The sequence below is a fragment of the Oncorhynchus mykiss genome, chromosome 12, assembly GCF_013265735.2.
Source record: "Oncorhynchus mykiss isolate Arlee chromosome 12, USDA_OmykA_1.1, whole genome shotgun sequence".
Lineage (NCBI taxonomy): Eukaryota > Metazoa > Chordata > Actinopteri > Salmoniformes > Salmonidae > Oncorhynchus > Oncorhynchus mykiss.
In genome coordinates, this window is record NC_048576.1 from 45,530,382 (window position 1) to 45,674,560 (window position 144,179).

General features: G+C 44.5%; 2 protein-coding genes and 1 long non-coding RNA gene across 5 annotated transcripts; 1 reads left to right on the forward strand and 2 right to left on the reverse strand.

Moving 5' to 3' along the window:
- Window positions 1-27,694: 27,694 nt before the first annotated feature.
- On the reverse strand, window positions 27,695-42,942 carry LOC110537678 (smoothelin-like protein 2). Of its 3 annotated transcripts, none has more exons than XM_021623904.2 (10): window positions 41,801-42,942; window positions 32,515-32,647; window positions 32,177-32,371; window positions 31,229-31,630; window positions 31,018-31,083; window positions 30,803-30,848; window positions 30,539-30,724; window positions 28,832-28,946; window positions 28,351-28,502; window positions 27,695-28,241 (listed from the first exon to the last, which is right to left on the reverse strand). In XM_021623904.2, the coding sequence occupies exons 1-10, from the start codon at window positions 42,296-42,298 to the stop codon at window positions 28,115-28,117; spliced, it is 1,920 nt and encodes a 639-aa protein (XP_021479579.2). In that variant the 5' UTR covers window positions 42,299-42,942; the 3' UTR covers window positions 27,695-28,114. The 3 variants fall into 3 exon arrangements, with proteins under 3 accessions (XP_021479579.2, XP_021479580.2, XP_021479578.2); XM_021623905.2 differs by having other exon boundaries at window positions 31,018-31,080; window positions 31,229-31,633; XM_021623903.2 differs by having other exon boundaries at window positions 31,229-31,633.
- Window positions 42,943-60,379: 17,437 nt separating this feature from the next.
- LOC110537679 (ceramide synthase-like) lies at window positions 60,380-113,690 on the reverse strand. Its single transcript, XM_036937650.1, has 5 exons — window positions 113,013-113,690; window positions 98,454-98,540; window positions 90,349-90,568; window positions 85,052-85,147; window positions 60,380-63,491 (listed from the first exon to the last, which is right to left on the reverse strand). The coding sequence occupies exons 1-5, from the start codon at window positions 113,132-113,134 to the stop codon at window positions 63,171-63,173; spliced, it is 846 nt and encodes a 281-aa protein (XP_036793545.1). The 5' UTR covers window positions 113,135-113,690; the 3' UTR covers window positions 60,380-63,170.
- Window positions 113,691-119,541: 5,851 nt separating this feature from the next.
- LOC110537681 lies at window positions 119,542-121,874 on the forward strand. The gene is made up of 2 exons (XR_002475667.2): window positions 119,542-120,198; window positions 120,872-121,874. It is a non-coding gene; the product is annotated as an uncharacterized LOC110537681 (long non-coding RNA).
- The last annotated feature ends 22,305 nt before the right edge of the window (window positions 121,875-144,179 follow it).

Below are 144,179 nucleotides of genomic sequence, written 5' to 3' on the forward strand. Positions count from 1 at the left end.
ACCTGTTGCACCCTCAACAACTACTGTGATTATTATTATTTGACAATGCTGGTCATTTATGAACCTTTGAACATCTTGCCATGTTATAATCTCCACCCGGCATAGTCAGATGAGGACTGGCCACCCCTCATAGCCTGGTTCCTCTCTAGGTTTCTTCCTAGGTTTTGGCCTTTCTAAGGAGTTTTTCCTAGCCACCGTGCTTATACATCTGCATTGCTTGCTGTTTGGGGTTTTAGGCTGGGTTTCTGTACAGCACTTTGAGATCTCAGCTGATCTAAGAAGGGCTATATAAATACATCTGATTTGAATTTGATTTGAATGTTATCAAAAACAAAAAAGCTGATTAAAAATCAGCAATTAAAAACACCTACAAAATAACTAAATATGTACACATTAACATGAGTTCTGTGCTTATGCTGCTACTAGGGCACCATGCAAACTAAAGAACAGTTATTATTATCTAAAAGGCTAAACTGATCTTAGATCAGCATTCCTACTCTTAGATGCTTTGTGGATACAGACCAGGATTAAAAAACCTTCTCAATGGAGATTCTCCATTGAAAATGTTGTAATCCAGAGCTGTGTTCGAATACCCATACTAACATACTGTATACTACATACTTAATGAGTATATACTACATACTATGTAATATTAGTTCATTTTAGTATACTGTAAACAGTATCCTTTCAGTTGAGCATACTAGCTCTTTGCCAGTCTACCGGAACTTGATGCTGTTGCTATGCAACCTCTTGCTAGCTAGTTAGTATAACAAATTACAAAATTGTGTTCTTAAATTCAATCTGAAGTGCCAAATTCCGCTCGTAAATTCAGACCCAGCTAGCACAGTGGATCTAGGCCGATTCCGGCTGAGAGTTGGGGCACTAGGCTGAGAGTCAGACTCCGCCGAAGTCATGTGGCCCGAGTCTGGGCCACCTTCGGCAGTATTACTTATAGCTAGGATGCGGGATTGGGCTCTGGCTGATTCCGGTGTGAGTTATCTGCCCCAAATGTATTACTTGAGGCTATGTTAATTCTTAACCCATAACTTTATACAGTTCATTCAAAAGGGTGGTTCCGTCAGGCTCACTGACCTCACTCAGGGGTGTGGCTTGTCACTTGTACAAAGTTACGTAAAACTATTATCTCTTATGGCTCCTAAAATCATAACCCTCTCTTAACAAAAACTGTAATCATTTTTCATATTTCATGCACAATGCAGAGGATGCAAACTTTGTGCATGTAGTATAACTTTAAGTTACAGTATTTCCTCTACAGTATAAAAATGTTATGACATCACAAAATAACAACCAAACCAACATCAGTGTTCTTTTAGGTCACCTCTGACCATTCCCCACGTTCTATATTAGAAATATTGTTCCAGTATTCGCTTTAGAACGTGTTAGAGTTTCGTCAGGAAAATGTCTGTGAAGCAAAGGCACATTCCTGTGGTGAACATTGGAGATAGAGATGCTGAATGTTCTGTCCTTGATTTACAACAGGGTGTGAGCTGTCAACCCCCACCAGTTCCCTTCTCCCCCCTCTGCAGGTGAGAGGGGTCTGGTTGAAGTTATTTATTGCAAAGCTGATCTGATCAGTTTGGATCCTCACAGGACAGTCATGACACTGTAGTGAATATGGTGTAGGTTACACATACACAGTGGTGTAAAGTACTTAAGTACTACTTAAGTAGTTTTTGGGGGGTATCTGTACTTTACTATTGATATTTTTGCCAACTTTTACTTCACTACATTCCTAAAGAAAATAATCTTAACATTCAGTTAAGAAAAGTTAAGGATGTTAAGGATGTTATTAAGGATGTTATTCAAAAAACCCAAAATAACCAATCATTTCCATTTTCAGAGCGTTAATAAAACTTTTAAGGAACCAGAGTAAAATGTTCTTAGAACCTCCCTGCAACCTAAAAATAAACATTCCCAGAACAGTTGAAATGTTCACTTCTGTTCTCAGAACGTTTAAAAAAACGTTTGGTTTTACCGGTCAGGAAACGTATGACTTTGTTTCCACAACCAATGTGAAACTACAAACATACGTTCCCAAAACTTCCAAGGAACCACATGTTGGAGAGACTGTCAGTTTCAATTAAATAAAAAAAAATGTATTTGTCACATACACATGGTTAGCAGATGTTAATGCGAGTGTAGCAAAATGCTTGTGCTTCTAGTTCCGACAATGCAGTAATAACCAACGAGTAATCTAACCTAACAATTCCAAAACTACTACCTTATACACACAAGTGTAAAGGGATAAAGAATATGTACATAAAGATATATGAATGAGTGATGGTACAGATCGGCAAGATGCAGTAGATGGTATCGAGTACAGTATATACATATGAGATGAGTAATGTAGGGTATGTAAACAAAGGGGAATAGTTTAAAGTGGCTAGTGATACATGTATTACATAAAGATGATATAGAGTACAGTATATACATATACATATAGTTTCTCCCTAGGAGAGGTGGGTGTGGAGTCAGGCGCAGGAGAGAGTGAATTGCAAGAAAAGGGCGTTTTATTTACAAGTCCAAAGAACAGGAAAAGGACCACAACAGAGCGACAAAACAACAGGAACGTGGTCCCGAAAAAAACACCTGTTCAACAGAACAAACCAAAACGCAACCCAAACAAATGACAGCTACACGAACAATCCCGCACAAAACCAAGATGGTAGGGCAAGATTAAATACCCCACTAATAACCTAAACTATACACAGGTGCACAACAAGACAGACAAAACCAAACTAAAAAGAAAAGGGATCGGTGGCAGCTAGTAGACTGGCGCGGCTCCCGCAGTGCACCGACGCCGGCCTCGAGGACGACCCGGAGGGCGAGGCGCAGGGCGATCTGGATGGAGGCGGTGGAACTCACCCAGCAGAGATGGGTCCAAGATGTCCCCTACCGGCACCCAGCACTTCTCCTCCGGACCGTACCCCTCCCAATCCACGAGGTACTGCAGGCCCCTCACCCGGCGCCTAGAGTCCAGGATGGAACATACAGTGTACGCAGGCGGAGGGTCGAGAGCCAGACCCGGTCCCCCGGTGCGAATACGGGGGCCTCATTGCGGTGGTGGTCAGCGCTCTCCTTCTGTCGCCCACCGGCTCGTTTCAGGAATTCCTGGACGGCTCTCTAGGTCTCTTTTGAGCGCTGCACCCATTCCTCCACCGCAGGAGCCTCGGTCTGGCTCTGATGCCACGGTACCAGGACCGGTTGATAGCCCAAAATGCACTGAAACGGCGACAGGTCCGCGGAGGAGTGGCGGAGTGAATTTTGAGCCATCTCGGCCTATGGGACGAACGTTGCCAATTCTCCTGGCCGGTCCTGGCAATACGACCGCAGAAACCTGCCCACATCCTGGTTGACTCTCTCCACCTGCCCATTACTCTCGGGGTGAAAACCAGAGGTGAGGCTGACCGAGACCCCCAGACACTCCATGAACACTCTCCAGACCCTGGATGTGAACTGGGGACCCCGATCAGAAACTATGTCCTCAGGCACCCCGTAGTGTCAGAAGACGTGTGTAAACAGGGCCTCCGCAGTCTGTAGAGCCGTGGGGAGACCGGGCAAAGGGAGGAGACGGCAGGACTTAGAAAACCGATCCACAACGACCAGGATCGTGGTGTTCCACTGTGACAAAGGAAGATCTGTGAGGAAGTCCACCGACAGGTGTGACCACGGCCGCTGTGGAACGGGGAGGGGCTGTAACTTCCCTCTGGGCAGGTGTCTAGGGGCCTTACACTGGGTGCACACCGAACAGGAGGAAACATAAACTCTCATGTCCTTGGTCAAGGTGGGCCACCAGTACTTTCCCCTAAGACCACGCACCATCCTATCGATCCCCGGATTACCAAAGGAGGGTAGCGTGTGGGCCCACCTGATCAATCTATCGCGAACACCAAGTGGGACGTACTTCCGACCAGCTGAACACTGTGGTGGCGTGGGTTCTAACCATGACGCCCGCTCGATGTCAGCGTCCACCTCCCATACCACCGGTGCCACCAGACAAGAGGCCGGAAGTATGGGGGTGGGATCGATGGACCGCTCCTCGGTATCGTAGAGACGGGACAGTGTGTCGACCTTAGCGTTACGGGAACCTGGTCTATAAGAGATGGTGAAACGAAATCTGGTGAAAAACATTGCCCACCAACATCGCCCACCAGTCCAGATGAGAAAAGAGTGTTGCGCCCCCTCAAGCCAATGTCTCCACACCTTCAGAGATTTTACCACAGCCAGCAACTCCCTGTCCCCCACAACATAGTTTAGAGCGCCGCCCGAACAGGGAGAGGAGCCACCTTCGGTGGAAGTCGTGACAGAGACATTGTCATTTAAATGCATGAAACATACTGTAATGTAGGCCATAACATTAATCCACACTGGATGCAAACCAATCTCGCTCTAGTTTTTCCTTCCCTCGAGGAATGAAAAGAGCAGAGAATAAAATACTGGTCATTAAAAAAACGTGTAGTATGTGCTATTTGACATTATTATTTTTTTAACAGTGCTTGACAAGCTTGATGGAGGTTAGAATGACACCTTACCAGATGGGAAGTACTTACTGCCTGGTCCCAGATCAATTTGTGTCTCCATTGCTCATGCTTGCCAATGGATGACAATGAGTGACAACCCACTGGGCACAAACTGGTGGAATCAATGTTGTTTCAACGTAATTTGTCAACGTATTGTGACGTGGAATCTACGTGGAAAAAAGTAATCAATGTAAACTGTTGTTTTGATGGACAAATTTGAACCACATGATTATGTTATTATGGTAACCAAATTTTAACAGAGACAAACCGTGTATAAATTATGCTGAATTTGTACCTTTAAAACAACGTCAGAACTTCAATGTTACGTATATCCACTATCATTTAAAAAACAATAGGCTGGGCATTAACTCCTACTGGAGAATTGATCTATCTACAGCTACCGTTTGATCTCTCATCCAGGGTTTTAACCAAGCCCAGCCCAATAGCTATGTGATGTCGTGAGAATGAATGTTGAGAAATATCCACTTGAATGTTGAGAAATGTTGAGAAATATCCACTTAAACTAAATAGTTTCATTGTTACTATCGAATTCATTCCAAAGGGTAGGTTTAGCAGAGCAGGGGAAATGTGACCATACTTTATCACTCATTAGTCATCAATGATGCTATTTAGGCCTATATAGCATTTGCAAAGTCATGAACAGCTATTGTTTCAATTCAACCCAGGGTTCAACTAAAAATAGACAATACATAGGCCTAGGGTTTAAAGCTCTGGTTGATTTCAAATGTAATGATATTTAGTGAAATCTATCGCTATGGCCGGTAGTTCACACGCCTATCTCCTCAGAGGAGGAAGGGGAGGACCATCCTCCTCAGTGAATTTCATAGAAAATAAAAATCGTAAAACATTTAAAAAGTTATCCTTTTAGATAAAACTATACTAAATACAATCACATCACCAAATAATTGATTCAAACACACTATTCTTCAAAGAAGGTCTACAGTGCCTCAGCAGCACTCTGTCGGATAGCACCGTGGTGTAGCCGGAGGACAGCTAGCTTCTGTCCTCCTCTGGGTACATTGACTTCAATACAAAACCTAGGATGGTTTGTATTTAATAGGCTAATGTCTACAAATTAATAATTGATATGTTGAATTCACATATCCATCGCATCCAAAAATCTAAGTTAAAGAATAGGACTTGCTTGGTCTCTCATCTAAAACGTGTAGTCAGCAGAGTGTGAAGTCCCCACAGCATCCACTCACTGTCTTCACCAACTCTCTATTCAGAGATCTCAACAAAAAAAAGAGTGAGCAAGCAAGAGGTACTGTACAGTACGTGATCAGTACAGTACGTCTCTCTCTCTCTCATTTTCATGTGCCAAGTTCTTTGTGTTCTAGTTGGTGGGATGACCGACAAAAACACATGTTATAGCTTCTTTTCCAGTTCTATCATACTGCAATTCACATTGAATGCAGCTTATTCTCTTGTCCTAAATATGCTACATACAGTTGGATCCATCCCACTTAGAGAGGGCATGGACATGGATACAGGGCACATCAATGATACATTCAGTGAGTTGAAACATCAAAACGTTTCATATTAAAAAAGAAATTATACATAGAGCTGACATGATTCCAATTTACACAAGGAAAAATCCTTTCTGTTCTACAAAATGCATTTTTATCAGAAAGTTTTGTAACGCTGCACCCCTCTGAACAGACCCCTGAAAGAACAGGGAGTCTAAATTCGCGATGTTCTACAGGGGGCTCCCCTCGATGTACAGTGCTGTAAAAAAGTATTTGCCCCCTTTCTAATTCTCTCTACTTTTGCATATTTTTTTCCCTGAATGTTATCAAATCTTCAACCAAAACCTAATATTAGATAAAGGGAACCTAAGTGAACAAATAACACAACAATGACATATTTAATTAACATAGTTATGCAACACCCAATGCCCCTGTATAAAAAAGTAACTGCCCGCTTAAACTCAATAACTGGTTGTGCCACCTTTAGCTGCAAAGACTCCAACCAAACTCTTCCTGTAGTTGTTGATCAGTTTCTCACGTCGCTGTGGAGGACTATTAGCCCTCTCTTCTATGCAGAACTGCTTTAACTCAGCGAATTTGTGGGTATTCAAGCATGAACTGCTCGTTTCAAGCCTGCCACAACATCTCAATCGGGATTAGGTCTGGACTTTGACTAGGCCATTCAAAAATGTCACATTTGAGAATAATTCATGGTTCCTTCTTTTAAGGCAAGTCGTTCAGGTCCTGAGGCAGCAAAGCATCCCCAAACCATCACACTACCACTATCATTCTTGATATTGGTATAAGGATATTACTGTGGAATGCAGTGTTTGGTTTTCGCCAGGCATAATGGGACCCATGTCGTCCAAAAAGTTATACTTCTGACTCATCTGTCCGAAGAACATTCTTCCAAGAGTGTTGATGATCATCCAGGTACTTCTTCGCAAACTTGACTCAACCTTTTGGACGAGATGGGTCCCATTATGTCTGGCAAATATGGAATGGTGTCAGCTCTATTCATATGTTTCTATCTGCAACTTGCTGAATGTTTCACTTCACTCAATATACAGCCCCCCAAAAATGTTCAGGTCTGATTGGTTGACTAAGGGGACACGTGATCATCAATCTCCCTTCCTGTTGGCTGTTTGGATTGGCTGGATGATGATTCGCCAACGCCACTGTGTGCCACGCTCATTAAATATTTTGGTCCTCCGTCTCCATTCACTGGATTCCTCATGTTACAGTCCCATATCTCGTCCTTTAACTCTTAGGGCACCGTGGCCAGCGTCGGCAGCAGCAGTAGCAGTGCCTGTGTAACAGAGTGAGTAGGATGAAGTTGCCCCTCGTCGCTGATGCATTTTCCCTAATAATGATTAAGGTTAAGATTGGGGGAGGGGAAGCTGATCCTGGATCTGCACCTAAGGAAAACGTCACCCGGAGCATAACATAGTTGAACATGCATCCCTTGTATATTGTGACTTTCACCAAAATTGAGGCACTAGTGTTTATATAGCACATAGTTATTGGAGACAACTGGCTCGGGGAGGTGACTGTGTCTGTGCATTAGTAGGGTGTAACTTCCTTCCTCTGGAGAGATTCCAAGCTGCGCTGGAGATGGGTTACACCATGAAGATAAAACAAACTAACTAGAAACAATCTAGGGTTCGATCTCTGTGGGTTACACCATGGAGATAAAACTAACTAAACTCAGCAAAAAAAGAAACGTCCTCTCACTGTCAAGTTAGCATGTGTAAACATTTGTATGAACATAAGATTCAACAACTGAGACATAAACTGAACAAGTTCCACAGACATATAACTAACAGAAATTGAATAATGTGTCCCTGAACAAACGGGGGGGGGGGGTCAAAATTAAAAGTAATTCAGTATCTGGTGTGGCCACCAGCTGCATTAAGTACTGCAGTGCATCTCCTCCTCATGGACTGCAGCAGATTTGCCAGTTCTTGCTGTGAGATGTTACCCCACTCTTCCACCATGGCCCTAGCCTTCACCCTCCAATCCAACAGGTCCCAGACATGCTCAATGGGATTGGGATCCGGGCTCATCGCTGGCCCTGGCAGAACACTGACATTCCTGTCTTGCAGGAAATCATGCACAGAACGGGCAGTACGGCTGGTGGCATTGTCATGCTGGAGGGTAATGTCAGGATGAGCCAGCAGGAGGGAGGAGGATGTTTCCCTGTAACACACAGCGTTGAGATTGCCTGCAATGACAACAAGCTCAGTCCGATGATGCTGTGACCCTCCAACTCCAAATCAATCACGCTCCAGAGTACAGGCCTCAGTGTAACGCTCATTCCTTCGACGATAAACGCAAATCTCACCATCACCCAAGGTGAAATAAAACCGCGACTCGTCAGTGAAGAGCACTTTTTGCCAGTCCTGTCTGGTCCAGCGACGGTGGGTTTGTGCCCATAGGCAACATTGTTGCCAGTGATGTCTGATGAGGACCTGTCTTACAACAGGCCTTCAAGCCCTCAGTCCAGCCTCTCTCAGCTTAAGGCGGACAGTCTGAGCACTGATGGAGGGATTGTGCATTCCTGGTGTAACTCGGGCAGTTGTTGTTGCCATCCTGTACCTGTCCCGCAGGTGTGATGTTCGGATGTACCAATCCTGTGCAGGTGTTGTTACACGTGGTCTGCCACTACGAGGACGATCAGCTGTCCATCCTGTCTCCCTGTAGCGCTGTCTTAGGCATCTCACAGTACGGACATTGCAATTTATTTCCCTGGACACATTTGCAGTCCTCGTGCCTCCTTGCAGCATGCCTAAGGCACGTTCACGCAGATGAGCAGGGTCCCTGGGCATCTATCTTTTGTTGTTTTTCAGAGTCAGTAGAAAGGCCTATTTAGTGTCCTAAGTTTTCATAACTGTGGCCTTAATTGCCTACCGTCTGTATGCTGTTAGTGTCTTAACGACCGTTCCACAGGTGCATGTTCATTAATTGTTTATGGTTCATTGAACATGCATGGGAAACAGTGTTTAAACCCTTTACAATGAAGATCTATGAAGTTATTTGGAATTTTACTAATTACCTTTGAAGGACAGGGTCCTGAAAAAGGGACGTTTCTTTTTTGCTAAGTTTAGAAACAATCTAGGGTTCGATCTCTGTGGGTTACACAAGCTCTTGCTCAGTGTTGAATTTCCATTTTAGAACGTGAAATACTATGATTTTTGGTTCAACTGACAATGGGTCGTAAGTCATGAAATATATTATACAAGCTGTATTTGTAATATTGAGATGTTTTCATATGACCTGGTCCGTGAGCTCGGTGAAACCCAACTTGAGGCTTCGCACACAGGCGGCGTGCAGACAGAGGGGGGGCAGCCAGGCGCTCCATGTCCCGTACACCCATTGGCACTCCAGAGAGGTCCACGGCGTCACCCACGGGAGGGGAAGAGAGGGCGACTTTCAGACTGGGGAGAGGAGAGACACATTAATATCCTATATCAGGAGAAAAATAAGATGTAGTGTCCTTGTGCACAGCAGAGAGTCTTGCTCCAAGTCTAATAAATGGTCTCTTTTGACCAGAGCCGTATATTTGTAAAATATACACACACACACACACACACACACACACAGTCACACACAGTCACTATTGACTGGCTGCTAAATGACAGCCTGCTCTCAGGTGAGCTTACTGATTCAGGGGGATTGAGATGGCACTTTGTTGGCTTCTGAGTTCAGGGCTGCGTCTCAATGAAAAGGAATATGGCTAGGGAGAAATGATGGAAACCCCCAGTGCCTTCAGAAAGTATGCATACCTGTTCACTTATTCCACATCTTGTTGTGTTAAAGCATGAATTCAAAATTGATCAAATAGATTTTTATTCTCACCCCCCTACACACAATACCCCATAATGACAATGTGAAAACATGTTTTTAGAAATTGTAGCAAATGTATCTCATTTACATAACACCCCTCAGTCAATACATGTTAGAATCACCGTTGGCAGCGATTATAGCTGTGAGTCTTTTTGGGGTAAGTCTAAGAGCTTTGCACACCTGGAATGTACGATATTTGCCCATTATTATTTTCAAAATTCTTCAAGCTCTGTTATATTGGTTGTTGATCATTGCTAGACAACCATTTTCCAGTCATGCCATAGATGTTCAATCAGATTTAAGTCAAAACTATAACTCAGCCACTCAGGAACTGTGTTCTCGGTAAGCAACTCCACTGTAGATCTGGCCTTGTGTTTTAGGTTATTGTCCGGCTGAAAGGTGAATTAATCCAGTGTCTGGTGGAAAGCAGACAACCAGGTTTTCCTCTAGGATTTTGCCTGTGCTAAGCTCCATTCTGTTTCTTTTTGATCCTGAAAAACTCCCCAGTCCTTAATGATTACAAGCATACCCATAACATAATGCAGCCACAACTATGTTTGAAAATATGGAGAGTGGTACTCAGTTATATGTTTTATTGGATTTGCCCCAAACATAACACTTTGTATTCAGGACAGAAAGTGTTTTGCAGTATTACTTTTGTGCCTTGTTGCAAACAGGATGCATGTTTTGGAATATTTTTATTCTATACAGGCTTCCTTCTTTTCACTCTGTCAATTAGGTTAGTATTGTGGAGTAACAACAATGCTGTTGATCCACCCTCCGGTTTGTCCTATCACAGCCATTAAACTCCATTTCACTATTTTAAAGTCACCATGATGAAATCCCTGAGCGGTTTCCTTCCTCTCTAGCAACGGCGTTAGGAAGGACGCCTGTATCTTTGTAGTGACTGGGTGCATTGATACACCATCCAAAGTGTAATTAATAACTTCACCATGCTCAAAGGGATATATTCAATCTCTGCTTTTTTATGTTTTTACCCATCTACCAATAGGTGCCCTTCTTTGCGAGGCATTGGAAAACCTCCCTGGTCTTTGTAGTTGAATCTGTGTTTGCAATTCACTGCTCGACCGAAGGGACCTTATAAATAATTGTATGTGTGGGGGTACATTGATGAGGTACTCATTCAAACATCATGTAAGACACCATTATTGCACAGTGAGTCCATGCAACATATTGTGTGACTTGTTAAAGCACATTTTCACACCTGAACTTATTTAGACTTGCCATAACAAAGGGGATGAATACGTATTGTCTCAAGACATTTCAGCTTTCCATTTTTTATTAATTTGTAAAAAATAAAATAAAAAGTAAAACATAATTCCACTTTGACATTATGTGTGTAGGCCAGTGACAAAAACTCAATTTAATCAATTTTAAATTCAGGCTGTAACACACAAACATTTTGAAAAAGGCAAGGGGTGTGAATACTTTCTGAAGGTAATGTAGATCACATTAGGCTTGGGCGGTATAGGCATACCGGGGTATTTTCAAATACCCATGGTATGATTTACAATACAGTCAAATAACAGTTTCAACTTTTTTTTCTTGTTTTTTCATCAATTTTAATATTTGTTATTTTTAAATAAATACAGTTGAAGTCTGAAGATCACATAAACAAGTTTTAATGACTCCAACCTAAGTGTTTCTACCACTCCACAAATTTCTTGTTAACAAACTATAGTTTGGCAAGTCGTTTAGGACATTACTTTGTGCATGACACAAGTAAATATTCCAACAATTGTTTACAGACAGATTATTTCACTTATAATTCACTGTATCACAATTCCAGTGGGTCAGAAGTTTACATACACTACATTAACTGTGCCTTTAAACAGCTTGGAAAATTCCAGAGAATGATGTCAAGGCTTTAGAAGCTACTGATAGGCTAATTCACATAATTTGAGTCAATTGGAGGTGTACCTGTGGATGTATTTCAAGGCCTACTGTCAAACTCAGTGCCTCTTTGCTTGACATCATGGGAAAATCAAAAGAAATCAGCCAAGACCTCAGAAAAAAAATGGTAGACCTCCACAAGTCTGGTTCATCCTTGGGAGCAATTTCCAAACGCCTGAAGGTACCACGTTCATCTGTGCAAACAATAATACGCAAGTATAAAAAGCATGGGACCACGCAGCCGTCATACCACTCAGGAAGGTAACACGTTCGGTCTCCTAGAGATGAACGTACTTTGGTGTGAAAAGTGCAAATCAATCCCAAAACAACAGCAAAGAACCTTGTGAAGATGCTGGAGGAAACAGGTACAAAAGTTACTATATCCACAGTAAAACAAGTCCTATATCGACATAACCTGAAAGGCTGCTCAGCAAGGAAGAAGCCACTGCTCCAAAACCGCCATAAAAAAAGCCATAAAAAAAACTCGCTCACCGAATCAAGGTATGCATCAATGTTATTGTCCGATGCTATCCGGAACATATCCCAGTCCACATGATCGAAGCAATCTTGAAGCGTGGAACCGGATTGGTCAGACCAGCATTCAACAGAACTGAGCATGGGTGTTTCCTGTTTTAGTTTCTGTCTATAGACTGGGAGCAACAAAATGGAGTCGTGATCAGATTTGCCAAAAGGAGGGCGAGGGATGGCTTAGTATGTGCCGTGGAAATTAAAGTAGCAATGGTCCAGAGTTTTACCAGCCCGGGTCGCGCATTCGATATGCTGCTAAAATTGAAGGAGCCTTGTTTTCAGATTAGCCTTAAAATCCCCAGCTACAATAAATGCAGCCTCAGGATATGTGGTTTCCAGTTTACATGGAATCCAATGAAGTTATTTCAGGGCCGTCGAGGTGTCTGCTTAGGGGGGGGGGGGATATACACGACTGTGAATCGAAGAGAATTCTCCTGGTAGGTAATGCGGTCGGCATTTGATCGTAAGGAATTCTAGGTCAGGTGAACAAAAGGGCTTGAGTTCCTGTATGTTGTTATGATCACACCATGACTCGTTAGTCATAAGGCATACACCCCCGCCCTTCTTCTTACCAGAGAGATGTTTGTTTCTGTCGGCGCAATGCGTGAAGAAACCGGGTGGCTGTACCGACGTGATTTCCATATGTTTGATGTGCTTGTTACCATTCCATTATGGCCATTACAATGAGCCCGTCCTCCCATCAGCCTCCACTGGTTAACTATCTAAGATGTGCCAAATCAATTCTCTCCAGCTCAGGGCTCCAGTTGTGCATTTGGTTTGCTAACTTGCTAGCTAAGTGGTTAGCTTGCAAGATCAAGCTTCTTGGTTACAGCAGAGACAATCAATCCCCTTCCTGGATCAAGATCCCTGCTATCTAATATTTGTTTTGTGCATGCAACAAACAGAGTAGCCTTTTAAGAAATTGTATTAACTTTATGTGCTGGGTTATCTGTCTTTGCGATTCATTTTGGTTTGAACTTGTTAGCTTTTAGCTTGTGTCCGCTATGGAAATAGTACTTTGTTACCATTCAATTGTTTTTTTTAACATTTGGAAAGAAATAGCAGTATACGCCGGTATGGAACAGGAATGGTATGACGGTATAAAAATCTGGACACTGCCCAACCCTAGATCACATTATCATCTTGCACCCCAGTGTATTACCAGACAAAGTTATGTGAGGGATAAAACTCATAGAAATTAATGTCTTTATCTCGATGATTAGAGGTTCCAAAACTGGAGACGTTCCAAAAAGGGACCACTCCCCTCCCATCCCATCCTATCTCTGTGTCAGCACTAATAGCCTCCTGACGAGGGGCAGGGAACTTATTTTAACGGAGAAAATGACATTTTACTCAATTAATGCCTCATCATCTCCAACAGACATAGTGGGCAGAAGATCGGTTCCCGTTCCTGTATTCCAGATGATAGAAGTTGCATTGGCCATAATGGCCATAATGGAATGGCCAATCCTTCTTTAACCCATCTCCTCTCCTCCATCTACACTGATTGAAGTGGATTTAACAAGTGACTTCAATAAGGGATCATAGCTCTCACCTGGTTTCACCTGGTCAGTCTAATGTTTTGTGCACTAACAGTACAAATCCCTCCATTAGAGCCCTTGATTTGCTTTTCATTCCATCACTGACTTCGCAAGCTGCGGAACATCCCATGAATTCATCCCCGTTATAGAGACTGTGAGTAGATATTGCGAGGGTACTTGGATTAGAAAGGAAACATTTTCTGCACCATATAGGTACAACTGGCAGCCGGAATCTCTTTCAGACTATCATGCACTAGAATTAGCACGCGCAACACACACACACGTCTTTCTGCACAATGGTTACTGTAAAAAGGTGCTGCTAGCATCTGGAATCCCTTAGAGAATATCAAGCCTTACCATTAGATCAACAAACAAGTATCTCCCAGTTGCAGAAGCATCCAAACAATGCGGTGGCTGCACTAAGCCTGGGGTTAAGTGCTAGCGCCATGTGCCGGGGAAGAGAGAGACGGGCGCAAACACGAACATACAGAAGCAGCCAGGAGAGAGAGTCGCGTTGAAGCTAATCGCATTAGTACAGTAGTACAAGCATTTCGCATTCCTTCCAGTTTATTCCCCCGTAATAATAGCAGAGAATGAGATTAATGTTTAGGGGTGATGGCAAGGGAGACGGAGAGAGAGAAAGAGAGTGTTCCAGAACATGTGGGTCTCTGACCTCCTTCTGCCCCCAGCATGGCAGTACAGTCACACACACACTTTTCTCTGTTGTGAAGGAACCCTCTAAAGCTGGCTAGAGATTTCATCGCTCTTCTTTATCTAATTTTTTCTTATTTTCTTATTTCCCAATAATATTCTTATAAGGCATGTGTCCAGCACGCAATATTCTTCATAAAGAATTCTAATTCCAAGGCTAGGGTTTAGGGTTAGGGATAAAACAATCAGAATACGTTTTTTCTCCCCCAAAATAGTTCCGTCTCACGATTCCCGAGCATGAAACATTCAATGTGCTCAATGTGTTCAATGTGCTGCGTATACACAGAGCAACTGGCTGCAAAAGAGCTGAGCACAGAACTCTGAGATATACTGCAGCAGGTAACTTCATTGTAATCTCCATTAAACCCCATCCACTGTGCAAAACTATATATATTTTTTCACATGGTTGGGGTCGCAAACATTTTCAGATGGGGTTATGGAACAAAAAAGTTTGGGTTAGCTAACATTTTAGCAAAATAGTTTAAAAGTTGTAAGTAGTTGCAAAATTGCTAAAATGCTAAAGTTGTCCATCATGTGATTCAAACTTTTGGGTTGCTAGACCTTCCTTTTAAAAGCCCACCCATCCTCCCTGACCGACCAACCTCCCTCCTATTGTTTCTGTCTTATGTAACCTACTGCCTTCATGTGGGATTGAAATGCACTTTTATAAGAATAGTGTGGCGGCCATTTTTTTTCTGCGTGTCTGTCTCTGTCACAATATTTTTTTCACAATCATTTGTGATAGTGAGTTGGTGTACCACAATTCAGCTTTTAGCTGCTGTGTACAAGATTACCTATAAACATTCTTGCATGCGTGTGTTTGTAGTTGACACTGTACTGGGTGTGCGTCCCAAATAGCATCATATTCCCTATACAGTATAGTGCACTACTTTTGACCACACTACTTTTGACCAGAACCTCATGGGCCTTGGTCAAAATTAGGGCAATATGTAGGGAATAGGGTGACATTTGAGACGCACAGAGGTGTTTGAGTGGGAAGAAGTACTAGTGAGTGTGTTCCCCACCTGTGTAGCGGGGGCAGTTGCGGGGGTAAAGTGATGATCCATTAACCTGTGAAGAGCTATTGTCTTATCTGTCTCTGAGCTCCCCATTGGTAGAAAGGATCAATTGAGGCCATGCCTATAACCAGACGAATGAGACAGTCTGTCAAATGTGTGTGTATGTGTGTGTGTGCCTGCGTGAGTAAGTGAGTGAGTAAGTGGATTCGTGAATGAGTGCATGCATGTGTGTGATGAGTGCAGGTGTTCTGTCGTAGGGGCAGTGGCCTCACCTGGGCTGAGGATTGCTCTTCGGGAGCCCCTGCCTTCGCCACTTGGAGTGAGGGCTCAGGTGTTACATCAACTGATGACACACCTTCTCCATAGCACCCAGAGGCAGAGAGAGAACATTTAGAAGTGTGTCGGAGCATGTGATGGAAAAGGTTATTGTGTGAAGAGACTTTTGTCTTTTGTGTCATAAATAATACTTGGTTCCTGTATGCGCTTGGTAAAGATATGGGGGGGACAACATGACCCCCTCCTTAGGACCATTTGGCAGAATGCCCAGATTATGTTTTATATGTTAAAATAGGAGACAGTGCCAGACACATGCAGGAACCAACCTATGAACCATGCAAATATAACTTGTCTGTTTAAGCAGTATACTGTATAAGAGAACTAACGGGACTCCCTGACAGAGCTCACTTCAGACCGGTACTTTATGTATCCATGTTTGACTGACCTCTCCAGCTTGCTGTTCATAAACATTGATTCATTTAAGATTGACTTCAGGTGTCCCTAGAGGTAATAGCCACAACCAGCGAATGAGAGTGAGTGATGTTATTGGACCTTCCTTTTCATAACAGCCTTGACTTGTAGCCCAGCATGTTTTCTTTCCATGTCTGCTGCCAGAGCATATATTGACTGGGCCTGTATTGATCCCTGAGGCGCCCCTCTGTCTTGACTGGTTCTGAAGAGGATTTACACACAGCCCAGCTAGCACATTTGGTTCCTTGGAAGTTCTGGGAACGTACATTTTTGGTTTCCGATTGGTTCGGAGAACAAAGCCATAAGTTTCCTGACTGGTAAAACAATGTTTTTTTTAACATTCTGAGAACAGAAGTGAAAATTGCACCTATTCTGGGAACATTCATTTTTAGGTTGCAGGGCCGTTCTGTGAACATTTTACTCTGGTTTAATTAACATTCTGAGAAGAGAAATGATAGGTTTAGGTTTTTGAATAACTTCCTTAACTTTCACTGAACGTTTCAATAAGACTTAATAACAGTCCTAGCTTAGGTTTACTATTTTGAAATCCAGGCACAGATAAGACATGGAAATGAATTTGCTTAGGCATTAATCATGCAAACACATTTAATTTTTTGTGGCATGGCGTCAGTGATATTAGAACGTATGATCTTCTGTTCTCTATCCCTGGAATTAGTCCACTGTGCCACCAGGATGGAGCTAGCATGCCATGGTTTAAAAAAAAACTCAAACAAAGCTCTTCAGCTTAGTCTATTCAAACAGATCCCATTACAAAGGAAACAAATCACTTGTTAAGATTAGTGGGCGCTGCCAACACACCTAACAAGATAGAGGATAGAGAGCTTTGTTGACGCTGAGAACAGAATGTACAGTGCCTTCAGAAATTATTCACAACCCTAGACTTTTTCCACATTTTGTTGTGTTACAGCCTGAATTCAAAATTGATTACATTTAGATTTGTCACCAGCCTACACACAATACCACATAATGTGAAAGTGGAATGATCAACCCATTTGTTATGGCAAGCCTAAATAAGTTCAGGAGTAAACATATGCTTAACAAGTCACAAGAACTGACTCTGTGTGCAATAATTATTTTTTAATGACTACCTCATCTCTGTACCCTACACCTACAATGATCTGTAAGGTTACAAAGTCAAGAAGTGCATTTTTAACACAGATTCAACTACAAAGACCAGGGAGGTTTTCCAGTGCCTAGCAAAGAAGGGCACCTATTGGTATATGGGTAAAAATATCCCTTTGACCACCAGGACACCAGTTATTAATTACACTTTGGATGGTGTATCTATACACCCAGTCAGTACAAAGATACAGGTGTCCTTCCTAACTCAGTAGCCAGAGAGGAAGGAAACCGATCAGGGATTTCAGCATGAGGCCAATGGTGTCTTTAAAACAGTTACAAAGTTCAAATTCACCATGGTGACTTTAAAATAGTTCGAGTTTAATGGCTGTGATAGGAAAAAACTGAGGATGGATCAACAACATTGCAGTTATGCCACAATACTAACCTAATTGACAGAGTGAAAAGAAGGAAGCTTGTGCAGAAAACAAATATTCCCAAACATGCATCTTGTTTGCAACAAGGCACTTAAGTAATGCTGCAAAAAATCTGGCAAAGCAATTAACATTTTGTCCTGAATAAAGTGTTATGTTCAGGGAAAATCCAACAAAACACATTACTGGTAATGAGTGCGTTGAGAGTTTGGAAGCAAGTACAGGGAGTGAGTGTTTAAAAAAATAAACAAAACGAACAACGCACCGACATGAAACAGAGTCAAAAACACCTGAGGAAAGAACCAAGGGTAGTGACAGATATGGGGAAGATAATCAAAGAGGTGGAGTCTAGGTGAGTGTCATGAGGCGCTGGTGCGCTTGACGATGGTGTCAGGTGTGCCGGATAATCAGCAGCCTGATGACCTAGAGGCCGAAGACGGAGTATATGTGACAATACCCACTCCCCGAACCCGGGGATCAGGAGCGGACCGTCCCTGATGTTTTTCCTGGAAGTGGCTTTTTTGCTGACCTTCTTGACACCAGGCCATCCTCCAAAAGTCTTCGCCTCACAGTGCGTGCAGATGGACTCACATCTGCCTGCTGCCATTCCTGAGCAAGCTCTGTACTGGTGGTGCCCCAATCCCGCAGCTGAATCGACTTTAGGAGATGGTCCTGGCACTTGCTGGACTTTCTTGGGTGCCCGAAGCCTTCTTCACAACAATTGAACAGCTCTCCTTGAAGTTCTTGATGATCCGATAAATGGTTGATTTAGGTGCAATCTTACTGGCAGCAATATCCTTGCCTGTGAAGCCCTTTTTATGCAAAGCAATGATGACGGCACGTGTTTCCTTGCAGGTAACAATGGTTGACAGAGGAAGAACAATTATTCCAAGCACCCTCCTTTTGAAGCTTCCAGTCTGTTTTTCGAACTCAATCAGCATGATAGAGTGATCTCCAGCCTTGTCCTCGTCAACACTCACACCTGTGTTAACGAGAGAATCACTGACATGATGTCAGCTGGTCCTTTTGTGGCAGGGCTGAAATGCAGTGGAAATGTTTTGGGGGGATTCAGTTAATTTGCATGGCAAAGAGGGACTTTGCAATTAATTACAATTAATCTGATCACTCTTCATAACATTCTGGAGTATATGCAAATTGCCATCATACAAACAGGTAGCAGACTTTGTGAAAATTAATATGTGTCTTTCTCAAAACTTGTGGCCACGATTGTATGGACTGACACTGGAAAAGAGAAGCAGGTACAGGGAGTTGACCATTTAATGTGGGACAGTCATTGATCATCGTCAGAACCAGGTAACAAAATGACAAACGAACATTAATCCTGAAGCGGAGAACAGAGCTAGGGAACAGACAGATATAGGGGAGGAAATGACACAGGTGATTGAGTCCAGGTGAGTCCAATAATTGCTGATGCGTGTGAAGGGGGAAGACAGGTGTGTGTAATGATAGTGGCAGGAGTGCGTAATGCTGGGGAGCGTGAAAGAGGGTTTAATTGTGTAAGAATGTTTTGAAGTATGAAATTACCAATTAAAAGTAAACCTGTGACAACTCGATTAAGCTTTTGAATATGTAAAACTGCATAATCACACATTGAAGTGCAGAAACAATACATGAATCGATTCACACACATGGACACACCCCTCATCCATTCACACACACACACAGGGAAGTAGTTAAGTCATCAGGAACAGCAACCGTGTGCTATAATGTCCTCTGACAGCTGACACATGCGCTATACTCGTACAATGCTGTAACTTTCAACATTAGTTAGCAGTTGTGTGAATAGGACTCTGGCAAGAACAGCATATTTGTCATCCATGTCATAAGTCTACTATCATGGAACACTGGCCGCATGCCTACTTTATAACTTTCCCAAACTTTAACTGGCCAATGAGAACCACACATTAATAACATGCAAAGCATACATGGGAAACAGTCCATCACCACAGCAGTGGTGACCCATCATTCAGGGCAGGTGGGGCAGCGGAATTATGAAGAGAAATTATAGATATAATGTATTGGTACTCATCAGCCATTGGACATAAACATTACACAGTTGAAAGTTGGGAAATTTGCAAATTCATCAATGAGTGGTTTGGAAGGAATCAGTGGCTAACTGCAAGCATTGCAAAGCAATCACTAGCCTGCTATTCAATAGAGTGGGTGTGTGGTCCAAGTCTGGGTTTAAGGGTCTCTTTTCCAAGCTTAAAAGGATAAACATTCAACATTGGTAATGCTTTCAATAATGCATTACAACTGCTGCATTCAAAACAACTGGAAACTCAGAACTGGGAAATCTTAGACTTCAGTGAGTTCAAGACTATTGGGAACTCTGAAAAAAACTAGCTCCGACTGGGAAAATACGTTTTGTACTGTCATCCAACTCGGAACTCCAAGTAGGGAACTCAGGCCTCTTTCTAGAGCTCTGACCTGAAGATCACTGACGTCATGATTCGACCCTGTTTTTTTTCTGAATTCACAGCGGTCTTGACAGCACCATCTATCCAGAGATTGGCAGACAAAGTTGGATGACAAAATTTGCCCACGAAGGACCGCCGCGACACCCTTCTGTTCAAGTGAGCACAGCACAACAAGGTGAGTCCAAAAATTTATTGTATGCAGCTGCATAAATTATGTAATATGCCAGGGAGATATGTATACCATAGCTAAGAAAGCAATAGTAAGTGTATGTTGTGTAGTAAGCTGTTAGTAGCCCATGTGCCTCAACCTAATAATTTGGTCCCTTTTCCCCCTCATAACTTAGCCTACTGTTCTGACTTGGTGGTGCACATTTAGCTTATAGCCTGTTTTAGAGAAATGTCATCATCGAATATTGTAAGAGCTTTTATTGTCTGCTTTATATGCCCCCTTAGCTTTTATTGTCTGCTTATATGCCCCCTTTATTTATCGAACGGTTCTGACTTGGTGTACAGGGAGAATACTGTAAGAACGGACCATGTTATGAATTCTGCCACTGTACATTTCAAAAGTGCTAAACAAATATTTATATTCACTACGTATGTCCTAGCTCGCTCGTTAATGTCTTAATCGAACTTACGGATTGCCTCTTATCAAATAACATTTTATTTGTCACATGCGCCAAATACAACAGGTAGACCTTACCCTGAAATGCGTACTTACAAGCCCCTAACCAACAATACAGTTCAAGAAATTGAGTTAAGAAAATATTTACTAAATAAACTAAAGTAAAAAATAAAATAAAATGAACACAATAAAATAACAATAACAAGGCTATATACATGTACTGAGTCAATGTGTGAGGGTACAGGTTAGTCGAGGTAATTTGTACTTGTAGGTAGAGTTAAAGTGACTATGCATAGATAATCAACAGAGAGTTGCAGCAGTGTAAAATCAAAGTCGGGGAAGGGGTAGAAGCTGTTAAGGAGCTTTTTGGATCTAGACTTGCTGCTTGCCGTGCATTAGCAGAGAGAATAGTCTAGGACTGTCTATGACAGTCTATGACTTGGGTGACTGGAGTTTTTGACCATTTTTGGGGCTTTCCTCTAGCACCGCCTAGAATATTGTTGTTAGCAATGTTACTGTACACTTACTTAAGTGATAATGCCCTCGAAGCTGGTGTTTGGAGGATGTATTGGCATGAGTGTTGTTAGGTCCTAGACAAAGTCGGACCGACCAACATTCAAATAATGATTTAAATATTTTCATTAAAAAAATGTTATTTTGATGAATTTATTTATACTATTTCATTCTTCCACAAGATATAGTCCCGACACAAATCTAGGGTTGCAACCCAAGCCAGCCGGTCATTCATTCTATCGGTTCAGTTGCCAGAGATGCGACCCAGTCTTTTTGTTCTGTAGCTATGGATGCGACCCAGTCGTTCAGTCTTTTTGTTTTGTATCTATGGACGCGACATTTGTTCTAAATGTTCCATTGTCATACTGGCTGGCAACGTTCTTATCCCTTGCTTGCTAGCTAGCCAACAACGGCTAACTTACAGTCACGTCAAGCAGTGCAGATAGAATAACAGCAGTAGCTGCCTTTGCATTGGTTTTAAGCTGTTTTCTAGTGACATTTATTTGGATACATCCATAACAATGAGCTAATGAGGCACGATTTCGCCTGGCATAGAAAATGTGCTCTCTTGTCAGGACACTGTTGTTCAGAGGAGCTAGCCAACAACACAGCTAACACAATCACTTCAAACTGAATCTGGAAAGATTGCACGTCGTTTCGTTTGACCTTTTTTCAACTGACATTTCTTTGTATATATTCATAAAAATGATACCATGATTTTGACTGGCTGAGAAACGCTGTCTGACTGTCTGTCTAGTCCCGACTCCTGACACGTTCATTACTATGGGACAGCTGGAGATCTAATTTGAATATTGAAACAAAGTTGCAAACGTCGGACAGACAGCAAGGCTTACACACTATTATGCAAATGTGTCACTCAATATGCAAACGAGGCAGTACTTCATGCATAATGACAGTAATTTAAGATAAATCATTATTAAATGGTCATGCTTTATACAAAACTTAGTTTGTAACAATTTGAAACATTTGATAAAATTAAAATGCTTTTTTTTTTGCCTCTGCGTGCCTTCGCAATTGCGTAACACTATCTATACGGTGCCTCCGACCACATTTTCGGATCAATCATAAATTGTCTCGTATAGGCTGACCACACCGCTCGCGTCGCATGTATGAGCATTGCAAAATAAATGTAGAAATCTATGTTATTCCATTATTGCACCCACACTGCTCGCACACGTCAACAAGCGTCTGCGTTGCCAAGTGCTAAAATAGAACTCCTTTCTATTTCTGACGCAGATCGCACTGCAAGTCCTGCCTCTCCCGTCTCCTCATTGGTTGATAGAAGCAGGTGCCATCTCCTCATTGGTTATACCCACGTGGGTGATTGAAAGACGAACTGTGTTGCCGTAGTAATACTATGAAAGTTTAGATGCCAATCACCATATAAGTTCAAAGATGAAAAAGCCTGGAAGGAGGAGAGATGACTAGAAACGATTCGGTTGACCGTTTTATGTGTGGATTAATTATCGGAGTAGAGGACCTTGTGCATTTCAGGTAAAATAACAACTCAATGTTAATATCCCAGGACAAATTAGCTAGCAACAGCAAGCTAGCTAAATAGGACAAATTAGCTAACAAGTGCAAGCTAACTAGCTAAATTACCATAAATGTTTAATGCTTTTCGACCTGTTCCCAAATTAATGTAACGTGTCGTGATCGCGTTTGGTGTAGGGGGACAAAATAAATGTATGTACGATGGCGCACGATGGCGCACACGCGCAGCCGGTTTGGGTTCAATGTTAGGCTCCTTGTCCAATATTGGGCTAACAGTTAGATAATGAATTACATAACAGCTAACTTAGCTAACTAGCTAGCTGACTAAATATAAAGTTGGTATGATACAATGGATAATGTGACATAAGAGTAATTGGGAATTTGACCTTACCATGCAGTGAGATTACTCAACTGCAGTCAGAAAACAACCTGTTTGCTAACGAGTTGATGTAGCAAAACTAGCCAACCTAGCTAACTTCTGCTATCTAACGGTATTACGTACACATTTTGCGTAATAGCACATTCAAACGGGGCTGCAATGAAAACTAATGGAACTGTAGCGACTGTGTTAGCATCAAAATCTGGGGTGTTAGCAACGTTGCTATTCAAGCGTTGATTGACATGGTAATGGGCCTATAGTATTCAAGAAAAGACAAAAAACCGGACCCTCTTATGCTGTATGTTGCATCATGGGGTGTCAATAAAATCTTTGAAATTCTTGCGTTTTATATTTTTTTGTATGATAATGATTTATTTTGACCCCTTTTTCTCCCCAATTTCGTGGTATCCAATTGGTAGTTAGTCTTGTCCCATCGCTGCAACTCCTGTACGGACTCGGGAGAGGCGAAGGTCGAGGGCAGTGCGTCCTCCAAAACACAACCCAGTCAAGCCGCACTGCTTCTTGACATAACGCTGGCTTAACCCAGATGCTAGCCGCACCAATATGTCGGAGGAAACACCATACACCTGGTGACGGTGTCAGCATGCATTGCGCCTGGCATGCCACAGGAGTCGCTAGTGCGAGATGGGACAAGAACATCCCTATCGGCCGACGCTGGGCCAATTGTGCACCGCCCCATAGGTCTCCCGGTTGTGGCCGGCTGCGTCAGAGCCTGGACTCTAACCAGAATCTCTAGTGGCACAGCTAGCACTACCATGCAGTGCCTTAGACCACTGCGCCACTCGGGAGAAATGCGTTTTATATTTTTGTTGAGTGTATATTTGAACCTCTTCTTACATGCACATAGGAAAGATCAATGTTATTCATTTCTACACAACACAATAGTCGTAGTCACCAACTCAGATCTGGCCACTCTGGTACCAATGTTACATCATTGATCCTGCCACCTTTCTTTAAATTTACACCTTTCATTTACATTGTCTACTAAAGTATGTCTTTCAGGTGTTTTGCTAGCTTCATGCTTAATAAACACTGTTTTATAGATCTTGTTCTATTTCTTTTATGATATGCATCTGTCACGTTCTGACCTTGATTTTCCGTTTTGTATTTATTTAGTATGGTCAGGTCGTGAGTTGGGTGGGCAGTCTATGTTTGTTTTTCTATGTTTTGGGGCATTTCTATGTTTTCGGCCTAGTATGGTTCTCAATCAGAGGCAGGTGTCATTAGTTGTCTCTGATTGAGAATCATACTTAGGTAGCCTGGGTTTCACTGTGTGTTTGTGGGTGATTGTTCCTGTCACTGTGTTTGTTGTCACATGATAGGCTGTATAGGTTTTTCACGTTCCGTTTGTTGTTTTGTAGATTTAAGTTATTTCATGTATCGTTCATTTTCCATTAAAGAACATGAGTAACCACCACGCTGCTTTTGGTCCGCTTCTCCTTCTACAGACGAACGTCGTTACAGAATCACCCACCAACCAAGGACCAAGTGGCGTGGTAAACAGAGGCAGCAGCAACAGCAGCAGCAGGAGAAGCAACAGCAAAAGCAGCAGTGGGAGAGGCTGCACTACTTGGAGAGATGGACTTGGGAGGAGATTCTAGACGGGAAAGGACCCTGGGCAGAGCCAGGAGAATATTGCCGCCCCAAGGCCGAGCTGGAGGCAGCAAAAGCAGAGAGGCGGCATTATGAGGAACTAGCACGGCAGAGCGGATGGAAGCCCGAGAGTCAGCCCCAAAAATTTCTTGGGGGGGGGGGCTAACAGGGAGTATGGCTACGCCAGGTAAGAGACCTGAGCCAACTTCCTGTGGTTACCGGGGGGCTAGAGAGACCGGGCAGGCACCGTGTTATGCTGTGGAGCGCACGGTGTCCCCAGTGCGGGTGCACAGCCCGGTGCGGTACATTCCAGCTCCGCGTATCGGCCGGGCTAGAGTGGGTATCGAGCCAAGTGCCATGAAGCCGGCTCTACGCATCTGGTCTCCAGTGCGTCTCCTTGGGCCGGCTTACATGGCACCAGCCTTGCGCACGGTGTCCCCGGTTCGCCTGCATAGCCCAGTGCGGGCTATTCCACCTCGCCGCACTGGCAGGGCGACCGGGACCATTCAACCGGGTAAGGTTGGGCAGGCTCGGTGCTCAAGAGCTCCAGTGCGCCTGCATGGCCCGGTCTATCCGTCACCACCTCCACGCACCAGCCCTCCGGTGGCAGCCCCACGTACCAGGCTGTCTCTCCGGCCCATCCTTACAGGGGCTTCCTCCTCTCCAGCGCTGCCGGAGTCTCCCGCCTGTTCGGCGCTACGAGAGCTACTCAGTCCGGCGCTTCCAGAGCCTTCCTCCTCTCCAGCGCCGCCAGTGCCGCCCGTCTGCCCAGCGCCGCCAGTGCCGCCCGTCTGCCCAGCGCCGCCAGTGCCGCCCGTCTGCCAGGAGCCGCCAGTGCCGCCCGTCTGCCCAGCGCCGCCAGTGCCGCCCGTCTGCCCAGTGCCGCCCGTCTGCCCAGCGCCGCCAGTGCCGCCCGTCTGCCCAGCGCCGCCAGTGCCGCCCGTCTGCCCAGCGCCACCAGTGCCGCCCGTCTGCCAGGAGCCGCCAGTGCCGCCCGTCTGCCAGGAGCCGCCAGTGCCGCCCGTCTGCCAGGAGCCGCCAGTGCCGCCCGTCTGCCAGGGGCCGCCAGTGTGCCAGGGGCCGCCAGTGCCGCCAGTCAGCCAGGGGCCGCCAGTGCCGCCAGTCAGCCAGGGGCCGCCAGTGCCGCCAGTCAGCCAGGGGCCGCCAGTGCCGCCAGTCAGCCAGGGGCCGCCAGTGCCGCCAGTCAGCCAGGGGCCGCCAGTGTCGCCAGTCAGCCAGGGGCCACCATTAAGCCAGGGGCCGCCAGTGCCGCCAGTCAGCCAGGGGCCGCCAGTGCCGCCAGTCAGCCAGGGGCCGCCAGTCAGCCAGGGGCCGCCAGTGTCGCCAGTCAGCCAGGGGCCGCCAGTGCCGCCAGTCAGCCAGGGGCCGCCAGTGCCGCCAGTCAGCCAGGGGCCGCTCGAGCAGCTGCCCCTCTGTCCAGAGCAGCTGCCGCCCCTCTGTCCCGAGCTGCTATCGCCCCTCTGTCCCAAGCTGCTGCCGCCCCTCTGTCCCGAGCAGCTGCCCCTCTGTCCCGAGCAGCTGCCGCCCCTCTGTCCCGAGCAGCTGCCGCCCCTCTGTCCCGAGCAGCTGCCGCCCCTCTGTCCCGAGCTGCTATCGCCCCTCTGTCCCAAGCTGCTGCCGCCCCTCTGTCCCAAGCTGCTGCCCCTCTGTCCCGAGCAGTTGTCCCTCTGTCCCGAGCAGCTGCTTCACCTCTGTCCCGAGCTGCCCCTCTGTCCCAAGCAGCCCCTCTGTCCAGTGGGGTCATTGAGAGGGGTGGCCATGGTGAGAAAGCCACGGAGGCGGACAATAAGGCGGACTAAGACAATGAGGAAGTGGAGTCCGCGTCCCGCGCCAGAGCCGCCACCGCGGACAGACGCCCACCCAGACCCTCCCCTATAGGTCAAGGTTTTGCGGCCGGAGTCCGCACCTTTGGGGGGGGGTACTGTCACGTTCTGACCTTGATTTTCCGTTTTGTATTTATTTAGTATGGTCAGGGCGTGAGTTGGGTGGGTGTAACAGTACAAATTTAGACCGTCCCCTCGCCCATACCCGGGCGCGAACTAGGGACCTTCTGCACACATCAACAGTCACCCTCGAAGCATCGTTACCCATCGCGCCACAAAAGCCGCGGCTCTTGTAGAGCAAGGGGAACTACTACTTCAAGGTCTCAGAGCAAGTGACGTCACTGATTGAAACGCTATTTAGCGCCCACGCTAACTAAGCTAGCCGTTTCACATCTGTTACACTCACCCCCCTTTTGACCTTCCTCCTTTTTCCGCAGCAACCAGTAATCCGGGTCAACAGCATCAATGTAACAGTACAAATTTAGACCGTCCCCTCGCCCATACCCGGGCGCGAACTAGGGACCTTCTGCACACATCAACAGTCACCCTCGAAGCATCGTTACCCATCGCGCCACAAAAGCCGCGGCTCTTGCAGAGCAAGGGGAACTACTACTTCAAGGTCTCAGAGCAAGTGACGTCACTGATTGAAACGCTATTTAGCGCCCACGCTAACTAAGCTAGCCGTTTCACATCTGTTACATGGGCAGTCTGTGTTTGTTTTTCTATGTTTTGGGGCATTTCTATGTTTTCGGCCTAGTATGGTTCTCAATCAGAGGCAGGTGTCATTAGTTGTCTCTGATTGAGAATCATACTTAGGTAGCCTGGGTTTCACTGTGTGTTTGTGGGTGATTGTTCCTGTCACTGTGTTTGTTGTCACATGATAGGCTGTATAGGTTTTTCACGTTCCGTTTGTTGTTTTGTAGATTTAAGTTATTTCATGTATCGTTCATTTTCCATTAAAGAACATGAGTAACCACCACGCTGCTTTTTGGTCCGCTTCTCCTTCTACAGACAAACGTCGTTACAGCATCCATATTATACCAATAGAAAATAACCAGTATTTGGCTCTAAGTCAAAAAATATATTTGTAAAACTACCAATATTTTCCCCAATTTACTACCTCTATTTTCTAAATGAGGAAAAATAAATCCCCAAACCATATGCCCAGCACAATTTTACAGGACCAGAAGAATTCAAATAGAATTCTACAGGCACAATCGTCATAAACAGTTATCAAGATTTGAACAATGTAGGGAGTAGTGCTTTGGTTTGCTGACGACATGAGTCAATGTAACTGGTGATGATAGGGGTGCTCATCTCTGCATGGAAGTGTCATTCAAACTTCTTGAGGTGGTTGTAGAGGGACTGGACGTAGGTGAAAATACACATAGGGTCTGGTCTGCTACCCATCACCATCATATCCTCCACCTCTATGAGACGCACACAGTCGGCTTGCTCCCTGAGAGAGAGAGCAGGAGAAAAAAAAAAAGGTTTCCAATAGATCTATATTATGATACCGTAATCCACAGAGCAGTACCAGGATCACACGCGCACACACACACACTTACTCTGCTGTGGTGAAGGCCACTTCAAAGTTGTGTTTACGATTGGCAGGGTTCAGTGTGTTGTAGTCAAACACCAGGGGGAAAAAGGAGTGGACCAGGGCAGCGAATGCCATCCCATCACACCAGCTGGATGAGAAGTTGTGGATGTCTATGTTCTGGTGGAGGAGAGAATGGTAGGAGCCAACTTCAGTGTTACTTCCATGGAAAAACTGTTAAAAACGTGCGTATTCCTATACATTGACTAACTAAGGGCCAAATGTGATGGTAAATCCTCTATTAACATAAATGCATGATTAACACACATGGTCCAGTTACGAACAAAAGTGAATGGTATCAGAATATGGAGCCTCCTATGGTGTCTAAAGTCCTGGAAAGGACTGGGATGGACTAATCGCTGGAAACCAGAACCAAATGTCACCTTTGCTAACTAACATTTCTATCACATTGTGAATAGTCCGTCACGAGGGACTAAGGCCGGACTCACCTGGTAGCCAATGGTTTTGGAGCGGCACCATTCCAGGAGCATTGCCTTGATGTTGCTAGCGCTGTTGAAACTCTGAGAGTGCTGCAGTTTGGGCTTTGATCCTGCAGCCTTGGACCTGCAGAGTGGAACATAGAGGTGTTCAGTTGTTTGTGGCTGTAGCTCAGTTGGTGAGAACATAGTACCAGCAACATCAAGGTCATGGGTTCATGTATGCACCTGTTGTGCTGTAAGTCGCTTAGTTTGCGTTGTTTGCTAAGGGGCATATAAACAGGACCCAACAGTCTGACATATCACACAATAACTATGTTACTATCCAACTAGTGACAGATTTTCATGCAAATATTCTAAAATCCGCGTATAGAATTTTCCTGCGAATATTCAAAAAATCTGCATGAAGAAAATATGCAAATTTTTCCATCAGATTTGTTGTGGATGACGTAGTGCACACAAAATGTACTTTTTCCCTTTAGTTTTCATTTACCAAATACAAATCTGAATTTCAATGTGTTTCATCACATTTTCTTACTCTACAGATAGTTATGTTAAAAAAAACTTTTGTGTTAAATTGCGAATGTGCCCACTCTAGTCTTGGCGCTTGCGCTCTAGCCAACAGCTCACAGATACAGTGCGGGTAGGCTAGTCTACATGATGAGATTATTATGGATAAGAGCAAGAATATTTTTCATTGTCAAATGGCAGTCAAGCATCGATCATCAGGTCACCAGAATAAGACCCTCAGTATTTATTGGAAAGGAGCATCAAGCTCATCACTGTGCACTTTCACCACCCTGTGAAGTTCATAACTAAATTGAATCTGTAGCCTAATAAACTGCATCATTTCCCAAGTCATAGTGGGAGGACCACACACCATATCATTATGCAGTTTATTAGGCGTGATACAAGTTTACTTTGATAGGATGGTTATTGTATCAATATTTGCTCATAAAGGAGTTCCCACCTCCGTTTCTCACAAAATTAATTTTGCCGACACAAAATGATCCCACCATGTCGAACAAACAAATCATCTGTTGGCGTTAATAAAATTGTACCGAAACTTTCTGTAACGTTTTTCTTCCGTTGAAGGAGAGGAGGACCAAAATGCAGCGTGGTTAGAGTTCAACATGTTTAATCAAGACCATACACGAGAACACTACAAAATACAAAATAACACATGTGAAAACCGAAACAATCCTATCTGGTGCAAAGACACAAAGACAGAAGACAACCACCCACAAAGTACCCACAGAATATGGCCGCCTAAATATGGTTCCCAATCAGAGACAATGATAGACAGCTGCCTCTAATTGAGAACCAATCTAGGCAACCATAGACATACAAACTACCTAGAAAGGACACAGCCCCATAAACATACAAAAACCCCTAGACCAGACAAAACACATAAATCCCCCATGTCACACCCTGACCTAACCAAAATAATAAAGAAAACAAAGATAACTAAGGCCAGGGCGTGACACTTCCTGTTTCCATCACAGCTGTCTTGATTTCTTTTTTATATATAGTATGACTTTACTCACATAAAAACTGTGGATGCAAACATGGTTAATGACAGTGATAATATACATGTAGTAAAGGGTTGGGGAACATATAACTTGGCTTTAACAATTATCCAATAGGAAGTAATAGTTAGCTAAGGTGGGCAAGAGAGACAATGGGTGAAGTCAGGGTGACTGACTGTGCCTACCGTACCTGCCACACTCGTAGGCCAAACCTTCAAACAGAGACCGTTTGCCCTGCATCCCGAGGTTGCGAGGCAGCGTTTGTGACCTCTGCAGCTTCCTCTCCCCAAACTTGTCCAGACCACCAAGCCTGTCCAGAATGCCAAACTTGTTCGGACCGCCAAAACTTTCCAGACCGCCAAACTTGTCCAGGCTCCTATAGATGATGTAACAATTTACATAATTGCGCTTTTATAGTATGTAATAGTATGTTTCTAGTATGTTAAAGACTGACCTGTCTGTGCCAGGGGGAGGCACTTTTCTGGGTGGTAGGAGTTTTTCTGAGAGCGAGAAACAGACAGACGGAGGGGGGTGGGGGAGAGAGAGAGAGAGGACAATGCTAACCTGACAACGAAGAAAAGACTAGGAGAGGCAAAGGCAAAAGGCACAACACACAATGAAGACCAGAAGACTACTATGCTATGCCTAGAGACCAGTTCCTACTTTTACCTGTGGTTGCTGTGAAGCTCATGCTACGGGTAAGACTCGGGCTCGCTGCCTTAACTGCATGTACTACTGTAACAGAAGGAAGGGAAAGACACTGACATAGAACTGGAGGTCAGACAAAGAAATGGGAAAGAACAATGTCACGGGATTGACGGGAAAGTTGAAAGATACTGTAGCAGTGAGAGAGGAGTCCTTGTGTCCCTGTGGTACTCACCACGTTCACTACGTTTGAAAGGAAATTCTCCTGATGCTTTGGGTTTGGTCTCCTCAAATACTGATTGTCTAGGTGTTTTGGGTGCAGGGGCAGGAGATGGAGGGACTGCAGGAGACTGAGATTGGGCAGCAGAAGACTGACTTGGGGCAGCAGAAGACTGACTTGGGGCTGCAGAAGACCTGGTTGGGGCTGCAGGAGACTGAGTTGGGGCGTCAGGGGCCCAAGATGGGGTGGCAGGGGACTGAGTCGGGGCTGATGCAGTTGGTACCCCGGGGCTAGTTCTGCTCATGACACTGACAGAGGCATAGGGCGGGGCCAGAGATACAGGGGTGGGGTGCTCTTGCTGAGCTGCATGACTGCTGACTGGTGACCTCACTTCCTGATGTTGTCCAGGCAAAGTCTCTGCTTTGGTGAGAATAGACAGAAGAGGAGAAAAGGTTAGCTGGTAGGGTTTAGCCAGAATGCAAAATTTGGCTTGGGACTAGAGGGTGACATCAGGTCAGATGGACCATGTCAACCAGACCTGGGTTCAAACAGTATTCCTTTTCTTTCAAATGCTTTATCTGTGCTATTTGAAATTGGATAGGTGTCAACGAGTGTGGCTGACAGAAACATACAATATATAAAATGTTACACAATCTCAAGCCTACTGCAAGCAAAATGATTATGTATCTGATCCTTGTAATAGGCCTGGAGGGTTAAATGTACGTATTTGCACAGGGTCTCTCTCTTTAATACTGGTGCTGAAACAACCAAGACAAGTCCACAAAGTCAGCCATGGATATGTTACTTAATTCAACTTTAGATTCTTCAGAGCACATCTTAAAGAGATAATTAGTTCACAATTGAATACAAAATTACCCAGAAGGGCTGCATACAATTTAAGGAAACAAAAATGTAATTTGGGTGAAAGAATAGAGAGCTGAGTCCGGTCCATGTTCTACTCACCGGGACTGAACAGAACATCAAGTGCTGTTTTGGGAGTGGTGACGTCTGCTATTGGATAGGTAGGAGACTTTGGTGTTGAAGCAGGACACTTTTGGGCCAAAGCAGGAGATAGTGCTGGCGGTTTGGGGCTAGTGGGGGAGTCCGTTTTGGTCATGGCAGTGCAGGGAAGATGAGGATTGCCGAATGACGAGCCCTCTGATATGTTAGGAGTGTACATACAGTAAGAGGAAAGGTGAGAGTCAAAGAAGGAAGAAAATTGTGTAAAAAGATGACTTGCAAATTGTCCACAGCCTGCTTACAAGGTAAGGAAACAAGTATGTTACATGTATTTTACTCACCAGATTTATACAAATCATCCGATTTTGCTTTGGGTGAGGTGACATCTACTAATGAATGACCAGCAGACTTCCGTTCTTTGTCATGTCCATTCTCCAACACAGCAACATTTTTCTCTTCCATTTGTTCAACAACCTTATGTCCCGAAATAAGAGAAACAGAACACACTAAGGTGCCCATTATTACACTAGAGGCAATCTAAAATAGCATACCATAAAACAAACCTGTACAATAAATGTAAGTTGAATCAGAACCAATAATCAAATCAAGCTTTATTTACACAGCACATTTCCGACATGGTATGCAACGCAATGGGCTTCACAGGGGGATAAAAACAACGAAGAACATATATTTATATTTATTACACAACAAACATAAGAGGATAAATAAAACAAAAGAATAAAAACTGATTGACTAAAAAGCACCCTAACGAAAAGCTAAAAAGGAGTTTTTAAATATTTATTTTAAACATGTCCACAGATTAGGCCCCTCAGGTTCTCTGGCTTTCTGTTCCAGAGGCTGGGGCTATAGTAACTAAAGGCTGCCTCTCCATGCCTCGTGGTCCTAGGCTTTGAGATAGTTAAAAGGCCAGTACCAGAAGACCTGATGGACCTACTGGGTACATAACTTAAAAGCATGTCTGACATGCATTGGGGTGCACAATCGTGGATTGATTTAAAAACCAAAAGAAGAATCTTAAAATGAATTAGGCTTCCAGTGCAGAGACCTTAAAACCGATGTAATCTGTAATCTCTGTCTGGTTTTGGTCAGAACCCGTGCTGCAGTATTCTATATGTATTGCATTTGACCAATGGATTTCTCAGGTAGACCGGACAGGAGAGCCGTAGTCAAGACAGCTTGTAATAGAAGCATGGATGAGTCTCTCTGTATCAGCCTGAGAGAGAAACGGACGCATCTTGGCAATGTTCCTCAGGTGGTGAAAAGCTATTTTGGCAACATTCGTAATGTGGGCTTTGAAATTGAGTCCAGAATCTAAAATAACACCTAGGTTTCTTTGCCTGGTGTTTTATTTTGAATTGCCAGTGGATTAAAATCGAACATTGTGGAACACCACGTGGGACATGTATTTTCTTTGAGTTATGTTCACCAAGGTTGACAAACTCTTGAAAGGTTAAATAGGTCCTAAACCAATTTAGAACTGGACCAGAGAGGTCAACCCACCACTCCAGTCTGTCCAGAAGGACATCATGGTCAATAGTGTCAAATCCAGCACTTAAATCCAAGAGTACAAGGACAGAGAGCTGTTATAAATGATGCACACGGAAACGGCTCATGGCCCTGTACTTTTTCACAGACACCAGCCCAAAATGGGCCATGCCACAAAAAAATGGGCCAGAATTGCCGGGGCCTGTTTATGGTCCCAGTCCACCCCTGAGTTACATCCATCCAGAAAGAAGAATCTGATGGTCCCAGGAATCCTCCATCTAAAACCATTCCAATCTTTATCTGAGTTTTCCTTGATATGTGTTTAGGATCAGTGCAGGCGTCTGTCTTATCACTTGTTCACTCTTAGAAGAGGAGATCCCGACAAAGGTTCTCAGCACAGCTGACTGCCTCAGTGTCTGTATCTAAGTACAGGTCTGTGCTTGCCTTAGTGACTCTGGTTCTCTCTGGCTTGCTCTGTCTAGCTGTATCTGAAGTTTGAGATCTCCTGCACTCTACTCATCCTCTATCTCTCTCTACCCTCCTCCGTGAGGGAAGTGGATGATCTCGATCACAACCACTGGATGGATATGTGACAAAATGCTCTCTTTCAAACTTGTTTGAATTTCATAACAGCAGAGCAACAACAACCATAATGTCTTTATGACATGGTCGTTATTACGGCTGCAGTACCAAACCCATATGCAGGGACCATTGGTGTTAGCCATAGATCCACCATAGTAAGACTGTGTGTGTGTGTGTTCAAGTGCAGCACTACCCTCGTGGCAGAGGTCGCTGAGCTTCATGCAGCCAGCCCAAACACCCCATCCCGGAGGGAACCAGCAACTTATCAAAGGCCAAACCAACTGGAATCTGCTACAGGCTCAAAATGTCCCCAGGAGCATAGCCTTAGAATCTAGCATAGCCTTAAACGGACTGATTAGCAAATTGAAAACGGGGTCCAACTTGTGGAAACAAACGAAAGAGCAGCTTTAGGTCTTTTAGGTGTCCCAAAGATAAAAAACAGCAATTTTTGACTCTCCTTGACAATAACAAACTTGGACATTTGGTCTGGAAATGGTATTATTCTTACTGGTCTTTGGGTCTCCATAAGTCCCCATTGTGACTCTGGTCTTTAGTGGAACTGGGGCTCAAAGTGTGGGTCTAACTGACAGGTGTGGAGAGACCAGGCTTAAATCCTGAAGCTATTTTGGATTTGTAATCAACCCCCCACTCCTCTTAGATCTTAGCATAGCCCCAAACGGGGCCTTTTGAGATCAGGAGTTGGTATTGGGAAAGCCAAACAGCTCCAATGCTATCATTCAGTGCCAGAGCTCCGTAATTCAGAGCCTACTGGACTGGCAGTCTCTCCTGCTATCCCCCCATGGCTTTCCTGACTGTCTGCGTCTGCCAGCGATAGAGCCACGATGAGAGCCCAGTCAAGTCATCAACTCATAGCAGGGAGACAGCAGAGGCTAGGGATTAGCAGTAGCAATGATCTGTGTGTGCAACTCACATACAGTATATCACAAAAGTGAGTACACCCCTCACATTTTTGTAAATATTTGAGTATATCTTTTCATGTGACAACACTGAAGAAATTACACTTTGCTACAATGTAAAGTAGTGAGTGTACAGCTTGTCTAACAGTGTAAATTTCCAGCTCCGTGATGTTGTCATGGAGGAGTGGAAGAGGACTCCAGTGGCAACGTGTGAAGCTCTGGTGAACTCCATGCCCAAGAGGGTTAAGGCAGTGCTGGAAAATGATGGTGGCCACACAAAATATTGACACTTTGGGCCCAATTTGGACATTTTCACTTAGGGGTGTACTCACTTTTGTTGCCAGCGGTTTAGACATTAATGGTTGTGTGTTGAGTTATTTTGAGGGGACAGCAAATTTACACTGTTATACAAGCTGTACACTCACTACTTTACATTGTAGAAAAGTGTCATTTCTTCAGTGTTGTCACATGAAAATATATACTCAAATATTTACAAAAATGTGAGGGGTGTACTCACTTTTGTGATATACTGTACCTACTGTATAACTGTCGCTCTCAATCTGTCTCCCCGTCTGCTTCTTAACCTCTTTATCCCATACCCTCTCTCCGAATCTCTTTAACTCTCTCCCTCTCTCAGAAACACGCGACACACAAACATAGTCAAACACAGTCATACACCCACATTCTAACATGTTATTTAGAGTCACAAGGAAATACAGGGTTAGGGTTTCAAGATGCGCACACACACACGTAGGAGCACATTTCTATCAGACTGGCTCATTGAGTAGTCAGGTATGATAAGGGAACAGCCAGGTGATAACAGTGCTGTGGAATGTTGGCAGGGTGTGTGTTTTCAGAGGGGAACAGCTGGCAATCTGGCTCAGGGGGATATTGACAGGGAGTCGGAATTCTACTTTCCGTCTTGTCAGGACGCTCAATTCAGTACTGGGATTGGTTGGATGAAGCACTCCCTCGTGCTGAAGTGAAGCGATATGGAGACCCAAAATAGCTCCTTTAGGGCCTCCACATGGTACTTGCTGTGTGTTAGTGTGTGTACCCCTTGTAAGCCTAACTCTTTATTTGATTGTAAATCCAAATAACAAATTCAAGTGTGTCTGCTCAGTGAGTGATAGGGGTGGGAGTCAAATAAGATTACAATACATGTCAGATTATTACCTACCATTTTCCTATCATAACCCTACCAACCATTAATCCTATAATCGTTCTAATAACCAACCCTTCTCATACTCCAAGAGCAGTTGATATGAAATACAAACAATCCTGACCTGACCAGCTACAACCTAAAATAACCTCTTATCTTCATACTACCAGATACAGTTCATTTGGAACAAATTCAGACCGCTTGACATTTTCCACATTTTGTTACATTACAGCCTTATTCTAAAATTAAATTGATTTAAAAAAATGGGTTTCTCTTTATTAATATACACACAATACTCTACAAATAAAAAACTGGTTTTAGAACAACAAAAAAATACAAACTGAAATATGACATTTACGTATGTATTCAGACCCTTTACTCAGTACTTTGTTGAAGCCCCTGTGGCAGCGATTACAGCCGCAAGTCTTCTTGGTATGACGCTACAAGCTTGGCACACCTGTATTTGGGGAGTTTCTCCCATTCTTCTCTGCAGATTCTCTCAAGCTCTGTCAGGTTGGATGGGGAGCATCGCTGCACAGCTATTTTCTGGTCTCTCCAGAGATGTTCGATCGGGTTCATGTCCTGGCTCTGGCTGGGCTACTCAAAGTTACTCATGCGTTGTCTTGACTGTGTGCTTAGGGTCGTTGTCCGTTTGGAAGGTGAACCTTCGCCCCCAGTCTAAGGTCCTGAACCCTCCGGATCAGGTTTTCATCAAGAATCTCTTTGCACTTTGCTCCATTCATCTTTCCCTCGATCCTGACTAGTCTTCCAGTCCCTGCCGCTGAAAAACATCCCCACAACATGATGCTACCACCACCATGTTTCACCGTAGGGATGGTGCCAGGTTTCCTCCAGACGTGACACTTAGAATTCAGGCAAAATAGTTCAATCTTGGTTTCATCAGACCAGAAAATCTTGTTTCTCATGGTCTGAGAGTCCTTTAGGTACCTTTTGGAAAACTCGAAGCTGGCTTTCATGTGCCTTTTACTGAGGAGTTGCTTCCGTCTGGCCACTCTACAATAAAGGCCTAATTGGTGGAGTATTGCAAAGATGGTTGTCCTTCTGGAAGGTTCTCCCATCTCCACAGAGGTACTCTGGAGCTCTGCCAGCATAGACCATTGGGTTTTTGGTCATCTACCTAACTGTTATGGGATTTTTATGAATAATGACTAAATTATGTATACATCTAACTTAGAACTATAACTAAACAGAATACTACTATGTTACTGTATGGATGTATGAATCTTATTATAATACTGAATATAATGTGTGTAGTTTTAGTCAAGAATTAGAACAAGGACTTTCTGTTCCTTGTTAGAAACTAATGGAGCTATCGTCAGACCGGCTTGAATGCTGTGTTCCTTACAGGACATTCTGTCTCTACCCAGGGAGGGGAGAGACCTTGGGCTTGTAGTAGATTGTTTAACAGGTAGCAGACAATGTGGGAACTATATTGCCATTGTATCTGAGAGGAGGAGAGACATTTATGACAAAATGTGGGGTATATAAACTAATGTACATGGTATTATGACCAGCGCTCTCGAGAATAAATGCTATTGGCTAATTTTGGTAGACTGGTCTCTGTCCATTTTATGCAAATATGGATCTTACAAATTCTTAGAAACAGACAGTGATTTACATTTAATTGGTTAATGAACCCATATAGGAATTGTTAAATTCCTTTAACACTAACCAAGGCCCCTTTCCCCCGATTGCTCAGTTTGGCCGAGCGAACAGCTCTAGGAAGAGTCTTGGTGGTTCCAAACTTCTGCCATTTAAGTATGATGGAGGCCACTGGTCTTGGAGACCTCCAATTTTGCAGAAATGCTTTGGTACCCTTCCCAAGATCTGTGCCTCGACAAAATCCTGCCTCGGAGCTCTACGGACCATTCCTTCGACCTCATGGCTTGGTTTTTCTCTGATATGCACTGTCAACTGTAAGACCTTATATAGACAGGTGTGTGCCTTTCCAAATCATGTCCAATCAATTGAAATTACCACAGGTGGACTCCAATCAAGTTGCAGAAACATCTCAAGGATGATCAATGACAACAGGATGCACCTGAGCTCAATTTCGAATCTCATAGCAAAGGGTTATGTAAATAAGGTATCTGTTTTTATTTTTAATACATTTGCAAAAATGTCTAACAACCTGTTTTTGCTTTGTCATTATGAGGTATTGTGTGTAGATCAATTTTACAATATGGCTGTAACGTAACAAAATGTGGAAAAAGTAAAGCGGTCTGAATACTTTCCGAATGCACTGTACATGCAGTGGTGTAAAGTACAGTGCATTGCGAAAGTATTCGGCCCCCTTGAACTTTGCAACCTTTTGCCACATTTCAGGCTTCAAACATAAAGATATAAAACTGTATTTTTTTGTGAAGAATCAACAACAAGTGGGACACAATCATGAAGTGGAACGACATTTATTGGATATTTCAAACTTTTTTAACAAATCAAAAACTGAAAATTGGGCGTGCAAAATTATTCAGCCCCCTTAAGTTAAATACTTTGTAGCACCACCTTTTGCTGCGATTACAGCTGTAAGTCGCTTGGGGTATGTCTCTATCAGTTTTGCACATCGAGAGACTGACATTTTTTCCCATTCCTCCTTGCAAAACAGCTCGAGCTCAGTGAGGTTGGATGGAGAGCATTTGTGAACAGCAGTTTTCAGTTCTTTCCACAGATTCTCGATTGGATTCAGGTCTGGACTTTGACTTGGCCATTCTAACACCTGGATATGTTTATTTTTGAACCATTCCATTGTAGATTTTGCTTTATGTTTTGGATCATTGTCTTGTTGGAAGACAAATCTCTGTCCCAGTCTCAGGTCTTTTGCAGACTCCATCAGGTTTTCTTCCAGAATGGTCCTGTATTTGGCTCCATCCATCTTCCCATCAATTTTAACCATCTTCCCTGTCCCTGCTGAAGAAAAGCAGGCCCAAACCATGATGCTGCCACCACCATGTTTGACAGTGGGGATGGTGTGTTCAGCTGTGTTGCTTTTACGCCAAACATAACGTTTTGCATTGTTGCCAAAAAGTCACATTTTGGTTTCATCTGACCAGAGCACCTTCTTCCACATGTTTGGTGTGTCTCCCAGGTGGCTTGTGGCAAACTTTAAACAACACTTTTTATGGATATCTTTAAGAAATGGCTTTCTTCTTGCCACTCTTCCATAAAGGCCAGATTTGTGCAATATACGACTGATTGTTGTCCTATGGACAGAGTCTCCCACCTCAGCTGTAGATCTCTGCAGTTCATCCAGAGTGATCATGGGCCTCTTGGCTGCATCTCTGATCAGTCTTCTCCTTGTATGAGCTGAAAGTTTAGAGGGACGGCCAGGTCTTGGTAGATTTGCAGTGGTCTGATACTCCTTCCATTTCAATATTATCGCTTGCACAGTGCTCCTTGGGATGTTTAAAGCTTGGGAAATCTTTTTGTATCTAAATCCGACTTTAAACTTCTTCACAACAGTATCTCGGACCTGCCTGGTGTGTTCCTTGTTCTTCATGATGCTCTCTGCGCTTTTAACGGACCTCTGAGACTATCACAGTGCAGGTGCATTTATACGGAGACTTGATTACACACAGGTGGATTGTATTTAAATAGATACCCATAGATACCCAGACTGAATAAATAATAAAACTGTGAGAGCATTCAACAGTGTACGAGTATCTTCTTTCAAAGGGAGGTACCAAAAGACAGACAGAGAGAGATCCTCTGGATGTCACACTCAAGGCCCCACTGGAAAAACCACCAGCAGAGATGCTACATTGAATGTGCAGAGTTTGGGTGTCTGCAAACATGTGTGTTATTTAAATAGTTATTTTCTGTGTATTTGAGTATTTTCAATTAATGTGGCCCGAATCAACTACTTCTATCGGAAGCATTTGAAAGTATTTTCATATCATTTCCTATAATTAGCCTACTATTTTAAATCATTTTTAAATACTTATTTCCAAATACATTATTTTGAATACCAAACCGATTTCTAGGATTGTATTTTAGTCAGTGTATTTGATTATACTTTCAAAGTGTATCTCCAAATATATTCAACTACTTGTCAAAAAAATAAAAAATATGTCTAAATACAAAATAACCCTAAATAATATTTGAACTCAGGTCTGGTGTGTGTGTGTGTGTGTGGATATTCATGTGTGTACATAGACTGTTTGAATTAGTTGTTTTTTGGAGTGTCTCCAAATGTAAAAAGTGACATGTTTATATTATATGATTCAGGTAGAGAGGATGGGTAGCTTGCCCTTGTCCCATTACTGCCTAATGTAGTTACACGCAATTAGGGGTTCACAGTGAAGCTGCAGAAATGCTGTAAAACCTATTGTTATTCTTAGATCATTTTTCCCTTGACATGGTCAAATAACTCCAAGCATAGATTGGTTAACTCTTTTTGTAAACTAAAGGCACGGATTGGCCTATAGGTGGCGTGCTATAAGCATTCTCACTTAAACCGTCAAATCCGCCGCCCCGTTTGATTAAGAGAGGTGTAGCTGTGTCTGTACTGTAGGTGTCGTTCCTCATGCTAAACAAATGGTAAGGTGATTCCCTGCATTATACAACACAATTTTCAGTCACCTTTAATGGCCCATTGTGCTAGACCTATTTTTTAAAATATTTTTGGCAAGTGTGCAAAAAAAAAAAACTGTCCTACTTGTTTGAAGGACAAGTGGCTAAAGAAATGCACGCCAAGCACTGTAGCTGATTCCACCATTGGCAACAACTGGCTACTAGAACTGAACTGATGGACATGGGGCAACGACATGTGGTATGTAAACCTTTTGTAAATGTCCTTAGAAGCTGTGTGAATATATTGTGATTAGTACATCTGTATAATCACATATTGTTGCCCTGTTATGTGGTCTGAACGTAGTGAAAAGGGGATATTTTATTCTGCAAAATGAGAAACCGGAAGTCCTGCCACTTGCACAGTCAGTGTATTACAGCTGTGAAAGTGTATTGAAGTATTTTGGAACGCTAATGTGGATTGTACCAATTAAGATTTATATCAGCATGGTAATGCTTTCACAGATTGCACATACAGGAAGATAGTTCCTACATGATAGAGTGCTTGCTTTGTTATCCAACTGATCTTGTGTCCTTTCGGTATCCTGTAAACCGAATATATTGCTGCTCACAGCTATATTTCATTAGTACCGCACTAAGACGAGAGCTTTAGAGTGAATGACCAGGGGTAACACTTTCCCCGGCTGAGAGACAACAGATTTACAACTTAGCACTGTCTCAATCTCTCTTACACACACACACACACACACACACACACACACACACACACACACACACACACACACACACACACACACACACACACACACACGAGCGAGAGGCTTTCAGTTCTCCCAGATGACATTCCCTTGCATTCTACCAAATTATACTAAAATGGGACAATATCTTCTCCAGCAACAAGGTAATACTCACATTAGACATGCTGGTATCCCCCATTGGCTCCCTGCTGGAGAGAGAGGCTGATGTAGAACTAGAGGCATCAGAACCAAGACCAGAAGAACCAGACTCCGACAGTCCAGAGGGGACCGTGGTGGAGGGGCTCCCCTGGCTTATGTAAACCGTCCCCTGGGACGAAGTCATAGGGATCCATCCCCTACTGGCCCTCTCCTCGAGGGCGCTTCTGTCCACCACTCTTCCCGTCAGACCCTCCATCAGGCAGGCCAGCACCTCCAGCTGGCTTCGGAGCTGCAGGTTCTCCTGCGTCAGCCGCTGAAGAGCCTCGGCCAGGGGTCGCTGTGCCCGGCACGCCTCGTCCACCCGCCGCTCCACACCCCGCTTGAAGGCGCTCACATCCACATGCACCTCGCGCACCGCCGCCGCCAGTGTGGCTTCGAAGTGGCCCAGTGCCTCGCACACCGTCTTGTCACACACTTTGTCCCCGGCAGCCAACACAGGTATAGAAGTGTCCATGTCCCCACTAGCAACAGTAACCCCCAGATTACAGGAAATTAAGCGGTGGATAGGTTCAATAGACGATGGCGCCAGCTCTACTGTTCTTTCCTCCTCTTCTCCTTCTCTCCCACGGTTTCTCCTGCCTGGACTGCTGAAAGGAGGTGATGAAGGGAGGGATAGATAGGTCTCCCTCTTTCTCTGCTGTTTAGTCCCGAGAGAGGTCTTAAAAGGGGGAGTTTTAGGTGTTCTATAACCGTTTCCCAGCACAGTTAGAAGGGTTTTAAAGGAATGTGCATTAAGATGGCTGCTTAGGAATCTAAGCCATTTAAGCCCAATTAAACTCCATAGAGGACAAGAGCTGTTAATTATAGGCTTTGTGGCTCTGTTCAAAAAGAGAGGAGATGCAAAATGATACCCTGCAAAATCAAGCTATCATTTGAGGAGGTAGACGTATCAACAAACCTTTCGGAGGGTACTGCTGAGTGAGAGGTCCAGTAGTGGAGCAGTCCAGTCCACACGTGTATGTTTATATGAGTGTGTGTGTTTATGTGTTTGTGTGGAGTGCATCCACACACCTCTAATGTAATGTCATGAGACTTGCTCTACTGTGTGTGAGTGTGTTCTGTATGCTGTGCAGCTCTGCTTTAAACCAACAGCCTCGTGAGCAGGTTCATTTTTGTATCGGGGGAATAAGGGGGAGGAGGGAGTAAGAGGGGAGGGTACAGACTTCATGCAGCACCCTGCCCTTCTTCGCACTCTGCTTGAAAAAGTGTATGTGTCTGTGTGTGTGTGTGTGTGTGTGTGTGTGTGTGTGTATCTGTAGGAAGGATAGGGAAGTTTACATTGCCTTAATGTGCCCAATGTAAAATAAGGGAATGGCAAGCCTGAACAAGTGATTTCACATGACTGTGCCCTCAGAAAGCATGTACATACCATTGACTTTTTCCTCATAATAGTGTTTAACATGAATTTTGAATGACTACCTCATCTCTGTACCCCACACATATAATTATCTGTAAGATCCCTCAGTCGAGCAGTGAATTTCAAACATAGATTTAACCACAAAGACCAGGGAGGTTTTCCAATGCTTTGCAAAGAAGGGCACCTATTGGTATATGGGTAAAAAAAATCAGACACTGAATATCCCATTGAGCATGGTGAAGTTATTATTTTTATGGTGTATCAATAGACCCAGTCACTACAAAGATACAGACGTCCTTCCTAAATCAGTTGCCGGAGAGGAAGGAAACTGCTCAGGGATTTCACCATGAGGCCAATGGTGACTTTAAATGTTACATAGTTTTATGGCTGTGTTAGGAGAGAACTGAGATTGGATCAATAACATTGTAGCTACTCCACAATTATAACCTAAATGACAGTGTTAAAAGAAGGAAGCGTGTACAGAATAAGACAAAACATACGTCCTACTGGCAATAAGGCACTAAAGTCAAACTGCAAACAATTTGGCTAAGAAATGAACTTTTTGTCTTGAATACAAAGTGTTATGTTTGGAGCAAATACAATACAATACATTACTGAGTAACACAATCCATATTTCAAGCATTGTGGTGGCTGCATGATGTTATGGGTATGCTTATCATCGGCAAGGACTAGGGAGTTTTTGGGGATTCAAAAAAATATAATACAGCTAAGTAGAGGCAAAATCCTAGAGGAAAACCTGGTACAGTCTGCTTTCCAACAGAGACTGGGGAGACAAAGACACCTTTCAGGAGGACCATAACCTAAAACACAAGGCCAAATATACACTGAAGTTGCTTACAAAAACGACAATGAACTTTCCTGAGTGGCCTAGTTAAAGTTTTTCATTAAATCTGCTTGAAAATCTATGGCAAGACTTGAAAATGGCTGTCTAGCAATGATCAACATTCAACTTGACAGAGCTTGAAGAATTAAAAAAAGTATAATGTGCAAATATTGTACAATCCAGCTGCCAAAGTTATTCTAAAATGTATTGACTCAGGGTTGTAAATACTTATGTAAATGAGATATTTCTGTATTTAGAAATTTTAACAACAAAAAATAACTGTCATTATGGGGTATTGCGTGTAGATGGGTGAGAGAAAAATATCAATTTCATCCAGGCAGGGATATGAACACTTTCTGAAGGCACGGAATAGCTAGCCTCCCATGATTCCTACTCTTATCTGATGGGGCACATAGACATAAGTCAGAAGGAGAGTGCAATCTCACCACTGGGAATCAACAGGCCCCAGATATCACTGATCTCTGTAGGTTCAGCTTCAATGTGAAAGCAGAATGAGACAAACTTTTTTTTTATAGCTATATCTAATGTTTCATATAGCCCCGATGTCTACCCACCAGGCCATGCCAAGTTCGCATATGATACAAACAAACGTGTATAGACATATCCCGCCGGTGCTTTAGGAGAATCACACAGTCAGGTAGATACACACTGGAGACACCAAAACACAGCTTCCTTTGATGTGCTGACAAACCGCTATAAAACATGTCTATCAATGACGGATTGATGTTGGTGTCTGTTCTGTCTCAGCCATTACATAACGGTTGCCATGAGAACTCAAGGTTAAGCTCCTTCTCTGATATTATGAGTGAGATACACTACATGACCAAAAGTATGAGGACACCTGCTCATCGAACATCTCATTGTAAAATCATGTGCATTAATAGTTGGTCTCCTTTTTGCTGCTATAATTACCTCCACTCTTCTGGGAAGGCTTTCCACTAGATGTTGGAACACTGCTGCGGGGACTTGCTTCAGCCACAAGAGCATTAGTGATGTTGGGCGATGAATAGGAAAAATGCCAAGGGGATGAATACTTTTACAAGGCATTGTAATCGTCTATGTAGGCGGAGACTCTCAGGGGTGCGAGAGCTGCCTCTACACATTTGCTGAACATTCGGGAAGCTAGCATGAAGGACACTTGGGGGGTAGAGTGGGCTCCCTCAGTGTTGTGAGCGAATGTGAGCGAAATTAGTTGCTACTCGAAGGGAAGGATTCTAGGAGCACAGATGCCTCTTCCTCATTGTGATTGGGGGAAGGGGAGTTTGTGCTCCACCTGAGAAGTGTCAGGCCAGGACATGGATTGAACTGTTGGCTACCCCTCTTCACAGGGGAATCAGCTGGGCAGGACCTCAATGCGGCTGCAGCAGAGGACCGCTTCCCCCACTGTCTACCTCTGTCCTCAGTCTTGGACTGTGGGCTTGCAGCCTGCTGCTCGTGGTCGCTCAGTTAGCAATAACGCTAGTGAACTGCCACTCTCCCTGATCCAAAGAGTGAGTGGAGACCGGGTTGCCACGATATCTGTGTCTGACGGGCAGGTGGTGGCAAGGCTAGCCTTGACGCGGTAGTTGACTTGGTTTTTGAGTCTCTTGGACTGGAAAAGCTAGTATGTGGAGCCGGTAAAGTTGGTAAGTACAAAAACAGAGTGCAATGTAAATCATGCAAGCTAGTGGTGAGCTAGTTGAGGTAGGCAGCGTGAGCGTTTTGCCCAGCGTACGTTAACAGTGATGATACAGCCAGATTAGCTAGCCTGTTACAGGCCATCTCGTGGACCAGATCACCGCATGGTGCTAAGTATTAACAAAGCAATTTAATATTAGGCGAACTAAAAACGAGAGCCAAGCTAAAAATAGATAAATGGTGGTTAGCAAGCTAGCATTCGTGAGGCTTTTGTGTTAGCCACATTATCCCAAGAAAGTTTCACGAGTAGAGTTTTATTTTCGGTCTAGAGAGTCTCTTATGATCGTCGCATGGTGCGGTGTAACCGGTCAGTTTAGCCAACGAAACGAGTGAACATTAGATGTACTAAATGAGAGAGTAAGCTGGAAATTCCCCCATAGGTGGGAGAGCTAGTAGCAGCCAGCATCGTCGAGCCGCCGGCGCAAGAGCGAGGGAGTTCGAGTGCCTGCCTCGAGCGGGGTAGCAGTGGCCATAATTCGTTGAACCGGGGAGTCAAATTGGGCCGCTGGCAAGCCACTGTTACCCTTCCTACATCCCTATAAAAAAGGTCTGCTAACCCAGTAGTGCCTGTAGTGAATTAGCCTTGACAGACATAAGGTAGTTTATTACGTGACACAAGGCTAATGGCTAGCTGGAGTGAGCACTGTGTATAAACGCTATAGCCATGGTGGGCTAGTGAAGGCGTTAGTTAGCTAGCAACCAGCACGTAGGCCAAGATTGTTAAAGCTAGCATGGTGCTTGGTTCCCCTTGGGCAAGGGTAGCAGGCTCCATGGCTCCAAGTAATAGCTAGTCCGAGAACAAAGTGAAACGTAACTAGCTTTTGCCACGTAGGTTAATTGCCTAGCTAGTTAGAACAGTTTTAGCCGGAAAAAACAAATCCTCTAACAATGTGAACGTAACTAGCGATCACCTTGTGATCTAATAGCCTAACTAGTTAGCACAATGTTAGCCGGAGCCTGTGGAATCTAGCACTTAGTTAGTCTTGAGATTAAAAAAGCGTCCCTCGGCCGATAAGCAGTGATAGCTCTCAAAGGATCAGATGGGTATTAGCTGTATTACCAACAATTTACCATGTTAGGTGATATTATTGCTGTTTTGCTGGCAAAATCTTTTATTTTATTTATTTTACTAGGCAAGTCAGTTAAGAACAAATTATTATTGTCAATGACAGCCTAGGAACAGTAGGTGTGCACGATTTACATTGCACTTACATTGTACTTACTGACTTTAGCATACACATACTAGGTTTTCCAGTCCAAGAGACTGCCTGTTCAGGGGCAGAATGACATACCTTGTCAGCTAGGGGGTTTGAACTTGCAACCTTCCGGTTACTAGTCCAACGCTCTAACCACTAGGCTACACCACAGCCTGACCCAACTCTTTGAACTAACACACAGACTGACGCTTAGTGGTGGGGAGTCGACTCCAAAATAATAGCTTCCTTGACTCCTTGCTCGTCAACTCCCCGTGTCAACTCTCATTTCTGGGTGTCAAGATTCGATTCCGTTAGGAATCATCTCCTCGACTCCTAAGATTCAGTATCTTTGCAAGGGAGGAAACTTTTCCAAATGTTGCAGCTTTCACAGCAGACAAAAATAGCAAGTGAGGGAGATGGAGAGGGAGAGAACCCTATGAATTAAATGTAGAGATGGGAGGGGCACAGCCAGGCATAGCTACTCGTCATAGTGCCAATGAATTGAAATTGAACATGTGTAATAAACATTATTTCCTATAGCTTATTTAATGACTTTAAACTCGGCTGGCTGTTGATGTCCTAGGTCAGGGCTCTCCAACCCTGTTCCTGTAGGATTTCGCTCCAACCCTAGTTGTAACTAACCTGATTCAGTTTATCAAACATCTAATTATTTAATCAGATGCGCTAGATTAGAGTTGGAGTGAAAACCTGCAGGATGGTAGCTCTCCACAAACAGGATTGGAGAGCCCTGTCCTAGGCAATGGATTGCAAAGCAGAATCCCCGCTAAACTTTTTGGAAATGGCAAGTTCACTTTCTCATCCATAATCACAGTCAACTGCAAATACGGTTCAGCGGCTCAAATCAGCATGATGTGGTGCATGTTACTGGGAAGGACGTCTACCATGGATGGATTGCTAGAATAATGATTATGATCACACTTCATCAATTTAAATAATATGGGGAGACCTATACATTTGGCAGCCAAGCACGAGTTATCAGTGTAGCCTATTATCGTCTAGACATGGCGTTGAAATATCTTCACGCTTGCAGTTTGGAAAAAACGAATCCCGTGTGAATCGTCCTGTGGAATAACGCACATGCTTGGAAAATAATTACAAAACCTAGTAATACCTGTCCCAATAGGGCTATAACATGGCAAAGAATAGGCTTATCAGTGTAGAGTGTGCCACGTCATCCCATGGGATCGTTCAAGGCTGCACACAGCAGAAATATCACTGAGCAAGAGTCGAATCCCTTCGACTCCAATCACAGGAGTTGGAATTGACTCCAAGAATAATGGAGTCGTGCACCACTATTGACACGCACAGAGACATAACATAAACTTACATCACATAGGTGTCGTTCCACCTCAAAATGCACAAGGAAAAGGATTCACACCCACCATCTTGGATTGTGCGGAAATCGTTTTTGTAGTTAGAAACAAAATAGATAAGCATTCCTGAAACATTATTTTGTTATCTGAGAAATTAAGATAATTGATTGCACCCAAATTGGCCATTTTAATGTATAAGATTCATATAATCTTCAATAAATATAGTTAACTTACATCCGATTTGGACCATAATTCTTCTAAACAAGGAGTAAGACATTAAGAATCCAATATAAATGGTCAAAAGCCACCATGGACCCTCCACGCCAATCCCACCCCAACAACCAGTACACAGTATTAGTTATTTGTCTAACAAGTAGTTTGGAGCTGGGTCTTGGAGTATTGCTTCTTTTTTAAAATGTATTTTACCTTTATTTAACCAGGTAGGCTAGTTGAGAACAAGTTCTCGTTTGCAACTACGACCTGGCCAAGATAAAGCATAGCAGGTCAACATATACAACAACACAGAGTTACACATGGAATAAATACAACATACAGTCAATAATACAGTAGGAAAAAAAAATCTATATACAGTAGAGGTCGGCCGATTATGATTTTTCAATGCCGATACCGATTATTGGAGGATTTAAAAAAGCCGATACCGAAATTTTTTTTATTTGTAATAATGACAATTACAACAATACTGAATGAACACTTATTTTATTATAATATAATACATTAATAAAATCAATTTAGCCTCAAATAAATAATGAAACATATTCAATTTGGTTTAAATAATGCAAAAACAGTGTTGGAGAAGAAAGTAAAAGTGCAATATGTGCCATGTAAAAAAGATACAGTTTAAGTTCCTTGCTCAGAACATGAGAATATATGAAAGCTGGTTTTCCTTTTAACATGAGTCTTCAATATTCCCAGGTAAGAAGATTTAGGTTGTAGTTATTATAGGAATTATAGGACTATTTCTCTCTATACCATTTGTATTTCATATACCTTTCACTATTGGATGTTCTAATAGGCACTTTAGTATTGCCAGTGTAACAGTATAGCTTCCGTCCCTCTCCTTCTCCCTACCTGGGCTCGGACCAGGAATACATCGACAACAGCCACCCTCAAAGCATCGTTACCCATCGCTCCACAAAAGCTGCGCCCCTTGCAGAGCAAGGGGAACAACCACTCCAAGTCTCAGAGCGAGTGACGTCACCGATTTAAACGCTATTAGCGCGCACCCCGCTAACTAGCTAGCAATTTCACATCGGTTACACCAGCCTAATCTCGGGAGTTGATAGGCTTGAAGTCATAAACAGTGCAATGCTTGAAGCATTGCGAAGAGCTGCTGGCAAACGCACAAAAGTGCTGTTTGAATGAATGCTTACAAGCCTGCTGCTGCCCACCATCGCTCAGTCAGACTGCTCTATCAAATATCAAATCATAGACTTAATTATAACATAATAACACACAGAAATACGAGCCTTTGGTCATTAATATGGTCGAATCCAGAAACTATCATTTCGAAAACAAAACATTTATTCTTTCAGTGAAATACGGAACTGTTCCGTATTTTATCTAACGGGTGGCATCCCTAAGTCTCAATATTGCTGTTACATTGTACAACCTTCAATGTTGTCATAATTATGTACAATTCTGGCAAATGAATTACGGTCTTTGTTAGGAATAAATGGACTTCACACAGTTCGCAACAAGCCAGGCGGCCCAAACTGCTGCACGGAACGCAAGAGACGTGACACAATTTCCCTAATTATAAGAAATTCATGTTAGCAGGCAATATTAACTAAATATGCAGGTTTAAAAATATATACTTGTGTATTGATTTTAAAGAAAGGCATTGATGATTATGGATAGATTTGGTGCAACGACAGTGCTAAATCATCACCCGTTTGGCGAAGTAGGCTGTGATTCGATGAGAAATTAACAGGCACCGCATCGATAATATGCAAAGCAGGACAAGCTAGATAAACTAGGAATATCATCAACCATGTGTAGTTAACTAATGATTATGTGAAGATTTATTGTTTTTTATAAGTTTAATGCTAGCTAGCAACTTACCTTGGCTTCTTGCTGCCCTTGCGTAACAGGTAGTCAGCCTGCCATGCAGGCTCCTCGTGGAGTGCAATGTAAGGTAGGTGGTTAGAGCGTTGGACTTGTAACCGGAAGGTTGCAAAAACGAATCCCCGCGCTGACATGGTAAAAATCTGTCGTTCTGCCCCTGAACAAGGCAGTTAACCCACCGTTCCTAGGCCGTCATTGAAAATAAGAATGTGTTCTGAACCGATTTGCCTAGTAAAATAAAGGCGTAATTTTTTTTTACCTTTAAAATTATTATTATTATTATTTTTTAATCGGCCAAATCGGTGTCCAAAAATACCGATTTCCGATTGTTATGAAAACTTCAAATCGGCCCTAATTAAATCGGCCATTCAGATTAAAATCGGTCAACCTCTTAATATACAGTAAGTGCAAACACTGGAATGGTAGATGTGCAGAAGATGAATGTACAAGTAGAGATACTGGAGGGCAAAGGAGCAAGATAAATAAATAAATACAGTATGGGGATGAGGTAGTTGGATGGGCTGTTTACAGATTGGCTTGGTACAGGTGCAGTGTTCTGTGAGCTGCTCTGACAACTGATGCTATTGAGGGAAATAGAAGTCTCCAGCTTCAGTGATTTTTGCAGTTCGTTCCAGTCATTGGCAGCAGAGAACTGGAAGGAAAGGTGGCCAAAGGATGAATTGGCTTTGGGGGTGACCAGTGAGATATACATGCTGGAGCGCGTGCTACGAGTGGGTGCTGCTATGGTGACCAGTGAGCTGAGATAAGGCGGCGCTTTACCTAGCAGAGACTTGTAGATGACCTGGAGCCAGTGGGTTTGGCCACGAGAGTGAAGCGAGAGCCAGCCAATGAGAGCGTACAGATGAACTAAAGTAAAATGAACTAAAGTAAATGAACTAAAGTAAAAAATAATAAAAATTAACAATAACGAGGCTACATACAGGGGGTACAGAGTCAGGGTGCGGGGGTACAGGTTAGCTGAGGTAATATGTACATGTTGGTAGGGGTGAACTGACTATGCATAGATAATAAACAGCGAGTAGCAGCAGTGTACAAAACAAATAGACTGGGGGTGGGGGGGTCAATGTAAATAGTCCGGTGGCCATTTGATTAATTGTTCAGCAGTCTAATGGCTTGGGTTAGAAGCTGTTAAGGAGCTTTTTGGTCCTAGACTTGGCACTCTGGTACCGCTTGCCGTGCAGTAGCAGAGAAAACAGTCCGACTTGGGTGACTGGAGTCTGACAATTTTATGGCCTTTCCTCTGACACCGCCTATTACATAGGTCCTGGATGGCAGGAAGCTTGGCCCCAGTGATGCCGTATGCACTATCTCTCGCTCTCTCCCATTACAGGTTTATGATGGACGTAAATACCGAAACTACTTTCCCCACTTTGCCAAAATGAAAGTTGAGAATCCCTTTGTTACCACAGAGAAATACTTTGTAGTACGGTAACCTCAAAAGGCTGAATAATGCAACAACATTTATGCATTCCAAAAAGTAGAAATTGTCCATGTGTATTTAAAGAACAATCCTGTCAAATGTGTTAATAATTTGTGACGCAACTAAAGATGGTAGGACAACATAACTGTTTCTCTTAATGTATCTATTTCCCAGTTGTCAGGGTCACAACTCTAGGGGAACGTATATGATTAAATATGAAACTATTTGTGAGAAGATGAAATGTGATGTTAGTCTTCTAAATGAGAAAATACTTTTTCATGTAAAGTTTATCCAGTTAGTGGCCACGCCATCGTGAGCACAGACATTATACCCAAATGTCATGAAACACTCCTTTCCACAGTTAATAAAAATGACTCAAGACAAAATGTACATTTAGTCAAGAGAATGCAGGGACAAGGTCTCCACATTGGAATGGCTACCACTCCACAGACCAAGCAGACTAAGGCATGAGCCGGATGTTGCAAAATGGTTGAAACTACAACTCTAACAAAGGACAAGACCAGAGAACGTGGATATCATCCCCACGCTGAAATGGTTAAGAAATCTACAAACTAAAGACCAATTATTCAGTCTGCAGCTGTTGAAATACTTTAGTCTGTTCTTAGATCGAATGCGTTTACCAATGGTACTCTGAAAGATCCATTCACTACCGAACGACCAAATGATTACACCTGACGCATTCATTATAACAAGCTACAACTACGAAAGACTGATCTCTGGTGGACATCCAGAGACTTTCTGTTGACAATCTATCCAGCAGATGGACCAGCGACCACAGAAAGACAACAAAGGCAGACACTCGTCAATATATACAATTGCAATTTATATTCGAATGAGTGGCTGTGCATGTTCAAAGAATTAGCATTTCCATGAGTGTAGTCAACTGTATGTCCGTGGGTCCACTCTGAGTTTCCCGCTTTTTGAGCTGTCCCCAACTTTTCTTTGTCTACCAAGCCTTCATACCGGTTTCGTCAACTATGGACTTTTTTGTGTCATGTTAGAAACCAATGTATGACCTACTGTGTGTGTTTTATGTAATTCTATGATTGATTAGTTAGTAAATAAATAATTAAGTCAATTTGTATATAGCTGATTCATGATTTATATTAGGGTTCGTGCATAAATCCAAGGGTTTGCGACGTTCAGGAATGAGACTGATGAGGTAATAATACATTAATAGAAGACTGTAATCGATAAGATATGAACATATCTGAAGAGTTAATTCGGGAAAGAGACTCTTTAAACTCTAAATATTCCCGTGGTGCCCCGACTTCCTAGTTAATTAAAGTGTACATGATTAGTTTAATCACATAAGGAATAATTAGAGAAAATGTATTTGATAATATAAGTTTTCACATTTAATGATAGTCACATTACAACACTGTAGCACAACATCTGTAGTGCCTTAAGGTCAGATGCCGAGCAGTTGCCATACCAGGCGGTGATGCAACCGGTCAGGATGCTCGCGATGGTGCAGCTGTAGAACTTTGATGGGGGACCCATGCCAAATCTTTTCAGGCTCCTGACAGGGAAAAGGTTTTGTTGTGCACTCTTCACGACTGTCTTGGTGTGTTTGGACGATGATAGCTCGTTGGTGATGTGGACACCAAGGAACTTGAACATCTCGACCCGCTCCACTACAGCCCCGTTGATGTTAATGGGGGCCAGTTCAGCCCACTTTTTCCTGTGGTCCACGATCAGCTCCTTTGTCTTGCTCACATGGAGGGAGAGGTTGTTGTCCTGGCACCATATAGTTTAACCTGACTGTGAGAATGAACAGAGCCAGTCCCAAAACGTACTTTTCCCCTCCCCCTTGGCCCTGACCCTTCAATGTTTGCAGATATGTAAGGTGGAAGCAATATGGTGTAACCTTCACCACTACACTGCGCATACCCTCCAGACATGCAAATATCAAGGAATATTTTTTTCTCTATATCAAGGGGAAGCTTCTAAGTGGCATTTTAAGAAGATTCAACTAGATAAGTATAAACCCAGTAGCCATCAATAGGGTCAAACTGACAGAGACAGATATGAGGCACATGATAACAAGGGCTTCTTCCTGGCCCAAATAGAGCTGCCTTATGGGCTCCACCTGCTCCCACAACTGTACAGGACATAGAAATAGCCTCTCCCATTGCAGGGGTAATAAGAATCTGCTCTATCAAACACCGATACTCATCCGATGAATGGTAGTTTGACTGAAGATCCATGCGCGACGCAAGTAAATCATCCATTGATGGCAACTGGAGACCTGCGCCAAAATGTGGAGATCTGAACATCTCTTTAAAAAAAAAATTTAAGCAATTTATTGCTGGGGGACGACTCATAATACAGTAACAGAGTAAATGTAATGCCATCAAACATATGGAAAGTATGTGTTTGATACCATTCCACTCAAGCTATTACCACAAGCCCGTCTTCCCCAATTAAAGCGTCACCAACCTCCTGTGGTTCAGTCCCACTCAGGTGCCTCATTGTGTTGTGTGTGATTGCCCTCTGTTGGTCTTGGAGAGAACATTATGCTTTAAATTTGCTGTGGCAGCCTGGTCTCATATCAATGTGTGTGGTTTTTGTTGTTACTCTAGTAGATATCCGACTATAGAAGTTGGCTATAAAGCACAAACAGATCTGGTACCAGGCTAGGAACGTGGGAGGAAAGAAACATCAGTTTATTGAGATGAACCTTAAGTGGCATTCTCTCCTTCATCTCCACTTATATGAAAAGATAGGCTAGGTGGAAACTATACAACAAAGGATGCCTGCCGGAAACTAGCTTTCACTGGTCTCTGTTTCACTTGTCCAGTGAAACAGAGACCAGGGGTGCATTCAATTAGGTCAGGGGTGGGAAAACTACAGCTCGGATGCAGCCCGCAAGCCCATTTAATACATGGGAGATTGGAGTGGGGGGGGGGGTTATTATTTTGGGAACTCCAGGCCACACTTGAACCTCTATAATTTCTACATACTTTCTATATAGTTTTAATGGACCTATATATTTTCAATTCAAATAACTACCCTTTTTTTCTGGCCTGCAAATAGGTTTTGGCACAAAAAAAATCGGTCCCCAAAGAATCTGTGCAGCCCTCCGTTTAATTTTTACATCCCGACGTGGGCTTCAAGCCAAAATAATTTCCCACCTCTGAGTTAGGTTCAACATTAGCTACTTGCTTGAAGGTTTGTACTGAATGGCATGTTTTCCCAAAACTGTGCACCGCGTTCATCAACAGCTTTTGAAGAATGTTTGCTCCCATTGGGTGGGTGTAGCCTGATCAAAATGGGTGTGAACATGTATGGTGTGCTCATGAAGCACACCATACACAATCACCCTCTGGGCCACCATAATCACATCGTTCTTCAAAATAGATGTCCAGTACAGTACCTTTTCCGTTAAATTAAACATTGAACAACGTTCTTTCGTACTGAACGCACCTCTGGGTGGTGTTCATTGGGACACACCAAGGCAAAATGGGAAACGAAAATTCTTAGACTTCAGATTGAAACAGGGAGGTACTCTGTTTTCCGTGATTCCCTCTGAGAATGTTCTTCGATTTCATGCCTACTGCAGACAGTGTTCTCAGAAAATTGAGGCAGAGGCATGTACAGCAATTAACACAGATTCTGGTTTAAAAGGATTCATCAAATCAGTTTTATTTGTCTTTATGGGGTGTCTTTTACAAGTTGCAACAAAATAATTCCTCTCAATCAATGTTTAGGTTAGTTAAAGAGCCCATTTGTTTCTCAGATAAGAAATTCCTCAAAAAGGGCACACTACAAACAAAAAAAACCGTAATATATATGTATATATATATGTATATATCAAAATCAGATATATAAATATATATGAAAAAATCTGATAATGTTATCAAAAATAACAGGAGGCAGGGAGTGTTGAAGGTAGTGAATAAGCTGTATTTAGTAAATTACACAGCCAAAAGGTGACAGACACTATTGTGAGGATGGACGTCCGATTCGGGACAGAAAACGTTAACAGTACACCGTGTACTGTCATAGAGAGAGTCTAAATCCACAAAAAAACAAAGCACAGCAAACAAATTAGGAACTTGAGTATATAAAAACTTTAACCAAACCGTGATGATGGAAGAGAGAAGCACATTGGAAGACCCCCCAAAGGAGTTGACAAACACCCTTTGTCTTAAAAAAATATAAGGCCTCCCGAGTGGCGCAGCGGTCTAAGGCACTGCATCGCAGTGCTTGAGGCGTCACTACAGACTCGGATTTGATCCCAGGCTGTGTCACAACCGTCTGTAACTGGGAGTCCCATTGTGCGATGCCCTATTAGCCCAGCGTCGTCCGAGTTAGGGGAGGGTTTAGCCACTGGGGGCTTTACTTGGCTCATCGCGCTCTAGGGACTCCTTGTGGCGGGCCGGGCGCCTACAGGCTGACTTTGGTCGTCAGTTGAACTGTTTCCTACGACATATTGGTGCAGCTGGCTTCCGGGTTAAGCGGGCGCATGTTAAAAAGAGCGGTTTGGCGGGTCATGTTTCAGAGGACGCATGACTCGACCTTTGCCTCTCTCTCTCTCTCGAGCCCGTTGGAGAGTTGCAGCGATGAGACAAGATCGTAATTGGATATCACGAAATTGGGGAGGAAAACGGGGTAAAAAATTTAAGTATGGGGGATTTTTGAAAAGAAGATGTGTAGTAGTATTGTACAAAGAGGACAAAGGAAATGCATGCAACGGATAAAATGCATATTTTAAAAAAGCCCAGTTATAGAAATGTAACCCAATTCAGTTTGAACTTGAATCCAGTGGCCAGCCAGTCAGTGGGCCATACCCTCGACACCTACCAGGCCCCTGTGAGTCCCTTGATAAGAGGGACCGGCCCTGTGTGGATATGTGTGAAATCAAAGCAGCAAAACCCCAGCTAAAATGTTCCACCTATGCACAGCCATTAATCCTGATCACACTGATAATGCACAACTTACGCTTCACTGTGCCGAGGCTCCTACATAGACTGGATATGGATGGATGCTGACCTGGGATAAGGGTTGTGTTAGTGGGAAGGGGAGACACTGCCCCATGCAGTCTGGGGGGAGGGGGGTTGACTAAAGTGCCTGACAATCTTTGGTCTACCAACCCTACAGGTTGCAATACCACAAGCCATGTCAAAATGCATTTGGAAGAAAGCAAAGAAGAAAACAATGGCACAAGCAGGAGAAAACCGCATGCCATTCCAGGTATTTTCATATTTCAGAATCCATTGTTTTCATCGTAACTCGTTTCACAATTTTTAAAACAAATCTAAGTTATACAGTTATATGTTAACATCTTCATCAAACCCTGAGCAAAGAGAGGAGCCTCCAAGAAGGCCGAACATAAGACTTCATATATTATAACAAAACAAATCTGTCCGGATTAAGAATTAAAATAAAGATGATTAACAGGATATGTGTTTTGCATGCAGACCCTTGAACCCTATGCATGATTTGAAGGCTCTGGATTGGATGTCAGGGTAGGGGGCGGGGGATTGCACTTTAGCGACACGTCAAAGTGTACGAGACTACTAGCTCTCTATAATCTGCCTCATACCTTACGACGACGTCGACCGTGAGCTTGCAACAGACTAAGGGAAATTTCAAAGGTATACCATGGAAATCTCTTAAACCATCAATGTCACCTTCACCTTTTCAGGCCAAACCCTATCTGTCATGGTCTTACATATCAAATCAATAAAAAAACACTTCAAGATGGGGGAAAATGTCTCTGAAATGTCGATGTCAACCATATAAGGTTCCCAAAAGTGGTTGTCCTGTATTGTGAGGTGATTGGTTGCGGCGGTCCTGCATCATGAGGACATTTGTGGCATTGACTTGTGAGGGCACGCAGATTCTGCTCTGGTCCAATAATAATAATACATTTTACTTGGGTACACATTTCAAGATAGTCAAGGACATCTTGCATTAAAAGTAGGCCTACATAAAATCAAGTGCAGTACATAAAATAGGGCTCTGGTCAAATGTAGTGCACTATATAGGGAATAGGGTGCCAGTTGGGAGGTAACCCATGTGAACAGATGGAGAGTCTGTCCTTTAGGCGTGTCACTGTGAGCAGTACATCCAGAGAGCCTTTTTAAAGCCATGATGGCTTGATTGGCCTTGTTAGGAAATGGCCCTGTAGCCTAATTAACCCTGCGTTCCCTGGACTCTTGAGCTGCTGAGTGGAGAGACTGGACACCTGATGCCAGCAACGGCTCATCTAGATCAGTGGTTCCCAAACTAAGGGCGGCATCATTTTTTTAAGGAACACAGTCCAGCTTTAAAAACTTACTCTTGAGAGCTGTAATAGTAGAATGCTCAAGGTGCAATTTTGAAATTGGGTAGTGCATCATCAGGTCCTCTTGTCATGTTAGTCATTGCATACCTTAAAGAGCTATTTACAACTTGTTATAAATGTCCAGATCAACTATCCCATTTCAGCTAAAAAAAATTTAGCTCATAGATATTGTTGTAATTTTTTTGTCATTCAATATCACATGAACACACATTAGACATGGCAAAATGTATGGAACTGCAAAAACATTTGTATTAAAACTGAACAATTTTCTTTGCACCCCTGGACCAAAAAAATAATTAAAATAAAGAAATAATTTACAATTCTTTTTAAAAATTAATAATATATATATATTTTTTTGGCAGAATTGCAGGAAATAAGCTTTAAACCTGCATTCTCTCCACCAACAAGAGAGGTGTGAACAGTTTGTCATGAACAGTGCTTGTGCCCATAGAAATAGACGTGGCGCATACGTGGGATGTTCCCCAATGCTGGTAAACGTAAAGTAAGGGTACGAGGAGTGAGTGAGAAAGAGAGAGACAGGAAGGGAGAGAGAGAAATAGGGAGGACAAGAGAGTGAGAGCGCACAATTAGAAGGCCCGGGATGTTTCTGTATGGAGATCTGTGGTCGCATCAGTCAGACAGACAGACAAAAGACACGAGTCGGGGCATATTGATAAAGCTGGACTCTTTGCCTAAGTCTCGGGGTCCGGGCCAAACCAGACAAACAAGCCCATCGTTTAAAAGCAGCAGCACTCAGCTTCCCTTCCTCCCTTCCCCAGCCTTCTGCCTGCTCTGCTCTTGCTCCAGCGCCGCCCCGGAAGCACAGTGGCCTGGTTTGGTCCTTTCCCGGACTGGAGTGTTTCTCAGCAGAAAATGGCTGAGTCCCCACAATGCAGGGGTCTACGGAGTACAGCAGTGTTACCACAATGCAACCGTCCGCTAGAGAGGAGAGCAGAGTCCCTACAATGCCGCAGTTTCCTAAAGAGAGCAGAGTCCCCACAATGCATCAGTCTCCTACAGAGGACAGCAGAATCCCCAAAATGCAACCTAACATGCAGACAGAACTTCAGTGGACAGGGCCACGTTGACAAAACTGATGCAAAGGTGCATCTGGGGCCCAATACTTATTAAAATAGCCTCTAAGACCAGATAACGTTGATTAAATACATGATGATTTGCTCAAGCTAAAATGTGGTCAGGGCATGTAGGTTTGAAGCAAAGTTGTTTTGGTCCTCACACAAAAACTTCCCTCCATTCTCAAATGTATCCAATTGCCAAGGGCAGCCTTCTTAAGTCTGGTCGGTGTTAAAACTAGAAGAATGTGTTGAGTTTCAGCAGAAATAGTGTGTGTGTACGTGATATAAATGCACCTCTCACGGCCTCAAACTTTTCAAAGTGCTAACAGAATCTACAGAAGCTTCTCATTATCAAGGTTGTCGTCATAAAAAAAATGTGCATATGGTAATGCATTCTCTAAAAACAAACATATTTAGTTATTATTATCCTGTATTTACAGCTATGTGATTGGTGCTCCATGCTAGCAGCACTGATGCCAACAAGCGTCAGTTCCTCCTTGCCACTATAAAACACATGCCGTGGATGGGCACTCTGGCTAAAATAACCAGCACTTCAATTTACTAGTAAATTAGTAATAATTATCTACAAGTTAACAGTGTTTAATTTATACAGAACTATTGCCTTCATATTTGAAGGCTACGGACGAGTAGGTTAAAAGACAACATAAAACTCTGGGAAAGTATTCAAGGTATTATTGGTTTGTGGACAATATGATAAGATGTATCACATTTAAAGTAACTGGCCAGTGTCCAGATTTCTATGAAATATGACCTATAATTAATTACAATGACTGGTATTGTTTCTTCTCCCCAAAAATGTAATTATGTTAAAAAGCATATTTTCTGTTTTGGAATGGTGTGGGTGTACCCAAACAGCCGAATGGTGTGGGCGTCGACCAGTCAAAAAATATTAATGCGAGTAGACTGCTGGGATGACGTCATCCTCTATGTGGAAATAGCTAGCATTTTTTAAACTGTCTATAGAGCTGGGCGATATGGACAAAAACCCATATCATGATAATGTAAAAAAAAAAAAAATCACAAAAAATGCTCCAATGATAATTCTGCGCTAAATTATAGAAATAAAAATTGGGAGGCGCTAGAGCTGGGCGATATGGACAAAAAGTAGTATTGCAATAAATGTAACAATATTGCTCGATAACAAATACAATGATCTTTTTTTTAAAAAAATGGACAGTTACTTTACATTAGCGGCAGGGCTCTCGAGAATGTATTTTTCAGTGCCAAGTGACACTTGGCAGCCTGACTCAAAAAGTAAGCCATTTCATCTAACATATCCAGGAAATGCATGAGATATCTTGATTTGTAACCTATTCAAATATGATCCAATATTAGCAGGTGTATTTTTGACGACATCTTTGTGCAGATTGGCCTAAAGGCTATATTATTCACCACCTGAGGATGTGGGAACTCAAAACAGCTAGATTGCTAACTCTAACTAGGATATTGTTGCTATATAGAATAAATAATTAGCCTACATGGCTATCAGTAAACGTAGGCGAATGTCCTACAGAAACTTTCCACCGCTAGGCCTAGGCTACATGATGTAGGCATATTAACTGCAAATGGCGGGCTCTGCTCATCTCCACTGCATCGAAACCATACTAACTACAGCCTATTCCGGTTGTAAAGTGTTTCCATGAACTCAATTGAGGTGATAAATACATGATATACTCACAGAAAGCTGTGTCTCCTCTCTTACTACAACAAAAGTAGTTGCTTTGAAAACGGTATTCCCCCCCCCCCCCCCCCAAATAGCATTTTGAGCAACGGCCATATGCTTGTGCTTCTCAGAATGCATCTCTCCTCCGCCGTGTGCAGTGGGTGTCAGCAGCCAACAGCAAAACAGGGACAAGCAGGAATCAACATAATGCATAGGCTATTACTGTTGACCATATAATGATTTTAGGACAAACTACAGAAACATTGTATAGCAAAATCACAGAAAATTCCTGATGTATGCAAAATGCTTCGGTAAGGGGAAGGTAATGTCGGTAATTTTCTGCTTATCGTCCCAGCTCTAGGTACAATTTTGAGGTGTTTTTTTCCCCTCCAATTTATGCTTTGGCCACAAATACAACTATAGGATGAGTCAACATTTGGGTACGAGTGAACAGAATATGAACTTTTAAAAGTGATATTTTCACTGGACAGTTACTTAAAAAAAAACTGGGGTTGTTTCCTGCTTGCTGACCTGTTCTAAGGAGCCAACCAAGTCGGGGAAAACTCATAATTAATCCCCAGAAAAGGCAATCATGAGTAAAAGTAGAATACATGAAATGAGTGTATCGCCACCATCAAGCCTTTCTTATTCTATTCGACAATCTTCTGTTTGAAAATAGAGTATAATTTTGGAGCAGGGCCGCATGCAGCTGTGTAATCATCCTGCTCCAGCATCATGCTAGGAACATTACTGTTTTTTTAATCTAAACATCAGGTTAATCTCTACTACATGGGGTTTTAAATTGTCCTCGCCATTTTCAACCCCGTCTGTTTTATTGCTCCAACTGGCACCTAGTGGGCCGGTCCCTGGAGGACACAATGTGACCTTAAAAAGGGATGCCCAGTGGTATACAAGCCCCTCCCATGTGGCCCCCAGACCCCTGTTGCCAGAGGGCAGCATTGACCTAAAAGAATCACCCCACCACTCCCACCCCGCAAACTTGACGTCGAGTGACCGTGAAGTCTTGTCTCCACCCATTAAAAGCAGCTTCAGCTGTTGCAATGGAGTCAAACCCGGGACTAAACAAGCAATCCCATTCCTTCTAATGCTGCTACAGCGCTCCCAGAGAAGTCTTGTGTATGTAAACATACGGACAAAGCTTTTGCTAAGCCACCCCCTTTAGGTAGGGAGCACATAATATAGAGAGAGGCTCCTAGTTTGTGATGCCCCACCCTGTGTGACACTGAGGTGCGTGGGTTTAGAGAATTCATGTAAACAGACGCAGCAGGGCAGCACACAGAACCCTGTTGGGCCGTAAACAACAAAGGAGGAAGACGAGCGCGCTGCAGGCACACCGATTGGCCAGCGGCGGCAGCCATGGAGAACTGTGAATTAGGAAACAGGACAATGGGGAGGCGCTGAGGTGGATAAAGGAGTGTGGAGTTCCACAATCCAATCACATTAAATGGGTTTTTGTGTAGCTATGCTGGTGCAAAGAGCTTGGTGCAAACATTTATTTCTCATTTTCTCCTTCAAATGTAGATGAGGTGACACCCGTACCTATCTTAGTTTGTAAACACCCCATCCCATTCCACCCCTCCACCCAGCCTTGTCACCATTACTATCTGCATGCCAAGTCCCCTTTCCCACTTCTCCTCCTCTCCCGCCGGCGGTCTTTTAAAGATGAGGACTGGGTGGGTGGACAAACACTTCATAAAATGTGAATCTTCAGGACTTGACATAAAAACCATTGACAAAACAAAATAAATCAACAAATTCTACATACACATTCATCTACACTAACTGATCTTCCAATCAGCAGAGCAAGTAATAGATGAAGTGGAGGGGCCGGGGGAGTGTATCACCACCTCCCCGCCGAAAAAAGCCAGGACCTCCATTCTCGGTCTTCTTCATATCTTTTAGGGAAACTCCAGTGTAGCACTACAAATATAACCCCTGTCCAATCACTCTAATCCAAGCACACGAGCACACAAAACAAAAAAAATGGAGTAGAGCTTGGACTGGGCATGGAGCGATCAGTAGTATCGAAGCAAAAGGGAAACATGGGGGTGGGGGCTCAGGGGGAGGAGGAGCAGTAGCAGTACTAGTGGAATCATAGTAGTAACGGTAGTAGTTTTGTGGAGACTGTGGTATGTAGCCGAAGTGCTTCTGCAGTAGAAGTAGTAAGTAGTAGTCGATGGTGGTTCATTTTTGTGTGACTCGAGCGCATATAGAGTAGAAGGAACCGAGAAAGAACAGAGAGAGAGCGATGGTGACGGAGTGAGCTCTCCAGCTCTAATCATTTCCCTTGGGTTGGTTGTCCGTGAGGGAGGGGGGGCTAGGTGGGGGCAGGGGGGAGGAGTGACACTGGCGCTGGTAGAGCCGCCAGCCCTTGCGGCAGAGCAGCACGAACCAGTAGACCTGCGGCGCCAGGATACACAGGCTGCCCAGGTTGACCGACAGTGTCAGGTGGAAGGGCACGCCGTAGACGGGGATGCCGTAGTGACGGCCGTAGACCCAGTACATGTAGGGAAAGAGGGCGATTCGACACAGGAAGAAGCTGAGCAACACCATGCCCCCATTGGCCTTATGGATCCAGCAGTCCTGCAGACCCAGCTGTGAGAAACGATAGGAGAGGAGGATGAGGGAGAGATGTGTTGGGAGAATATTGAAAGGAGACAAAGAGAGAGAAAAAAGGTCATTATATGGTCAAACAGTCTTGAAATTCTAAGTGAGCAAAACTGGGCTGGAATCCCTGGACCTGTTCGAATACTTTGAAAATACATTCTTCCTTCCATGATGTAATCACTGATCTGAAGACTGGACTGGTGAAAGCTATGAAGTGGTACCCATGCATCATGGTAGATCTGTTGATAGATACACTATTACAGGAAGCGAAGGAGGCATTCTAACAGTGCCCATGTGTGTGTGGTCTTGTGTGTTTTGACAGTGGCTCTGCAGTACCCGTCTGGTCCACCAGAGGACACTAAGCAAGAGAGCAGAGAGTGGCACTACTGAATGAAGAGTCAGAAGTCAGCAGAAAGTGAGCTGGAGACCAAGCAGGCTCACTGCTCTTTGCTCTTTTAGTGAAACATATACCAGGAGTGTTTATTTAGTGAGTATCTGTATGGATACAAGTACATACAGCTAGCTACCTGCCAAAATAAAGGAAACATCAACATAAAGCATCTTAATAGGGCGTGGCCACCATGAGCCGCCAAAGCTGCCAGATCAGCTTCAACACACCTTGGCATAGATTCCTACAAGTGTCTGGAACTTTATTGGAGGGATGGAACATAATTCTTCCACAAGAAATTCCATAATTTGGTGTTTTGTTGATGGAACACGCAGGTCTCAGGCACTGCCGAATCTCAATTGGGTGGAGATCCGATGACAGACACACGGAGGCCGAGACACAAATACACCGAGACAGAGACGCGCACACACACACACCGAGACAGAGACGCACACACACAGAGACAGACAGAGACACACAGACACCGAGACAGAGACACCGAGACACAGACACCGAGACACAGACACCGAGACAGACACAGACACCGAGACAGACACAGACACCGACACAGACACAGACACCGACACAGACACCGAGACAGACACAGACACCGAGACAGACACAGACACCGAGACAGACACAGACACCGAGACAGACACAGACACCGAGACAGACACAGACACCGAGACAGACACAGACACCGAGACAGACACAGACACCGAGACAGACACAGACACCGAGACAGACACCGAGACACACACAGACACCGAGACAGAGACACACACAGACACCGAGGCAGAGACACACACAGACACCGAGGCAGAGACACACACAGACACCGAGGCAGAGACACACACAGACACCGAGACAGAGACACACACAGACACCGAGACAGAGACACACCGAGGCAGACAGACACTGAGACAGACAGAGACAGACAGACACCGAGACAGACAGAGACAGACACACACCGAGACAGACACACACACAGACACCGAGACAGACACCGAGGCAGACACACACAGACACCGAGACAGAGACACACAGAAAACCGAGACAGAGACACACAGACACCGAGACAGAGACACACAGACACCGAGACAGAGACACACAGACACCGAGACAGAGACACACAGACACCGAGACAGAGACACACAGACACCGAGGCAGACACACACACAGACACCGAGACAGACACACACACAGACACCGAGACAGAGACACACAGACACTGAGGCAGACACACACACACAGACACCGAGGCAAACACACACACACCGAGGCAGACACACACAGACACCGAGGCAGACACACAGACAGAGACCGAGACAGAGACACACAGACACCGAGACAGACAGACACCGAGACAGACAGACACACCGAGACAGACAGACAGACACACACGCCGAGACAGACAGACACACACACAGACGCCGAGACAGACAGACACACACACAGACGCCGAGACAGACACACACACACAGACGCCGAGACAGACACACACACAGACGCCGAGACAGACACACACACAGACGCCGAGACAGACACACACCCAGACGCCGAGACAGACACACACACAGACGCCGAGGCAGACACACACACAGACACCGAGACAGACACACACACAGACACCGAGACAGACACACACACAGACACCGAGACAGAGACACACAGACACCGAGGCAGAGACACACAGACACCGAGGCAGACACACACAGACACCGAGGCAGACACACACACAGACACCGAGGCAGACACACACACACAGACACCGAGGCAAACACACACACACAGACACCGAGGCAGACACACACAGACACCGAGGCAGACACACAGACAGAGACCGAGACAGACAGACACCGAGACAGACAGACACACCGAGACACCGAGACAGACAGACAGACACACACGCCGAGACAGACAGACACACACACAGATGCCGAGACAGACAGACACACACACAGACGCCGAGACAGACACACACACACAGACGCCGAGACAGACACACACACAGACGCCGAGACAGACACACACACAGACGCCGAGACAGACACACACACAGACGCCGAGACAGACACACACACAGACGCCGAGGCAGACACCGAGGCAGACACACAGACACCGAGGCAGACAGACACCGAGGCAGACAGACACCGAGGCAGACAGACACCGAGGCAGACAGACACCGAGGCAGACAGACACCGAGGCAGACAGACACCGAGGCAGACAGACACCGAGGCAGACAGACACCGAGGCAGACAGACACCGAGGCAGACAGACACCGAGGCAGACAGACACCGAGGCAGACAGACACCGAGACAGACAGACACCGAGACAGACAGACACCGAGACAGACAGACACCGAGACAGACAGACACCGAGACAGACAGACACCGAGACAGACACACACACAGGACACCGAGACAGACACACACACAGGACACCGAGACAGACACACACACAGGACACCGAGACAGACACACACACAGGACACCGAGACAGACACACACACAGACACCGAGACAGACACACACACAGACACGCACACAGACACCGAGACAGACACGCACACAGACACCGAGACAGACACACACACAGACACCGAGACAGACACACACACAGACACCGAGACAGACACACACACAGACACCGAGACAGACACACACACAGGCACCGAGACAGACACACACACAGACACCGAGACAGACACACACACAGACACCGAGACAGACACACACACAGACACCGAGACAGACACACACACAGACACCGAGACAGACACACACACAGACACCGAGACAGACACACACACAGACAGACACCGAGGCAGACACACACACAGACAGACACCGAGGCAGACACCGAGACAGACACCGAGGCAGACACCGAGGCAGACACCGAGGCAGACACCGAGACAGAGACACACAGACACCGAGACAGAGACACACAGACACCGAGACAGAGACACAGACACCGAGACAGAGACACACAGACACCGAGGCAGACACACACACAGACACCGAGACAGAGACACACAGACACCGAGTTAGACACACACACAGACACCGAGACAGACACCGAGGCAGACACACACAGACACCGAGGCAGACACACACACAGACACCGAGACACACAGACACTGAGACAGAGACATGCACAGACACCGAGGCAGACACACGCACAGACACCGAGGCAGACACACGCAGAGACACCGAGACAGAGACACACAGACACCGAGACAGAGACACACAGACACTGAGACACACAGACACCGAGGCAGACACACACAGACACCGAGGCAGACACACACACAGACACCGAGACACACAGACACTGAGACAGAGACATGCACAGACACCGAGGCAGACACACGCACAGACACCGAGGCAGACACACGCAGAGACACCGAGACAGAGACACACAGACACCGAGACAGAGACACACAGACACTGAGACACACAGACACCGAGGCAGACACACACAGACACCGAGGCAGACACCGAGGCAGACACACACAGACACCGAGGCAGACACACACACAGACACCGAGGCAGACACCGAGACAGAGACACACAGACACCGAGACAGAGACACACAGACACCGAGACAGAGACACACAGACACCGAGACAGAGACACACAGACACCGAGACAGAGACACACAGACACCGAGGCAGACACACACAGACACCGAGGCAGACACACACAGACACCGAGGCAGACACACACACAGACACCGAGGCAGACACACACAGACACCGAGACACACACACACGCAGACACACAGACACCGAGACAGAGACCGAGACACACAGACAGACAGACACCAAGACAGACAGACAGACACCGAGACAGACAGACACCGAGACAGACAGACACCGAGACAGACAGACACCGAGACAGACAGACAGACACCGAGACAGACAGACAGACACCGAGACAGACAGACAGAAACCGAGACAGACAGACAGACACCGAGACAGACAGACACAGACACCGAGACAGACACACACACAGACACCGAGACAGACACACACACAGACACCGAGACAGACACACACACAGACACCGAGACAGACACACACACAGACACCGAGACAGACACACACACAGACACCGAGACAGACACACACACAGACACCGAGACAGACACACACACAGACACCGAGACAGACACACACACAGACACCGAGACAGACACACACACAGACACCGAGACAGACACCGAGACAGACACCGAGACAGACACCGAGACAGACACCGAGACAGACACCGAGACAGACACCGAGACAGACACCGAGACAGACACCGATACAGACACACACAGACACCGAGACAGACACACACAGACACCGAGACAGACACACACACACAGACACCGAGACAGACACACACACACCGAGGCAGGCACACACACACAGACAGACACACAGACACCGAGGCAGGCAGACACACACACAGACACCGAGACAGACGCCGAGACAGACACACACACAGACGCCGAGACAGACACACACACAGACACCGAGACAGACACACACACACCGAGGCAGGCACACACACACAGACAGACACACAGACACCGAGGCAGGCACACACACACAGACACCGAGGCAGGCAGACACACACACAGACACCGAGACAGACACCGAGGCAGACACACAGACACCGAGGCAGACACACAGACACCGAGACAGACACACAGACACCGAGGCAGACACACAGACACCGAGGCAGACAGACACCGAGACAGACAGACAGACACCGAGACAGACAGACACCGAGACAGACAGACACCGAGACAGACAGACACCGAGACAGACAGACACACAGGACACCGAGACAGACACACACACAGGACACCGAGACAGACACACACACAGACACCGAGACAGACACACACACAGACACCGAGACAGACACACACACAGACACCGAGACAGACACACACACAGACACCGAGACAGACACACACACAGACACCGAGACAGACACACACACAGACACCGAGACAGACACACACAGACACCGAGACAGACACACACACAGACACCGAGACAGACACACACACAGACACCGAGACAGACACACACACACAGACACCGAGACAGACACACACACAGACACCGAGACAGACACACACACAGACACCGAGACAGACACACACACAGACACCGAGACAGACACACACACAGACACCGAGACAGACACACACACAGACACCGAGGCAGACACACACAGACACCGAGACAGAGACACACAGACACCGAGACAGAGACACAGACACCGAGACAGAGACACACAGACACCGAGGCAGACACACACACAGACACCGAGACAGAGACACACAGACACCGAGGTAGACACACACACAGACACCGAGACAGACACCGAGGCAGACACAGACACCGAGACAGAGACACACAGACACCGAGGTAGACACACACACAGACACCGAGGCAGACACACACACAGACACCGAGACAGAGACACACAGACACCGAGACAGAGACATGCACAGACACCGAGACAGACAGACAGACACCGAGACAGACACAGACACCGAGACAGACACAGACACCGAGACAGACACAGACACCGAGACAGACACCGAGACAGACACACACAGACACCGAGACAGACACACACACAGACACCGAGACAGACACACACACAGACACCGAGACAGACACCGAGACAGACACCGAGACAGACACCGAGACAGACACCGAGACAGACACCGAGACAGACACCGAGACAGACACACAGACACCGATACAGACACACACAGACACCGAGACAGACACACACACACAGACACCGAGACAGACACACACACACCGAGGCAGGCACACACACACAGACAGACACACAGACACCGAGGCAGGCACACACACACAGACACCGAGGCAGGCAGACACACACACAGAGACCGAGACAGACGCCGAGACAGACACACACACAGACGCCGAGACAGACACACACACAGACGCCGAGACAGACACACACACAGACGCCGAGGCAGACACACACACAGACGCCGAGGCAGACACCGAGGCAGACACACAGACACCGAGGCAGACACACAGACACCGAGGCAGACACACAGACACCGAGGCAGACAGACACCGAGGCAGACAGACACCGAGGCAGACAGACACCGAGACAGACAGACACCGAGACAGACAGACACACAGGACACCGAGACAGACACACACACAGGACACCGAGACAGACACACACACAGACACCGAGACACACACACACAGACACCGAGACAGACACACACACAGACACCGAGACAGACACACACACAGACACCGAGACAGACACACACACAGACACCGAGACAGACACACACACAGACACCGAGACAGACACACACACAGACACCGAGACAGACACACACACAGACACCGAGACAGACACACACACAGACACCGAGACAGACACACACACAGACACCGAGACAGACACACACACAGACACCGAGACAGACACACACACAGACACCGAGACAGACACACACACAGACACCGAGACAGACACCGAGACACCGAGACAGACACCGAGACAGACACCGAGACAGACACCGAGGCAGACACCGAGACAGACACCGAGGCAGACACACACAGACACCGAGACAGAGACACACAGACACCGAGACAGAGACACAGACACCGAGACAGAGACACACAGACACCGAGGCAGACACACACACAGACACCGAGACAGAGACACACAGACACCGAGGTAGACACACACACAGACACCGAGACAGACACCGAGGCAGACACACACACAGACACCGAGACAGAGACACACAGACACCGAGGCAGACACACACACAGACACCGAGACAGAGACACACAGACACCGAGACAGAGACATGCACAGACACCGAGGCAGACACACGCACAGACACCGAGGCAGACACACGCAGAGACACCGAGACAGAGACACAGACACCGAGGCAGACACACACACAGACACCGAGACAGAGACACACAGACACCGAGATAGAGACATGCACAGACACCGAGGCAGACACACGCACAGACACCGAGGCAGACACACACAGACACCGAGGCAGACACACACAGACACCGAGACAGAGACACCGAGACACAGACACCGAGACACAGACACCGAGACAGACACAGACACCGAGACAGACACAGACACCGAGACAGACACAGACACCGAGACAGACACAGACACCGACACAGACACCGAGACAGACACAGACACCGAGACAGACACAGACACCGAGACAGACACAGACACCGAGACAGACACAGACACCGACACAGACACCGAGACAGACACAGACACCGAGACAGACACAGACACCGAGACAGACACCGAGACACACACAGACACCGAGACAGAGACACACACAGACACCGAGGCAGAGACACACACAGACACCGAGGCAGAGACACACACAGACACCGAGGCAGAGACACACACAGACACCGAGACAGAGACACACACAGACACCGAGACAGAGACACACCGAGGCAGACAGACACTGAGACAGACAGAGACAGACAGACACCGAGACAGACACACACACACAGACACACACCGAGACAGACACACACACAGACACCGAGACAGACACCGAGGCAGACACACACAGACACCGAGACAGAGACACACAGAAAACCGAGACAGAGACACACAGACACCGAGACAGAGACACACAGACACCGAGACAGAGACACACAGACACCGAGACAGAGACACACAGACACCGAGACAGAGACACACAGACACCGAGGCAGACACACACAGACACAGAGGCAGAGACACACACAGACACCGAGGCAGACACACACACAGACACCGAGGCAGACACACACACAGACACCGAGGCAGACACACACAGACACCGAGACACACACACACGCAGACACACAGACACCGAGACAGAGACCGAGACACACAGACAGACAGACACCAAGACAGACAGACACCGAGACAGACACCGAGACAGACACAGACACCGAGACAGACAGACAGACACCGAGACAGACAGACAGACACCGAGACAGACAGACAGACACCGAGACAGACACACACAGACACCGAGACAGACACACACACACAGACACCGAGACAGACACACACACACCGAGGCAGGCACACACACACAGACAGACACACAGACACCGAGGCAGGCAGACACACACACAGACACCGAGACAGACGCCGAGACAGACACACACACAGACGCCGAGACAGACACACACACAGACACCGAGACAGACACACACACACCGAGGCAGGCACACACACACAGACAGACACACAGACACCGAGGCAGGCACACACACACAGACACCGAGGCAGGCAGACACACACACAGACACCGAGACAGACACCGAGGCAGACACACAGACACCGAGGCAGACACACAGACACCGAGACAGACACACAGACACCGAGGCAGACACACAGACACCGAGGCAGACAGACACCGAGACAGACAGACAGACACCGAGACAGACAGACACCGAGACAGACAGACACCGAGACAGACAGACACCGAGACAGACAGACACACAGGACACCGAGACAGACACACACACAGGACACCGAGACAGACACACACACAGACACCGAGACAGACACACACACAGACACCGAGACAGACACACACACAGACACCGAGACAGACACACACACAGACACCGAGACAGACACACACACAGACACCGAGACAGACACACACACAGACACCGAGACAGACACACACAGACACCGAGACAGACACACACACAGACACCGAGACAGACACACACACAGACACCGAGACAGACACACACACACAGACACCGAGACAGACACACACACAGACACCGAGACAGACACACACACAGACACCGAGACAGACACACACACAGACACCGAGACAGACACACACACAGACACCGAGACAGACACACACACAGACACCGAGGCAGACACACACAGACACCGAGACAGAGACACACAGACACCGAGACAGAGACACAGACACCGAGACAGAGACACACAGACACCGAGGCAGACACACACACAGACACCGAGACAGAGACACACAGACACCGAGGTAGACACACACACAGACACCGAGACAGACACCGAGGCAGACACAGACACCGAGACAGAGACACACAGACACCGAGGTAGACACACACACAGACACCGAGGCAGACACACACACAGACACCGAGACAGAGACACACAGACACCGAGACAGAGACATGCACAGACACCGAGACAGACAGACAGACACCGAGACAGACACAGACACCGAGACAGACACAGACACCGAGACAGACACAGACACCGAGACAGACACCGAGACAGACACACACAGACACCGAGACAGACACACACACAGACACCGAGACAGACACACACACAGACACCGAGACAGACACCGAGACAGACACCGAGACAGACACCGAGACAGACACCGAGACAGACACCGAGACAGACACCGAGACAGACACACAGACACCGATACAGACACACACAGACACCGAGACAGACACACACACACAGACACCGAGACAGACACACACACACCGAGGCAGGCACACACACACAGACAGACACACAGACACCGAGGCAGGCACACACACACAGACACCGAGGCAGGCAGACACACACACAGAGACCGAGACAGACGCCGAGACAGACACACACACAGACGCCGAGACAGACACACACACAGACGCCGAGACAGACACACACACAGACGCCGAGGCAGACACACACACAGACGCCGAGGCAGACACCGAGGCAGACACACAGACACCGAGGCAGACACACAGACACCGAGGCAGACACACAGACACCGAGGCAGACAGACACCGAGGCAGACAGACACCGAGGCAGACAGACACCGAGGCAGACAGACACCGAGACAGACAGACACCGAGACAGACAGACACACAGGACACCGAGACAGACACACACACAGGACACCGAGACAGACACACACACAGACACCGAGACACACACACACAGACACCGAGACAGACACACACACAGACACCGAGACAGACACACACACAGACACCGAGACAGACACACACACAGACACCGAGACAGACACACACACAGACACCGAGACAGACACACACACAGACACCGAGACAGACACACACACAGACACCGAGACAGACACACACACAGACACCGAGACAGACACACACACAGACACCGAGACAGACACACACACAGACACCGAGACAGACACACACACAGACACCGAGACAGACACACACACAGACACCGAGACAGACACACACACAGACACCGAGACAGACACCGAGACAGACACCGAGACAGACACCGAGGCAGACACCGAGACAGACACCGAGGCAGACACACACAGACACCGAGACAGAGACACACAGACACCGAGACAGAGACACAGACACCGAGACAGAGACACACAGACACCGAGGCAGACACACACACAGACACCGAGACAGAGACACACAGACACCGAGGTAGACACACACACAGACACCGAGACAGACACCGAGGCAGACACACACACAGACACCGAGACAGAGACACACAGACACCGAGGCAGACACACACACAGACACCGAGACAGAGACACACAGACACCGAGACAGAGACATGCACAGACACCGAGGCAGACACACGCACAGACACCGAGGCAGACACACGCACAGACACCGAGACAGAGACACAGACACCGAGGCAGACACACACACAGACACCGAGACAGAGACACACAGACACCGAGATAGAGACATGCACAGACACCGAGGCAGACACACGCACAGACACCGAGGCAGACACACACAGACACCGAGGCAGACACACACAGACACCGAGACAGAGACACCGAGACACAGACACCGAGACACAGACACCGAGACAGACACAGACACCGAGACAGACACAGACACCGAGACAGACACAGACACCGACACAGACACCGAGACAGACACAGACACCGAGACAGACACAGACACCGAGACAGACACAGACACCGAGACAGACACAGACACCGACACAGACACCGAGACAGACACAGACACCGAGACAGACACAGACACCGAGACAGACACAGACACCGAGACAGACACCGAGACACACACAGACACCGAGACAGAGACACACACAGACACCGAGGCAGAGACACACACAGACACCGAGGCAGAGACACACACAGACACCGAGGCAGAGACACACACAGACACCGAGACAGAGACACACACAGACACCGAGACAGAGACACACCGAGGCAGACAGACACTGAGACAGACAGAGACAGACAGACACCGAGACAGACACACACACACAGACACACACCGAGACAGACACACACACAGACACCGAGACAGACACCGAGGCAGACACACACAGACACCGAGACAGAGACACACAGAAAACCGAGACAGAGACACACAGACACCGAGACAGAGACACACAGACACCGAGACAGAGACACACAGACACCGAGACAGAGACACACAGACACCGAGACAGAGACACACAGACACCGAGGCAGACACACACACAGACACCGAGACAGACACACACACAGACAGAGACACACAGACACTGAGGCAGACACACACACACAGACACCGAGGCAAACACACACACACCGAGGCAGACACACACAGACACCGAGGCAGACACACAGACAGAGACCGAGACAGAGACACACAGACACCGAGACAGACAGACACCGAGACAGACAGACACACCGAGACAGACAGACAGACACACACGCCGAGACAGACAGACACACACACAGACGCCGAGACAGACAGACACACACACAGACGCCGAGACAGACACACACACACAGACGCCGAGACAGACACACACACAGACGCCGAGACAGACACACACCCAGACGCCGAGACAGACACACACACAGACGCCGAGGCAGACACACACACAGACACCGAGACAGACACACACACAGACACCGAGACAGACACACACACAGACACCGAGACAGAGACACACAGACACCGAGGCAGAGACACACAGACACCGAGGCAGACACACACAGACACCGAGGCAGACACACACACAGACACCGAGGCAGACACACACACACAGACACCGAGGCAAACACACACACACAGACACCGAGGCAGACACACACAGACACCGAGGCAGACACACAGACAGAGACCGAGACAGACAGACACCGAGACAGACAGACACACCGAGACACCGAGACAGACAGACAGACACACACGCCGAGACAGACAGACACACACACAGATGCCGAGACAGACAGACACACACACAGACGCCGAGACAGACACACACACACAGACGCCGAGACAGACACACACAGACGCCGAGACAGACACACACACAGACGCCGAGACAGACACACACACAGACGCCGAGACAGACACACACACAGACGCCGAGACAGACACACACACAGACGCCGAGGCAGACACCGAGGCAGACACACAGACACCGAGGCAGACAGACACCGAGGCAGACAGACACCGAGGCAGACAGACACCGAGGCAGACAGACACCGAGGCAGACAGACACCGAGGCAGACAGACACCGAGGCAGACAGACACCGAGGCAGACAGACACCGAGGCAGACAGACACCGAGACAGACAGACACCGAGACAGACAGACACCGAGACAGACAGACACCGAGACAGACAGACACCGAGACAGACAGACACCGAGACAGACAGACACCGAGACAGACACACACACAGGACACCGAGACAGACACACACACAGGACACCGAGACAGACACACACACAGGACACCGAGACAGACACACACACAGGACACCGAGACAGACACACACACAGACACCGAGACAGACACACACACAGACACGCACACAGACACCGAGACAGACACGCACACAGACACCGAGACAGACACACACACAGACACCGAGACAGACACACACACAGACACCGAGACAGACACACACACAGACACCGAGACAGACACACACACAGACACCGAGACAGACACACACACAGGCACCGAGACAGACACACACACAGACACCGAGACAGACACACACACAGACACCGAGACAGACACACACACAGACACCGAGACAGACACACACACAGACACCGAGACAGACACACACACAGACACCGAGACAGACACACACACAGACAGACACCGAGGCAGACACACACACAGACAGACACCGAGGCAGACACCGAGACAGACACCGAGGCAGACACCGAGGCAGACACCGAGGCAGACACCGAGACAGAGACACACAGACACCGAGACAGAGACACACAGACACCGAGACAGAGACACAGACACCGAGACAGAGACACACAGACACCGAGGCAGACACACACACAGACACCGAGACAGAGACACACAGACACCGAGTTAGACACACACACAGACACCGAGACAGACACCGAGGCAGACACACACAGACACCGAGGCAGACACACACACAGACACCGAGACACACAGACACTGAGACAGAGACATGCACAGACACCGAGGCAGACACACGCACAGACACCGAGGCAGACACACGCAGAGACACCGAGACAGAGACACACAGACACCGAGACAGAGACACACAGACACTGAGACACACAGACACCGAGGCAGACACACACAGACACCGAGGCAGACACACACACAGACACCGAGACACACAGACACTGAGACAGAGACATGCACAGACACCGAGGCAGACACACGCACAGACACCGAGGCAGACACACGCAGAGACACCGAGACAGAGACACACAGACACCGAGACAGAGACACACAGACACTGAGACACACAGACACCGAGGCAGACACACACAGACACCGAGGCAGACACCGAGGCAGACACACACAGACACCGAGGCAGACACCGAGACAGAGACACACAGACACCGAGACAGAGACACACAGACACCGAGACAGAGACACACAGACACCGAGACAGAGACACACAGACACCGAGGCAGACACACACAGACACCGAGGCAGACACACACAGACACCGAGGCAGACACACACACAGACACCGAGGCAGACACACACAGACACCGAGACACACACACACGCAGACACACAGACACCGAGACAGAGACCGAGACACACAGACAGACAGACACCAAGACAGACAGACAGACACCGAGACAGACAGACACCGAGACAGACAGACACCGAGACAGACAGACAGACACCGAGACAGACAGACAGACACCGAGACAGACAGACAGAAACCGAGACAGACAGACAGACACCGAGACAGACAGACACAGACACCGAGACAGACACACACACAGACACCGAGACAGACACACACACAGACACCGAGACAGACACACACACAGACACCGAGACAGACACACACACAGACACCGAGACAGACACACACACAGACACCGAGACAGACACACACACAGACACCGAGACAGACACACACACAGACACCGAGACAGACACCGAGACAGACACCGAGACAGACACCGAGACAGACACCGAGACAGACACCGAGACAGACACCGAGACAGACACACAGACACCGATACAGACACACACAGACACCGAGACAGACACACACACACAGACACCGAGACAGACACACACACACCGAGGCAGGCACACACACACAGACAGACACACAGACACCGAGGCAGGCAGACACACACACAGACACCGAGACAGACGCCGAGACAGACACACACACAGACGCCGAGACAGACACACACACAGACACCGAGACAGACACACACACACCGAGGCAGGCACACACACACAGACAGACACACAGACACCGAGGCAGGCACACACACACAGACACCGAGGCAGGCAGACACACACACAGACACCGAGACAGACACCGAGGCAGACACACAGACACCGAGGCAGACACACAGACACCGAGACAGACACACAGACACCGAGGCAGACACACAGACACCGAGGCAGACAGACACCGAGACAGACAGACACCGAGACAGACAGACACCGAGACAGACAGACACCGAGACAGACAGACACCGAGACAGACAGACACCGAGACAGACAGACACCGAGACAGACAGACACACAGGACACCGAGACAGACACACACACAGGACACCGAGACAGACACACACACAGACACCGAGACAGACACACACACAGACACCGAGACAGACACACACACAGACACCGAGACAGACACACACACAGACACCGAGACAGACACACACACAGACACCGAGACAGACACACACACAGACACCGAGACAGACACACACAGACACCGAGACAGACACACACACAGACACCGAGACAGACACACACACAGACACCGAGACAGACACACACACACAGACACCGAGACAGACACACACACAGACACCGAGACAGACACACACACAGACACCGAGACAGACACACACACAGACACCGAGACAGACAAACACACAGACACCGAGACAGACACACACACAGACACCGAGGCAGACACACACAGACACCGAGACAGAGACACACAGACACCGAGACAGAGACACAGACACCGAGACAGAGACACACAGACACCGAGGCAGACACACACACAGACACCGAGACAGAGACACACAGACACCGAGGTAGACACACACACAGACACCGAGACAGACACCGAGGCAGACACAGACACCGAGACAGAGACACACAGACACCGAGGTAGACACACACACAGACACCGAGGCAGACACACACACAGACACCGAGACAGAGACACACAGACACCGAGACAGAGACATGCACAGACACCGAGACAGACAGACAGACACCGAGACAGACACAGACACCGAGACAGACACAGACACCGAGACAGACACAGACACCGAGACAGACACCGAGACAGACACACACAGACACCGAGACAGACACACACACAGACACCGAGACAGACACACACACAGACACCGAGACAGACACCGAGACAGACACCGAGACAGACACCGAGACAGACACCGAGACAGACACCGAGACAGACACCGAGACAGACACCGAGACAGACACACAGACACCGATACAGACACACACAGACACCGAGACAGACACACACACACAGACACCGAGACAGACACACACACACCGAGGCAGGCACACACACACAGACAGACACACAGACACCGAGGCAGGCACACACACACAGACACCGAGGCAGGCAGACACACACACAGAGACCGAGACAGACGCCGAGACAGACACACACACAGACGCCGAGACAGACACACACACAGACGCCGAGACAGACACACACACAGACGCCGAGGCAGACACACACACAGACGCCGAGGCAGACACCGAGGCAGACACACAGACACCGAGGCAGACACACAGACACCGAGGCAGACACACAGACACCGAGGCAGACAGACACCGAGGCAGACAGACACCGAGGCAGACAGACACCGAGACAGACAGACACCGAGACAGACAGACACCGAGACAGACAGACACACAGGACACCGAGACAGACACACACACAGGACACCGAGACAGACACACACACAGACACCGAGACACACACACACAGACACCGAGACAGACACACACACAGACACCGAGACAGACACACACACAGACACCGAGACAGACACACACACAGACACCGAGACAGACACACACACAGACACCGAGACAGACACACACACAGACACCGAGACAGACACACACACAGACACCGAGACAGACACACACACAGACACCGAGACAGACACACACACAGACACCGAGACAGACACACACACAGACACCGAGACAGACACACACACAGACACCGAGACAGACACCGAGACAGACACCGAGACAGACACCGAGGCAGACACCGAGGCAGACACCGAGACAGACACCGAGGCAGACACACACAGACACCGAGACAGAGACACACAGACACCGAGACAGAGACACAGACACCGAGACAGAGACACACAGACACCGAGGCAGACACACACACAGACACCGAGACAGAGACACACAGACACCGAGGTAGACACACACACAGACACCGAGACAGACACCGAGGCAGACACACACACAGACACCGAGACAGAGACACACAGACACCGAGGCAGACACACACACAGACACCGAGACAGAGACACACAGACACCGAGACAGAGACATGCACAGACACCGAGGCAGACACACGCACAGACACCGAGGCAGACACACGCAGAGACACCGAGACAGAGACACACAGACACCGAGGCAGACACACACACAGACACCGAGACAGAGACACACAGACACCGAGATAGAGACATGCACAGACACCGAGGCAGACACACGCACAGACACCGAGGCAGACACACGCACAGACACCGAGGCAGACACACACAGACACCGAGGCAGACACACACAGACACCGAGGCAGACACCGAGGCAGACACACACAGACACCGAGGCAGACACCGAGACAGAGACACACAGACACCGAGACAGAGACACACAGACACCGAGACAGAGACACACAGACACCGAGACAGAGACACACAGACACCGAGACAGAGACACACAGACACCGAGGCAGACACACACAGACACAGAGGCAGAGACACACACAGACACCGAGGCAGACACACACACAGACACCGAGGCAGACACACACACAGACACCGAGGCAGACACACACAGACACCGAGACACACACACACGCAGACACACAGACACCGAGACAGAGACCGAGACACACAGACAGACAGACACCAAGACAGACAGACACCGAGACAGACACCGAGACAGACACAGACACCGAGACAGACAGACAGACACCGAGACAGACAGACAGACACCGAGACAGACAGACAGACACCGAGACAGACAGACAGACACCGAGACAGACAGACAGACACCGAGACAGACAGACAGACACCGAGACAGACAGACAGACACCGAGACAGACACAGACACCGAGACAGACACAGACACCGAGACAGACACAGACACCGAGACAGACACAGACACCGAGACAGACACAGACACCGAGACAGACACAGACACCGAGACAGACACAGACACCGAGACAGACACACACACAGACACCGAGACAGACACACACAGACACCGAGACAGACACACACAGACACCGAGACAGACACCGAGACAGACACACACACAGACACCGAGACAGACACACACACAGACACCGAGACAGACACACACACAGACACCGAGACAGACACACACACAGACACCGAGACAGACACCGAGACAGACACCGAGACAGACACCGAGACAGACACCGAGACAGACACACACAGACACCGAGACAGACACACACACACACAGACACCGAGGCAGACACACACACACCGAGGCAGGCACACACACACAGACAGACACACAGACACCGAGGCAGGCACACACACACAGACACCGAGGCAGGCAGACACACACACAGACACCGAGACAGACACCGAGGCAGACACACACAGACACCGAGACAGAGACACACAGACACCGAGACAGAGACACACAGACACCGAGGCAGACACACACACACAGACACCGAGACAGAGACACACAGAGACATGCACAGACACCGAGGCAGACACACGCACAGACACCGAGGCAGACACACGCAGAGACACCGAGACAGAGACACACAGACACCGAGACACACAGACACCGAGGCAGACACACACAGACACCGAGGCAGACACACACAGACACCGAGGCAGACACCGAGGCAGACACACACACAGACACCGAGACAGACACCGAGACAGACACCGAGGCAAACACAGAGGCAGACACACACAGACACCGAGGCAGACACCGAGACAGAGACACACAGACACCGAGACAGAGACACACAGACACCGAGACAGAGACACACAGACACCGAGACAGAGACACACAGACACCGAGGCAGACACACACAGACACCGAGGCAGACACACACACAGACACCGAGGCAGACACACACAGAGACACCGAGGCAGACACACACACAGACACCGAGGCAGACACACACAGAGACACCGAGGCAGACACACACAGACACCGAGACACACACACACGCAGACACACAGACACCGAGACAGAGACCGAGACACACAGACAGACAGACACCGAGACAGACAGACAGACACCGAGACAGACAGACAGACACCGAGACAGACAGACAGACACCGAGACAGACAGACAGACACCGAGACAGACAGACAGACACCGAGACAGACAGACAGACACGAGACAGACACAGACACCGAGACAGACACAGACACAGACACCGAGACAGACACAGACACCGAGACAGACACAGACACCGAGACAGACACACACAGACACCGAGACAGACACACACAGACACCGAGACAGACACACACAGACACCGAGACAGACACACACACAGACACCGAGACAGACACACACACAGACACCGAGACAGACACACACACAGACACCGAGACAGACACCGAGACAGACACCGAGACAGACACACACACAGACACCGAGACAGACACACACACAGACACCGAGACAGACACACACACAGACACCGAGACAGACACACACACAGACACCGAGACAGACACACACACAGACACCGAGACAGACACACACACAGACACCGAGACAGACACACACACAGACACCGAGACAGACACACACACAGACACCGAGACAGACACCGAGACAGACACCGAGACAGACACCGAGACAGACACCGAGACAGACACACACAGACACCGAGACAGACACACACACACAGACACCGAGGCAGACACACACACACCGAGGCAGACACACACACACAGACAGACACACAGACACTGAGGCAGGCACACACACACAGACACCGAGGCAGGCAGACACACACACAGACACCGAGACAGACACCGAGGCAGACACACACAGACACCGAGACAGAGACACACAGACACCGAGACAGAGACACACAGACACCGAGGCAGACACACACACACAGACACCGAGACAGAGACACACAGACACCGAGACAGAGACATGCACAGACACCGAGGCAGACACACGCACAGACACCGAGGCAGACACACACACACAGACACCGAGGCAGGCAGACACACACACAGACACCGAGGCAGGCAGACACACACACAGACACCGAGGCAGGCAGACACACACACAGACACCGAGACAGACACCGAGACACACACACACAGACACCGAGGCAGACACACACACACACAGACAGACACACACACACACAGACACCGAGGCAGACACACACCCACACAGACACCGAGGCAGGCAGACACACACACAGACACCGAGGCAGGCAGACACACACACAGACACCGAGGCAGGCAGACACACACACAGACACCGAGGCAGGCAGACACACACACAGACACCGAGGCAGGCAGACACACACACAGACACCGAGGCAGGCAGACACACACACAGACACCGAGACAGACAGACACACACACAGACACCGAGACAGACAGACACACACACAGACATCGAGACAGACACACAGACACTGAGACAGACACCGAGATAGACACCGAGACAGACACACAGACCCACCCTTTGAACCATCTATGCTCCTTTGAGACCTCTCTTCCAAAGTCACTTAGATCCCTTCTAGCCATGATAGCCAAAATAATGAGCAACTGGACATTTTTATACATGACCCTAAGCATAAACAATTGCCTCCATGGATATGGTCTGATTCTGGCAAAGCTACTTTGAAGCAAGATAAGACATGTCTCATAGTATGTAGTAAAAGGTTCAAGTTTCAAACTAAGTAGCTTTATGTTTTCAAAATGCATACTGCCTCCAGCTCATTGCACAGTGGTGCGTGACGCACTGATGAAGCCCGCCATCTGATTTTCCACTCCAAGCCTCTGTATCTGTACGTGTGTGATAAACAAAATTCATAACAAATATACTGTACACGCGCCAATTTCATTTCACAACATCATGCAAATTTACCTACAGACCGATAGACTGGTATTACCATCAATGAACAGGCTAAAAAGCATTATTTCGCAATGTGATTATTTTCTTCTCTCGGGCAATTGGCCGGTGTAGATTTGTTTTATTAGCCTGTAATAGCCGGCTTTTGGCCAATGAAAACCTCGGTGTGTATACATGGTTGTTATAAGTGGTGATTAGGGTGTTCTAATGTGTGTTTGCGTGCATCTCTCTCACCTGGATGAGGATCTTCCCTAAGGAGACGAAGGGCGTGCTGAGCTCTGTGAGGAACAGGCAGCCGATGAAGTAATCGCCCTGGTCCCTCCTGAAGAACTGAAAGGCACAGGGAGGGAGACAGCACACAGTTACAAAAATCTGAAACAAGACCATGCACACACAGAAATACACACACACACCCACCCAAAATGGTCCTCGGTAATATAGGACTTAGGCAAATCGACTTTCCCTAGGGCTGCACATACAAAAACACAAGTCAGGACACAGCTCAATAACACCAACAAGGCTACAAAACAACTTGGCCAACAGAGGTCAAACCAGGTCCAGGGTCATGTTCATCAGGCAACAAACAGAAGAAAATGGACTGAAACTGGGAGGAACTACCTGGACTTTTCCAACAAGAAACACTCAAATTTCGTAGCAAAAGGTTTCCGTTGCATGCAACAATGAACAAGACCCAGACTTATGCCATAAGACCAGACGTTAACCTCTTGAGACTAGGGGGCAGTATTTTGATGTTTGGATGAAAAACGTACCCAAATGAAACTGCCTATTTCTCAGGCCCGAGAAGCTAGAATATGCATATAATTGCAGATTAGGATAGAACACTCTAAAGTTTCCAAAACTGTCAAAATATTGTCTGAGAGTATAACAGAACTGATATTGAAGGCAAAAACCTGAGGAGAATCCAACCAGGAAGTGCTGCTTTTCTGAAACCGCTCTGTTCCATTACATGCCTTCCCTCCATTTCCCTCCATTTAAAGGGATATCAACCAGATTCCCTATGGCTTCCACATGGTGTGAACAGTCTTTAGACATCGTTTCAGGGTTTTATTCTGAGAAATGAGTGAGAATGATCACATCGCGTCAGTGGATAGCTGGGTGTCCTTAGATTTTTGCATGCGCGAGCAGCTTGGAGCAGACCTTTTCTCTCTCTCTCTCTCCTATTGAAAAACCTACCGTCCGGTTGAAATATTATCGATTATTTATTGTAAAAACAACCTGAGGATTGATTAAAAAAAACGTTTGACATGTTTCAACAAACTTTACGGATACTATTTGGAATTTGTGTCTGCCCGTCGTGACCTGCACGAGCCTGTGGATTACTGAACAAAACGTGCCAACCAAATGGAGGTTTTTGGATATAAAAATAACCCTTATGGAACAAAAAAACAAACATTTATTGTTTAACTGGGAGTCTCGTGAGTGCAAACATGAGAAGATCAAAAGGTAAGCGATTCATTTTATTGCTTTTCTGACTTTCGTGACCAATCTACTTTGCTGCTAGCGGTTTGTAATGTTTTGTCTGCTGAGAGAGCTGTCATAACAAACACTTGTTTTGCTATCGCTGTAAAGATTTTTTTAAATCTGACAAGCCAGGTGGATTAACAACAAACTACGCTGTGTTTTGGTATATTGCACTTGTGATTTCATGAAAATGAAATATTTTTTGTAATTTCATTTGAATTTGGCGCTCTGCAATTCAGCGGATGTTGACGAAAATGATCCCGCTAAAGGGATCGGTGCGCCAAGAAGTTTAAGGTAAGGGAATAGATCACAATGAGTAAATTAGTAAATGTATGGAGGAGCATTGATGGAAGCTGCAGACAGGGAGGATGCCAAACAGAGGGCTCTGTGTGTGTTATGTGATGATGAATAAACCAGTAGTGTGTGGGGCCGAGACACCAGTTCTGCCATCTGCCCAATGGAAGAATGACCTGCAGCACAAACTGCTGCCATGTAACACTACACCTACCTACCCCCTGTACCTGCCTGCTGGATCCAGTGTGTGTGTGTGTGTGTGTGTGTGTGTGTTACCTGACTGTGTGGGAGGGAAACGAAGCAGGGAGCAAGGGAGGAGGAGTAGGAGAAGGGGAGGAGAAGAGGATCACAGCAGCTGGAACCTGAATAATGGAGGTGTAAGGTAAGGTGATCTCATATCACCATTGAAAGCCACTGAAAACTAAGATGCCAGGTTTCCAATGCACTTGACCTTCTCTCTACATAAAATTGACACAATTTCTTATTTTACCTTTATTTAACTAGGCAAGTCAGTTATGAACAAATTCTTATTTTCAATGACAGCCTAGGAACAGTGGGTTAACTGCCTTGCTCAGGGGCAAGAACGACCTATTTTTACCTTGTCAGCTCAGGGATTCGATCTTGCAACCGTTCGGTTACTAGTCCAACACTAACCACTAGGCTACCTGCCACTAATACGACGTGTGTGTGAGAGAGAGAGAGCGAGAGAGAAAGAAAGAGAGAGAGTGAGTGAGTGAGTGGAGCAAGATCTCAGGGTTTTCTGTAGCGGGCAATTGCCGGCTTTAGGCCCCCAAAAATAAAATGAAAAGCCTATAAATAAAACTGTTGCCGGTAAAACAAATCCCATTGCAAACTAATGCTTTTTAGAAATTGATGGAAATACCAGTTGATGTAAATGCATTTGACCTTCAGGCTTATCGGTATATAGGTTAATTTGCATAATTTAGTGGAATTAGACTGTATTTTCGTTAGCCATCATGTATCTTATTTATTAACTAACAACTATCACACGCACACAACATTCAGAGACTATTTTGAGTGGGATTTCTCCTGCAGCTGGAATAAAACATGTGCTTTTAAAAGCCAATTAATTGCACAACAATTCTGAATGTAACCACGTGCTGAAAACTGTTTTGGTGCAACATTTTTCAAAAAGCTATTTTTTATTTCTCAACTGGTAATTAAAGCTAGCCTCCCATTCAAGCGCAGGCAACAGGCTATCAGCACATCACCCACCACTTTACAATGGAAGCTGGAGGCAGTATGCATTTTGAAAACATAGTTAATTTTTGGAAATCAGAATGTTTTATTTAATAGTATGAGGAATGTCTTACTCTGTTTCAAAGTAACCTATTGGCAAAATCTGACTATGGGAGCAATTATTGCTTCATTGGCAGAGCGTGAGTTTCAAGTTTGGGGAAGCTTAGAATTTATCCTACCAATCTGTGTGCCAGTTGTGCATTTCTCAAAATCATTGTCACGTGGTCAATCATAAAATTTGGAACTAATGTGAGATCACCAGCCTCTGCCATAGGGACACATTGATACGTGATCAATTGGCGGCTAAAGAAAGATTTTTCAAATAGTATACTTTGAATTATAGTTTTAACATCACTCACATTAGATGTTAACCCATACGAGTCTAAGTCCCTGAGGTTCTACTAAGCTATATGGAATTGTTTTAAGGTTATACCAAGGATCATTAAGCTAATTGATTTAGAATTTTAAAACCCCTTGAAGTATATATATATTTTTTTTAAAAGTACAAAAATTATTAGATACATCATTTTTGGCCTTACTGCCATTAGCCCATACAAATGCATTGAATAACAGATTCACTACATGGAACATCATATAGTACCAACAAAAATATCAAAAAGTTGTTCTATGTATCTGAGAGATATAAGAACAGGAAACATATACACACACTTTTTTCTTCACACATGTATTTAACCCCATTAGACAAGTCTTCTGACACTTGTGGAGAAAACCATCATGTTTGTGAGAATCTCATCTTTCCATGGAGGGATTGCATTAGTCGTTTAGGCCAAACCGTTTGGACGCTACAGACGATTTTGTAGGAAGGCCGATTTTCGGGATGTTTCATGGTCTGACGAACACCCCTCTAGCTCTGTCACCTTTCACCGCAGATGCAGAAGTGCGACATAGAAAAACAAAGATCTCTAGCTTACATTTACGGATTCTCATGGGGATTTTTGTATTATGCTAATTAGATGTCCACGCTCCCCCAACATTATCAGGACAGAGAAAAACAGACACCTCATTGCTCACATGGAGCAATCCAAATGAAAGACAAATCTCCTAAATGATGGTTATGAAATAAACCAACACTTGTTTTTCACAAGTGTAGCAAGTTGTAAACTCTGCAAACAATGTTTCCACTCCAAGAATGAGAACAGTAAAATACTAATTAATACATGCATTAACAGAAATTAATGTAACCAAATGACTGACATATGTAAATTGATAAAAATAAATAAAAGGGTAAACAATTCACACAACGAAACAATGAATGCGAAAGAATTGGCAGGAGACAGCAGAGCCATTCTGGAGAGAGATTCGCCACACACCCCTCCCCTTCTTCTTGTCTCAACATTTAAAATTCTACTCAAGACATTATCTTCACACTTATTTTAGATGCTATTCACTGACAGCCGCAACTCAATAATCAGCTAGGCCTATTGCCACGCACTAAGCTGCCCAAATTGCGGAATGATCCTCGATTCTTTCTGGTGAAGAAGAATTTTGAATAATGCATTTATTTCTGTATAGACAGGAGTAATTATATACTTCCCTACTGGACCCACCACTATGCCATTTCTCTCCTGTTCTATTGGTTGTCACATCAACTTTCTGTCATTGTCCAGAAGCCAAAGGCACAATTCTAGTCATATTAGCAACCCATCCTAGTTGTGGCATCTTTAGATTCCCCCTCTTTCAAAGTTCCTAACAGAGATTTTCATCTCTATCACATATGGAACCGCTATCGGGTGCGCTGTTTAGAATGGTGTTTTCCCGCGAATTGTATTTTGGGAAATGTTTGAAAATGATGTTTTATTGGCTGCTTCATTACATGAGTTGAATATTCTGTTAAGGTGCATTACCATAATGTAATTCTGATTTCTGTCATGCTGAGCACCATGGGTGGACGCCTTAATGGGTTATGCACCCAATGCATATGGGTCCGGTTAATTTCTAAAATGGCCAGTAAATAAAACATTTCCCGGTCACATTACCATAATTGTCCAGCGCCACATTTTCCGTGGGTATGTGTGTTCTCTCTCGATTATTGTTACGATACACTCATCTGTCGTTATGTGGATATTAGCTAGTGTTCTTGCCTGAAAATGCAGTCGACGGGGAAGACAATGTAATGAAAACTAAAAGGAGAAGCAAATATCAGCTAGCCAGGCTACACACAGGTCTCTTTCACACGCTCTCTGACCCTCTCAGTGCCATCTCTCTCTCATCCACCCTTCCATCCCTCTCACTGTCAGGCAGCAGAATGGTCAGCAAAGAATCTCACCCCCCTCCTCTCCGTTCTCTTGCACGAGAGTGATGGGCAGCATAATGGTCAGAAGGGTCATATCACGTTATCACTCTCCCCTCCTCTCCCTAATCAGTGACAGGCAGCAGAATGGTCAGCAGGGACTCCAAAACCTGACAAGTTTTCCTGGTCAATAAGTACTGTGCCATTTCGGCACAAACCAAGGTAGTGTGTGTGTGTTACTGACCAGGGTGACGGGCAGCAGGATGGTGAGCAGCGCAATGTGGTGGAGCACCAGCAGGAACTCACGGCGGACAAACGAGTTGACCGTGGTCAACGAGTGCTCCTTATACTCCTTGTGACCCTTGACCCGGAAGCGGTAGTAGTGGCTGAGGTACATGGCGTAGATATCGTATGCCATGTAGGGCACGCCGTACCAGATGACAAAGTAGGTGGCCAGCCAGTACCTGAGGGAAAGGGAGGGTTTATTATTTCACACCATTATGCAATGAAAACAAGAGTTTCTTATTTGACGAGTTCAGTGAGTAGCTAAGTGGGCAAGGTCATGGGTTAAATTCATTCCCACAGGGATGACACACATATACAGCGCATTCAATGTACTGTAAATCACTTGGAATAGTGTCAAGTGTTTGTGGCATACATTTTATAACATTACCTCTAGCTAAACGTGGGAATTAAAAAATGTGGAGTGGGTGAAACGCATGACACACACCACCAACCTGACACGGTCGCCAGGTGTACGGCGTTTCCTCCCATACATAGGATAATTTTGTAAGGGAGTTCGTCATGAGTTACAGCAAATAGGAGTGAAAATGGGCTTCCATAAAGATGGTACAAACTTCCAATGCATTTCAACAATATGGAAAGATGGCCAGGAATGGATTACATCCAACACAGCTGCCTGTTAACAGTCAAACCACTGGTGTTGTTGAGTACGTTAGCTAAGTAGATATCTGGTACTAGCAAGCTAATAGCTACTTTTGGTTATACAACATGTGATAGTGCTAGCGAGCCAGGCTAGCTATGATACTCGATGAAAGGAGAATGATACTGTAGCCAGCTAAATACATCAAGTGTAATGTAGCATGTCAGAGGAAGATGTGCATTGCTCACGTTAGCTAGCTACCTTGCTAACAACAGCTAACTGTAGCTCATTGGCATTTAGCCTCAATACAGGGCAGGCACTTGGATACTAGCTTGCTAGCTAGCTAATCACAGGATGTAGACAGCTTGCTTTCAAAAACATTTAAACTCAAACTGGCTAGCTAACGTTAGCCAACTCAATTCAGCTCTGACAAAGATATTAGGTAGCTAGCATTCGGGGGCTTCGTCTGTTCACCCAAAACAACATACGTGTTCTCATAAAGGTTTGTGTATTTTCTTGTGCAAAAATAAATGAAGGATAGTACTTGTCTACTACAAATATACAGTGCCCTGCGAAAGTATTTTGCGACCTTTTGCCCTATTTCAGGCTTCAAACAAAGATATAAAACTGTATTTTTTTTGTGAAGAATCAACAACAAGTGGGACACAATCATGAAGTGGAACGACATTTATTGGATATTTCAAACTTTTTTAACAAATCAAAAACTGAAAAATTGGGCGTGCAAAATTATTCAGCCCCCTTAAGTTAATACTTTGTAGCGCCACCTTTTGCTGCGATTACTTACTTTCGCAAGGCACTGTAGCTATGGCTCTGCCAGCGAATAGCAAACTGTGTCAGCAAGCAATCAGCAACGTACACAGCTGGTTGCATAGTCATGGTGTCAGCGTCACTGGCCTGAATCTATTCTGTAGTTAGTCCCTCTATTAGCATAAATTACTTACAAACTAGAGACAGTAATTTCTCACTATATGTTCATTGAGTGACAATATTTAATTTAATTTCATTCCATTCACAGGCTAAATACAAAACATGGTGAATTGTTTACATTTTTTATTCAGCAATGTTGTGGGAACACCTCCCCCTTCCATATTAGGAGCTGTTACAGAAGGCTGAGGCAGTGGCCCCGCACAAGTTCTGCTTCAGAGTAATGGGGAGACACTTGAATCAGGTTGGTCACAGTTATGACTAGTTTCAGGAAACTAGGCATATGTCGCATGCCACTACTTCAGGAGCAGCATTTGAAAGTAAACATGCATTTTATTAGCACATTTTTTTTTTTTTGCAAAAATGCCTTCTAGAACATGTGCCTAAATAACAAACTTGTATTCCATCCATAAATACAAATACAATTGTTAAAATTACAAGCCTAGTTGGTTTAGCCATGAAAAAAGGACAACCTTCCCACTAGCCATGATTGGCTGAGATAATGTTACACTGTGCAAATGGACTACTCCTTGGAACGAGTGAGTAATGCCATGCTGGCACGTGTCTCTTGTGAATTCGCTGTAAATCAGGATCTCTGATTGGCTATGTTCAACCGTGTATTTATAGTTGGCTTCCATGACTGTATGGGTCAGATATAGGAGCTGAAGTCGACCAGTATCTGTGACGAGAGGGTCCTGGAACTGATCTATGCTGCAATGCCCATTAGGTGTAGGAAAACTCCTCAGAAGGGTCAAAAGTTGTTCACTGTGTGTGTATTTATTTATTGTGTCAGTATTTCATTTTAAATGTATTTCTTTTGTATTTTTTATATATATTTTAAACTCTACATTGTTGGAAAAGGACCCGTACATAAGCATTTCACAGTTAAGATTTGTTTACACTGCAGGCTTAACACAAAAACCAGTTTGGTTTTTCAAATCCATTTTGGACTACAGACTGTCCAAATAGCAAGTTACAAGTGTCCAAATTGGATGTGTGTGTGATCAAACAGCAGCCATTTGCTGACATGGCTACGCTAGTTGTCATAGTAATGACGGGTGTGCACGCAGTTGTGTTGGTTGTTTCGTGGTGGTGCTCGTGGTTCACTCAGAAGTTATTTGCAAGCTAAGGTGACAATGCCTGCTGTAGAAATTTACCAGTTGCTTTGCATGTTCAAAATCATAGTATCAGAACACAAAGACTCTTAAGGATAAGCTGATCCAACTTTCAAATGAATCCTTTTTGGATCAGCCACAGCAGTCAACTTGCTAGCTAGATAGCGGTTTAACACGTTCCCTAATTTGTTTGTAAACAATTAACAAGCTAGTTAGCTACTACATGTTCTTGTCAAACTGTCAGTCGTTAGCAAGCAATATGCCATATAAGTCTAAAAAACACTTGAGGGCAAATTATTCTGATTTGACCGTTCAGACAAGTCACATGGCCAGGGATGATATGTATCCAACTTCAAACCAACTATAAATGTAGTTTGAAATGTCACATTCAATGTGCTCATTGGCTGTCCAGACTGCAGGAAAAATAACCAATTCGAATATGCAAATAAATAGGATTGGAGTCACTTCAAACTGACAATGTGAACAGGGCTTTAGTTTACACCTGTTGTTTATGAAGCATGCAATACATGACATTTGATAAGGTGATTACTAATAAGACAGTACATCACAAGTGTTTAGTAATATGACCCTTCAATAAATGTCACTCATCAACTCTTCCTCGTTTTTCTACAGATGGCCTGAAGAGACCCTGTGTATTCTTCAAACATGTCAGAGAGCCAACTTTTGGCTACCCAGGCTATTTGCATTAAACTCCTTTTTTGTTTTTTGACTCAAATGCACACTCACTACCCACACACACACACACCTCTGTTTATCATCTATCCTGATTTCCTAGTCACTTTTATCCCTACTTTTATCCCTATGTACAGTTGAAGTCGGAAGTGTACATACGCCAAATACATTTAAACTCAGTTTTTCACAATTCCTGACATTTAATCCAAGTAAAAATTCCCGGTTTTAGGTCATTTAGGATCACCACTTTATTATAGGAAATGTGAAATGTCAGAATAATATTGGAGAGAATTATTTATTTCAGCTTATATTTCTTATCAATTAGTATTTGGTAGCATTGCCTTGAAATTGTTTAACTTGGGTCAAACGTTTTGGGTAGCCTTCCACAGGCTTCCCACAATAAGTTGGGTGAATTTTGGCCCATTCCTCCTGAAAGAGCTGGTGTAACTGAGTCAGGTTTGTAGACCTCCTTGCCCAAACATTTTCTATAGTATTGAGGTCAGGGCTGTGTGATGGCCACTCCAATACCTAGACCTTAAGCCATTTTGCCACAACTTTGGAAGTATGCTTGGGGTCATTGTCCATTTGGAAAACCCATTTGCGACCAAGCTTTATTGTGTTCTGTTCTGAGATGTTGCTTCAATATATCCACATCATTTTCCTCCCTCATGATGCCATCTATTTTGTGAAGTGCACCAGTCCCTCCTGCAGTAAAGCACCCCCACAACATAATGCTGCCAGCCCCATGCTTTCAGGGTGTCGATATAGGACTTGTTTTACTGTGGATATGGATACTTTTGTACCTGTTCCCTCCAGCATCTTCACAAGGTCCTTTGCTGTTGTTCTGGGATTGATTCGCACCAAAGTATGTTCATCTCTAGGAGACAGAACGTGTCTCCTTCCTGAGCGGTATGACGGCTGCGTGGTCCCATGGTGTTTATTTGCGTACTACTGTTTGTACAGATGAACGCGGTACCTTCAGTCATTTGGAAATTGCTCCCAAGGATGAATCAGACTTCTGGAGGTCTAAAAAATAAATTTTTGGCTGATTTCTTTTGATTTTCCCATGATGTCAAGCAAAGGAGGCACTGAGTTTGAAGGTAGGCCTTGAAATACATCCATATGTACACTTCCAATTGACTGATGATGTCAATTAGCCTACCAGAAGCTTCTAAAGCAATGATGTCATTTTCTGGAATTTTCCAAGCTGTTTAAAGGCACAGTCAACTTAGTGTATTTAAACTTCTGACCCACTGGAATTGTGATACAGTGAATTATAAGTGAAATAATCTGTCTGTAAACAATTGTTGGAAAAATTACTTGTGTCATGCACAAAGTAGACGTCCTAACCGACTTGCCAAAACTATAGTTTGTTAACAAGAAATTTGTGGAGTAGTTGAAAAACAACTTTTAATGACTCCAACATGTATGTAAACTTCCGACTTCAACTGTACAGTGCCCTCAAATTATTCATACCCCGTTCTAAAATGGATTACATGTTTTTTTCCATCAATCGACACATAATACCACATCTACCAATAAATGTCCTCCTTTGCGAAGTATTCTCTGCTCGACTTAGGGACCTTACAGACAATTGTATGTGTAGGTAAAGAGATGAGGTTGTCATTCAAAAATCATGTAAAAACACCATTATTGCACAGAGTGAGTCCATGCAATTTGCGACTTGTTAAGCAATTTCTACTCCTGAACTTAATTTGCCACAAAGGGATTGAATACTTATTGACTCAAGACATTTAATATTTTTTATTTGTCAATATTTTAAAAAACATAAATCCACTTCAACAATATGGGGTATTTATTGTGTGTAGGCCAGTGACACAAAATCTCTATTTAATCCATTTTAAATTCAGGCTAACACAATTGTAGGAAAAGTCAAGGGATGTGAATACATTGTAAATGGACTGTACCTCACACATACTATACTGACACTCCAACACACACGCATATTGACGCCACACACACACACACCGTCTATTATCTATCTTGACTGCCTGGTCACTTTTACCCCTACTTACATGTACATATTACCTCAACTACCTCGTACCCCTGCACATTGTCTCTGTACTGGTACTCCTTGTATATAGCTTTGTTATTGTTATTTTATTGTGTGATCATTTATTTAGCAAATGTTTCTTACTTAACTCTGCATTGTTGGAAAAGGGCTTGTAAGTAAGCATTTCACTGTAAAGTCTACACCTTGTGTATTTGGCACCTGTGACAAATAACATTTGATAGTTTGATTAATTTATGTATTCATTCGGGTTCACAGTGTGGACCGAACAGAGGTCACCGTACCGAACGGCTTGGTACGAATATGTACAGTTACAACTAATATTTGCACATTGTTATATATTAGCATAACACTGCTTCCACATTATTATGTGACGTATGGTTTATTCTACATAGAACTGTTACACTTTAAAGTTACCAAAACACTTAGTTTAGAATATAAGTTCAGCAATTGCACTAGTCTCAAATGACTCTTTAGGCTACTGACCGATGCAAAGCTTATAAGTTCAGCAATTGCACTAGTCTCAAATGACTCTTTAGGCTACTGACCGATGCAAAGCTTCCTCCTGAGTGGTATGAGAAGAGTGCCATCCTCCTGCATCTCACATCTGCTTGTAGTTATTGAACTCTGCCTGCTGGAACCAAGGGTTGAGGCAAACTCTGTCATATCCAGGATGGAGTGTCATGCACTTCACCTCCCTGCCGTGTAACTGCACCCTTCTATAACCTGTAATACATTACATAGATGGAAGGGACTTCATCACCCACTGGAGACTTGAAGACAGAACCACACCCAGAGAGCTGTGCATGTCAGTGTGTGCTTAGACAGCCAAATCCTTAGTCGGCCAAATAGACTAATAGAATGCCATTCTAGTTCTGGTTAGACAGCTGAAGTTGTGCTCTACACACAACTGATTTTTATTTGCTTGGTAAGTGTAGGCATACTGGTCTATATTGACATTCATATGATAGTTGCAGCATAAAAATGTGTCTTTGTAACAAACACACAGATTCATTTTTAGTTGATAAATGGATCTACACTAAAGCTGGGCGATGTTTGTGCAATGTCCACATGTAACCTACACCTGTAGAGATAATAGTTCTGGGATTTGTCTCCCGGGAAAGATCTAACAGCGGACATAAGGAGAGATGAGACAAAACTAGCCAGTTATAGAACATTGTGATTTAGGACAGCTGAGCTGACTCAAGACTGGGCATTCAACTCACAGTTGACACGGTTTCAATGATGAAACGTTAAAACTAAGTTGCAAGCTAATTTTATAGCAAGGTGTTGTAGAACAAGTGTTTTATGAAACACATTCCAGACACTGGCTCCTGCCATAACTGATTTGACAGAAATATCAGCTAGATAAGGTAGCGTGGTGATATCTGTAGCTGGCTATGCTAGCTGGCTATACTAGCTAGCTGCTGTCAGCTTGGCTAAACACAAGGTCAGTGCAGGCTTTAGCTGACACGTCATTCTCTAGATGGTCAGCTGAATACACGACCTGGTAATCCATCTGGCTCTGGGGACTTGTGAATGTTAACCTATTTAAAAAGGTCTTACTCCCATTGGCTACGGAGACATGATCACACAGTCATCTAGAACAGCTGGTGTTCTCACGCATGGTTCAGTGTTGATTGCCTCGAAGCGAGCATAGAAAGCATTTAGCTCATCTGGTAGGCTTGCGTCACATGGCAGCTCGCTGCTGGGTTTCCCTTTGTAATTCGTGATAGTTTGCAAGCCCTGCAACATCCAACGAGCGTCAGAGCCGGTGAAGTAGGATTCGATCTTACTCCAGTATTGACGCTTTACCTCTGATGGCGTCGGAAGTCATAGGCAGATTTCTTATTGGAGTCCCGCTCCTTGAACGCGGCAGCTCTACCCTTTAGCTCAGTGTGGATACTTCCTGTAATCCATGGCTTATGGTTGGGATATGTACGTACGACCTCATCGATGCACTTATTAATGAAGCCGGTAACTAATGTGGTAAACTCTTCAATGCCGTCAGATAGAACATATTCCAGTCTGTGCTAGCAACACAGTCCTGTAGTTTAGCACCATATTTTTAATTGACCACTGCTACTTTTAGTGTTTAGGTTTTAGCTTGTAATCAGGAGGATGGATTTATGGTCAGATTTGCCAAATGGAGAACTTTGTATGAGCCTATGTGTGTAGATTAAATATGATCTAGAATTTTTCCTCTAGTTGCACATGGCATGCTGGTAGAAATTAGGTTACCATTAGTTATTCTAACTCAGGCGAGCAGAACCTTGATACTTCCCTAATATTAGAGATTGCGCACCAGCTGTTAACAGACACATACCACCCAAGGTAGAGCCTGAGTGAGTTCACTCAACCACTGATAGGGGGCGGCAATTAAGCCCACTATAAGCTCTGTGGAAAACCGAGGTGATTTGTTCAGACCACAACTTACCGTTGTCATTAGGTATGAAGAAAAGGCAAGATGATAAGAGAGGGAGGTCAGGGTGTGTTCATTAGGCACTTATCCAATAAGAAGCTCTTGCTTTTGTGGTCCCGATACTGCTTGCATGAAGCATTGCCATGTAGCGTAAAAAAACAACTATGCAGACAGAAAGAAAACATGACTTCTTCGGCCGCACTGATTGGAGCACCCGAGTCGAGGAACTTGTCCCCCTGTCTGTTACTCGCTGACCTACCTGTCAGTCATGACGTCACCGCTGCATGCCAACACGACGATGACTCCTGCCGTGGTGGCCATGATGGCGTGGATGGAGGACACCAGCCTGAGAAGGATAAGAAATGTTTCAAAATAGAAAGTTACATATTTTAGGAGAAGCTTTAGATTCACTGTAATTAACATCTTGTTCATCAAATCAAATGTTATTGGTCAAATATACAGGGTTAGCAGAAGTTAATGCGAGTGTAGTGAAATTATTATGCTTCTAGTTCCGACAGTGCAGTAAAATCTAACAAGAAATCTCACAAATTCACAACGACTACATTATACACACAAATGTAAAGGAATGAATAAGAATATGTACATATAAATATATGGATTAGCGATTGCCGTACGGCATAGGCAAGATGGTATAGAATACAGTATATACATATGAGATGAGTAATGTAGGATATGTAGACATTACTAAAGTGGCGTTATTTAAAGTGACTAGTGATACCTTTATTAAATCTGTTTATTAAAGTGGCTAGAGATTTGAGTCAGTATGTTGGCAGCAGCCACTCAATGTTAGTGATGGCTGTTTAATAACAGTCTGATGACCTTGACTGAAAAAGAGCTTCTGTCTCTTGGTCCCAGCTTTGGACGCAACTGTAATGACCTCGCCTTCTGGATGATAGCAGGGTGAACAGGCAGTGGCTCGGGTGATTGTTGTCCTTGATGACCTTTTGGCCTTCCTGTGACACAGGTGCTGTAGGTGTCCTGGAGGGCAGGTAGTTTGCCCCCGGTGACGCATTGTGCAGACAGCACTACCCTAAAGAGAGCATTGTGGTTGAAGGCTGTGCAGTTGCCGTACCAGGCTGTGATACAGCCCGACAGTATGTCCTTGATTGTGCATCTGTAAAGGTTGAGTATTTTAGGTGAAAGCCTCCTGAGGATGAAGAGGCACTGTTGCGCTCCATTCACCACACTGTCTGAGTGGGTGGACCATTTCAGTTAGTCTGTGATCTACTGTCCCGTCAATGTGAATGGGGTGGAGGGGGGTGCTCCCTCTGCCGTTGCCGGAAGTCCACGATCATCTCCTTTATTTTGTTTATGTTGAGCGAGAGGTTATTTTCCTGACACCACACTCCGAGGGTCCTCTGAGCTCCTAGGATAGGGCAGTGTGCAGGCGATTGCGTCATCTGTGGACCTATTGGGGCGGTAAGCAAATTGGAGTGGGTCTAGGGTGTCAGGTAGGGTGGAGGTGATATGATCCTTGACTAGTCTCTCAAAGCACTTCATGATGATAGAGGTGAGTGCTACGGGGCGATAGTCATTTAGTTCAGTTACTTTAGCTTTCTTGGGAACAAGAACAATGAAGCATGTTGGGACAGAAGACTGGGACAGGGATTGATTGAATATATCTGCAAACACACCAGCCAGCCGGTCTGTGCATGCTCTTAGGACGCGGCTAGGGATGCCGTCTGGGCCGGCAGCCTTGCGGGGGTTAACACGTTTAAATGTTTTACTCACGTTGGCCACGGAGGAGGAGAGCCCACAGGCTTTGGTAGCGGGCCGTGTCAGTTGCACTTTACTGTCCTCAACGCGAGCAAGTTGCTTCATTTGTCTGGGAGCAAGATGTCAGCGACGGGGCTGGTTTTTCTTTTTGTAATCTGTGATTGACTATAGACCCTGTCACATACATGTTTTAGCCGCTGAATTGCGACTCTACATTGTCTCTATACTGATGCTTTGCTTGTTTGATTTCCTTGCGGCGGGAATAACTGTTTGTATTCGGTCATGTTTCCAGTCGCCTTGCCACTATTAAAAGCAGTGGTTAGGGTTTTCAGTTTAGCGCGAATGCTGCAATCCATTTCTGGTTAGGGAAGGTTTCAAAAGTCAGTGGGAACAACATCTCCGATGCACTTGATATTAAACCCAATCATCGAGTCAGCATATACGTCAATATTATTGTCTGAGGCTACCCGGAACATGTCCCAGTCAACTTGATTGAAGGAATCTTAAAGCGTGGAATCTGATTGGTCAGACCAGCATTGGATAGACCTGAGTACGGGTGTTTCCTGTTTTAGGTTCTGCCTATAGGATGGGGGCAACAAAACGGAGACATGGTCAAATCTGCTGAAGGGAGGGTGGGGGAAGGCATTGTATGCATCGCGGAAGTTAGATTAGCAATGGTCCAGAATTCTACCCACTCGTGTCAGGCATTTGATATGCTGATAGAATTTAGGAAGCCTTGTTCTCAGATTAGTGTTGGTAAAATCCTGAGCTACAATAAAAGCAGCCTCAGGACACGGTTGAAGTCGGAAGCTTACATACACTTAGGTTGGAGTCATTAAAACTCGTTTTTTAACCACTCCACAAGTTTCTTGTTAACAAACTATAGTTTTGGCTTGTCGGTTAGGACCTACTTTGTGCATGACAAGCAATTTTTCCAACAATTGTTTACAGACAGATTATTTCACTGTATCACAACTCCAGTGGGTCAAAAGTTTACATACACTAAGTTGACTGTGTCTTTAAACAGCTTGGAAAATTCAAGAAAATGATGTCATGGCTTTAGAAGCTTCTAATAGGATAATTGACATCATTTGAGTCAATTGGAGGTGTACCTGTGGATGTATTTCAAGGCCTACCTTCAAACTCAGTGGCTCTTTGCTTGACATGGGAAAACCTAAAGAAAATCAGCCAAAACCTCAGAATTTCTGAGGGAGCAATTTCCAAATTCCTGAAGGTACCACGTTTATCTGTACAAACAATAATACGCAAGTATAAACATCATGGGACCACACAGTCATCATACCGCTCAGGAAGGAGACGCGTTCTATCTCCTAGAGATGAACATACTTTGGTGCAAATCAATCCCAGAAAAACAGCAAATTACCTTGTGAAGTTGCTGGAGGAAACAGGTACAAAAAGTATCTAAATCTACAGTAAAACGAGTCCTATATCGACATAACCTGAAAGGCCGCTCAGCAAGGAAGAAGCCACTGCTCCAAAACTGCCATAAACAAGCCAGACTACGGTTTGCAAATGCACATGGGGACAAAGATCATACTTTTTGGAGAAATGTCCTCTGGTCTGATGAAACAAAAATATAACTTTTTGGCCATAATGACCATCGTTATGTTTGGAGGGAAAAAGAGGAGGCTTGCAAGCCGAAGAACACCTTCCCAACCGTGAAGCACGGGGGTGGCAGCATCATGTTGTGGGGGCGTGCTTTGCTGCAGGAGGGACTGGTGCACTTTACAAAATAGATAGCATCAGGAGGCAGGAAAATTATGTGGATATATTGAAGCAACATCTCAAGACATCAGTCAGGAAGTTAAAGCTTGGTCGCAAATGCGTCTTCCAAATGGACAATTACCCCAAGGATACTTCCAAAGTTGTGGCAAAATGGCTTAAGGACAACAAAGTCAAGGTATTGGAGTGGCCATCACAAAGCCCTGACATCAACCCTTTAGAAAATGTGTGGGCAGAACTGAAAAAGCGTTTGCGAGCAAGGAGGCCTACAAACCTGACTCAGTTACACCAGCTCTGTCAGGAGGAATGGGCTAAAATTCACCCAACTTATTGTGGGAAGCTTGTGGAAGGCTACTTGAAACATTTGACCCAAGTTAAACAATTTAAAGGAAATGCTACCAAATACTAATTGAGTGTATGTAAACTTCTGACCGCCTAGGAACGTGATGAAAGAAATAAAAGCTGAAATAAATCTATTACTCTGACATTTCACATTCTTAAAATAAAGTGGTGATCCTAACTGACCTAAGAGAATTGTTACGAAGATTAAATGTCAGGAAATTTGAAAAACTGAGTTTAAATGTACTTGGCTAAGGTGTATGTAAACTTCCGACTTCAACTGTATATGGTTTCCAGTTTACATAGAGTCCAGTTAAGTTCTTTCAGGACTGTCGAGGTATCTGCTTGGGGGGGGGGGGGGGGGGGGGGAATATACATGGCTGTGACTATAATCTAAAATAATTATCTTGGGAGATAATGCGGTCGGCATTTGATTGTAAGGAATTCTAGATCAGTTGAACAAGAGAACTTGAGGTCCTGTTTGTTATGATTACACCATGAGTCATTAATCATAAGGCATACACCCCCGCCCTTCTTCTTACCAGAGAGATGTTTGTTTGTCAGCGCGATGCATGAAGGAACCGGGTGGCTATACCGACTCTGACAACATATCCCGAGTGAGCCATGTTTCCGTGAACCAGAGAATGTTAAAATCTGATGTCTCTCTGGAAGGCAACCCTAGTGCCCTAATTTCGTCCACCTTGTCGTCTAGAGATTGGACATTGGTAAGTAATATGCTCGGAAGCGGTGACTGGTGTGCTCGCCTTCTAAGTCTGACCAGTAGGCCGCTCCATCTGCCTCGCTTGCGCCGACCGCGTTGTTTTGGGTCGGCCTCTGGGATCAGATCCCATGTCCAGGGTGGAGGTTCGAACAAAGGATCCACTTCGGGAAAGTCGTATTCCTGGTCATAATGTTGGTAAGCTGACGTATCTTTTATATCCAATAGTTCTTCCTGGCTGTACGTAATAACACTTGAGATTTTCTGGGCTAACAGTGTTAGAAATAATATATAAAAAAACAAATTACTGCATAGTTTCCTTGAAGCGAGGCGACCCTCTCTGTCGGCGCCATCTTGTCATCTCATGAATACAAGTTGAAGTAGAAATATGTTAATAAACAGAAACAGTATTTACAGTACTTACAGGCAATAGTCAAATGAAAAGCTGTCAACTTTGCCAATGTATGTTAGATTCCGATGAGAGACAAGCAAATAATAGGGAGAACAGCATCCTCATACCCTCCGTTTTCTAAAGTAGGAATGTCACTACACAAGTTGCAAATAGACAGAGTATAATTTTTCTTCAGGGAAATTAAGGATGTAAGCATTTTACCCAGGGTAGCCTACTCCACATCCTGCCTCACAAGCAATTGTGGCAGGCTAACAGATAAGCACCCATTTCATCAGTTTGCTGTTCCATTTGGTATTTCCTTTGGTCTTGGTCTGCAAAACTTCTATTAACTATATTTCTGAGAGGTGTGATTCACATATAAGAGAATGGAATACTCTGTTTCACTTCTCCCTTTCTTTCGGGGGCCTGCCTTTTATTGAAAACATTTGCGCCCAATATCTGTAATGTGGAATGTTATGCAAATTGTCAGCGATTGGATCATCTTCACAGAAGTTGCAATAATGCTCAATTCTGCGTTTTTCCACACAGGAAAATAATATAAAATGTTTAAGAACAGATTTCTTTTTTATAGTCAGCATTTTGAAAATACATATTTCTGAAAGCTATGGGACCTCTGCTTTAACCACGGTTGGAGTTTAAAATAATAATAATAATAAATAATAATAAGAGTAAGTCAATTCAGATAGGGACAGGGGGATACCTAGTCAGTTGTGCAACTGAATACATTCAACTGAAATGAGTCTTCAGTTGGAATTCAGGAAGTGAACTGAAATTCCAATTAATCATAAGAGGCATTTACTTTTTAATGACTTCTGAATAAACTGAAAAGGAGAAGCTATATATTTCAAACGTTTTTCCAATTTTTAAATCATACATTTAAATGAATTGCTGAATTGGGTGACCTCAATTCGAATAGACCCCAACCCTCTCTCTCTATTGACAACGCTAAACCAGCACATCGTTTCTTAGAGGACAACGATTGGACCGGTTACTTTCTAGACTGTCCAACTGCCCCCCTATTGGAGCAGCTCTAGACTTAATCCTTATAGTGAAGGAAATAAAATGCTAGTAAAACATAGCGACATTCAGTTTGGACTCCAGGCCAATTCAATGGGAACATAACGGGCAGGTGTGACTGACAGGCACTGCAGAGACTTTATATGGAACGCCCATCACAAATCTAACCACCATTCATTCTGCACAAATTCAAGGACCAAAACACCAAATAATTATATTTCATATGGGCTGCAACCAAAATTGCACCACTATGGGCCCTGGTAAAAAGTAGTACACTAAAGGGAATAGGGTGCTATTTCAGACACAATCAAGGAGTTCGCCTTTAAAATGTGGACGAAGGGCTTGTTCAACCAGGCACTCAACTTCCGGCTTAGTTTGACAGATCTTGGCATCTCTGGCAATATGCAGCTTGAAATCACATTCCTTCACCCTTACCCACAGCCACTCGCTATTCACGCCTTTTATGAATCGCTCAATTTCCAAATTATTAAAGGTATTTAGCAGTACAGTAGTCTCACTCCAGGCTAGGTCAAAAGAGGGAGAAGGCACACAGACCCATTTCCTGTTGAGACCTGCTGCTCCGGAGGCTCGCACCCTTCTCCACAGACCTTAGTTTCATATTGCAGCTTTAATAGGCCTATCATTTCTTTCCTATGGACAATAAAGTATCTATCCATCTATCTAGCATTTATTAGTGCTGTCACAATATCAGAATTTTGACTTCGATACCATCACGATACTCGATACCACGGCAAAAAAAATAAGGCATATTATCCTAAGTCACAGAATGGCACTTGACCCAGCCAGAAACTCAGCTACTGCTCTGTTTAATTATTGGCTATCTTTTGAGCTCAATATCATTCGATTTTTTCAAAAATTTTCAAAGACAGCAATGTATTCATTAATAATCTATTTGACTTTGATAAAAGCAATCTAACTACATAAATGGTCATCTTTTATCTGAATGGTAACTCTATTGATCGCCCAAATTCAGTGTTCAGATAACGGTTTCAATACAGCCCATTCCTGAATCTCTCTGCAATTATCAGTGGTTTGGGAGAATGTCCTTTTAAGGTAGCCACAATTTCATCATATGATTTATCACCAGGTTTTCCAGGCATTACTAGGCTGCGCAGTAGATTGAATGTTTTTCCTCCCATAACAGTAAAAAATGTTGGCACAATGACTTCTGCTATAATTTCATTTGCCAACACAAAGTACTCAAAACATTCTGTGTAAGAACTCCATTGTTCCACAGATTCATCAAATGTTCCTATATTTCCAACCAAGGCAGACATTTTTTGTTTATTTTTCTTTCTCACACTTTTCAGACGGTCCCTTACTCCTAGACCCCTTTTTTTCTTCTTTTAACTCATGATGACTTCACTTTCTTCCCCAGCGAAACTCTTCCTATCCATTGAGGCTCTTGTTGCTGTGACATCAAAAGCTAGCTAGCATCACTTGACTGGCTAGCTCCACGATTTGTTTGCGTATTTCTACAGCGGAAAAAAACTCAGACTTTGACAAAGATAATGACCCCAAACGTGAGAACATTTCTTCCTTGTTATGTGGCACACTGTATAACTTTTACAACTAATATATGGACAGGACATGAGACGGGAGTAGAAATTAACGTGGGCATTGTTTAATGTGTTTAACAGTTAGAGCATTCCATGCATTTCAACGTAGGTAAGCAAGGGGGGGGGGGGGGGGGGGGGGGGGTTACAGGTGCCTTAAAAGGAACAAAACTAGAATATCAATACACAACAAAGGGATATATCTGTTCCTGGTTCATTTTTTTTGGAATGGGGCATGCTTATTTAAGATGGTGAGGAAAGCACTTAAAGAATAACCAGGCATCCTCTACTCTACTGGAAGATGATTTAACAAAAGAGCATTTGCGAAAAAAGCACAATCGTTGCACGACTGTACCTAACCATAAACACCAATGCCTTTCTTAAAATCAATACACAGAAGTAAATATTTTTAAACCTGCTTATTTAGCTAAAAGAAATCCAGGTTAGCAGGCAATATTAACCAGGTGAAATTGTGTCACTTCTCTTCCGTTCATTGCACGCAGAGTCAGGGTATATGCAACAGTTTGGGCAGCCTGGCTCATTGCGAACTAATTTGTCCGAATTTTACATAATTATGACATAACATTGAAGGTTGTGCAATGTAACAGGAATATTTAGACTTAGGGATGCCACCCGTTAGATAAAATACAGAACGGTTCTGTATTTCACTGAAATAATAAACGTTTTGTTTTCGAAATTATAGTTTCCGGATTCGACCATATTAATGACCAAAGGCTCGTATTTCTGTGTGTTATGTTATAATTAAGTCTGATTTGATAGAGCAGTCTGACTGAGCGATGGTAGGCAGCAGCAGGCCCGTAATCATTCATTCAAACATTACTTACGTGCGTTTTGACAGCAGCTCTTCGCAAGCACAGCGTTGTTTATGACTTCAAGCCTATCAACTCCCGAGATTAGGCTGGTGTAACCGATGTGAAATGGCTTGCTAATTAGCGGGGTGAGCGCTAATAGCGTTTCAAACGTCACTCGCTCTGAGACTTGGAGTAGTTGTTCCCCTTGATCTGCAAGGGTAACGTTTCTTCGAGGGTGGCTGTTGTCGATGTGTTTCTGGTTCGAGCCCAGGTAGGAGTGAGGAGAGGGACGGAAGCTATGCTGTTACACTGGCAATACTAAAGTGCCTATAAGAACATCCAATAGTCAAATGGTAAAGAGAGAAATAGTCCTATAATTCCTATAATAAGTACAAGCTAAAGCTTCTTACCTGGGAATATTAAAGACTCATGTTAAAAGGAACCACCAGCTTTCATATGTTCTCATGTTCTGAGCAAGGAACTTAAACATTAGCTTTTTTACATGGCACATATTGCACTTTTACAACACTTTATTTTTGCATTATTTAAACCAAATTGAACATGTTTCAACATTTATTTAAGGCTAAATTTATTTTATTGATGTATTATATTAAGTTAGAATAAGTGTTCATTCAGTATTGTTGTAATTATCACAAATAAATAAAAATCGGACGATTAATCGGTATCGGCGTTTTTGGTCCTCCAATAATCTGTATCGGCGTTGAAAAATCGACCTCTAGCTTGTAAGCATGCATTTCACGCTAAGGTTGTATTCGGCGCATGTGACAAATAAAATGTAATTTGATTAAGCATACATTTTTGTTAACTGTAATTTTGTTAGTTATGCTCCAACTTTCCCTCCATCTTGTGCTAACATCAGTTCTTTATAAGTATTGGTTCCAATAGTTTAATAGAACTGCCATTCTAACAGCAGAAATGGGGCAGCTGAAGCAACCAAGATAAATGCCTTCTGGTGCAACGATGTGACCATGGCTCTCTCAATCACTGTGGAGGGAACAATCCCCGAATCAACTCAGTGATTTCTAAACAAATGTGGAAATGGCCCAAGAGAGTGTGGTTCAGTTGGTTGGAGGAGCATGGGGCTTGGAATAGCAGAGCTGTGGGTTTGAATTAGTTGTTGTATTAGCCACACATCAAATACAATTTGACTTGTTACATGATTCGTAAACACGTGTGGACTAACAGTGAAATACTTAGACCCTTCCCAACAATGCAGAGAGAAAGAAGATAGAGAAATAGAAAGTAAAAGACAAAAAGTAATAATAGATACATATTAGGGCTGGGCATTGACAGGGACCTGAAGATACGAAATTATCACAATACCATAGAATCGCAATCGCAATACGTATATGTATTGTTATTCAATACTGCGATTTTATTGCGATTTGATGTTCCAAACATATTGCTTACTACGCTGAACAAAAATATAAAGTGCAACATGTAAAGTGTTGGTCCTCATGTTTCATGAGCTGAATTTTTTTTTAAATCCCTGAAAATGTCCATACAAAACGCTTATTTCTCCACAAATTTGTTTACATTGGTTTACATTGGTGAGCATTTATCCTTTTCCAAGATAATCCATCCACCTGAAAGGTGTGGCATATCAAGAAGCTAATTAAACAGCATGATCATTACACAGGTGCACCTTGTGCTGGGGACAATAAAAGTCCACTTTAAATACGCCGTTTTGTCACAACACAATGACACAGATGTCTCAGGTGTTGAGGAAGCATGCAATTGGCATGCTGACTGCAGGAATGTCCGCCAGAGAATTTAATGTTAATTTCTCTATCATAAACTGCCTCCAACGTTGTTTTAAATCATTTGGCAGTATGTCCAAAAGGCCTCACAACCGCAGACCACATGTTTCCATGCCAGCCGAGGACTTCCACATCAAGCTACTTCACCTGTGGGATCGTCTTGACGGGCGGGGGGGTGTTGTAACTCAGTCAAATATTTTGTTGCATGTTGCGTTTATATTTTTGTTCAGTATGTGTCTGCTGTAGATAGAGAAGAGTGTAACAAGTGTGGTTGTTTCCATTTGCCACTACACAAATGTATTTCAACATTTATGTATATATATTGGTTAATTGAGATTACATATCAATAAGGTGTATGCCATTGGTCTTGCTGCAGACAGGAGGGTAATACAGTTGTCCTCCACAGCTAAATGTTCTTGTCTATTTTTAGGTATTTATACCTATTGTATATTATACTATTTTTGTAATTGTTGTCTTTGATTACAAAAGCCCAGTCTGATAATTCAATACAAGCGAATAAACAACAATCAACTGGGACTGCTGGCTGAGTATTCCTTTCTTTAAAAAAAACAATGCAAGGGAGTTAAGAAGTACAATCACATCTGTTACAAGAGCATAAGAAAATTAGTTTTGATCAGTCATGAAAATAAAAGAGTTGAAAACATGTTGGCTCACTATTTAAAAAAGGAAGCTGGAGAACCAGCTAGATTATGAAAAATGCAAGAGATTTGGTATAGCTGACTAGCACTAGCTAACGCTACCAAGCAACAACAAAAATGATTATTTTTACAAATCAATACGGAGTCAAAGTATCAATATAATATCATCCAAAATAATAGTGTGATATGCAACTATCAATTTCTTCCCCCATCACTACCACATATAGTTTAATGAATACGTCTTAACTGTATGTTTCATTGGATACAAGTGTTCACAAAAGAACCATGTTATTAGAACTATATTATTCCTGCATTGGCCAATAGCCACATATTGTGGAGCAGGAGCTCCAAGTATGTAATAATGTTTAGATTTTATAGATAGTTCTACAAAAGGACCTATAATGGAGCGAGCAGGTTGCATCTATGGTAACTAAGTGCAGCAAAACACTTTTTTCCATACTCTACCTTAAAAGATTCAAAGCACCACAAGACCTGATGAACATTAACACTGGCTACATATGCCCCACCCTGGAATATGCCGCAGCTCATGGATCCAGGCCTAGTCTGATGACCCGGAGCATATTCAGAAGAGAGCATGCATGCCGCATCATCCTAGGAGGATACTCCAGTTATACTGAGGCACTACTGACCCTGTCCCTACCCAGGCTTCTTGAAAAGGAGGACACAGCTCTGCAGACTTCGCTGTCAGCCTCCTCAACTCTCCATTCAGAGACTATCTATCCCCTGACCGAAACACAGCAACAGGTAGGAACACCCGCAGCCAAAATCAACTGACAATCCAAAAGTCAACAATACAGAAGGTCACCTATCCCATACCTCTGTTCATTAATTAGTCACTAAGATCGCTGGACCTCGATTAATAATTGTATAATTTCTATACATTTTTGTATTTTGTCAACCTCTTAAATCATCCATATTTTGTATGCGCAATGATTTCAGTTTGTATTGACTGCTATCAGTGTATCATTCTTTTTACTTTACTGAACACACTCACATGACCAAATGTATGTGGACACCCCTACACCATTGCTGACAGGTGTATAAAAATCTAGCACAGCCCTGCAATTTCCATAGACAAACATTGGCAGTAGAATGGCCTTACTAAGCCCAGTGACTTTCAACATGGCACCGTCACAGGAAGCCATCTTTCCAACAAGTCCGTTCGTCAAATTTCTGCCCTGCTAGAGCTGCCTGGTCAAGTGTAAGTGCTGTCATTGTGAAGTGGAAATGACTCGGAGCAACAACGGCTCAGCCGCGAAGTGGTAGGCCACACAAGCTCACAGAAATAGGACCACAGTGCTGAAGCGTGAAGAAATCATCTGTCCTCGGTTACAACACTAGCTAACAAGTTCCCAACGGCCTCTGGAAGCAACAAGCCCATGATTTTGGAATGAGATGTTCGACGAGCAGGTGTCCACATACTTTTGGTCAGTATCTATCCATCTTTAACTGTATGTTTCATTGGATAAGCATGTTGACAAAATTACCATATTATAATTCATATGAAGCCTATATTATTATGTTAAGCGTGGCTACGAACAGTGTGGCTACATAGGTGATCTTATGTTCTTCCCATGATGGAAAGACCTAGGCTTATCCTGCCTGAACATCAGTCCCACACACATGGTGCACTGCAGGTGGAGATAAGGTAATTTCCATGTAAAGGGTCCCATGAGCACCAACATGTGAAAATGGGTTTCAAATTAAAGCTAAGAGTCTATATAGAAAGTCTACATCTCCATTAACTTATTTTTTTTAAACATTTTTGTTGCATTACAAAGTGGGATTGAACAATTTAATTGTATTTTTTTGTCATCGATCTACACAAAATACTCCCTAATGTACATAATCTAACTTTTGACAAATTAATACTAATTTAATAACTCAAATAGTAGTTGCATAAGTATTCACCCATTTTGCTTAGGCAAGGCTAAATTAGTTCTGAAATAAACTTTGTCATAACAAATCACATACATGTGTGAAATAATAGAACTTTTTTTTGTTGTCCCCCATACATACAACAACTGTAAGGTCCCCCAGTCAAGTACTGAATTTAAAGCACATATTCAACTACAATAGGCCAGGGAGCTTTTCGAAAGCCTCAAAGAGGGGCAGTGATCAGTAGATGGGTAACAATAACAAATCAGACACGGACTATATCTTTAAGCATGGTCAAGTTAATAATTACATTGTGGATTATGTATTAAGCCACCCAGACACATCAAAGATGCTGTAGTCCTTCTGAACTGAGCTACAGGACAGTAACAAAACTGCTTATGGATGTCACCATGAGGTCATTGGTGATATAAAAATGTATAGAGTTCAATGGCTGTGATGTGAGAAAGCTGAGGGTGGATCAACAACATTGTAAAAAAAAATATGGTTTGGCATACATTTTAAGTGAAACCAGTCTCCCCACAATGAAATTGTCCACAAAACACCACTTTACCCACGTGACACAAACCCCGACGAATGCTGTTCACAACAGTCTTGAGGGGAGTTGGGGCAAATGAGAATAAAACTGTTTATTGTTCATTACAAATGTCAATACCATTCTTCTACTTAACAATATAGAGGGGATATATACTACATGACCTTCTGGGAAAGCTTTCCACTAGATGTTGGAACATTGCTGCAGGGACTTGCTTCCATTTTGCCATGAGCCTTAGTGAGGTCGGGCACTGAGGTTGGGCGATTAGACCTTGCTCGCAGTCGGTGTTCCAATTCATCGCAAAGGTGTTCGATTGGGTTGAGGTCAAGGCTCTGTGCAGGCCAGTCAAGTTCAAGTCTAGCAGGGCAGAAATTTGAAGAACTGACTTGCTGGAAAGGTGGCATCCTACGACTGTGCCACGTTGAAAGTCACTAGGCTCTTCAGTAAGGCCATCTTACTGACAATGATTGCATGGCTGTGTGCTCAATTTTATACACCTGTCAGCAACAGGTGTGTCTGAAATAGACAAATCCAATCATTTGAAGGGGTGTCCACATACTTTCATATATATAGTGTATGTGGAACGAGAAATGGTCTGGTCTAATCTTGTTATAGAATCTGTATTTTTTTTAAATGCCACTGCCTAAAATACCGCCAGAAGGAGAAAATCTCGAGCAGCACACTGCAGCTTTTCCAGATGCTCACTGACCCACTGGCACTTTAATGGGCAGGTAAAACAAATACAACACATACAGTAGCAGGCCAAGAGATCGTAAAACAAACGTATATGAATTAACTATTAATTAGGTTGCTGATGGGCATTCATGATAACATTAGTTGTCTTTTTTTGTAACCTAGTCTACGTTATTGCAGCCAGATAATGCCCGATAGCTTCTCCCGCTATCGGGATATGTGACATAATCAAACTGGTGAGGCATTCAAGACTGACTTGACGGGGTTACTGAGCTAGCTATTTAGCTATGTATCCCCCGAGGCATCAACACATGCGTTTAAGAAATGCATTTTCCGTTAGATGAGCATTGGCGAATTAATAGGAGCGTGATTAAGGCCAAGCGATCGACTCAGTATACTGTAGTTCAGCACTTTACATTGCATAACTCAGCCACCACAGCGATCGAGTTTGAAGGGGAATTATCAACTAGCTAGAGAGTGACAGGGTACAAATGAGCATCGAACTCACCCCTGCGCATGTGATTGTGTAATTTTGACCAAGACGCAGCAATATTCCCATGGTATTACTATGTTGTAATTCACAGGGCTAGCCACCACCGTTATGATAACGCAGCCTACAATAACATTATCGGGTACGACAATGGCCATGACGACATATCAAATGTACAAAAGCATAATTTCTAATCTAATATCTTTCAGCACTGTTTGAAATAGCAACTGTGGCTAAAAACCCAAGGCAAGCTCGAGACTCAGCAATTTGTTGTATCAGCTTGCATGGCCGTACTAGCTAGCATAGCCTCCAAGGGCCAGCTACTGCTTGACCAGCTATGTCCAGGATTAAACGTTTACCATCTGGAATTTTTTTAAATAATAATTACCTCTCGCTGACCAGTACAACGTCTGCATCGGTCCACTGTTTGAAAATGGACGGGAGTACCTTCCGAAAGACGAAGAAGAGTCCGGGAAAAACTACGACGCCGCAAGCCAGCACTTGCAACATCCTTGCGCTTCTCCCACTATCGACCTATCTATTATTATAATATGGGTCGAGGGCTGCAAGATGTATTTTACACACCGCGTTTTACACCGGCGACTGGGATTCGCCGTGTTTGCTAGACAGCATTAGTGCTCACGCCACAAGATCCAGTCACCGGTGACCGCTGCGTTTTTCCCCTTGCCTCAGCAACACCACACTGTACACACAACCTAGCTAGCGAAGGTACTCGGTGATTGATTGGTCTTCACTCCTGGCGCAAAGCCGGTAACGTTAGACAACACGCTAACTACATGCCGCGGAATACAATTTAATATCGAGGTTTGGGAATATTCTACCCGAAAAAAAACTGGGGAAAAAATAATACATATGTGAATTAAACCGAGGCAAGGTTTGACCTACGCGTCGGTTTCTCCGAGTTGGGGTACCTTGCTATGCGAACTATCAACGACTCGACAAGCGCTCTCTTATCAAAGATGTGTATAACTTAACCAAGACAGACCACACAGCCTGTCGTTTCAAATGAGTCATAGTGGGCAGAACAAGCAAGGAGGTGGGCAGAGTCAAGCACGAACTAGCAAGATCCTATTGGCGCGTTTTAGCTGTATTTGCATATTTCCGATAGGGAACGCCTTCTCCATGCGCGTGTGCAATATATCAATTCCTTTTGCACTTCTAAACAACGCAATTAAAAAAAAAACTTCAGCAAAAGGTAAAGTCTAGAAAACTTAGTCCACTGTTTGTAACAAATTATAGTTTTGGGATCAGAAAACTGTATTGAGATCAATGACAAAATGTGCTATGTCAGCCAAAATCCATCTTGTTCCATCTTCTCCCACTGCTGGCCACTGGACTTCCTCTCACTAACATGTTTGGTAGTGTGTGGAAACGCCAAGCGGATGCTTCATATTTACACATCCGCTGAAATATCTGTCTAATAGTTCCATCTGTGCTCTTCTTCATGACGGTGCAGAGACCCTACAAGCAATGTGGACAAGGCGCATTCCGCAAGACAGCGCCATCTAGGCAGTAGCTGACCTGTGCTGCCCATATAGGCATAGTTCACCCTGATCATTTTTAATTTACTGTAATTTTCTGTTTTAGAAGCCTACTCTTACTGTACACATAATTAGGCTATGCACTGTTGCAAAATTATTCATTTTTGCAAAAACACACTATTTAAAGAGGACAAGTACAAGAGGTCATATAAATTAGAGTGCCTAGTTTGAGAAACAGACACCTCACAAGTCCTCAACTGGCAGCTTCATTAAATAGTACCCGCAATACACCAGCCTCAACGTCAACAGTGAAGAGGCGACTCCGGGATGCTGGCCTTCTGTTGCCCACGTTAATCTTTTATTTTTATAGGCCAGTCTGAGATATGGCTTTTTCTTTGGAACTCTGCCTAGAAATCCAGCATCCCGGAGTCGCCTTTTCACCGTTGATGTTGAGACTGGTGTTTTGTGGGTACTATTTAATGAAGCTGCCAGTTGAGGACTTGTGAGGCATCTGTTTCTCAAACTAGGCACTCTAATGTACTTGTCCTCTTGCTCAGTTGTGCACCGGGGCATCCCACTCCTCTTTCTATTCTGGTTCGAAACAGTTTGCACTGTTCTGTGAAGGGAGCAGTACACAGTGTTGTACGAGATCAGTTTCTTGGCAATTTCTCAAATGGAATAGCCTTCATTTCTCAGAACAATAATAGACTGACAAGTTTCAGAAGAAAGACCTTAATTTCTGTCCATTTTGAGCCTGTAATCGAACCCACAAATGCTGATGCTTCATATATTCAACTAGTTTAAAGAAGGCCAGTTTTATTGCTTCTTTAATCAGACCAACATTTTTCAGCTGTGTTAGCATAATTGCAATATAGTTTTCTAATGATCAACTAGCCTTTTAAAATGATAAACTTGGATTAGCTAACAAAATGTACCATTGGAACATAGGAGTGATGGTTGCTGAAAATGGGCCTCTGTACTAGAGGTCGACCGATTATGATTTTTCAACAGCGATACCGATATCGATTATTAGAGGACCAAAAAAAGCCGATACCGATTAATCTGCCGTTTTTTGTGTGTTTTTTTTGTTTTTGTTGTTTTGTTTGTTTGTTGTTTTTTTTTGTTTTGTTTTTTGTAATAATGGCTATTACAACAATACTGAATGAACACTTATTTTAACTTAATATAATACATCAATAAAATCTATTTAGCCTCAAATTAATAATGAAACATGTTCAATTTGGTTTAAATAATGCAAAAACGAAGTGTTGGAGAAGAAAGTAAAAGTTCAATATGTGCCATGTAAGAAAGCCAACGTTTAAGTTCCTTGCTCAAAACATGAGATCATATGAAAGCTGGTGGTTCCTTTTAACATGAGTCATCAATATTCCCAGGTAAGAAGTTTTAGGTTGCAGTTATTATAGGAATTATAGGACTATTTCGCTCTATACCATTTGTATTTTATATACCTTTGACTATTGGATGTTCTTATAGGCACTTTAGTATTGCCAGTGTAACAGTATAGCTTCCGTCCCTCTCATCGCCCCTACCTGGGTTCGAACCAGGTACACATCGACAACTGCCACCCTCGAAGCAGCGTTACCCATGCAGATCAAGGGGAACAACTACTCCAAGTCTCCCGTTAACTAGCTTGCCATTTCACATCGGTTACACCAGCCTAATCTCGGGAGTTGATAGGCTTGAAGTCATAAACAGCTCAATGCTTGAAGCATTGCCAAGAGCTGCTGGCATAACGCACGAAAGTGCTGTTTGAATTAATGCTTACGAGCCTACTGGTGCCTACCATCGCTCAGTCAGACTGCTCTATCAAATCATATACTTAATTATAACATAATAACACACAGAAATATGAGCCTTAGGTCATTAATATGGTAGAATCCGTAAACTATCATCTCAAAAACAAAACGTTTATTCTTTCAGTGAAATGCGGAACCGTTCCGTATTTTATCTAACGGGTGGCATCCATAAGTCTAAATATTTCTGTTACATTGCACAACCTTCAATGTTATGTCATAATTACGTAAAATTCTGGCAAATTAGTTCGCAGCGAGTCAGGCGGCCCAAACTGTTGCATATACCCTGACTCTGCGTGCAATGAACGCAAGAGAAGTGACACAATTTCACCTGGTTAATATTGCCTGCTAAGCTGGATTTCTTTTAGCTAAATATGCAGGTTTAAAAGTATATACTTCTGTGTATTGATTTTAAGAAAGGCATTGATGTTAATGGTTAGGTACAGTCGTGCAATGATTGTGCTTTTTCGCAAATGTGCTTTTATTAAATCATCCCCCGTTTGGCGAAGTTGGCTGTCTTTGTTAGGAAGAAATAGTCTTCACACAGTTCGCAACGAGCCAGGCGGCCCAAACTGCTGCATATACCCTGACTCTGTTGCAAGAGAAGTGACACCATTTCCCTAGTTAAAATAAATTCATGTTAGCAGGCAATGTTAACTAAATATGCAGGTTTAAAAATATATACTTGTGTATGGATTTTAAGAAAGGCATTGATGTTTATGGTTAGGTACACGTTGGAGCAACGACAGTCCTTTTTCACAAATGCGCACAGCATAGATTATATGCAACGCAGGACACGCTAGATAAACTAGGAATATCATCAACCATGTGTAGTTAACTAGTGATTATGATTGAGTGATTTATTGTTTTTTACAAGATAAGTTTAATGCTAGCTAGCAACTTACCTTGGCTTCTTACTGCATTCGCATAACAGGCAGGCTCCTCGTGGAGTTCAATGTAAAGCAGGTGGTTAGAGCGTTGGGCTAGTTAACTGTAAGTTTGCAAGATTGAATCCCCGAGCTGACAAGGTAAAAATCTGTCGTTCTGACCCTGAACAAGGCAGTTAACCCACCGTTCCTAGGCCGCCATTGAAAATAAGAAAGTGTTCTTAACTTGACTTGCCAAGTTAAATTAAGGTGTAAAAAACAACAACAAAAAACAATCGGCCAAATTGGTGTCCAGAAATACAGATTTCCGATTGCTATGAAAACTTGAAATCGGCCCTAATTAATCGGCCATTCCGATTAATCGGTCGACCTCTACTCTGTACGCCTGTGTAGATATTCCATTAAAAATCAGCCGTTTCCAGCTACAATAGTCATTTACAACATTAACAATGTCTACACTGTATTTCTGATCAATTCAATGTTCTTTTAATGGACAAACCATGTGCTTTTCTTTCAAAAACAAGGACATTTCTAAGTGACCCCAAACTTTTAAACAGTAGTGTATATATCACAAAAGGGAATTAGAGAATACAAGTATTCACATGCTTCCTTCTTTTTATATCTTTACAGAATATTTATTCATGTAATGTGCACAATATTTCTAATCACATTTGAGACTGTACAAAATATTATATATGTATCAGAAGAGCTTTGTCAATATTAATATTTGCTCCAAATCCTATGTATAGCAGCCTCACGAGGCTGAAGAAATTTGGCTTGTCACCCAAAACCCTGACAAACTTTTACAGATGCACAATCGAGAGCATCCTATTGGGCTGTATCACAGCCTTGTACGACAAATGCACCGCCCTCAACCGTAAGGCTCTCCAGAGGGTGGTGCGGTCTGCAGAACGCATCACCGGGGGCAAACTACCTGCCCTCAATGACACTTACAGCACCGATGTCACAGGAAAGCCAAAAAGATAATCAAGCCACTTAAATAATAAAAAATTGGATGTAATAAATGTCACTATAATAATGTTTACATACAGTTGAAGTCGGAAATTTACATACACCTTAGCCAAATAACGTTTAAACTCAGTTTTTCACAATTCCTGACATTTAATCCTCGTAGAAATTCCCTGTCTTTAGTCAGTTATGATCATCACCTTATTTCAAGAATGTGAAATATCAGAATAATAGTAGAGAGAATGATTTATTTCAGCTTTTATTTCTTTCATCACATTCCCAGTGGGTCAGAAATGTACATACACTCAAATAGTATTTGGTAGCATTGCCTTTAAATTGTTTAACTTGGGTCAAACGTTTCGGGTAGCCTTCCACAAGCTTCCCACAATAAGTTGGGTGAATTTTAGCCCATTCTTCCTGACAGAGCTGGTGTAACTGAGTCAGGTTTGTAGGCCTCCTTGCTCGCACATGCTTTTTCAGTTCTTCCCACACATTTTCTATGGGATTGAGGTCAGGGCTTTGTGATGGCCACTCCAATACCTTTACTTTGTTGTCCTTAAGCCATTTTGCCACAACTTTGGAAGTATGATTGGGGTAATTGTCAATTTGGAAGACCCATTTGCAACCAAGCTTTAACTTCCTGACTGATGTCTTGATATGTTGCTTCAATATATCCCCAAAATTTTCCTACCTCATGATGCCACCTATTTTGTGAAGTGCACCAGTCCCTGCTGCAGCAAAGCACCCCCACAACATGATGCTGCCACCCTCGTGCTTCATGGTTGGGATGGTGTTCTTCTTTCTTGCAAGCCTCCCCCTTTTTCCTCCAAACATTACGATGGTCATTATGGCCAAACAGTTCTATTTTTGTTTCATTCATACAATCTTTGTCCCCATGTGCATTTGCAAACTGTAGTCTGGCTTTTTTATGGTGGTTTTGGAGCAGTGGCTTCTTTCTTGCTGTGGGGCCTTTCAGGTTATGTCAATATAGGACTTGTTTTACTGTGGATATAGATACTTTTGTACCTGTTTCCAGTTTTGCGCGAATGCTGCATCAATCCATGGTTTCTGGTTGGGGAAGGTTTTAATAGTCACAGTGGGTACAACATCACCGATGCACTTGCTAATAAACTCACAAGTCCTAAGACTCCTGAACAAGTAATCAAATTGCTACCCGGACTATTTGCATTGTCGTCGTCCCCCCAACCTCTCTTTTACGCTGCTGCTACTCTCTGTTAATCTTATATGCATTCTCACTTTAACTACACATTCATGTACATACTACCTCAATTAGCCCGACTAACCGGTGCCTCCGCACATTGGCTACCTGGACTATCTGCATTGTGTCCTGCCACCCACCAGCTACCTCAATCAGCCCTGTATATAGCCACACTACTGTTATTTTTCACTGTCTTTTTACTGTTGTTTTTCTTTCTTTACTTATCAATTGTTCACCTAATACCTTTTTATTTAAACTTAAAAATCGCACTGTTGGTTAGGGCCTGTAAGTAAGCATTTTACTGTAAGGTCTACCTACACCTGTTGTATTCTGCACACATGACAAACTTTGACAAATAAACTTTGATTTTATTTGAATTTGGTGTTTGTCCCATTTTGTGAATTTTTGGTTGGTGACCGGACCCCAGACCTCACAACCATGAACGGCAATGGGTTCTTTAACTGATTGAAGTATTTTTAGCCAGATCCTAATAGGCTCTATGCATTATAGCGCCTCCCACATTCTATTTGACTTCCTACCGGGTTGCTGACTTCCGGAGCGATTTACGCTATTGTTTTTACCATTAGCTTATTAGTTAGCTAACAGTCGTCGATGCATTTCTCACTGACATAATTTGCAACGCCTACGTTCAAATTACAGCCCCGTGAAGGACGTGCTAATAAACATTGTTCAGTGCCTCTGTGTTCAGGTTCTTCAAAATGTAATGGTATTGTGTGCTTCCGTAGTTTCCCAGTCGATGTAGAGCTCAGGAAGCGGTGGTTGGTGGCAGAACGTCGTGACAACTTTACTGTCACCAAATGCGCAAAGGTGTGTAGTACACATTTCGTCAAGAGTGACTTTGTTGAGGGAAAAATTGTGGGGCGACAATACCTAAAAAGAGGTGTTGTTCCTACAGTCTTCGAGTGGAACTGGCACATTCAAAAGACACCTGGTGTTTGGGAAAGAAGACTGAAACTTCCTGCCCCGACTGAGGAGGATGAAGAACAAGGTGCGCTGCCTATGGACTGTGCCGTCTCTTGATCTGGTTCAGACATATGATTACTGTGCAGTCCCCGAACATGGCCCTAATGGCAAACCATGAGCACATAAGAGAAATTGAGGAGCTTCGAGCCAAGCTACAGCGATTTGCTGGTTCTGACGAGGATATACGTTTTTACACAAGGTACAGTAATGATTTATTATCCTGCATTACTATTGTTTATTATTTATTATTCCAAAGTCCATGTTACCTTTAAGAACATGTTCATTGTTATTTAAAACTTGGCTAGCATATCTTAGCATAAGTAGGCACATTGAATGTATATTGTCTTTACATTAGTTTTCAGTTAACCCCCAGGTCATTGCTGCAAATAAGATTTGGTTCTTAGTCCACTTCCCAGGTTAAATAAGGACAATTTAAAACAAATTAACTGCTGTGATGATAGCTGCTGTGAATTACAGTACGAATTGCACTAATAAGAAAAACAGGCTACAATAGCAGCTAGGTCATGTCTAGTGCTACTTAATGCTTAGAGAAAATGGGTGATGAGCTTTTTTGGTATTCAAATACTCTGGGTCTGTCTTTAGATTTGCAAACTACACCCACCTGATGGCCTTCTGGCACTTGATTGAGCGGGCAGCAGAGACCAAGTTTATAATAGTCACAAGCACCAATCCATCTGAAACAAGTATTACTTGAAGGAAACCAGTAAGGGACTTCATCAACTTCATCAAATGCAGTACTTAATAGAGAATATTATTTGATCTTACTGTAACTGTTCAACATTATTAACTTTTTGTGCTATGGACTGAATGTAAGGACTTTATTGTACTAAAACTGTTTTCTTTATGTTCAGACCCTGCCATCCATCGACTAGTTCTTCTTGTTTATTACTCATCTGTCGCTGGGTCTGAAGCAGAAGGATTTGGCCCATCGGTTCAGGATCCAGCAATCGACAGTGAGACAGATTATCATCGCTTGAGCCATCTTCCTCTACTGTCTGCTTGGATCAGCACGGAATGGATCCCCAAGGAAATATCAACGTGCAGCTGCCACCTGAGTTCAAGGACTATCCAGACACCCAGGTAGTGATCGACTGCACTGAACTCCGCTGCCAGACACCATCTTCACTGCTACTGCAGAGTGAGGTGTTTTCTTCCTACAAGTCACACTGTACCTTTAAGGGCATGTTGAGAATGTCACTACATGGAGCTGTCACTTTTGTGTCATCGTTGTATGCTGGATCTGTGAGTGACAAGGAGATATTCAAGTAGTCTGGAATTATTTCCTTACTCACCCCTGACATCGGCGTTATGGTGGAAAAGGGCTTTCTAGTAGATGATATTGTTCAGTGCAAGGTCTACCAGCCAGCCTTTCTGTCAAGACACACACAGATACCAGCGCATGAGGTTAGGGAGACCCAATCCATTGCCAGGCTGAGAGTGCATGTTGAATGAATGATCCACAGAGTAAAGGAGCATAAGCTGTTTGACACAGTCATCCCCCTGACCATCTCAGGCAGCATCAACCAATTATTTGCAGTGGCGTGCCTGTTGGTCAACTATCAAAATGGACCTTGGGTCAGAGCATAGATTAAGCCAGTGTAAATGTACATGTGTTTATTTGCTAGCAGCAAAATAATAAGTTGTTTATCTATGACATGTATCAATAATTTGTATTGTAGTGAATATCTGTTTGTGTGGAGCTTGTATTGGATTTAATTAGGCAGAGTTTAGGGTTGGGGAAAATAAATAATTTAAACACAGAATAGCCAGAATGCAAGATTGAATAAAATATTAGAGGTGTAATTGATTAACTGAACTGTTGAACATTTGCTGAAATACATTTTTTTAAACAAATATATTCTACTGTAGTTTTCTTCACAAGAACATCAAAACGTATTTTTCATGATACCACTAATCTTGGCACACATTCAGGTGCGAGAGAGACACTTCTGAAAGGGGTGGTAAAAAGAAAAGTGATCAACCTTCTCTTATAGTTTTTGAAACCTGTAGATCTTTATATATCCTTTCAACTAGGATGTCCTCATGTGCATAGATGACAGTCACACCAGCTTACAACCTGTGAGAAGGATTTTACCTTGCACCTGCCAGTAGTAAGCATGAGATCTCTTCAACTTCAGCTCTCCATTCTATATCTTCAGGTAAGGGCAGTCAACATAACTTGGTACATTTGGGCACTTGACCTCTAAGAGTCCAAAGTGCAGTCTCACACTGGGATCAAATATGATGCCATCTGGAGAGGATCCGAACCACGGAGCATCTGGGTGCACTACGAAGCCACACGGAAAGAGGTTAACATTCTTCGGGGTGCAGTACTCCTGTACAGCCCCTGGATCCATGGCTAGCCCCCACTCCAGCTAGGCGGTCAGCTGAGGTCTCTCCCCGGACATGGCAAACCTCTCGAAAATGAGAGGATGTTGTTCTCATTTTCCTGAGCTGATGCAATGCTGGGCTGCTGCTCTGCTCCCTTGTAGCAACCTTGACTTTGTGTGACATTTAGTAGGTTGTCTCTAATGCCTTGGCGTGGAACTGTTCCTGATGGCTAAGGACGTAAGCCCACTGGGAAGACTGAAGCCTGTAGCCATCTAATGGAAGTATTGGTGGAGCAGGGGCATTGTCAATCTTCACAATTTCACTGGTCTTTGGCTGTGGAAGTATTGGACAGCACACTGCCAGCTTGCAATGGCCCGAAGGCGGACTCAACCAGGGGCACGTCAGCTGACAATTCCATTGTTGTCACAAGAGAGGCAGTAAGAGGAGTAAAGTTGGCATACGTTTCTGAGATGCAGAGAAAGTCCATGTCAGGCATGTATCCATTGAGTGCTTTGTAGAGAGAACTTCTGCAAAACATTTTAAAACCTTAACATCCGGTTGGAGAGGTTGCTATGACAAAGACTCATGTAACTTCTTCAGAAACCACAAGCCCGAAGGTTAAAATTAAATGGATTAAAATATACAGATTCATAGATTATTATATATTTCCCCCCAGTCTTTGTTCCAAACATTTGTCATTACATCGTAAAGATGCCACTGTTTAGGCTTATCATCTGGATACAAAAAAATCACAAGAAAATTAGAAATAGAAGTAAGGTATTGTTTGCTTGCTAGTCACAGGTAATGGTTTGATGCTTAAACCTGTTGGATTGAGTTCAGTGGAGCACACCATAGCAACACTTTATAAAACAGAAAATTAGCATTTCCTATTGGACTAGTCCCTCCATATTTTAGTCAATGTTCTGACATTTAGTGCAGAATGAACACTATAAAGTATATTTTAAAATACATATGTAAACATATACACTGAGTGTACAAAACATAAGTCTATCCATGAATCAAATCAAATCAAAATCTAATTGTAGTTGTCACGGGATGGCAGGGTAGCCTAGTGGTTACCCTGCCACTAGGTAGCCTAGTGGTTAGAGCGTTGGTATAGTAACCGGAAGGTTGTAAGTTCAAACCCCCGAGCTGGCAAGGTACAAATCTGTCGTTCTGCCCCTGAACAGGCAGTTAACCCACTGTTCCTAGGCCGTCATTGAAAATAAGAATTTGTTCTTAACTGACTTGCCTAGTTAAATAAAGGTAAAATAAAACATGTAGACCTTACCGTGAAATGCTTACTTTCAAGCCCTTAACCAACAATGCACTTCAAGAAATACAGTTAAGAAAATATTTACTAAAGAAAATAAAGTGAAGAAAAAAAATCTAAAAGTAACACAAGGAAATTACATATATAGGAGGTACCGAGTCAACGTGCGGAGTTACAGGTTAGTCGAGGTAATTTGTAAAGTGACTATGCATAGAGAGTAGCAACAGTATAAAAACAAAGGTGGGGTCAATGTAAATTGTCCGGGTAGGCATTTGATTAAATGTTCAGCAGTCTTATGGCTTGGGTTAGAAGCTATTAAGGAGCCCTTTGGTCCTAGACTTGGCACCCCGGTACTGCTTGCCGTGCGGTAGCAGAGAGAACAGTCTATAACTTGGGTGATGAGTCTTTGACAATGTTTTGGGCCTTCCTCTGACACCGCCTAGTATATAGTTCCTGGATGTCAGGAAGCTTGGTCCCAGTGATGGGCTGTATGCACTACCCCTTGTAGCGCCTTACGGTCAGATACCGAGCAGTTGCCATACCAGGTGGTGATGCAACCGGTCAGGATGCTCTCGATGGTGCAGCTGTAGAACTTTTTGAGGATCTTGGGACCCATGCCAAATCTTTTAAGTCTCCTGAGGGGGAATAGGTTTTGTCGTGCCCGCTTCACAACTGTCTTGGTGTGTTAGTACTATGATAGTTCGTTGGTGATGTGGACATCAAGGAAATTGAAACTCTCGACCCGCTCCACTACAGCCCATCGATGTTAATGGGGCCTACCACTGTTGTGTCATCAGCAAACTTAATGATGGCGTTGGAGTCGTGCTTTGCCATGCGGTCGTGGGTGAACAAGGAGTACAGGATGGGACTAAGCACACACCCCTAAGGGGCCCCAGTGTTGAGGATCAGCGTGGCAGATGTGTTGTTGCCTACCCTTACCACCTGGGGGCGGCCCGTCAGGAAGCCCAGAATCCAGATGCAGAGGGAGGTGTTTAGTCCCAGGGTCCTTAGCTTAGTGATGAGCTTCGTGGCTACTATGGTGTTGAACGCTGAGCTGTAGTAAATGAACAGCATTCTCAAAATAGGTGTTCCTTTTGTCCAAGTGGGAAAGGGCAGTGTGGAGTGTGATTGAGATTGCGTCATCTGTGGATCTGTTGGGGCGGTATGTGAATTGGAGTGAGTCTAGGGTATCCGGGAGGATGCTGTTGATACGAGCCATGACCAGACTTTCAAAGCACTTCATGGCTACTGACGTGACTGCTACGGGGCAGTAATAATTTAGGCAAGTTACCTTCACTTCGTTGGGCACAGGGACTATGGTTGTCTGCTTAAAACATGGAGGTATTACAGACTCAGTCAGGGAGAAGTTGAAAATATCAGTGACGACACTTGCCAGTTGGTCCGCGCATGATTTGAGTACACATCCTGGTAATCCATCTGTCTCTGCGGCTTTGTGAATGTTGACCTGTTTAAAGGTCTTTCTCACATCGGTGACCGAGAGCATTATCACACAGTCATCCAGAACAGCTGGTGCTCTCATGCAAGCTTCAGTGTTGCTTGCCTCGAAGTGAGCATGAAAGGCTCGTATGATAGGCTCTCGTCACTGGGCAACTCACGTCTGGGTTTTCCGTTCTAGTCCGTAATTGTTTTCAAGCCCTGCCACATCCAACGAGCATCACAGCCGGTGTAGTAAGATTCAATCTTAATCCTGTATTGACACTTTGCTTGTTTGATGGTTTGTCTGAGGGCATAGCGGGATTTCTTATAGGCGTCCGGATTAGTGTCATGCACCTTGAAAGCGTTAGCTCTAGCCTCGATGCAGATGTTGCCTGTAATCCATGGCTTCTGGTTGGGATGAGAACGTATGGTCAGTGTGGGGATGACGTCGTTGATGCACTTATTTATGAAGCCGATGACTGGGGTGGTATACTCCTCAAAGCCATTGGATGAATCCTGGAACGTATTCCTGTCTGTGCTAGCAAAACAGTCCTGTAGCAAAGCATCCGCGTCATCTGAGCACTTCCGTATTGAGCGAGTCACTGGTACTTCCTTCTTTAGTTTTTGCTTGTAAGCAGGAATCAGGAGGATAGAATTATGGTCAGATTTGCCAATGGAGGGCAGGGAGAGCTTTGTATGCATCTCTGTGTGTGGAGTAAAGGTGGTCTGGAGTTTTCTTTCCTCTTGTTGCACTTGTGACATGCTGGTAAAACTGATTTAAGTTGGCCTGCATTAAGTCCCCGGCCACTAGGAGCTCCGCTTCTGGGGGAGCATTCATTTGTTTGCCTTAGAGTTGGTTGAGAGCGGACTTGGTGCCTAAATCAATCTGTGGTGGTAAACAGACGGCTGTGAAAAATATAGATGAGAACTCTCTTGGTAGATAGTGTGGTCTACAGCTTGTCATAAGGTACTCTCCCTCATGCGAGCAATACCTCAAGACTTCTTTAATACGCACCAGCTGTTATTGACACACAGACACACAGCCCCAACCCTTGTCTTACCAGACGTAGCTTCTTTGTTCTGCCGGTGCATTGAAAATCCCTCCAGCTCTATATTATCCGTTTCGTCGTTCAGCCTCAACTCGGTGAAACATAAGCTATTACAGTTCTTAATGTTCTGATGGTAGGATCATTGTAATCGTAGGTCATCAATTTTATTTTCCAATGATTGTATGTTAACAAGTAGAATTGATGGCAGTGGGAGTTGAGTCGCTCGTCACGGATTCTCAAAAGGCAGCCCAATCAGCGTCCTCTTTTCCTCCGTCTTTTCTTCATGCAAATGTATCTGGGCCTGTTCCCGGGAGAGCAGTATTTCTTTCTCGTCTGAAATGTTAAAGAAAAAAGCTTATTCCAGTTCGTGGAGAGTAAACCTAGTTCTGATGTCCATAAGTTATTTTCGGTCATAATAAGTTTAAAAAAAGAATTTATAAACAATGCAAAGAAATGAACAAAATATCACAATTGGTTACGGATTGTAAAATGCATACAGTTGAAGTCGGAAGTTTAGATACACCTTAGCCAAATACATTTAAACTCAGTTTTTCACAATTCCTGACATTTAATCCTAGTAAAAATTAATTGTATTAGGTCAGTTAAAGTAAAGCTTGGTCGCAAATGGGTCTTCCAAATGGACAATAACCCCAAGCAGAAGTTTACATACACTCAATTAGTATTTGGTAGCATTGCCTTTAATTGTTTAACTTGGGTCAAACGTTTTGGGTAGCCTTCCACAAGCTTCCCACAATAAGTTGGGTGAATTTTGGCCAGAGCTGGTGTAACTGAGTCAGGTTTTGTAGGCCTCCTTGCTCGCACACAAGTTTTCAGTTCTGTCCACAAATTGTCTATAGGATTGAGATCAGGGCTTTGTGATGGCCACTCCAATACCTTGACTTTGTTGTCCTTAAGCCATAAGCCATTTTGCCACAACTTTGGAAGTATGCTTGGGGTTATTGTCCATTTGGAAGACCCATTTGCGACCAAGCTTTAACTTCCTGACTGATGTTACTTTAATGTATCCATATAATTTTCCTACCTCATGATGCCATCTATTTTGTGAAGTGCACCAGTCCCTCCTGCAGCAAAGCACCCCCACAACATGATGCTGCCACCCCCGTGCTTCACGGTTGGGATGGTGTTCTGTCTTGCAAGCCTCCCCCTTTTTCCTCCAAACATAACGATGGTCATTATGGCCAAACAGTTAAATTTTTGTTTCATCAGACCAGAGGACATTTCTCCAAAAAGCACGATCTTTGTCCCCATGTGCAGTTGCAAACCATAGTCTGGCTTTTTTATGGCCATTTTGTAGCAGTGGCTTCTTCCTTGCTGAGCGGTCTTTCAGGTTATGTCGATATAGGACTCGTTTTACTGTGGATATATATTTTTTTGTACCTGTTTCCTCCGGCATCTTCACATGGTCCTTTGCTGTTGTTCTGGGATTGATTTGCAGTTTTCGCACCAAAGTACGTTCTTCTCTAGGAGACTGAACACATCTCCTTCCTGAGTGATATGACGGCTGCGTGGTCCCCAGGCGTTTGGAAATTGCTCCCAAGGATGAACCAGACTTGTGGAGGTCTACAATTTCTTTTTCTGAGGTCTTGGCTGATTTCTTTTGATTTTGCCATGATGACAGGCAAAGAGGCACTGAGTTTGAAAGTAGGCCTTGAAATACATCCACATGTACACCTCTAATTGACTCAAATTATATCAATTGTAAGTAAGAATTTCACGGTAAGGTCTACATCTGTTGTATTCGGCGCATGTGTCAACTAACATTTTATTTTATTTGAATTGAGGCTGTTCTGAGAGCAAAAGCGGTTGCAACTCAATATTGGAAAGATGTACCTAATTTTTTGCACACTCAGTGTATAAAAATGAATGAGCATTGAGTAGTGAATTTAGTGTGATTTATTTGAAGGTGCTTATGTGGTAGGTGTGAGCAATTGTGACGGTTAACTCTTTCCTCTTCTTTTATCGTCAGCCATTCTCTATGCATACATTTCTCCTGCACCTGTGGGAAACACACCCACCCCAACAACACCACCTACAAACCCAGAGGCTACTACTACCGATGTGCCCACCTTCGCATCTTCCACTGCTGATACGTACACCTCTACTCCAGTGACCGACCCAACATCTAACCCCACAGAGGCCACCCCCACATCCACCCAGGCCAACGAGGGAGCCCCAGAGCCAGTATTGTCAACTGGCCAGACAGTGAGTGTAACGCACACAGACACACACACAAACACACACCTTATCTATTCATTAACAGAACAGAGGAAGGGGGAACCCAATATTGAACCATGAAAAGTGATACCACACTGGTTTATTGGCCATCATGTTTGTGTGTAACCAAATTAATTCAAATGCTACTATTCAAATGACTCTATTAGGCGGGAGCAGCAGTCCCAACTGCCAAATCAGAGGACAAAGTAGGTAAATAGATACAAAATGACTGAAAGCGAAATAAAGTACAAATAAAACAGACAAACAAGGAGACATACATCTGTCAATGAAAATGCCTGCTCCAGGCTACTCTGGCAACTGCAATCGTTTTTTATTTATTTTTATAAACAAGTCCAAGTAGTCCTCCCTCTTTCAGCCGTTTACTTCCATTTGGTTCTTATTTAATATGACCTGGTTGTACTGTAGGTACAGTGCATTTGGAATGTATTCAGACCCCTTGACTTTTTCCACATTTTGTTATGTTACAGCCTTCTACTGAAATTGATTAAATCATTTTCTCCCTCAATCTACACACAATGCCCCATAATGACAAGCAAATACAGTTTAAAAAAAAATATTTATTAAAAAACTGAAATATCACATTTACATAAGTATTCAGACCCTTTTCTATACTTTGTTGAAGCACCTTTGGCAGTGATTACAGCCTCGAGTCTTCCTGGGTATGACGCTACAAGCTTGGCACCTGTATGTTGGGAGTTTCTCCCATTCTTCTCTGCAGATCCTCAAGCTTTGTTCAGTTGGATGGGGAGCTTCGCTGCACAGCTATTTTCAGGTCTCTCCAGAGATGTTGGATTGGGTTCAAGTCTGGGCTCTGGCTGGGCCACTCAAGGACATTCAGAGACTTGTCCCAAAGCCACTCCTGCATTGCCTTGGCTGTCTGCTTAGGGTTGTTGTCTTGTTGGAAGGTAAACCTTTGCCCCAGTCTGAGGTCCTGAGTGCTCTGGAGCAGGTTTTCATCAATAATCTCTCTGTACTAGTCTCCTAGTACCTGCTGCTGAAAAACATCCCCACAGCATGATGCTGCCACTACCATGCTTCACCATAGGGATGGTGCCAGGTTTCCTCCAGACGTGAAGCTTGGCATTCGGGCCAAATAGTTAAATCTTGGTTTCATCAGACCAGAGATAGTGTGGTATGTTTTTCCCCCCAACACCACGTTCCAACAATTTGTGTAGCAGACCCTCATGCCAAATCGAGTCAAAAGCTTTTTTTAAATCAACAAAGCATGACAAGACTTTGCCTTTGTTTTGGTTTGTTTCTTTGTCAATTAAGGTGTGCAGGGTCAATACATGGTCTGTCATAAGAACAAGGCTTCCCTCTTAAAAAGGGTTGGAACCCAGTGTAAATCAATGATGCCTCTAGCCTCCCGTGTGGCGCAATGGTCTAAGTCACTGCATCGCAGTTTCCAGTGCTTGAGGCGTCACTACAGACGCGGGTTCGATCCCAGGCTGTGTCACAGCTGGCCATAACCGGGAGACCCATAAGGCAGCGCACAATTAGCCCAGCATCTTCCTGATAGGCGAGTGTTTGGCTGGCTGGAATTTCCTTGTCACGTGGCGCTCTAGCGACTACAGCTGGACAGTGTTTCCTCCGACGCTGGCTTCTCGGTTAAGTGAGCAGTGTCAAGAAGCAGTGCGGCTTGTACGGTTTCGTAGGATGCATGGCCTTCACCTCTCCCGAGTCCGTAGGGGACTTGCAGCGATGAGACAAGACTGGGGAGAAAAAGGGGTAAAAATATAAAATAATTCAAATTCACATCAAACTAATCAACATAATAATTGCAAAGGGGTTTTCTAATGATCAGTTAGCATTTTAAAATGCTAACTGATGATGATAAACTTGGATTCGCTAACACAACGTGCCATTGGAGTTGTTTCTTTGTTTATTACAGTTAGGGTTAGGGTTAGGGTTATGTTTAGGCATTGACCCCAAATTCTTAAGGTTAGGCGTTAAGGTTTGGGATAGGCTGAAAACCAAAATATCAAAAACAATCCATCACTGGATTAGAACATGCAACCGTTGGAATCGGAGGCAACTGCTTGCGCCCATCCACAACGCCCCAGCAAAACCGAAACCTACTTGAACGTAACAGCGCTCACTATTGCTCCTAGTGGCCGGTTTCCACATCTCCCTCACACATGGATGTGCATCTAATATTGACTTCTATCACGGGTGACCTGCTTGTTTACAACTACAGTGCCTTGCGAAAGTATTCGGCCCCCTTAAACTTAGAGACCTTTTGCCACATTTCAGGCTTCAAACATAAAGATATAAAACTGTATTTTTTTGTGAAGAATCAACAACAAGTGGGACACAATCATGAAGTGGAACAACATTTATTGGATATTTCAAACTTTTTTAACAAATCACAAACTGAAAAATTGGGCGTGCAAAATTATTCAGCCCCTTTACTTTCAGTGCAGCAAACTCTCCAGAAGTTCAGTGAGGATCTCTGAATGATCCAATGTTGACCTAAATGACTAATGATGATAAATACAATCCACCTGTGTGTAATCAAGTCTCCGTATAAATGCACCTGCACTTTGATAGTCTCAGAGGTCCGTCAAAAGCGCAGAGAGCATCATGAAGAACAAGGAACACACCAGGCAGGTCCGAGATACTGTTGTGAAGAAGTTTAAAGCCGGATTTGGATACAAAAAGATTTCCCAAGCTTTAAACATCCCAAGGAGCACTGTGCAAGCGATAATATTGAAATGGAAGGAGTATCAGACCACTGCAAATCTACCAAGACCTGGCCGTCCCTCTAAACTTTCCGCTCATACAAGGAGAAGACTGATCAGAGATGCAGCCAAGAGGCCCATGATCACTCTGGATGAACTGCAGAGGTCTACAGCTGAGGTGGGAGACTCTGTCCATAGGACAACAATCAGTCGTATTTTGCACAAATCTGGCCTTTATGGAAGAGTGGCAAGAAGAAAGCCATTTCTTAAAGATATCCATAAAAAGTGTTGGTTAAAGTTTGCGACAAGCCACCTGGGAGACACACCAAACATGTGGAAGAAGGTGTTCTGGTCAGATGAAACCAAAATGGAACTTTTTGGCAACAATGCAAAACGTTATGTTTGGCGTAAAAGCAACACAGCTGAACACACCATCCCCACTGTCAAACATGGTGGTGGCAGCATCATGGTTTGGGCCTGCTTTTCTTCAGCAGGGACAGGGAAGATGGTTAAAATTGATGGGAAGATGGATGGAGCCAAATACAGGACCATTCTGGAAGAAAACCTGATGGAGTCTGCAAAAGACCTGAGACTGGGACGGAGATTTGTCTTCCAACAAGACAGTGATCCAAAACATAAAGCAAAATCTACAATGGAATGGTTCAAAAATAAACATACCCAGGTGTTAGAATGGCCAAGTCAAAGTCCAGACCTGAATCCAATCGAGAATCTGTGGAAAGAACTGAAAACTGCTGTTCACAAATGCTCTCCATCCAACCTCACTGAGCTCGAGCTGTTTTGCAAGGAGGAATGGGAAAAAATGTAAGTCTCTCGATGTGCAAAACTGATAGAGACATACCCCAAGCGACTTACAGCTGTAATCGCAGCAAAAGGTGGCGCTACAAAGTATTAACCTAAGGGGGCTGAATAATTTTGCACGCCCAATTTTTCAGTTTTTGATTTGTTAAAAAAGTTTGAAATATCCAATAAATGTCGTTCCACTTCATGATTGTGTCCCACTTGTTGTTGATTCTTCACAAAAAAATACAGTTTTATATCTTTATGTTTGAAGCCTGAAATGTGGCAAAAGGTCGCAAAGTTCAAGGGGGCCGAATACTTTCGCAAGGCACTGTACTTCTGGTACAAAGTCAAGGATACTTTCCTTTGGAAATAATTGGTATATGTCTTCAAGGTAATCGACCCAGAAAAATACCAAAGTATTTGATGCAAGAATTGTGAACACCATGTACGCCTCACAAAAGACCTCATCCAACATCAAGGGGCCCCATGTCCAGTTTGACATTGCACAGGATGTCAGCAGGACCATTGGAGGGCAGACAGAACTCATGCAGCGATTTGATTAAGACTGTGAGCAGAAGTCAGTCTGGAAAGCCCTCAATCTCAAGTAGATCTGAGGACATTCCTGTTCATTCCAAGATGGCATAGCAGTTCAGACGTCTTTTGTCCTCGTCTTGTCCCATATATATATATATATAAACTTTTTTCACATACATTTTTTAAATTTTCCATCAACTCATCTTCAAAACACTCTCCTGCAACCCGCCTCACCAATTTATATTCATAAAAAAGTATTATTTACCTCAAATCTGTAATCCTCCAAGAAGCTAATCAGAAACTCCAAGAGGCTAGCCAGAAGCTAGCCAGAAGCTAATCCAGAAGCTAATCAGAAGCTAGTTCAGAAGCTAGTTAGCTTCTTTACTGGCAAATCGTTAGTATTCAGCTAACCACAGTTTGTGGTCATCAGCTATCCTTTAGCTCGAAAATCTATCGGCAGTTTTGTACGGCGCAGCGCAGCGCGGCTCGGAACGGAACATACCGGACCAATTTTTCTCTCCATGTCCCTGGATTTCAACCGCTAACTCAGGACATTCATACCTGGATCTCACAGCTAGCTAGCTGCTATCCGTGTGACTATCGGCTTTCGTCGATTCCGGAGCAAACATCAATTATTCCGGAGCTAGCCAGCTCCGTCAATCACTCCTGAGTTCCATCAATCACTCCTGGGCTGCAGTCACCTATCTGGACCTGTTTTACTGCCTACGAGGAGCCCCACCGGGCCTTCACAACTGGACTGCCGACGTTATCTACCCGAAGGAGTTATCCGGCTGGCTCCTCCGTCGCGACGTTACCTGAACGCCCATCTGCGGCCTGCTAACCATTAGCTGTCTTATCGGCTGCTATCTGAATAGACAATCGGACAATTTATTTATTTATTTTTATTATTATTATGTTTTCTTCTTGGGCCTCTATAACTATATCTATTGTTTTTATTTTTGTTGTTGTTGTGTGATTTGGATTAATCCCCTCTACCACACGCAACCCCACTAATCTACTGACGGAACGCAAGAGGTGGCTAATAACAGACCTCCATCCTATGCTAGCTTGCTACCGATGGCCTGGCTAGCTGTCTAAATCGCCGTGACCCCCAACCAACCTCTCTAATCACCGGACCCTTTTGATCACTCGACTAAGTATGCCTCTCCTTAATGTCAATATGCCTTGTCCATTGCTGTTCTGGTTAGTGTTTATTGGCTTATTTCACTGTAGAGCCTCTAGTCCTGCTCACTATACCTTATCCAACCTATTAGTTCCACCACCCACACATGCAATGACATCTCCTGGTTTCAATATGCCTTGTCCATTGCTGTTCTGGTTAGTGTTTATTGGCTTATTTCACTGTAGAGCCTCTAGTCCTGCTCACTATACCTTATCCAACCTATTAGTTCCACCACCCACACATGCAATGACATCTCCTGGTTTCAATGATGTTTCTAGAGACAATATCTCTCTCTTCATCACTCAATACCTAGGTTTACCTCCACTGTATTCACATCCTACCATACCTTTGTCTGTACATTATACCTTGATGCTATTTTATCGCCCCCAGAAACCTCCTTTTACTCTCTGTTCCAGACGTTCTAGACGACCAATTCTGATTGCTTTTAGCCGCACCCTTATTCTACTCCTCCTATGTTCCTCTGGCGATGTAGAGGTGAATCCAGGCCCTGCAGTGCCTAGCTCCACTCCTATTCCCCAGGTGCTCTCTTTTGATGACTTCTGTAACTGTAATAGCCTTGGTTTCATGCATGTTAAAAATGCATTTTAAAAATCCACCTCTCTAAAAACAAGTCTCTCACCGTTGCCGCCTGCTATAGACCACCCTCTGCCCCCAGCTGTGCTCTGGACACCATATGTGAACTGATTGCCCCCCATCTATCTTCAGAGCTCGTGCTGCTAGGCGACCTAAACTGGAACATGCTTAACACCCCAGCCATCCTACAATCTAAACTTGATGCCCTCAATCTCACACAAATTATCAATTAACCTACCAGGTACCTCCCCAAAGCCTTAAACACGGGCACCCTCATAGATATCATCCTAACCAACTTGCCCTCTAAATACACCTCTGCTGTCTTCAACCAAGATCTCAGCGATCACTGCCTCATTGCCTGCATCCGTAATGGGTCAGCGGTCGACCTCCACTCATCACTGTAAAACGCTCCCTGAAACACTTCAGCGAGCAGGCCTTTCTAATCGACCTGGCCGGGGTATCCTGGAAGGATATTGATCTCCTCCCGTCAGTAGAGGATGCCTGGATATTTTTTTTTTAAATTCCTTCCTAACCATCTTAAATAAACATGCCCCATTCAAGAAATGTAGAACCAGGAACAGATATAGCCCTTGGTTCTCCCCAGACCTGACTGCCCTTAACCAACACAAAAACATCATATGGCGTTCTGCATTAGCATCGAACAGCCCCCGTGATATGCAGCTGTTCAGGGAAGCTAGAAACCATTATACACAGGCAGTTAGAAAAGCCAAGGCTAGCTTTTTCAAGCAGAAATTTGCTTCCTGCAACACTAACTCAAAAAAGTTCTGGGACACTGTAAAGTCCATGGAGAATAAGAACACCTCCTCCCAGCTGCCCACTGCACTGAAGATAGGAAACACTGTCACCACTGATAAATCCACCATAATTGAGAATTTCAATAAGCATTTTTCTACGGCTGGCCATGCTTTCCACCTGGCTACTCCTACCCCGGTCAACAGCACTGCACCCCCCACAGCAACTCGCCCAAGCCTTCCCCATTTCTCCTTCTCCCAAATCCGTTCAGCTGATGTTCTGAAAGAGCTGCAAAATCTGGACCCCTATCTGGACCCTTTCTTTCTAAAATTATCTTCCGAAATTGTTGCCACCCCCCTATTACTAGCCTGTTCAACCTCTCTTTCGTGTCGTCTGAGATTCCCAAAGATTGGAAAGCAGCTGCGGTCATCCCCCTCTTCAAAGGGGGGGGACACTCTTGACCCAAACTTCTACAGACCTATATCTATCCTACCATGCCTTTCTAAGGTCTTCGAAAGCCAAGTCAACAAACAGATTACCGACCATTTCGAATCTCACCATACCTTCTCTGCTATGCAATCTGGTTTCAGAGCTGGTCATGGGTGCACCTCAGCCACGCTCAAGGTCCTAAACGATATCTTAACCGCCATCGATAAGAAACATTACTGTGCAGCCGTATTCATTGATCTGGCGAAGGCTTTCGACTCTGTCAATCACCACATCCTCATCGGCAGACTCAACAGCCTTGGTTTCTCAAATGATTGCCTCGCCTGGTTCACCAACTACTTCTCTGATAGAGTTCAGTGTGTCAAATCGGAGGGTCGGCTGTCCGGACCTCTGGCAGTCTCTATGGGAGTGCCACAGGGTTCAATTCTTGGACCGATTCTCTTCTCTGTATACATCAATGAGGTCGCTCTTGCTGCTGGTGAGTCTCTGATCCACCTCTACGCAGACGACACCATTCTGTATACTTCTGGCCCTTCTTTGGACACTATGTTAACAACCCTCCAGGCAAGCTTCAATGCCATACAACTCTCCTTCCGTGGCCTCCAATTGCTCTTAAATACAAGTAAAACTAAATGCATGCTCTTCAACCGATCGCTACCTGCACCTACCCGCCTGTCCAACATCACTACTCTGGACGGCTCTGACTTAGAATACGTGGACAACTACAAATACTTAGGTGTTTGGTTAGACTGTAAACTCTCCTTCCAGACCCATATCAAACATCTCCAATCCAAAGTTAAATCTAGAATTGGCTTCCTATTTCGCAACAAAGCATCCTTCACTCATGCTGCCAAACAGACCCTTGTAAAACTGACCATCCTACCAATCCTCGACTTTGGCGATGTCATTTACAAATTGGATGCAGTCTATCAGAGTAAAATCCGTTTTGTCACCAAAGCCCCATATTCTACCCACCATTGCGACCTGTACGCTCTCGTTGGCTGGCCCTCGCTTCATACTCGTCGCCAAACCCACTGGCTCCATGTCATCTACAAGACCCTGCTAGGTAAAGTCCCCCCTTATCTCAGCTCGCTGGTCACCATAGCATCTCCCACCTGTAGCACACGCTTCAGCAGGTATATCTCTCTAGTCAACCCCAAAACCAATTCTTTCTTTGGCCGCCTCTCCTTACAGTTCTCTGCTGCCAATGACTGGAACGAACTACAAAAATCTCTGAAACTGGAAACACTTATCTCCCTCACTAGCTTTAAGCACCAACTGTCAGAGCAGCTCACAGATTACTGCACCTGTACATAGCCCACCTATAATTTAGCCCAAACAACTACCTCTTTCCCTACTGTATTTAATTTATTTATTTTGCTCCTTTGCACCCCATTATTTGTATTTCTACTTTGCACATTCTTCCATTGCAAATCTACCATTCCAGTGTTTTACTTGCTATATTGTATTTACTTTGCCACCATGGCCTTTTTTTGCCTTTACCTCCTTTCTCACCTCATTTGCTCACATCGTATATAGACTTGTTTATACTGTATTATTGACTGTATGTTTGTTTTACTCCATGTGTAACTCTGTGTCGTTGTATCTGTCGAACTGCTTTGCTTTATCATGGCCAGGTCACAATTGTAAATGAGAACTTGTTCTCAACTTGCCTACCTGGTTAAATAAATAAAGGTGAAATAAACATCAACCATATAGAAAGTGTGCTTCTTATTCAGAAGGTGTTTGCTTTGACCGCTGGCAGGTTCTACCCAAGCTTCCAGAACTTGCAAATAAACCTGTTGCACAAATTGGACTATGAGGACCTAGTGCTGTGGATCAGCAACCACAAACTGAAAATACACCGTGAAAATAACAAATTGTCAGTTAGAGAAGTAATGTAAGATAGGAAATAAGACAGTACTGTAACCAATGACAATGTAGACTCACAAAAGGTGAGTCTACATTGTCATTGGTTACGCTACATTGTTTGAATTCATTTGTAATTCTTTTAACTGAAAATATTTCATGTACCGTTTCTTACCATTTACTCGTGTAATTACTTTTACTTACAATGTTATGTACTGTTAACATTCTTCCTGTTGTTGCTGTCTGAAACTTGATATAGGAATGTGTTGTATGGGCTGTGATGTGTACACCATGCAAGAGCAGTAACAAATGCTATTTCACAATTTTTGGGCCAAAATGGGGGGGGTAAGCCCATACCTTTTCTACTTTGAAAGTTGTGTAAAGTTTATAGTAGGATACTTTGTTACTTATTTCATCCAAATAAGGCACCTACAAATTACAATGAAGTCATACAATCCACTGAGCATTAATGTTTCCAAATCTGGAATATTTATTGAGGAGAAAAGTGAAAGATACAAAATGCTATGGGTCACAGGTCACATCTTGGCCCAAAAATATTTAAGCTAAATGATTTCTTTACAGTGTGTGTATGGCATATATTCTACTATTCCACAGCTCAATGGTAAAAGGGCCTGTTTCCACAAAAATAATATCCTAGACTACATACCATAAGTCTTTTGATGTGTTAAGCAGACGAGACAATACCTACAGTATTAATCAACATGTAAAAGTCCTCATGTATACACAGTCATGTTTGCAAAAAGCCCCAAGTTGTCCCAACACTGAATCATAATCATGACCACTCAAGTGTTCATCATCCCCAAAAACCTCTATGGTGATAGAGGGTAGGGCTATTGTATGCCTCATGTCAGTAATAGGCAGAGCAGAAAACATTTCCTAGATTCAGAAAAGAAAGGGAATTGCACTCCAGAATATTGTCTATTTTGTCAGGGTTACCGCCATTGGCTGATGCGCAATAAACAGAGACACTCCCATGAACACCTGTGTGCGCCATCTCAAGTGCAAGGTCATGTAATTTCTCTCATACATTTCCTGTGCTCTTCACTGACCAGCCTATATTTGGGTTGTTATTGTTGTCCTACATGCCTCTCCAAAAGACTTGAATTGCCCTCACATACATCCTTGCAGTTGCATGAGTTAGCACAATTGTCACCCCAGTCATGTTTGGGTGATTTATTGGTTGCATGACCAGTGAAATGTTTACTTACAAGCCTTTAACCAACAATGCAGTTAAAACATTTAAAAAAAATTAAGCATAAGAAATAAAAGTAACAAATAGTTAGAGCAGCAGTAAAATAACAATAGCAAGGCTTTATACCGGGGGGGGGGGGCAATGCAAATAGTCTGGGTAGCCATTTGATTAGATGTTCAGTCTTATAGCTTGGGGGTAGAAGCAGTTTAGAAGCCTCTTGGACCTAGACTTGGAGCTCCGGTACCGCTTGCCGTGCGGTAGCAGAGAGAACAGTCTATGACTAGAGTGGCTGAAGTCTTTGACAATTTTTAGGGTCTTTCTCTGACACCGCCTGATATAGAGGTCCTGGATGGCAGGAAGCTTGGCCCTAGTGATGTACTGGGCCGTACGCTCTACCCTCTGTATTGCTTTGCTTTCGGAGGCAGAGCAGTTGCCATACCAGGCAGTGATGTAGAACCTTTTGAGGATCTGATGACCCATGCCAAATCTCTTCAGTTTCCTGAGGGGGAATAGGTTTTGTCGTGCCCTCTTCACGACTGACTTGGTATGCTTGGACCATTGTTAGTTTGTTGGTGATGTGGACACCAAGGAACATGAAACTCTCAACCTGCTCCACTACAGCCCTATCGATGAGAATGGGGGCATGCTCAGTCCTCCTTTTCCTGTAGTCCACAGTCATCTCCTTTTATCTTGATCACGTTGAGGGAGAGAATAAGGGCAGTGTGGAGTGCAATAGAGATTGCATCATTTGTGGATCTGTTAGGGCGGTATGCAAATTGAGTGGGTCTAGCGTTTCTTGGATAATGGTGTTGTGAGCCATGACCAGCCTTTCAAAGCACTTCATGGCTAAAGACGTGAGTTCTACGGGTCGGTAGTCATTTAGTCAGGTTACCTTAGTCCCTGTGCCCAAGAACACTATGGTATTTTTCCACATTCTGTTGTTACAAAGTGGGATTCAATGGATTTAATTGTCATTTGTCAACGATCCACACAAAATACTCATGTCAAAGTGGAAGAAAAATTGATTAGATAAGTATTCAAACCCTGACTCAATACATGTTAGAATCACCTTTGGCAGCAATTACAGCTGTGAGTCTTTCTGGGTAAGTCTAAGAGCTTTCCACACCTGGATTGTGTAACATTTGCCCATTATTCTTTAAAAAAATCTTTAATCTGTCAAATTGGTTCTTGATCATTGCTGGACAACCCTTTTCAGATCTTGCCATAGATTCTCAAGCAGATTTAAGTCAAAACTAAAACTTGGCCACTCAGGAACATTCACTGTCTTCTTGGTAAGCAACTCCATTATAGATTTGGCCTAGTGTTTTAGGTTATTCTCTTGGTGAATTTATCTCCCAGTGTCTGTTGGAAAGCAGACTGAACCCAGTTTTCCTCTAGGATTTTGCCTGTGCTTAGCGCAATTTAGTTTATTTTTTATCCTTAACAACTTCCCAGTCCGTAATGATTACAAGCATACCCATAACATGATGCAGCCAGCACTAAAATATGTTGAGTGGTACTCAATAATGTGTTGTATTGGATTCGCCCCAAACATAACACTTGGTATTCAGGACAAAAAGTTAATTGCTTTGCCACATTTCTTGCAGTTACTTGTTGCAAACAGGATGCATTTTTTTTGAATATTTTTATTCTGTACAGGCTTAATTTTCACTCTGTCAGTTAGGTTAGTATTGTGAAGTAACTACAATATTGTTGATCCATTCTCAGTGTTCTCCCATCACAGCCATTAAACTCGAACTGTTTTAAAGCCACAATTGGCCTCATGGTGAAATAAGCAGTTTCCTTCCTTTACGGTAACTGAGTTAGGAAGGACGCCTCTATCTTTGGGGTGACTGGGTGTATTGATACACCATCCAAAGTGTAATTAATAACTTCATCATGCACAAAAGGGATATTCAATGTGTTTTTTTTATATTTATTTTTATCCATCTACCAATAGGTGCCCTTCGTGACGCATTGGAAAACTTCCCTGATCTTAGTGGTTGAATCTGTGTTTGAAATTCACTGCTCGACTGAGGGACCTTACAGATAATTGCATGTGTGGGGGTACAGAGAGGAGGTAATCATTCAAAAATCATGTTAAACACTGTTATTGCACACAGAGTAAGTTCATGCAACTTCTGTGTCTTAAGCACATTTGTACTCCTGAACTTATATAAGCTTGCCATAACATAGGGGTTGAATACTTATTGACTGAAGACATTTCAGCTTTTCATTTTTAATACATTTCTAAAAACATAATTTCACTGTGACATTATGGGGTATTGTGAACTAACACTGGCACTTGCCTCTTTCTGCCCTTACTACTGTAGCTCTGACTTAGCTACTTCATTGAAGAAAAATATACTTACTATGACTGTCGTACCTTGCAATTTTAAGATGAATGCACCAGAGGAGGCTGGTGGGATGAGCTATAGGAGGACGGGATCATTGATTCCACTCGAGCCATTACAATGAAGCGGAGCCAAACACATTGTTTCCATTAATACCATTCCAGCCATTACAACGAGCCCATCCTCCTATAGCTCCCCCCACCAGCCTCCTCTGCAATGCACTAACTGTAAGTCGCTCTGAGTACGAGAGTCTGTTAAATTACTAAAATGTCAAATGGAAATGTAACCCAGTGACACAATCTCAATTGAATCTATTTTAAATTCAGGCTGTAACACAACAAAATGTGGAAAAACTAAAGGGGTGTGAATACTTTCTGAAGGCACTGTATACAGAAACTCCAGGGCAGACAGCCAGGATGACAGCCGGGATGGTGGACTGTGCACTGGAACATCCCAATACGAATCACAAATGCAGTGAGCCAGCGGAAGGTCGTGTTGGATTGAAGCAGTCGTATTGGACTAGCAATGAATCAAAGCTTACTTCTTAATAATAAAGGAGGCACACGTTATAACGCAAGTTATAACTGGTCTATAAATCAGCTACCAAAAACTAAAGATTATTAAATAAATATTCATTGTTGATATTTCCGCCTATTGTATCTCTGTGTTTAAAGGTCTATATTTCCAAAATGAATTAAGATATCCTAATGCTTTTTATTTGTGTATATAGTGCAGACAATTGACTACTTGTATTCCACATTTTAGCAATTTCAGAGCTTGCAATGTTTGATTACATAAGATTTTGTGGCCCACTCTCCTTCAAGCCAGGCATTATTTTGCAGTTTAGAAAGTGTTTATTTAGAGCTGATAACAATAGCCACAACATTAAAACTGTATGTATTTCTGTCAGGCAGCACCATACAGCACTGTATGAGAGCACATTTGACTTGAAAAAGGTGTCTATTAATCAGCTAACAAAAAGTAAAGCTTACATTCATCATAAATATTCATAGTTGATATTTCTGCCGGTTGTATCTCTGTGTTTACAGGTCTATATTTCCAAGATGAATTAAGATATCCTAATGCTGTTTGTGCATGTAGGGCAGACGACACACTACTTGTACTGACATAGTGTAAAGCGAATATTAGCAACTGAGTGTATACAGACACAAGTATGCATGACAAGTACCTTTTCCAACAATTGGCTTTAGAAGCTTCTGATAGGCTAATTGACATCATTTGAGTCAATTGGAGGTGTACCTGTGGATCTATTTCAAGGCCTACCTTCAAACTCAGTGCTTCTTTGCTTGACATCATGGGAAAATCAAAAGAAATCAGCCAAGACCTAAGAAAAAAAATTGTAGACCTCCACAAGTCTGGTTCATCCTTGGGAGCAATTTCCAAACACCTGAAGGTACCACGTTCATCTGTACAAACAATAGTACGCAAGTATAAACACCATGGGACCACGCAGCGTCATACCCCTCAGGAAGGAGATGAACGTACTTTGGTGTGAAAAGTGCAAAACAATCCCAGAACAACAGCTAAGGACCTTGTGAAGATGCTGGAGGAAACAGGTACAAAAGTATCTATATCCACAGTAAAACGAGTCCTATACCAACATAACCTGAAAGGCCGCTCAGCAAGGAAGAAGCCACTGCTCCAAAACCGTCATAAAAAAGCCAGACTATGGTTTGCAACTGCACATGGAGACAAATATCGTACTTTTTGGAGAAATGTCCTCTCGTCTGATGAAACAAAAATAGAACTGTTTGGCCATAATGACCATTGTTATGTTTGGAGGAAAAAGGGGGAGGCTTGCAAGACAGAAGAACACTTCCCAACCTTGAAGCACGGAGGTGGCAGCATCATGTTGTGGGGGTGCTTTGAGGCAGGAGGGATTGGTGCACTTTACAAAATAGATGGCATAATGAGGCAGGAAAATTATGTGGATATATTGAAGCAACATCTCAAGACATCAGTCAGGAAGTTAAAGCTTGGTCGCAAATGGGTCTTCCAAATGGACAATGACCACAAGCATACTTCCAAAGTTGTGGCTTAAGGACAACAAAGTCAAGGTATTGGAGTGGCCATCACAAAGCCCTGACCTCAATCCCATAGAAAATTTGTGGGCAGAACTGAAAAGGCGTGTGTGAGCAAGGAGGCCTACAAACCTGACTCGGTTACACCAGCTCTGTAAGGAGGAATGGGCCAAAATTCCCCCAATTTATTGTGGGAAGCTTGTGGAAGGCTACCCGAAATGGTTGACCCAAGTTAAACAATTTAAAGGCAATGCTACCAAATACTAATTCAGTGTATGTAAACTTCTGACCCACTGGGAATGTGATGAAAGAAATAAAAGCTGAAATAAATCACTTGCCTATTATTCTGACATTTCAAATTCTTACCATTTTGTGGTGATCCTAACTGAGACAGGGAATATTTAGGATTAAATATCAGGAATTGTGAAAAACTGAGTTTATATGTATTTGGCGTACGTAAACTCCTGACTTCAACTGTACGTGTGTGTGTGTGTGTGTGTGCGCGTGTCCTTTAAGGCCTATATCAGTGTGAGGGGGCTCCTTGTGAGATCAAATGTGGAGCCCTATATGTCACATGGCATCTAATGCCCAGATTGAGGAAGCGAGAAAGGAACAACATCCCTCTCTCTTTGCCTCTTTCTCGTCCACTCTGCCACTAAGCGAGCAGCCCATAAAAAAATGAATCCGGCTCTGAACAGCTGCTTTCTAAACATGATGGTGATTTTTGTCCTATGCTAATTTAGACTTAGATTTAGACTCTGGTGTGTTAATTCAACACAGCACCCTGTTCAACTAAAGCATCTAAGCTGCACTCACCAGCCTTGAGAAAAGGAAGATGAGTGGAAGCTGAAGAGACAGAGGGTGGGACAAGGGAGAGGAAGCACTGGAGAGGGAGCACCGAGATAAATAAATCCTGCCTCACTTTGGAAAGTAGAAGGAAGATCTGTTCAAGCCATGCTTCTCCCAGTACTTGATTATGGTGATAATCTACATGCATGCGGCAGCCTCCGCTTTAAAACCTTTAGATTCAGTCTATCATTCAGCACTGCGTTTTATCACGGAGGACGATTTTCGTGCACATCACCGCATTTTGTATAGTTATGTTGGCTGGGAGTCTGAGTACCAGAAGGGCCCAGCATTGGTTACTTTTTGTAAAGAGGTTCTGCAGGAACTCCCCCACTACCTCAGCTCATGTATTAACTGGAGATCCAGATGTTTTCAGACCCACTCTCTAGACTGGCTGGTTCTGGAGATCCCGTCGGTCTCCACTGACCTGGGGAAAAATGCTTTTAGTTTTTATGCCCCCAGCTCATGGGATAGCCTTCAGGACACCTTGACACCT

Coding starts and splice junctions, on each gene's coding strand:
- LOC110537678 (XM_021623903.2), bottom strand. CDS start 42,298: ATGGACACTTCTATACCTGTGTTGGCTGCCGGGGACAAAGTGTGTGAC. Junction 31,634..32,176: donor TGATGTTCTGTTCAGTCCCG/GTGAGTAGAACA, acceptor TTCTCACCAAAG/CAGAGACTTTGCCTGGACAA. Junction 30,725..30,802: donor CCTCCCCCTGGCACAGACAG/GTCAGTCTTTAA, acceptor CATCATCTATAG/GAGCCTGGACAAGTTTGGCG.
- LOC110537679 (XM_036937650.1), bottom strand. CDS start 113,134: ATGTTGCAAGTGCTGGCTTGCGGCGTCGTAGTTTTTCCCGGACTCTTC. Junction 98,541..113,012: donor GTTGTACTGGTCAGCGAGAG/GTAATTATTATT, acceptor TATCCTTCTCAG/GCTGGTGTCCTCCATCCACG. Junction 85,148..90,348: donor TCCTGCTGCCCGTCACCCTG/GTCAGTAACACA, acceptor TGTGCCTTTCAG/TTCTTCAGGAGGGACCAGGG.